This window comes from Lissotriton vulgaris, chromosome 8, assembly GCF_964263255.1.
Source record: "Lissotriton vulgaris chromosome 8, aLisVul1.2, whole genome shotgun sequence".
Taxonomy (NCBI): Eukaryota; Metazoa; Chordata; class Amphibia; order Caudata; family Salamandridae; genus Lissotriton; species Lissotriton vulgaris.
The window spans coordinates 1,186,768,232-1,186,912,410 of NC_141696.1; the positions used below are offsets into that span (position 1 = coordinate 1,186,768,232).

The 144,179-nt window shown below is 43.4% G+C and overlaps 1 protein-coding gene across 2 annotated transcripts; it reads left to right on the forward strand.

Annotated features, from left to right (window-relative positions):
• The first annotated feature begins 3,956 nt into the window (after positions 1 to 3,956).
• FOXO1 (forkhead box O1) lies at positions 3,957 to 117,505 on the forward strand. Of its 2 annotated transcripts, none has more exons than XM_086935057.1 (3): positions 3,957 to 4,830; positions 101,276 to 102,624; positions 114,383 to 117,505. In XM_086935057.1, the coding sequence occupies exons 1-2, from the start codon at positions 4,294 to 4,296 to the stop codon at positions 102,608 to 102,610; spliced, it is 1,872 nt and encodes a 623-aa protein (XP_086791183.1). In that variant the 5' UTR covers positions 3,957 to 4,293; the 3' UTR covers positions 102,611 to 102,624; positions 114,383 to 117,505. The 2 variants fall into 2 exon arrangements, with proteins under 2 accessions (XP_086791183.1, XP_086791184.1); XM_086935058.1 differs by having other exon boundaries at positions 3,970 to 4,830; positions 101,276 to 101,492.
• The last annotated feature ends 26,674 nt before the right edge of the window (positions 117,506 to 144,179 follow it).

Sequence of the window (144,179 nt, forward strand, 5' to 3'; positions counted from 1 at the left end):
TCCATTGTCCAGTAGAGTTCGAATGTCAACATGCTGTCTTGTAGTGTAGATTTTCCAGAAAGCTGGAGGGGAGCTGAGATTGTTTTAATTTTTAAAAAGGGTGATCGGTCGGAACCCTCTAATTAACTACCAATTAGCCTAAAGGACATTCTCCAGAAAATGTATTCTAGGCATATTTTAATCCATGTAAACTTGTGGTTGGAAGACAACTCGGTCCTCACGAAGTTCGAAGTTGGGTTTAGAAACAAAGTGAGCACCATCGACCAAGTTTTTAGATTTTTTGCCTTTACTGGAAATACGTTCAGATTAAAAAGGGACATTTACGCGTTGCTTTTGTAGATCTCAGGAGCAGCTTTCGATCTAGTGCCACAAGATCTTTTATGGAGATCTCTCCATATGGCAGGGCTACCCAACTGTCTGTTGGTTCAGATAATTGGGTTGCACGCCAAGAACTTTGCTAAAGTGAGATGGGGCCCCAATGGGGAATTAACCCAGAATACACCTATTGAGCGTGGCGTTCGCCAAGGCTGCGTCCTGGCCCCCACTTTATTTTCCATTTTTGTGAACGATATTCCTGCACTCTTAGAGGGTTGCAAAAATGACTCGCCAAAATTAAATGGGGAAAGGGTACCCGCGTTACTATTTGCGGATGATACCATTTTAATTTCTCAAACTAATAAAGGCCTTCAAGCACTACTACATTCATTAGTGACTATTGCAATAGGAAAGGTTTGGAAATTAATGTCAAAAAAACCAAATGTATGGCCCTAAACCCTATTAAACCAGAAAAAGGTTATCTAACATTAAATGGCCAAAGACTGGAATCGGTCCAAAACTTTTCCTATTTGGGGGTCACCCTTGACTCCAATTTCACGTGGAAGCCCCAAATTGAGAAAAGCAAGTTAATATTCACTCAGAACACTATACCCAGGGTTTTAAGTGGGCCGGGTCTGAGCACCGGCAGTTTTTTAAAGGGGGCCTCGAAACGGGTCTCTGTCGGGCTCTGTTTTGTGCCCTGGCACAGGCGGTCCGTTTTTTTTCCGGATTGCATTGACATCTGCACAGCGATGTGCGCTGCTCACACTGCTCTCTTCTCTCTAGAGGGGAAGTTACGGCATGACGTCATGACAGGTGAGGGTTGTAGGGGAAGGGAAATCCTCCAAAGAGTTATTTTCTCTCTGGATTTCCCTTCTCTTTTGGAAACTCAGGAGCAGCAACATTGTCGTGGTGTCACCAGGACTGTAAGTGGAAGCTTTTCCAATATTATATACAACAAGCCATAGTTGCTGCTTATTTATCTTATGCATCTAACAAGCATTGACAAAGCCAATAGTCCTGACTTTTTGTAGGTATGATGTTACTTGTCGTATCATATATCTGGATCAATGACAGAAGCAGCAAAATACAAGCACTGATTTTTAGCTTATTTGTTTTAAGCCATGCCATTAATTACATTGGCCAAACCACTTTGAGAGACCCCCTAGTTTTTTCATCCCACTTAAAGCCCTGACTATACCCATTCTGAAGAAGCAGGGTGCAAGTTTTAGCAAAGCTGTGTCACCAGCACTAGAGTTATTCAAATTCAAAGTCCAATCGGCAGCCCTTTACGGTGCCGAGATTTGTGGGCGAATGTCAAAGGACGTTTTCACAATTTCAGAGAACAAATTTATGAGAAGCCTTGTAAGGGCCCCAAAAGGCACCCCTTTAGTACCACTTCAGCTGGACTTAAATGTCAAAAGAACTGACCATCATACTATTGTGCGGCCACTAATGTTTTGGGTGAGACTTTGGCAAACACCAGAATTGCTCGACTACAGAAATTGGTCAAAAGAGTTAATGGGCATGGATGTATTGAACTCCAGTGTTTGGCTAAAACATGTTAGATTGTGGTTAACCAAGATAGGTTTATCCCAATTTTGGGAGAATCCAGAAAGTTTACCATATAACTCCCAAAAAATTGTGAAAATGGCCTTTTGGGGTTTTATCAATAACCAAATGATTAATGGAAATAGTGGTGGGACTTTAGTAAACAACTTCCTAAGGTTCAAGGATGAGCCTCTTTTTGAGAATTTCCTAGATGAAGTTGAGCCTCCGCTAAAACCCTTTTTATGAAACTAAGATATGGCAACGTTTTGACCAACTCAACCCTGGCACGGAGGTCTACAGGGGGAATGCTGTTGAGGACCCAGCGACCAGCAAAACATGTACCATGTGCGAGAGTAATCTCAAGGAGGATGGCCAGCACATCCTTTTCTTCTGCCCAGCCTATGTGTCGGCCAGAAGAAAGTGGATCAAACCTTTATGCAATCTGCTGGGAATAAGGTCATGTAAGATGGCATTAAGAATGATCAAATCTGATACAACTCAAATAATTGTATTTAGTGTCAGCAGATTTTTGCTTTCCATCCACTTTGTGCGCAGGAAAAAAGGCCTAAAGCTATAAGGGCAAAATCGTATTTCACTTGTTCACTTGGTTTTATTTGTTTACTGGTTTGACTGTATGTATTTTTTTTTAATCTTTTTCAGCTCCGTGTCCTAATGTTCAAAAGCTAGGTATGTTACCATGCTTCATACTTGTCTTTTTTAAAAACTGTATTGATTTTACTAGTAATAATTATCAGTTGTTTTAAAAACAGGGTTTAACATGTATTTTATCAATGAAATGTGTTTGCCATGCAAATCTTTTATGGCCATGTAGTGCTGAAATAAAGATCAATTGAATTGAATTGAAATAGGACGCAAGTGGCTTTTTCAACATGACTGTGGCCACGGTTCACATTTTAATATTACAAAAAATTTAAAAATTACTAAATATATAATCTCTGCCCCCAGGGGACCCAGAAAACAACCCAGCAGACCACCAAGAGGGGTTGCAAGAATCCCATTAAGCGGTCATTTCTCTGCTAATTTACTGAAAATAAATATATATTTGGATACGTGAGTTTCCTTTCAGGGATATCATTATGCATTCTTTGTGGTGACTGCGGCAGAGTTGTGATTTCTGGTCAGACCAGTGCTAAGTAATATTTGTATAAGATTTACCCAATGCCTATGTGACTGTGGAAAACGTACGCCACTACCATAAATGTCTCCACCCACTGCGATCCTGCGCCCATGGGTGCCTGAGGAAGAGGTTTTATTCCTCACGGATCCGGGAGGTCACTGTGCCCCAGCAGGGGTGCATACACGGGCGCTAGAACATCCCAGGGAGAAATACTGCCCCCTTCCACAAGGATAGTATTGTGAAAGGATAGGTACAGAGCGACGGTAGGAGGATTTGTAGGTTGGCTCCGGTGCAACGTGGGGAAAGTGGAAGGTTTAACAGCAGGGGGAGTTAGTGGTGTGGTGAGGAGCGGTTCCTTTAGTTGCGAGGTACAAATGAGTGTCGTGTTTCTGTCCTGTCGCCCGAGGATACCATTAGGAAGCTGTTTTTTTCATTAACAAACTGCACTTTGTACGTAGGGGATGTTACGCTCCTTCCTACAACGATAACTTAAATTACAGGATGCAAACTGCAGCCAGATGAAGACGGGAAAATAAACCGTCAGAGGGGTTGATACAGACCCACTTCGCAGTTAACGTTGTGTTTCTGAATGTAAACACAGCCCTCTTGCCTCCACGCCGCCGCCGCTCGTATGCTTTCTGGAATCAAAACATTGCGCACTTTCAATCAGAGCGTGGGGGAGGCGCAGGCCTCGTGCATTACTAGGAAAACACGCAACCAACGAGGTGGGGGCACCCCACAGACACCACTCAACCCTCGCTACGAGCAAACAGCCGCGGCCCCCGCAGCCGGCGGGCGCTCGCGCTCACAGCGTTATGCCGCCCCATTGGCCAGGAGACTTACTGTCGCCACACCAGCCGAGGGGCGGGGCCCGGCGTAGGGGCGGTGCGCTTGTAGGCGGGCACAGGCGCGTGGACACGCCCCTAGCGCGGCTGCAGTGACAGCGCGGATTCCTTCTGGTCTGAAGTTCAGTCTGGGTACCGGCTGTGGCATGCAACAGGCGCTGTCAACGTGAGCGGCGCGCGGGCAGAACGCGTCTCGCGGCTACAACAGCCGGACCGGCCCAGCGCGTGGGACTGTAGTGTGACTCCCAGGAGTTCGGCAGCGCGCGAGCCGGGGTTTGACTCAGCTGACTCGGCTGGTGGACGGAGCTTGAAGCCCGCAGCGGCAAAGAGTGATTTCTTTCGCTCGCGGAGGGGGTGGTGGGGGGGGAAGTTGCGTCGCTCGTGAATCGGTGTTCCTCAAGGGAGAGAAGTACCGCTGCATCCAGGAGCTCCTCTCCTTCAGCCATGGCCGAGGCCCCACAGGTGGTGGACATTGACCCCGACTTCGCACCGCTGTCCCGGCCGCGCTCGTGCACCTGGCCCCTGCCCCGGCCGGAGGTGAGCGCCGCGGAGCCGCCTCCTGGCTCGTGCGCCGGTTCTCCTCAGGGTGCTCCGGGCGGACCTCCTCCTCAGGCCTCTGACACCTACGAGGGATCTCCGGGGGACTTTAGCCGTGACTTCCTGGCCAATCTGAGCCTGCTGGAGGAAAGCGAGGCGGCGAGCGGCTGCTGCGGGGCGTGCGGTGGCTTCCCTTGCCCCGAGCCGGGCTGCCCGCACACGCCGCACCCCGCGCCACCCCTGCAGCAGCAGGTGCCACCCCGCAAGAGCAGCTCCGCCCGCCGCAACGCGTGGGGCAACTTGTCCTATGCCGATCTCATCACCAAGGCCATCGAGAGCTCGGCCGAGAAGCGCCTCACCCTGTCGCAGATCTACGACTGGATGGTGAAGAGTGTGCCCTACTTCAAGGACAAGGGGGACAGCAACAGCTCCGCCGGCTGGAAGGTGAGGAGAATGGGGGAGTCACCAACAGCAAATGGACACTCCAGTGGTAGATGACCACTAGTACCTTAACTCCACTAGGGATTGATTAACAGCAGCACGGGTGTACCAGGGATGGAAATAGTCAACCTCACGGGTGCTCGACGTCACTAGGGGGTGCTGAGCAGTTTGGGTGTGCTTAGCAGTTTGAGGGTGCTGAGCAGTTTGAGGTGATCAGCAGCACGGGGTCATCAAAGCGGAATAGTAAACACAAACTGCATTGTAAGTTTAGTGATAAAGAGCACAACAGCTCAGTGTGGGTGCCTTGATGCACTTTTACACATTGTTTGTATGACCAACAGCGCGTAGAGTCTGGAAGAGGGGGTGTGAACAATAAAATCGTTCTATGGTGGCGATAAACACCGCAGATCCCTTGTTGAGTAAACCACATAGTAACCATACGGGAAAGTAGCACAGTTACACACAGTGTTAAGGAGCAGATATACTTAGGACTTTAACACATAGTTGAGCGGCTGACTCGTTTGTACAATGTAGGAAGGCCAACGGATTGGCTGACGCCATCATTGTGGCTGAACAACCACAGAGGGGCGCATTGCCTGGCCATTCAATACTTTAACACCCATAGTAAGTGTTCATCGTCTCCATATCACTGTGGAGCTGCCTGGCAATATAGTAGCAATGTGTGGAGAACCAAACAGTAGAACGCTTTGAGAAGTGACCAACACTACACCCTGACATGACCAAAAGGGTAGGGTCAATGTAGGAAAGTGACCATGGGCACAGTGATCTGGGCGGGAGAGAATAGCAACGCAGTACCACCAGGTTGGCGTTACCAAGTGCACAGTAACAACTTTGAGTCATTGACTGATAGCACAATAGCAGTTTCTCTTTGAAAACAGTACATTAATATAGTACGTTCATCAGCAGCACTTGGGAAAGTCCACTGTGCAGAAACTGTGTGGAGGAGCAGGGTGATTACTGGCAGTCTGGTCACTAACCATACATGTGGATCATGGTAGTATGAACAGATAGCACAGCAAGACCATTGAGGCTGGTATGCAACAGCCCAGTAATAACAGAATCCACAATGAGTGACTTGAATCACTGTAACGCTGTAGGAGGTGTGACTAATAGCTCACATGAACAATAGAAGTAATGTCCTAAAACTCTGGATGGGTGACAAACAGCACACGATCTTCTAAAGGGTAATGTCTAGCAGCATTTTGAAAACATGGAAATGGCCATCAAAACAACATACCAGGGGTTATAAAGTACCGGCGTCATAATGCCATAGGCCTGATAATGGCCATAATAGCTCTGACAGGATAACCAACAGCATAGTGGTGCCATGTCGGTGACTACCTTTTCATAGGGACTCCTTGTGTTGAGAAACAGCACAGTAACAGTGAAAGTGAACCAAAGTCAGCCATGAATCCTTGTTGTGTGGAACAGCAGCTGATAATTTCCCCCCACCATGGGATGGATTCCTAGATAGTAAGAAACAGTGTGGAGTATGAGTGTCAAGACTCCTAGAGAAAGGCCATGCTTACACGACCATGAACATCAGTCAGGAGGTTGCCACTGTTGACCAAAGGGGTCATGATAGTAGAGGCAGCAAATGCAAACTAAGCTGTACACATCCAATTGTCTTTCGGTAGTGTCCTGTTTTGCCTTATCCCCTGCTGTCTCAGTAGCAAGTAGGAGGTTATTGAGCGGTTTAGGGTGGGGGTAAGCGGTCAGCAGTGTGACATCTTCAGAGGTCTAAAGGTACAAAATGTCATCTACTCAAGGTAGGTTGGCAGATGGGAGTCATGCACGCGAACCTCATCGAGTTCACCATGGAAGTGTCTAGGCATGATGGCCGAGCAGTCTCTTGGAGGTGGATCCGAGTGATCCGGTACATATTGTGGATGAGCTGCACTAGGCTGTAGCTGAATATCTGGCTCAGGCCCAGCCCTTCCCCCGTTCCTTAGATTTGAGCTAAAGGAGATCCCATCCTGCATCCCAGACATGACACACATCCCTCCCTAATGCCCTTTTTGAAATAGAAAAATGACAAAGTGTTTGACAGCTGAGCACAAACATTGCACACACGGGCAAAGGTAATATGTCTGGCCTTCTCAAGCAGGTGCAGTGGTTATTTTTTTTACATTTTGTTAAGTGAAAGCAAATGCCATCTAATTGGGCACCCCATGCACAGGCAAAATAAACAGCGGGTATTTAAAGTTAATACAAATAAAATACTTTAAGGCAGTTTCGTCACATAAGAGAAAGGAACTGTTTTTAGGCAAATTCAAACAATGCGCAGAGCCTTTGCGCAGTCTAAGTGAGGGAAGCTAATGGGTAACGTGGGCTAACCTAGGCAGTATGCTGTGGTGGGCGGGAGCAAAAGGTAAACCACAATTTAACACACTAATAGACAAAGTCCACCCACCAAAGCCCCTCTACTCATGTTTATTTTACATGATTGTTTGGAAAAACAACAGTCTGGTGTGACAGCTAGCGCTTAGTTCCAAGGCCATCCCTAAAAATGTGTGGAGTGTTTTCCTGCTCAAACCTTTTTGGGCGTTTAAACAAAGAACATGTACATGTAAATCTGCTGCTGAGCTTTGCACTTTTTGTTTAATTTAAGACCTGTAACCTTAGAGCCACCTTTGGGGGCCGAGATAAGTTTGTTTTGCTAATATGTGTAATTACTCCTATTGATGTGTTGAGCCTCTGCTGACATCATCCTATTTCAGTTAGGAGAGACCAGTGATATTAAACACCAACTAGAGGGCCTTCACTTATTGTAACTTATTTTTTTACTTTTTCAAGGTAGACTCAATGTGTCACATTCATTTTATCTGTGATAGGTCTAGTAATACTCATACTCATACTCAGTGTACTTATTTAACTTATCAAAGGATTAATGCAAGGGATTGCCTTTTTGTCTTAAACAGGCGAGATAAGCTATCCGTGTAGTGGTTGAATTGCTTAATGTGTAACTAGGAAACTTGGGTTCAAATTCCATGTTCCATTCTTGACCAGATTGTGTGAGCGTAGTCAAATCAGTTTACTTCACTGTGTCTCGTTCTCTGTGCTCGTCGCACGCGGGAGATTCTTCAAGTACTTCAGTTCAGGGTGTGCCATGTAAATACCTCGTAGATATGACTTAATATCCTCGAACGTTGCTTCATCTATACTAGAGTACTGCCCAGATGTAGGTGGAGAATGATAGTTCACTGATAGAATCGCAGTTAGGGCGGGGAGGTTGTCGCTGTGCGGTGATATTATCTAGCAACACATTGAAACTTTCAAATGTTAAATACGCTTGTGTTAATTTTAGTCTTTTCCTTATTTTTCAATTACTTTTGTTGTGCGAATTGCATTTTTGATGGCTCGGCTTGTGCTTTGGCTTCTAAGGCCAGGCGGCAGCCATATGGAACGGGCTTAGCTCTCCCTATTGACGGCTACCGTGCCCACTTCTAATCGGGCGATCGCCACCCATCAACAACAGACGTCAGTGGGAGGCCCGAGTCTGAGGGAGGGAAGAGCCCTTCGCGAAGCCGCCTCCCTGCGCCCCCGGGCTACTGTGGCTAGGAATCCTACACACTGGCAGAAGTGCGCCAGCAAAGCATTTGTTCGGTGTTGTGCATGCAGCCTTTGGCACAGAATGCAGTTGTGTATCCCCTCCCTCCATGGGATACCGATTACACAGCACCGGCTTCCCTCGATTTCCTTGACTCGCCTCGGGCGCGCTGAGGGTATCACAAGAGCTGCCTGTGTTGTTTATGTTTAGACCACCGCGTGGTTTGTTTTGTAAACACGTCTTGTGATTTTTTTAAACTCCTAATAACCGTGGTGCTTTTAATAACTAAACACGCCCACGTGTAGTCGTGGTGTTGCAGCAGCACATAGAGGTTTGGGAACCGGAGCTGCTGACTCGAGCCCAGTTCTTTCTCTGAACAGAGCCTCTTTTCCACTGGGATTTTTAATCACAACCACGGGAACTTTCGGGCATATATATCACTGGCAGTGAGTCTGCGTACGACGTTTGCACACAAGATATCTCTTTACTGACAGGGGTTTCTTTGTCGTCTTTAATTGGACAGTAGTTGCCTGCTGGAGTGTTTTATTTCTTGTCTGCACATTTAGTATTTCTCCTTTCGCCCGCAGTTGGTACTTTTTAACCTTTTTTCCGTCTTGTGTGTTCGAGTATTTCGCAAACGTCTAATAACTATCTATCTATCTTCAGGGCCGTTTCTAGGTGTTTTGCCACCCTAGGCGAGAATTGAAAAATGCCGCCCCCTTCCTTTTACTACCATCACTCTCTCCCCCTGTCATCCCGGCTAGTTAATTTCATTTAAGTTAATTTATTCTTCAGCCCACCTCTCTTGGTTACCAAGTACTAGGGAGTGAATGCAACGAGTTAAGATGCTCTAACTAGCAGCCTAGTCTGCAAAAAAATCTAACACTTGGACGTGATTCCATATTAATTCATCACCAAATGCCCTCGCAAAACTGACTGGTGAAGACTGAAGGACGAACTTAAAGCACCCCCCAAAAATAAAATAGAAATAAAAGTGTCCAGTTAGGAGAAAGCAACTGTACTAGAAAGTTGTGGCAGTCCCGAAGAAGGATCGCTTTTTACGAGGCTACCAGGAGCCTAACGCCCCCGCCCGGTAGAAGCGATACGACTTTTATGGTGGCCGTGCTGGACATCGCTGCTTCAAGGCTCTCTTTCAGAGTTCTTTACAGCCATTCCCATTTGTCATTACAAATGGTCACCGACATCTAGTTGGCGGAGGTGGTCTACACAGACTCTCCCAGCTACATTTATAGGAGCCACATGTGTGGAGGCAGGGTAATTGTGGACATTTTAAAACTAAATGCAGTAGCTTTATTATGAAAAGAAATGAAACTATTTATAGAAATGTCTTCTACTATTGGCTAGGCTGTGTTTGCTAATGTGATTAATGCAGGTGGAGGCAAGGGTGGAAATAAAGCATGACACTTCCCCTACTCTCCTAGAGTTCACTTGCCACCTACCCTGCCCCCTAGCCCACAGCCACTTACTGACGCCAGCAATTGTGCACGAACTTGCAGTATCTTAGAATCCCTGTCAAAGAGAATTATAGAGAACACAAGTGAGGTGCCAGTTCTCCTCACCACGGAAATGTAAATCGGTCGAAAATTCAGAAGATTTGATTATAAAAAAACAATCTTTCAAGAATAATGGGATCTGGCGAGAGGGTTAATGAAGATCCTGGCTGAAGTGCAATGCATTGAACCTCGGGGGCCTATAAAAAGTAAAAATCTACTATAGTGTGGTGGCAGAGAAAGTACAGAGAGTGCCAAGTAGTCAAACAAGCACCAAGGCGCCTGGATACGTGTGTGATCTGCAGCAAACCTCCCATATTTACCATTTTAAGTGGGAGTGCCTAATTAGAGCCAGTGGTTTCCTGTCCTCGGCACGGGCACTTAAATGTCAAAATACATAAAAAAGAGCATTGAAAATGCAATAGGTCTCACCTTTGATTAAGTTAAAGCCATTTGCTTTGCTAATGGTATTGTATAGCAAAGCAAATGGCTTTAACTTAATGAAAGGCGCAATCTATTGCATTTTTAATGCTTGTTTATTTTAAGAGGGAGAGTACTGGCACTTCTCAAGAGTGAGGTACAGGTACTCTGGTACAGAGTACCTGCTCTTCTATTTTCTCATTTCAAGCACTGCTCACAAGTCAAAGAAATTGCAACCTCAATTCCATACCTTGAATGGAAATGGTATTCAGGCCTAACACGGACCAAGTGTTTATGATACCAATGCTCAAGCTGCACATTCGACATGCAACACATTTTGGTGTTACTCCGCATTACCTCAGCTGCTATGCCTCCAGGTACAGGCCAATTCTGTAATTGTTCTCAAAATTTACTTCCAGTGAAGCCAGCCAGCATGGTGAGTCTGCGTTCTAGTCTCTTGTGGTGCCCCTTATCTTTTAGGAACATCGTATTTTCGTCGGCGATGTTACAATTACATAAAATCAATCAATTTCGAGAGAACAGGTACCCTAAGATAGTCCTACCAGTTCTTAAACACACGTCACTGTGTAAGCATAGTTTGTCCCGAGACATTAAAGAAGGAAAGGGATGAAACACGGATTGCGCCGTGTCCAATATGGTTTAAAAACACATGCACCAAATACTTTAAGATGCTTTTAAGTAAGAACCTCCCTCAATTCCTTATGCCCTTTTAAAGGTGTCTTTATATCACAGTCTCGTTCTGTCCATTGTCACTGCTGCTTTGCATACACAAACAAAAATATTTGGCTAGGGCTCCTTGCACTCAGGTCAAATCACCTTTAAAATGTGTATCACTTTCTAACCTGGATAAAGTAGTCGTTAAGCCTGATCAATTATAACCCATGCTACAAGCTTATTGGGCTTTACAAAGGAAAATATTCATACACACTTTTCGAGACATTTCCACGTAAAGTGAAGTGCTAGAGAATGTCCCATTTGTTATAATTTCAAACAGGAAAAACTGTGTGTGTGGGGGGGGTGACCTTCTCATCTTTCCCTTGGCGCCTCGAAATTCTGTGACCCGGGGATAGTGCTCAAAGCATTAAGCAGCTATCACGCACGTTTTGGTCTGTTGTCGCCCACTGATGCACCATATTTTAACCCAGCCTCTCATGGTGGCTTGCCCCTGCACACTGACCGAGTAAGAGAAACTGTAGCTGTAGGCACTTGAAAAACAAAAGCGCACACGCCTGGTTGCTCGCTAGCTAGGGTTTAAAATAAACGAATTTATCTGGCCTTCCACTTTACCCCATTACATCCATACGCCCGTGTGTTATATAATGTATAGTCTGGGTAAATATGACTTCCATAGGAAGCCTCTTATCGTCAATAACCTGATCGAAATGTGGCTATTCACTGCAGTGATGGTGCAACAGGAGTTACTAAAGTGATTATTAGCCGCTGTGGTGGCGTCACCCAGGGCAAGGCTGGCCTCCCTTCGTTTCCACAGACCTGGGCATGGCAGCTGGCAGTCTCACCAGAGACGGGGGTGGCTCTGTGTCTGCACTGACTCCCTCCTCTCCCGCCGGAGTAGGCCTCTGCAGCCCCACGCTGAGGTGAGATAAAGCCGGGCAGACTTTGACTCGTGCTGAGCTGCTCTCAGCGTGACGAAGAGGTGCATGCAGTCCCCAGTGATGTAGGCTGCGCACCAGCCAACACGAGCAGACCTGTTTGCGCCTTAGGGGATCTCCTCACCTGTAGTCTGGGTGTCCTGTCCAGTGCGTCATTGCCTTGGGGGATGAGCGGTGCAGGAGACAACGAGGCGAGCACAGAGCTCCTACGAGAGCGGGCACGCACGGCTCCCGCCTGTGGCGCCGAACGTGACGTCATGCAACCTCACGTCACGTTGAATATTAGATGGCGCTAATGCGCTTTCAAGGTCGAAAAAAGTTCACTCAAGGGGCAGCGCCGTTTCTATCATTAGGCAAGACTTGGCGGCCATTCACTCAAGGGGATTTCCAAATTCCTGGTTTTTGCCGCCCTCCCTTTTTTGCCGCCCTAGGCAGCCGCCTAGTCTTGCCTAATGGTAGAAACGGCCCTGTCTATCTTACCGTGACTTCCGTCACTTGCTGTGATCTAATCAGACTCGGTAAACATTGTTCCTTTACAGCTTCTAATCGTATTTTCTCTGTATTTCGGGACAGTTTTTTTTATCAGGCGAGTTCCTTTACCACTGAACACGCACCTACCTGCGGATACTGATGCCCCAGTCTGCTTGTTCAGTATGAGACACGTCATTTATTGCTGTTAATGGCGCTATGAGTCCAGTTAAAACATTCCAATCTCTTTATTAGTGTAAGTTATTTCAATTTTTATCTAGTGCATGCATAATGTCTAGTGTTGTTACTGCGCTTTACAGAAACTGAAATAATATTTGAGATTTTATATTTACAATGGTGCTCCCGATTTACCTTTACATTGATTATTACAATTATTTGACCGGAATACTGATACAGCATACGGTCAGAGAAAGTAACAGCTCATTGCAACAGTGCTGCTTATTCTTGAGTGCTGTAAACAAAACAAATGAATATGGACAAAGTAAGTGACTTGATTAGCCTGAGGAGCAGCAGGTGGAAGGAAACAAAGGAAATGGCCGAAATAGGAGAGGCAAGAGTAAGTGATTACCAAAAGTGAATAAAGCATCTCTTTGTGAAAGAGATTCATTGTAGGTTTGTCCCCAAGTAGTAGGCAACAAGACCCGGGTTCCCAGATTTCAGGGGAGGGGGGGGGGGCGGGGGCGCGGTGAGATTGTGAGCAGTGCTTTAATATGTGACAGTCTGTTTCTGAATGGTATATTAGCTGCATTTTCTATCCCCGACGCCCAGGACATATTGTTTGGGGTCAAGGGCGCAACACGCTTTCAAGTTTTCTTTGTCAGATGGACGAGTAGGCCCAACCCCCTGAAGCACAAACCCTTTTTTCTGTCAGTTTACAGTACGGATCTATGAAAGGCATTTCTGCCAGTAAAGGAAGATTTGTATCTGTATGCGTACATGATTCAAACTTGTATATATGATTAATTAACGAACGCATTTAGTATTACAGCCAGCACTGCAAGGAAATGCTGTGAGTTTAGCTTTCAGTGCTGACAGAGGTTCCAGTACAAAAACCTGTACACATGTTTGCAAAATGTAAGACTTTGAGACTACTTAAAATGCTTCCTTATTCCTTGCAGAAGCCTGAGAACAAAATGTGTTGCCTTCAGTGCCTGCACAGTTATGCATGACAAGCCTCACATTTGAGGAATCTTTGGGTTTTGGGACACATTTGAGCTTATAGGTCTTGTAAGCGGACGTTATTGATGTAATATCACGTTTCCACTTACTAGTTGTTCTTTTCATTTGCTCCAAACGTGTTTCTGTAGATAGGCGTATGTAAAAATAAAACAATTAAATATAAAATAAACCCTAAATAAATTTGTATAACTTCTCATTAAATAGAAAATGTACAATACACGTGTTTGAGAAACAATATTTGCCACTCAGTTTTTCACTTGAAGTAATATGTATCCTCTTTTCAGCCTTTAACACTCCATATTCATTCTGTGGTCGCAGTTATCCAGGAAGCACAGACTTGATCTGGTGGTTCATTTGTGCATTGTTACACCTGCTGTAGAAACATCCCTCACCAAGCTTATACCTGCTCAACATGAAATGTTCCAAAGTTATCTGGTTTGTGACACATGTACATATACTGCTGCTTTGCCTAAAGGCATAACACACCATTTGGCATTACAAGTACTTAAGGTTTAAATGCTTTCTCCAAAAATAGTATAATTTATGTGTTGATGTTTATGTGTACACCTCTAATTGACCACCTGTTTTCTATGTAAGCTCTATTGTTGCATCTCTTTTTATGTCATACTGGACAATATATAACACCTTAAAATAGTTCTCTTAGACATTGCAGTCCAAGAAAGTGAGAATAGGCTTAGGGAAATACAGTCACAACTTTCTAGGTACAGATCTAATTGTGAATGTCTGTAATTTAACTGTGCTGGAGCTGTTGGGTAACTCGGTTATATTCGAAAGTGCCAACTTTACCTGGATTTTCTTCAGAAATTTCAGGATAGAAAGAAACATCTGTTGAAGGCGGTTGAAGAAGCCCTCTTATGTAGGCAGATACTTGAGGATCTATTTTCAAGTTGTCATTTGTGAGTACCCCCAGGGTCTTCCTGCCAGGAGCTGTGCAGGGCATGGAACAGGGTTTTCAAACTGAATGTTTGCTTGCGTTTTATGGCCGTTCATTTGGCTTCTTTTTAACATTTTAGTTGTCAGTTGGTACCAGAAATGGGAAAAGTTCAGACTAGAATTCCCGTTATCAGAGTTTGACTCACAATTGTGTCTTCTCTTTCAAATTCTAAAATGTAACTGGAAACAAGTTAATGAGTTTGTTCAATTGAAGAAAGCAAATGTTGAAGAAAACTGTGTTAGGAGCATAACGCTTTAAAACCTCGCCATCTATTTTCTTACAGGAGTGGAAAAGGCTAGTTTAAACTGCATGCTGTCTTTCCGCAAGAAAAGATACAGTCTTTTAGTGCCAGATGTATCAAACGGTTTTGCCCATTCTGTGTCTATGGGGAAATGTGTTGATACATATGGCCCATAGTTGCCTATTCCATGGATTCCTTATTTTATAGAAGATAATCAGGAGGATGTTTTAATCCGCTTTGTGGATGTCTGACCACAGATTTGATAAGAGCAATGACTGTATCCATTCACCTTTTTCTTGAAATCAACCAGAAGAACCAAAAACACAGATTTTGTGCCTCTAAGTGTAAGAATCGGACTTGATATCGGTTTCCCTGCCCACAGTGGTGCACTGCAGGGAAACTGATCTAAATATTGCTCCCGCCTGCAGGAAGCAGCATTATTAGGTGCTCCATTTGAGCGGGAGCAATGCTGATTCCTGCTGGATGCGAGGAGAAGGCTGGAGCCGCAAGAGCCTTGGGGCTCCTCCAGCAGCCTCCAACAATACTATGGTGGGTGCCGGGTGCAGGTGGGCTGTGTGCCCCTCTTCCTAATTTCAACCCTGGGCCCTGGGGAATAGGATTCCCGGGGCAGAGGCAGAAATTGACCTAAGGCCCTGCACAGTTTGTGGCTGCCTGCCTGCCTTTACGGGGGTTGGCTGCATGTTGGGGTTTGGATTTATGGATTGTAATTAAATAATTCTTTACTTAAAAAAAAAACCTAGAGATTCACTGACAAAACCAAATGTGAAAGTAATGTTATATATAGGTGAAACGTCCAGTAACAATGTAACTGTTTAAACTCCAAAAACAACAGAAGTTCACCAGTTACATTTAGAGTTATCTCAAGTAACTGTAACTCTTGCCCTAAGGTAACTATAACTTGCGCTCTCACGATGCAGTACTAATTATCTCCTATATTACATCAGTCATGTCATCCTTTATCACATCATTGATAATCACTGCAACATCTACAGTGAAATTATTGATGAGAACTGTGTGTGGCGGCGGAGCTGACTGCATATAAAGTGCTAGGCTTTGTAAATAGTGAAGAGGTCAGCTTGTTTTTCTTTACAGTAAGTTTGACATACAGAAATTCCACCTCAGTAGCATCAATGTTACTATTAAATAGCAAGTTCAAATTGTTCTTGTTCATTTCAGAAACAAATTCTTGTGTTGAAGCAAGAGCCACTCTCCAAATCGCAAAAACATCATCTATTAAACGGACCCTCAAGATTATATTGTCCGTCTGTTTTTCCAGGGTGGGGGTAGCCATAGAGCATCTGCTCCTCCCACCAGCCCATTGTATGAATGTGTGTGTGTGTGTATATATATATATATATATATATATATATATATATATATATATATATATATATATATATATATATATATATATATATACTAGCAGCCCGCCCCAGCGTTGCCTGGGGCAGAAGGGGGCTGGGGGCAGCATTTACAGATTGCGGCAGCGTAGCCCGGGGCAGTAGGGGGCTGGGGGCAACATTTCAGGCTTGGGTGCACTCCCTCCCCGGGCCCCGCGTGCCCTGACATTGCCCAGACCGCCTCCCGCCCGCCTCGCCTTTGCCTTTGCCTTACCCCGCCCACCCCAACATTGCCCAGACTGCCTCCCGCCCGCCGCCCACCTCCCAGCCGCCTCCCGCCTCGCCTTTGCCTTGCCTTTGCCTTACCTGAGCCGCCGCTCTTCCCCTTGCTCCCGACTTCACCGCCACTCCTCGCTGCTCGTCACCGCTCCTCCCCGCCTATCGTCATCACGCACGTTGCAGACATCGCTAGGTCGCGGCCAGTGCTACGTCGCGGCTGGCGCTACTTTTAGGGGACTACTTTGTTTTTAAAGTTTAATTTTTTTATTTACGTTTTTTTATTTTATGCAGCCTATGTCCATCTACACACCCTGAGGATTACAACAATGTATTGGGTGTGTGGATTGGTGCTGTGGTTCCCGAGTTTACCTTGCCAAAAGGTTTCTGTTCTCTCTTTATAATAGTAGTATAGATATATATATATTTATACCCACATAATATAGACACAGTACACACTGGCAATATTTATGGTTAAATCAGAGTTTCATTGGAAAAAAAACTTTTTTACGACCTGGGATGCCATTCAACAAACTTCAAAACGAAAGTTTATTTGATTTGGGTTTAGTATAGTATGTTTCGTGCAGAATAATCTGCAGGGCAAGAAGGGATGGTGGGCTCAGGTGGGGGTTTAAGTGGGGGCCGGGGAGTTCCAATTTTTTTTCTTTTTGTATTCAGGAGTTGCAAATCCTGGAAAAAATTTAAATGGAAAAGAATTTGGCACACTACAGTGGTGATTGGTCAATTTCCCTCTGGGCGTTTTACACAGTTTGTCAAAGGCCTTGTAGAGAAGGCAATGGTCAACAACAGGGAGGTAGGTGGCTGCAGGGCCTGTCGGAGGGATCGGTCTTTGGACAAGCCCTGGGACAAACGCCCTGTTTGTCATTGCTGAAGGCCCTGTTCAGTGTGAGCTCAGTACCTATGGTGGAGTGTGTGTAGGGCTTGACCGAAAGTCAGTTCATCTGCTCAACCCCTCTGCATAGTACCAAAACCTGTGCACAGCAGAGGTTGGCTGTATGCAGCGGGTTAGGTGTCTAGGTTTGCCAATCCCCACTGCAACATCTCAAGGGCCTGTACAGTGGAGTTCGCCTGCCTGTGTTGTTGAAATTTGGATGGAGTACATTATAAAAAAACACAGAAATTCACAGAATGCTGTCGAAAACCTTGTTTATAAAAGCACACTTCAAGTACAGTTATGGTTACTAATTTCAACTGTAAACCTACTGAAATTCCTTTTTCCTTTAGGGTGGATAAGTCCCTTCAGAGGATGGGTAATCAAGCCTATATTAAGGGAAGTTGGGAAAACCTGACGGCAGCATCCCTGGAGCCCATCCTCCAGGCCAGCCAACCCACACTCTCAGCCGATCCTAATGCAGACTCCCTGGCGTTAAATAAGTAGATCTTGACAGCAGTTGAATCTGCAGCCGGCCAGGTCTGCCAGATCGGCGAGGTCTCACCCTCTGCCCCTTGGCTTTCGGAATCACTTAGGTCTGCCAAAAGCAGATGTAAACGTCTGGAGCGGCACTGGAGGGCTAACTATTGTAAGGCGGCCAAGATCACTTATAGAAACGCACTGAAAGAATTACACAACCTGATGAAGGTAGTAAGGAGCGACTACCTAGCTAGCTTAATTTACAAGGTGGCTAACTCTACCAAGGAGGTATTCAAGGTAGTTAACTCCTTTGTCAAGCCAATAGCTTTAGAGATGGATCTGGAACCCTCCCTCCCTCTGTGCAAAAGTATCTCCGTCATTTTGATAAAATTCAGAAAGTGTATGTCCTTTTCAACGACTCTGGAGACAGAGAAATCTGACAGTAGAGAAGGTTGCATCCGTGAGCGGTCATTTACTGACTTTACCCCTATTTCTCAGCAGGAGACGCTGGTAGAAATCCTGAGGTGTGAGTCCGGGGCACCGGATGACCCATGCCCCCAATCTGTGGAAAGTGATGGCTCTCCATCTAGTACACGTGCTGACGCGCATATGGGACTCATCCCCTGCGTCGGGCACCTTCCCAGAAATCTGCAAACACGCACACTCCTTCCCCTGAGGAAAAAAACAAATGGGGATCCTGGGGACTTGAACAATTACAGATCTAAATCTCTGTTACCATCACCAGCCAAGATGGTGGAAAAACTGGTGCAATGACAATTGTCAAGCTTTATTGAGAGTAAGGGCATCCTACACAATACCCAATCAGGCTTTCGATCGGGCTTTAGCACCGCAGACAGCCCTTATGGAGGTGGTGGAGTTGGTGCGACTGGCAGTGTATTCAAGGGCATCCGCGATGCTGCTGCTGTCGCTCACAGAAGGTCACGTTCAAACCCTTTGTGTCTAAACCTAAGCAGCTTTGGTGTGGAGTCGCTCAGGGGTCAGCTGTGAGCCCACTCCTATTTAATTTGTACCTGGCTCCACTGTTCTCGCTGATAGCCAACTGGGGGGAGAGGGGGGGGGGGGTCAAAGCTATTTTGTATGCAGACAACACCCAGCTGGTCTTCACCTTTAAAGATCAGACTTAGGATGCCTTCAGCAGCTTCAAGGGATACCTGAGAGATATAGCGATGTGGACGAACAACAATAAACTCGAGCTCAACGCAGGAAAGACTGAGGTGATGTTCTTCGTAAAAGAGACACCTCCAGCACCAGCTCTATGGTGGCCAGTGGAAACGGGACCTCCCCTCTCCTCTGCAAACTGCGTAAAAAATCTGTTTGTGAAGTGGGAGGCCAATCTCAAATTTTGCGACACAGATGCAGCAGGTAACAGCTTCATGTTTCTGTAAACGAAGAAACTTGAAGAAATTCCTGCATATGCTGCCAGAAGAGTGCAGAAAAACCATAGTCCACAGAGTAGTAACATCCAGATTGGACTATGCGAATTGTCTTTATCTTGGCCTGCCAAAGTGCCTAATCAGACATCTTCAGATGGTACAAAATGCGGCTGCGAGACTGATTAGGTGGGTTCCTTTCCGCGAACACGTCTCTCTGCATTTAAAGGAGCTCCACTGGTTACCGTGGCCAAAGGAATTAAGTTTAAGGCCCTGACACAGGCCTTCCGAGCCACACATGGAAAATGCCCGAGCTACCTAAAACAAAGACTACACGTTTACAAGCAGTCTAGATCATTAAGATCCAATTCCCAAAAGCTTCTCTGCATACCTCATTTCAATAAGGCTCGCATGGGAGGCAGACTCTTCAGGGTCTGAGAGGCGAAATTATGGAACACCTTGGCAAGTGATTTCCGCAACATTAATACAGAACCCCTTTTTAGGAAAATGGTTAAGATCTGGCTCTTTAGGGCAGAATAATTAGGCCGGGGGCTTGGCCATCGGTTTGCCATCCACGCACTACTGATTGCTTTAGCGCCGGGACACCTCTGTTTGAGGTAGCTGTTGCACTCTATAAGTGTCTGTATTATTATTATTATTATTATTATTATTACATGTTCAAACCAGTGTATATAATTACAGTCGGGTAGCCATCAATTATGAGGAAATGGGTGTCCCAGCGTTCCGTTTTCTTCTTTAATTTGGTGCTCAAGCTGACTGTGCCTGCTGTGTCGGGTTTTATTCCCGCAGTGCCCGATGCGATACAAGGATATGCAAACACATTTACTTGTCCGGTTACCATTGCACAGCTACCTGAAGTCGATGACAGCAAAGACTGAGTTGTTAAGGCTGTAGTACGTCACAGTGGTGGTTAATGAGTGTGCCATTTGGTGTACTTTGCCTTTGCTTTACACCCTGTCAAGTGTCTATTGCAAAATAACAAGTTCAATCCAGAGTGAAGATTGAAGGAGTGCCCCTGTACAGTGGATGTTTTGTCCTGCAGATGTCAGCAAGTTTCAGGTATGAAACCGACTATGTACTTTGTTCAATTGTAACTTACATTAGTGTTGGGTGGTGGTGGAAATGATTGCTTTGCATAGTGTACAGGGTGTGGTTAAAGTCTCCACTCCAGATCATTGGGAGTAAGTAGCAAGCACATGAGTTGGTCACTAAATCATTCAAAGGAACTTGGCCTGTAAATTGTTAGGAGCATAGACATGTATCATTGCTCTATAATCCCCATATGGAAGTTCCTCGATCAACAAATGCCTGACCTGGATCAATATATTCCCAGATCACCCACTGAACCTTGGTATGACCCATAACAGAGCTCTTTTATAAGACTAGTACATAGGTGCACAATTTAACCTCTGCAGCGTTTTCGGAGTTTAGCTCACTGAACCATAGTTATGAATGTCTCCTGTAAGAAGGCTGTATCTATTTAAAGACGGCATAAGTAAGTAGAGATATAGCTTACAATGTTTGGAAGGGGTACCTTTCCTTTAATGCTGAGTGTGTGTACTATGTTAAAAAAGTCATGTTTGTTAAAACATGTTCAGTCCTTGTTTACTGAGTGAGGAGTAGGGTATCCACTCATGTGAAGGGTCTACTTCCACTAGACCTGTCCAAACATAACAAACCTAGTCAAGAATACAATTATTACGGATACTAAATTCAACAATTGCCCCCAGTGTTGGGGATGGCTTTTACAAAATCAAAAAAATTGATTGACAGAATGCAGAACAATATCATACATTCACCCCAGTACAGAGATCTGGGCCTAACCATTGTTTTTTTGCTCACCATGCCATTCCAGTTTGGACCCAGGCATTTGCAAATCAGTCTTAACCCTGCACCCAGCGGGAACAGTCCGGCCCGAACTGCCAGGCCAGGTCCTCCCTGGATGGAAACAAGCATCCTAGGACCGGGTTTCAGCTCTCATCAGCCAGGATATCTTGACTCCAGTGGCATGGAGAGCACGGGACCCACGTCTGGGCATACCCGTCCCACTCGGGGTGACAAATTCAAAAAGAACAATTGAAGGACAGAATGCAGAACAATGCAATATATTCACCCCAGTACAGAGATCTGGGCCTAAATCCATCGTTTTTTTGCTCACCATGCCATTCCAGTTTGGACCCAGCCATATGCAAATCAGTCTTGACCCTGTGCTTGATAGGAACAGCCAGCCCAAACTGCCAGGCCAGGTCCTCCCTGGACTGGAAACAAGCATCCTAAGACCGTTTCAAGCTTTCAGCCCTCATCAGTCAGGGTAGCGTAACTCCAGTGGCATGGAGAGCACAGGAATGGTTTTTACCCCATGCCCTTTATGATGTTATGTCACCAATTATGATTATCTGTCCTCTATGATTAAGGCAGATAACGGTAGTGGCATAGACCCCCTCCCCCTTCCCCTTCACTATCATCCATCTGTTATTTACATGTCCAACATTTCTCATTAGAACAGTGCAGGCAGCAGGTTCAGTTTCTGAATGGCCCACTGTATTTGACACCCTTGATCACCAATTCATTGGTTACTGTTTGCTGTCATTGGTGTGAGTGCTGGCAGAATTTGTTCCTTAAGTTCTAATTCTAGTACCTGAGCTGCACAGTTTGCTGTCAACATTAGTTTGTGTGGGTCACCATGTGGCGACTTCAGACGACACTGCTGCTGTTTAGTCAGCTTGTATCTGTACATATATTGGTTTCATCTCTTTCCTGTAACATCTCTAGTGTTGTGTTTGCCATTTTGGGTCTTGTTCTTTAATGTCATTTGTGGTGGTTCTGGGGGATTTTAACGATTGAAACATATTGACCTTTACAATGCAGAAGGAATAACACTCCTGTGCATCCCAACTCTATTTTAATCATCTCCATTACTTTCCAGTAGTAAAGTACTATTTGGAAGAAGTCAAAGAATTTTAGTCTACATTTCTGGAACCCGCACTATCATCACAGAAAGTACTCCCTGAAATTAGGGAGCCTATTTGTCACCGTAATCAGCTTTGACAAATGAGGCAGCCCTATGATGAAGTATGACTACTAGGTTGGTGTGTGAGGCTTTGCCTTACAATGTTTAAGATTTCTGGATCCTTTCTGGACACACATACATGACCTGCTACATTTCCCATGCTGTTGAACAATTTCCACTTGGGTACCTACAACTCTGACATGAATACCATTTTGCTTGGTTGACGGTGGTTGGGAAGGTGCATTTCATGTAAGCCCACTTTCACTATTGTTCCCTTTCCATTTCCCACAGGAGGATTAGTATATGGTTTTATGGGTTGATACATGATCGGAAAGACTCTGTAACCATTGGAGTGTAGGATTTCAACCTCGTAAAATGGTGGCTGGAAGGAGAACTAAAAAAAATAGGCTTGTACATAGGAACAATTAACAAGAACATGTGAGTAAGAACAAAATGAGCACAAATGAGGTATTAAGAGAGAAACAGTAATGTTGAAGTAAATAACAGAAGGGAAAGTAACCATAATGGTGAACAGGGCACAATTATTTGGGTGAAAGTGGCAAGTGTCTTATTAAAAGAATTAGTTTAAGATCCTTTCTGTATGTCGCAAGTGGTCTGTAGCACAGAAGGAAGTGAGTTCAAAGTTCTAGACACATCGCCTCTAATTACTGATCCTAAATATACTCTTTTTTTGAACGCTTGCAGCCCCACCAAAACAGATTCTGTGGTGTGCTGTGCAGTGCCAGATGCCCTGCATAGATTATTTTTTATTTATTGGTCAGCTAAAGCTAAGAGGCTGTGTGTGTGTGTATGACTTTGAATGATACACACTGTCCTGTAGAGTGATCTAACTTAATTGGAACCCATTGAAGGGTTTGTAAGATGAGGATTACAAGCCCGATGTTATGCTTCCAGTGACCAAGCAAGATGTGGAACTGTTGGGCAACTGTGCACTTTTGGGAAGAGCACTTTTCTTGGGCTTCTTTTTAAGAAGTTTCAATTATCAAGTCTCAATAGAACAACAAATCTAATTATGGTTTTGAGGTTTAGTTCAGGAATTAACTGTCTGATCCTCCACAGTAGTCAGAATTGGAAACAAGCATGTTTAGCCAACCCATTAATGTGCAAATAGAGATTTGTTCTTGTGTCAAGAATAATGTAGAAGGATTAGAAGCTGTCATTAATCACCAAGTGGCATTCAAGGAAGTTACAGGAGTTGATCTGGGTATGCAGAAGTATGTTGGAATGGTAAGGAGCGATTAGAAAAAACTATTGTATCAATGGGTTAAGTTCCCTGCATTCTAGAGAATGTCTTGAGATGATCCTAAAGCGAGTTGGAGCAAAAAGGGAACCATGTGATCTCCCTTGAAGCAAGGTAAAAGGACTGGAAAAGAGGTGATGATTTTTGGTTTGCTTAGATCTGTAGGTCATTATGATATGGACCAGTCAATGACCACTCAATTACTTCCCATACCTTCCTTTGAGGATATTGTTAAGGGTGGAAAAGTTAACTCTGTCAAAGGCAGCAAACAGGTGAAATATGGCAAGTAGACAAGGATTACCTTGTCGGAAATGTGAAGCGCATCCTCCACAGTTTGCAGTGACCATGTCTGAATCCCAGTTGAAATTCATCTAGAAGTTAATTGTTCTACATATGTTTAAGTTGTGAAGCAGCACACTTTTCAGAGAAGTTAAGATCTGTAGCATCAGCTCAGGGTCTCTTCAGCTGGGATTAGACGTGGGATCTGGCAAAACATCTTGCACCAGAGATAAACTGACCAGATTAGCAGATGGGGTTAGAGGAGACAAGCTAGATATTGACTGCAATCTGATTCATGAAGAGGTTCATAGGTTTTACATTAGCAATTGATTTAAGCAGATTTCTACTTTATAATTGTTTAAAATGTCTCCATATTCACCTTGAATTTATTGTTGACATTGAAAACTGAGCAGATTCTTCAGGCCTGGCAATTCGAGCTTCAAAATCTAAGAGATTTTTAAAATATTATAACCAAGGCTTTGATTTTATCTCCAAATATTGCACCCACAAGATGGAACAATCCTGTCAAGACCAGTTGCTAAAGAAAGTTAACATATTGCATCGAAAGTAAGCTGTGGAATCCATTGCCAGGTCTCAAAAGGGGAAGGAGAGTACAGTCCTGCTACACACACAATTTTTTTTATGTATTAAAAGATTGCCACCGTGTAGCGAACATAAAAATAGCAAAAAATCATGTATCAAAAGATATAATCGAAATGCTACTCGTATTATGACTAAAGCTACAGGTTCCTCGTTGAGACCTGTTGTGCACAATAGATGTACAAGATCCGTATTTCCACATGCCAATACTGGAAATAAACCAGTAATTGACTGAGGTTCATATTTAACAATATGGTCAGCCTGAAGGTGGAGCCATGCTATTCCTCCACTTGCATAACATTCTTGCCCCTAATAGGATACTGACGTCTCTCCCACACTGGAAAAGAAACTCACATTTGTAGTGAAAGTGAATTGCGCAGGATTCATACTTGCTGACTAACTCTCACTATAAAGTACATAGAAAAAAAACTCTATTACAATTACGTATCATTTACACTCTGAAATACTTGGTTTCCGAACACAACCTCCTAGTACTAGTGCAAGCCTTGATTATCTCCTTACTGGACTGTGCAACTGTCTAACATTCCTCACTAGTTTAAATCTCGCTCTTCTACAAGAAGTTCTAAACTCGCTTCCAGTGAATAGCTGATGCACTCTTAAGATCTGCATGCATAACATGTAAGGCCTTTCTCCATATCTCACCAGCATGAAGGAAACGAAAGGTTGTAGGGGGATGATAAAAAAAACAGTCACAAAAATAAGATTCCAAAATTCAACAAACAAAAACACTGCCAATTCTTTTCTGGCACAGCACCTGGAATATGTAACACTGTCCTTCCTTAACTCAGGACTTCCCACTTATTCCCATTTTTAAGAGAGGGATGAAAGCATAATAGTTAAGAAATAGACTCACTTCCAACTGCTGTAACAGAGTTCAGCATTCAAACTTGAACATCTTAAAATCAACCGTATTGATTTTACCAGGACATCAGGTAAAGACCTAAACCATGGATGTCCATTAGGCCATAAAGCTAAAAGCTATTGTGCTCAAGAGATAATTTCTTATTCTAGGGTTACAGTTAAGAGTATGTCCCTTTGAATCAGAGTAGTATAGTAGTTTTTATATTTGTGTACGCCGATTATGAATTCCCGACTTTTCTCTGATCTCTTGTGATGGAGGCCATAGAAAGTGCCTTTATTCAAGTGAACCGTCCAACAAAACGTCCAATACTTGGGCCATCTGCAGAAACTTTGGATCACCATCACCTTCATTATGTCTAGAGTAGGTAATGCAAATGATCTGAACCTAAATCAGAAAATTGCCAAGACTCCAAGCGTGGCAGCTAGGTAACCCCAGCACATTCATTGATGGGAATGCTTTACACCAGTGTTTCTTAACCTTTTGACTTCTGTGGACCCCCACTTTCAGTGACCAAATCTGCCTTGGTGGAATCATTTGTCTTGGTGGAATCATAGTAAATCTCTTCTTTTATTTGTAGCCTACAAAGGCTGCTACGATAACCCTTCAAAAGATTGTCTGTATAAATGGAATTTGAGGGAGCAGATTTTTAAAGATATTAATTTGTAAACCAATCCAAGTCTGCCTCCTCTCTGAGGCTCTATGTGGATGCACATGTTGCCCTTCAGCCTAACTAATAACGTACCCTGACTGTCGCTACTACCACTTTCAGGGTTTAGGCAGACCAGACAGCTCATGCTGCAAAAGCTGTCACATTCTTTTTGAGTGAACTGGTAGTGGAAAGCAGACCTGTGCCTCGTCTTTGTTCTTGTTGCTGCTGTCATTCACCACCACTGCCTTGTCCCCTCAAACATTGCCTAAAGCGGGCTAGACTGAGGACATGCACTTTGCCTTGTTGCTGTTACAGCTGCCCATCAGTAAACTACTCCCTGCCGATCTAAATATTGTTGCCTGCCTTCCTCTCTGAACCGTGGTGGGCTGCCTATGCTGCTGTGGTCAGCTGAAGCTGCTGGCGGTGGCTGGCTAGAGACAATATGCCTGTACTTAACACCAGTAGAATAAATAGCAATCCTGCAGCCATCACCATGAATGCTTAGGATGGCCTTGGCAAGCACGTTTGTATGTTCTTTTTACGCCCAGTTCAAACCTAGGGGCAGCTACAACAATGGGATGACTCTTTCATCTCAAAGGTTCCCAATCATCTACTATGAAGGCTACAACTCCTCTAACCCCACATTTTCAGCCTTGCCTGACTCAGATTCCTTACACATTGGACACAATTCTAGACTCTATTCAAAGGTCAATGTCGTCTCTTGAAAATACAATAGATGCTGTGGCAGTTGATGGTGGCTTGCTGTGGGATAACCACAAGACATTGACTTAAAGAATATTTCAAATGGAATGCACAATGCCGGACCTGTGGCCTAAAATAGGTCCAGAAGCAACTTGATTAGAGTGCTCTTTTTAGTAGGTAGGGACGAGGGTCATGCTTATTGAAGCAATATCTGAATTGTTAGCCTGCCTAAGGGTTCGAAAGGACAAGATGCTGTGGTCAATTTCGAATCATGGATCAAACGTTTTATGCCTTCTCACAAACTGTCTCCATGTTTCCCCATTGAGGACCTTATTGGATACATGCCCTGAGCATTTCCGTAGCTCTGTTCCTCGCCAAATTGATTCACTTAAAGAACGTGATAAAAATCCTGCATGCCACCAAACAAGCCACTCGTCTTGAAATCAACAGTAGCTGACTCCTCATAATCTCATGCTATCTCGTGGCACTGCAGCACCAGCAAATTTCTGTTGTGGGAGTAAAATGCAGATTTTGGGAGATGGGGCTGAGATAATTTCTGCTGTTCCCTGCAAAGCTCCAAATTATATCGGAGCACAAATATTTTTTTTCTCCTTTTATCCAGCCGCAGCCTGGAACTGAGTGGAGTGTCCACAAACTGCTGTCCAGGCAGATAAACGAACAGTCAAAAAAATGCACACACTAAAGTAACAAAAAAAAACTGCCACACATCTGAATTGCATCACAATGGTCAACGAGGAGCAGGCAGCTGACAAGAGGCCCCTCAGCCTCAGATGTGGCAGCATTATTTTGGGACTGCGCAGTGGCAACGGAATCCAAAGAGGATTTGTTGCCTCAAGCAGAAAAGAAACCTCTCCTTTACAAGTCTCCCTGTAAGAGTCACTCCCTCTGCCAGTGCTGACTCCACAAACAGTAGATTATCTTTATTATCTTGCCCACCTGTCTTCCTTCTTCCTGCTGTGTAACTGCAGATTCACATTTGGCCCTGAAGGGTGGCAGCCCTACAACTTGCATTTGTAGTCAGTCACTGACTAACCGCAACATCATCATATGGAACATCAGAGGTTTGCATGTGGAAAGCAAGAGCTACACCATATACTTGTACATTAAATGAAGAGGAGCACACATCAAATTAATCCAGGCATTCAATAGCACAGAAAAGGAAGCTTTAAGATTCCAGAAGTGCTAGAGATCTTTTCCACAAACTACACTTATGCTGTGGAACCCTAATTTGGATGAAAAGCTGGTATTCCATTCCAGTTACACACCATACGGTTGGACAAAGATGGTAGATATGCATTAGTTGAGGGTGAACAAAGATGCAACCATCTTGCCCTGTTGTGCTGGACAGCATGTATGACCCCAATTTGGAAGAATCCCATTTTCTAAATTTACTGTCAGACCATCTAACACAATTGTCTGATATACCCTGGATATTTAGAGGGGACTTTAATTATGTGCTGAATGTCTCCCTGGACAAGAATCTATCTTGCTGGTTAGAGAAATGGTCCCTGGAGGACATATGGATACATAGTAATTCAAGAACGAGAATTTACTAGTTTTACCCACCTCGACATGATCTGTATGTGAGACTGCATTGCATTGTTTGTTGTACGTCCGTATGCCCTCTTGTAACCTACATAAATGACCAAGACACATCTATTTCATATTGCAAATTACTGCATGCTTAATTCAGCTTGGTAAAGGTAACTTAAACAAAACAACACCCCTCCCCCCCACAAACCCGACCCTAATCCCTTCATTGCGAATGCGGAGCTTCATGTTTTTTAGTTGAGACTTAAAAAAATCAAATGACATTTTGGAAAACCCTACAATTGGCTGTCATGGGCCACATCACCTTGCCCAAAATGATTATGCTCCTTCGCTGTTTGTATTATTTTTCCAACTTTACACAAAACCTACCCAACAAGTTACTTTGTAACCTTGACACTTTGCTTGGGGACCTCATATGCCACAATTGTCGCCTGAATTTTAGAAGAAGTGAGCAACCCGAAATACCCTTGAGGGCTTGGGTAATAAAGTTGAAAAGGTAAATTTGCCTTCAAGGGAATTTATTCAATCTATATTTTGTTTAGTTGAAGTTGTTCTGAGAAGGACCAGTCACTTGTCCTTAAAGTGAATATATCAACAATTTGCTAGTTTGAGAAAGAGCATTGCATCAACATATAACATATAAACATATAAACAAAGACACAAGGTGTATACGAAAAAATATATCTTTATCAAATAGCTCAGTCAAAGAAATCAGCTACGTATACAGATCAATAAACAAATAGAAATTAGGACTGTAGGTACACACATAAGTAAATTACAAGGTGACACAACAGAACCTAAAAAAACACCTATCCCAAATCACATTGAGTAAAACAAAGAAAGGGATAAGGTGTATAGTCGACGTTTCGGTTTCTCAGGCGTTAATTTGCTGAAACCATCCTCAGGACTGTTATTAAATTGTGGTCTGTATAGAGATATTGTTATCTGTTTATAAAGTATCGTGACTGCATCCCATGGATGACTGTGGATCGAACTGTCTTTTAAAATCTATTAGTTGTGAGACAAGGGGCTTCACATGATAATTCAAACTGTAGATGAGATATTCCTCATAGATATTCCTCATAGAACTCAGATATTACAGAAGGACACAAAACATCCTGTGTGCGTAAAATTGGGTCTTGTCAATCACCAGTATCAGAATCAAACAAATGAATACGAAATGAAGTCGGTAATACGTAGAGCAGTCATTAATCCTGCGCCACCTAGTACTCGGACAGATTAGAGTTGAAGAACGTCTCGTCTGTACGAACCCATGGGTTCGTACAGACCCATGGGTTCGTACAGACGAGACGTTCTTCAACTCTACTCTGTCCGAGTACTAGGTGGCTCAGGATTAATGACTGCTCTACGTATTACCGACTTCATTTCGTATTCATTTGTTTGATTCTGATACTGGTGATTGACAAGACCCAATTTTACGCACACGGGATGTTTCGTGTCCTTCTGTAATATCTGAGTTCTATGAGGAATATCTATGAGGAATATCTCATCTACAGTTTGAATTATCACGTGAAGCCCCTTGTCTCACAACTAATAGATTTTAAAAGACAGTTCGATCCACAGTCATCCATGGGATGCAGTCACGATACTTTATAAACAGATAACAATATCTCTATACAGACCACAATTTAATAACAGTCCTGAGGATGGTTTCAGCAAATTAACGCCTGAGAAACCGAAACGTCGACTATACACCTTATCCCTTTCTTCGTTTTACTCAATGTGATTTGGGATAGGTGTTTTTTTAGGTTCTGTTGTGTCACCTTGTAATTTACTTATGTGTGTACCTACAGTCCTAATTTCTATTTGTTTATTGATCTGTATACGTAGCTGATTTCTTTGACTGAGCTATTTGATAAAGATATATTTTTTTGTATACACCTTGTGTCTTTGTTTATATGTTTATATGTTATATGTTGATGCAATGCTCTTTCTCAAACTAGCAAATTGTTGATATATTCACTTTAAGGACAAGTGACTGGTCCTTCTCAGAACAACTTCAACTAAACAAAATATAGATTGAATAAATTCCCTTGAAGGCAAATTTACCTTTTCAACAATTGTCGCCTGGTCATCTCATGAATAAGGGCAGATTATGATCCCCTAATTTTGAGCACTATAACTTGGTTTCACAACTGCTATGGGTGTGCAGTCGGCCTTCCTGACGATGCCTTGACAACACTAGTATAATTTTGGGTCCTTGCATATTGCCAACCTGTTGTGATACTTCTTTACTTCTACCATAATATACCCCTCTTATCCAAGGCTACTGCGGGTGGCACACAGCTGTTTTCCAAGAAGCCTGTGTCTTGCTGAGCTGTTGCTCGGCCTCCTGAGCCCAGTGCATTCTGTCCCATGCAGATTTAAGACACTGGAACTTAGCAGATCTTACAACACTGAGGGACTCATTTTATGATGGTCAACTTCTGACGTTTGATGCACTCGTAGAGCAGTACAGTATCCATAGGGGACAGTTCCTGACTTACAAAACTGTGACTAATGCTTGTCGCGCTGAATCGAGAATCTCAACTGATGAACTTCTCCCAAATGCTATTTTACAAACTCATACATACGGCTGCTGACCTTTTAGGTTACTTATCAAGCCGATAGGCAAGTACACCCAAGTCTCATTTGAAGCACTAAGTGAGTCTTTCATGATAAGGAAAGGATGATAGCATACACGCACGCCATCTCCTGGAACTCCGATGAAAACATATGGAGCTTGGCATTCTCCACAGAGCTTACCTCACCCCACACAAAATAAACTGTTTTTTCCTGGGACCAGTCGATTGCACTCACTGCAGATACCCTAAATCTAACCTGCTAGACACGTTACGGCATTGCCCTTCGCTGGCGAGATACTGGCCTGCTGTTACTGCCTAACTTTCCCAAATCTCAGGTAGTCTTTTCCTACAAAGTTTGGAAGTTTGTGCGCTTGGACTATTCAAAATTACCAAAAAAAGCGAGGTGACTATTTCTTGATGTCTCAAAAAAAAAAGGGAGGGAAAGAAGAGCAAAAATGTTTTTACATGGTCCTACACCCAAGCTCCTCCCGGGAAAGATCAATCGTTATCCCGGATGGGGTAGTTCCTCCTTAGCCAAGATGGACACAAAAAGTTGATCCAAGTGGCTGATTGTCCTGTCGCTGAGAGATCTACAGGTCAGATCTTGATGCCCTCAAGCACCTGTTAGGGTGGAATGCTTGACGGGCCTGGGGGCTCTTTGTCAGAGATCCTTTGATCCGAGATTGCTGTGTAGATGAATGCGGTTGAGTGGGCTAGCTAACCGTGTACCTAGTGATGTAAATGATATGTGTGAGTGGTGAGTTAAATAGGCTTGGGATCCAATAAACAAAATTTATAAGAGGAAGGATACCTGGTCTAACATAAAAAACTGTGGTGCTACCATGTGGTTTTAAAGTGCCAGGATAGCTTTAAGTGTCAACATGTTTTGTGCCTCAACAGCCCCCAAAAAATCGGGTGGCACTTCTTCAGGACCAAAAAATATTGAAGTGTGCCTCAAATTGAGGCTTAAGGTCTCCCTTCTAATAAGGGAAGACCTATCACAGTTTTCTGGCCTATGTCTCAATGTAGGTCGGCCAGTTGATTCCACCTGAAGGAAAGGGAAACGCAAGGTGGAGAGATACATGCAAAAGCTAATTATAATTATTGGTCCATCATTGTGGTATATTGGTGAACTCATCCATGTCCCTAGGATAGATGACATGTGTCAGCTTGTTCTTGCAGTACGGTGACCAACGTTCATAGACTGAAGTTCAACAGACATCTAATAACAGTATTTCTAGTTAGCAACACATAGGAGTACCAGGTGGATAGGAGCGGAAGCACAAACATCAGCCCCACATGTGTGACCTTGTGAGAAGAAGGCTTACACATAAGGTGTTTGAAAATCATTTTATTAAATGCTCTCATTTATTTTTTAAAAAAACAACAAGTGATGGACTGAATGTGGATCAATGTCACACACTCCCCCAGTCAAAAGATCTGGGCCCAAATCCATCGTTTTTTGGACTCCACACCACCCTGGGTTAGACAATGGCGATATGCAAATCAGCTCTGACCCTGTTGCCCCATGGGAACAGTCCAGTCCGAACTACAAAAGCCATGTCCTTCCCAGAACGGAATCAAGCATCCGAGGACCGGACCGGTTTCGAGGTAACACCTCTCATCAGCCCGGCTAGCTTGACTCCAAGTGGCACTCCACACCACTGGAGTCAAGCTAGCCGGGCTGAGGAGAGGTGTTACCTCGAAACCGGTCCGGTCCTCGGATGCTTGATTCCGTTCTGGGAAGGACATGGCTTTTGTAGTTCGGACTGGACTGTTCCCATGGGGCAACAGGGTCAGAGCTGATTTGCATATCGCCATTGTCTAACCCAGGGTGGTGTGGAGTGCAAAAAAACGATGGATTAGGATCCAGATCTTTTGACTGGGTTGAATGTGTGACATTGATCCTCATTCGGTCCATCACCTGTTGTTTTTGCAAATCCGCTATAAGTGTACTGGGGATGCCCAGACGTGGGTCCCAGGCACTCCACACCACTGGAGTCAAGCTAGCCGGGCTGATGAGAGGTGTTACCTCGAAACCGGTCCGGTCCTCGGATGCTTGATTCCGTTCTGGGAAGGACATGGCTTTTGTAGTTCGGACTGGACTGTTCCCATGGGGCAACAGGGTCAGAGCTGATTTGCATATCGCCATTGTCTAACCCAGGGTGGTGTGGAGTGCAAAAAAACGATGGATTAGGACCCAGATCTTTTGACTGGGTTGAATGTGTGACATTGATCCTCATTCGGTCCATCACCTGTTGTTTTTGCAATTCCTCATTTATTTTTTAGGCTTGAAAAAGACTTGCCTCAAGGGAGGCCGACTCAAGCTCCAGAGGAAAAGATGGAGGATCCCGATCAAGTTGAGGATTTCCTTTATAGGAAGGGGAAAACAAAAGGAGCAATTGTGGTCATAAGAATAATAGATTAACGTGTCAGAGCTTGCATGTATTCTTAGCATGATGGCCAGTAGTGAGCTCCATATGGTGTCATGAGGTTATTTAACAAAATAGACCCATAAGAGCATAGGTCTCTATGCGTAGTGTGATTACTACTAAGCTCGAAGTCCTCATGTTTAATGATTGTCTTACAGAGAACGTAATTGGAGGGTGATACAAAATAGTGTAGTGTACCAACCGGGATGTTGGACTCCAGGTGTAAAGTAATGGAGTTGATTGCAGTAAAAGAGTTGTTCCTACAATGGTGTACATCCTCCTCTGAAGGGAGTGATTATGGTTGTACAGGAATCTACCGGCTACTAGTTCTGAATTTGTTTGTGGCAGGGAGATTCACAGACCTAATATTAGCATGTGGACCGTCATGAATCCGTCTTTTGGTTGCTGAGGGCTCAGAGTGCCTGTGAGAGCAAACTTTAATCAATAGGTCTCCTACGCTATGTGAAAAAAAAACAATTAGGCGATTGGCTGAGTATTATGTCTTAGGTCTCCGTGTCCCTTTTGGCGAAAAGAGGTCAACATGTTTCTCGCTCAATGTAAAGCCTACATGCGATTCGTCAGGACCAATACTGTGAAGACTATCTCCACTCTAGGGTTGGTGACATGGAATCATACTCACATCAACCAAACATGTCAAACAACCAAACACATCAACCAAACAACTACCTATTAGTGTACCTGTCAGACCTGGAACTACCCAAAGCTGTAAGCTAACCAGGCATCAGCAGTACCTTGTAGAGTGTAGATAGTCTTCACAGACATAATACTTAGCTGAGCGCCTAGTAGTTTGTTTTTACTTAGGGTAGGAGACCTATTGATTAAATTTTGTTCTCACAGGCACTCCGAGTTCTATTTTAAAATCACACAATCTATACATCTACACACCTCTGACCCCTTACCCCCACTTCACCATACGGCTATTGGAAGAAGATCTACGCTACAGTGCCCCTACTATAGGGAGCCAGTTTGGTATTGCACCGCCGACCCAACGAGGAGCAGCCCAGATGATGAAGCATGATGCCCAACTAGGTGTGTGAGGGCATTTCAATCCAATATAAGGACTCCCAACTCTGAACCAAAGCGGTCAGGTTGGTGTCGTTTTCCCTTGTCCTGACATTGTTCACTGAGGAAAAGCATAACCTTCTTTTTCAAGACTTCAACAGGGGCACATATGCAGGACCTCCCTCTATGCTGAGAGAGGAAAAAACCCATAGTCCCTTCTTTGCGTATAGATTTATTATTTCAAACCAATGTTGAGCAAAGGAGGTAAAAAAAAATATATATATTTCTTGATCTCTCTCTTCTACTTGCTCAGCGAGTCATAACGTTAAAATGGAAAGCTGACATAAAGCCCCCCGGCCCCCATTAGTGCGAGAGACAAAACTATGCCAGCATGAGCATATTCCCAATTACATCATATATTTTTGCATGCAATCCTATGCACTGGGTACCTACCTCAATATTAGTCATGCTTAGAACAACATTTGCTACCCTTCATCCCTGGCTGCAATGATGTAGCCATTGACTACTTCTGCTTGGATTTGCATCCCGCTACCAACTTAAAAGTCACACACACACACAACTCCCAAATACATGCTATGTACCTTGCCCTCTGTTTTCTTTATAATTTTGCCTTTAGTGCGTCGCCGGTTAAGCTTCTTGTTTTATTGAAATACGTTGTTTATGCTTAATGTTAATACATTTGCCTATTCCTTGTAATTACTAGCTATTGATTTTTTAAACCCTGTGATTGCTGATATTGTTGCAGTATTTCGAAAGTGAGCCAATGTATCACTGTTTCGCTTTGTACCACGTTATCAATGTAAAAACTGAATTAAATGTTTTTTATTTTTTTTTAAAAAGGCCTTAAATGTGGAAGCTCATTCAAGAACTATTTCTTTATATAGCACACAGCAGAACAATTTGTATCTAAGAAATGGATTTCTCCTAGAAGAGGTAGCAGAAATTGATACTACAGGTCTATTGTGAGAAATCCCACCCGCCTTTCAGTTTTTGCATCTTGGACACGCCATTTAATTGTTCAAAAAAGTAGATCGTTGGAACAACAATGTGTTAAATGGCACCACCTCTCCGTTGGGAAATAGTTGAATAATTAAACATCATTGTGCAACGCATTTGGTATTGTGGTCATTGCAGATGCATTCAAAGTAAATTTTCGCCCCAAGGACCGCTTAATAGACCATATATGCATGTAGTGATCACTCTTCCAAGATACAGTATTGATGCCACAAAAATTAAGGAATTATGATTTTTTTTCCTGTCCAGCCAAAATGTAAAGAAATATTGAAATACTAAGTCAAGGGAAAGAAAACAATGGATTGGACCCCTTTATTTGGGGCGCTCTCCAGTGTACAACTTTATATTTGAGGCTGTGCTTAGGAAACCAAGGGCCCCCTTGTTAATGGGCCAACCTTGCTTTCCACAGACTGTATGCTTCTGAAGCAGATAAAATATGCAGTGTGCTAAGATGTAATAGACCACGTTTGAGAACAATATGCAGTGATTATGATAGTCGGGCACTGTACAATAGCTACAATTGCAAATGTTCACTTTTCTTTGGCTAGTGGACACCGAGATGAATGTGGAGGCTGGTGTGTTTGTACATGAGAGGGAAACTGAAAGTGTTCTGGTGTAAGAGTAGAAAAGTGAACATAAGAGCTAGGCGGGCATGAGACCAGAAGAGAGAGAAAAGTTGCTTATTGATTGAGATAATGAGTCAGAAAAGGGCCAGTGGAGAAAACGAAATTACCACGAGCGCTAAAGAAGCCTGTAAATCCATGTTGACTAACCTAGGCATATCGTTAAAAAATACAAACCACTTCTATGCTGGTTTATTGTTACCATGTGACTCTCTTCATATATCAAAACGTAAAGTTTATCTGTAGATCTAGGTGTGAACGCTATATTATGAAAAATATCAAAACTCAAAAAACGTATCTAGATTCAAAGCTTTTACAGCGGCACGTGCAAACCGTGCAACCGACGGTTGTAATGGAAACTGCGAGTTGTTAGAATGGCGTCTAACTTGTGGCTAGTCTACCCTTACTGAAATACAAGCCTGGTTTTGTACAGAAATGTTTTCTTGTACTCGTGTTTTCACTTTCCATATACTAAACAACGCATTGCCTTGATTGAACAGTTATTTCTTAATATGGTAATTTGCGTGGTCCAATCAAGTCGTGTCCACATAAAAATCTGGTTGTTTTTACACATTGTTGTTTTTAATGTGCTTCATAAAGTTATTTTATTAAGTATGATGTAAACACACGTTTTTTTTATTTCTTAACATATTTTTTTTAAAGTGTGCTTTAGAAAGAAAAATAGGAAAGTGAAGTGGATTGACGTTTTCATTTTTTTTTGTAATTGTCTCAATGAACTAACTATGGTAAGAAAGGTTGTGCGTTGCTATAACGAGGATGGAAAAATAAATATTTCAACTCTGACTCACAATGAACCTGCTGACTGCAGGACGTTTTATATAATAAAGAGTATGTTGGGACAGAACTTGGACGCCAGTCTTTGGATTACCTGCTTATTACCATGTTTTACGTGGTAGATACGCAAGTTCTTTTTACAAAGTGTGCCAAACCTCATAGTAAATACCACTTGGTTCTGTAATTACTACTTGCGGTTTTCGGTCGTGCCAAGCAAGTAGACTGATTTCTCATCTTAATTGTAAGAGTTTACCTCTTATCAGCAAAGACAAAATTAAGATTGTGCAGCTTGACTCCACTGTAAATAATATATACATGATTCACAATATTTTTCGCGCCTTCAAATTCCAACAGTAATTTGCGATGGTAGGTAGATTCCACATCCTCCTAGACCACAGTAGGATTAGTGGAATTTTAATTATGAATAGTATACTTACCATTTCAGCATTTGTGAAATGGAGATTACATTGCTGTAAGGTGGATTAAAGGTCTTATTGATGACTGCATTATACAGTTGGTAAAAGTGTCGGGTATAGAAAAAACAATAATCGGGGGAATTTCACTTGCAATAAATTGAAAACATTTTTTAAGTGGCTGAAAGAAGGAAGCCGTTTTTAGCATATGAAATCGAGATTTGATACTATTCCCTATGGAAAAAAGGTTATGGTAGCAAAAAGCAGATGCACATTTCCCATTACGAGCTCACTTTGGTGACTGTTGTCGATTAGAAGCGTGTCTACAGACTCACTGGGTGAGGATTAAGTTACAGAATGGTTTTTAGTGTAATAAAACAAATATCATGACTAACAGCGGTCTGAAAAGGGGGCAAGCGCTCACACCCCTGCTTATACACTGACCACTTCAATAGTGAGTTGCATAGACTCGGAACTTATTGATCCCTCTAGAGACACCCCCCCACGCCAGAAAAAAATGAGACTGACCCATTTGCCCCTGCTGCAATATGCTGATGACAGTCATTTTAGATTGCATCAGAGTTGGCCTGGAAAGATGCTGAACACTTAAAAAAAACTACAACAAAGCAGATACCTTGCATTTGACTAAAACTGCTAAACCCTGAATTGTCTTTTTTAATATTAAACTTAAGAAAACTAGTGCCTGCTTTATGAAGTGCTTTAAGGTGTTGGGTAGAGGAGGGTATAATTATCTAAGCATGTAGTTTGATGCTAGAGATGCACAATAGACGTGCTGTGTAAACAAAAAGTAAATTCGCCTCCTTGGTAAATGCCCTTGAGCTGACCAAGTCAAGTACTTGCCATCTCTGTGCTATCGGACTCTGTCTGTGTATGTTTGGATTCCCATTTGGCTTGCCTTCCGCCTTCCTCTGCAATTCAGCACAAAGTTAGGTTGGAATGTAGCCAAATATATTAGTCCCTCGTTTTGCTATTCCATTTTCTAAACCTGACTCAAGTAGGGCAACCCCAACAGATTCAATTAATCTTGATTTCGGAGATGATTAACGCACCCCATCCAGAGTGCAAAACACTTGGTCAATCCACACGAAGAATGCTCTGAAAAATATAGATGTGCACTTTGAGTAGGTTTTGGCAAGCACTTAAGGAAGTCTTAAAACAGGGTTACATTGCAAGCTATGATCCAGAGGATTTCAAACTAGATTTGCAAGACTTCACTGTGAAGAACACTACTGTTTTTTTTTTTTTTTTTTTTTTTACCTGAGCCTGGCATCACTCTGGATTGTTTGCCCAAGTAACACTTGCTTAGGCCCAACTATATTAGGACAACATTATTTTCTGCTCCCTTGGACTCCACAAGAGCCTCCTAGGGCAAAGTAGTATGTAGCTGGGATCCAAAATCAGGAGAGTCATGAATTGAGCTTTAGCGCCGAGACGCCCTCGGGCATTCGTTCGCGCTTCACAAATCTCATAAATAAATAAATAAATAGCTTAGGTGTGAAGTCACTGCAACATTTTTTATGTGCATGTCCACTCACCGGTTTAGAGCCCTGTTGTTGGGTAAAAAATGTGATTTCAAATTGCAGTAGTAGGCTTTCATTGTACGGCTGTTTTTTCTGCCTCTGTGTGAAGGAAGTGAGCTTGGGTAGGTCATTAATGAATAATTATGTGTTATTTTGAAATTATTTTGTGGTAGACTCTAGTTGTGGATTAAAAGAATGTATCATGCATGAGTGATTGTAATTCTCTCATCTCTGCAATTCTATGTAAAGAGTGTGGTGCATATACTTATTAGATTGTTATATTTTGTATTACAATGGTAAGTTTTCAATGTACATGTTATTTTAAATGCTGTAATCGTAATTATTTACCATGAACGTGTGGGTTATGAGTTTAATTAAATCAAAAATAAAAGCTTTACTTAAACTTCAGTAGTCTTCACAGACCTAATTTGAGGGTCATATTTTTTTTACGAAGCTGACACATTTTCAGTTTTGTTTACTTTGTTGATGTTCATGGTGAGTGGTGTAACTTTGATTTTCAACCCCACGATAACTTGTCTGTGCCTGTGTGTGATAGATGTCAGGGTTGTGGAATTTAATAAAACATCCACTTGTCCCTGGGCAGGTTGCTTCCTAAATATACTTCTCCTGTAACTAAATCCACTTGTCCCTTTTGTTCCATGTAATGCAACAAATGATGACAGCAATCTCATTATATAAGAGCTTTGATATAGCCTCTCTGAATATGCCAAATCCCATACCATGGTAGGGTTGGATTACTAAAAATTCCTTTATTTTGCCACTTTTCCTCAAATCTACATCAGGTATGTGGAATTCCTATAGCCCGGGACATATTGTTTGGGGGCATGGGCAACACGTTTTCATGTGTATATTGTCCTTGGGACAAGTAGGCCCAACCCCCTACAGCACAAAACCTTTGGCTGCCAGTTTACAGTACCACATTATGGATCAAGGAAGGCATTGTCTACAGTTAAGGTAATATGTGTGTCCATGTGTTAATGCTGTTCAAACTTGTATTTATGGTTCATTAATGCAAAGTCTTCATTATTAGGGTGAGCTCTAAAAGTAAATTTTGTTGGTTCGGCCTGCACTGCTAACGGTGGTTCCCGTATAAATGTGTACACACGCTTTCAAAGTTTAGTAATATGAGGCTATTTATAATGCTCCTAGAATGCTCTCCGATAATATGCAAATATTTGCAGAATCATGAAAGCAAGAGTGACGATTCCCTGCTTTCAAAATGAAAGGTTCCCAAAAAAATGCAAGTAGGAAAAAAACATTTTACTAAACTGCTGTTAGATTCTAGGTACCATATTTACCATATCTTTGTAGCATTGCTTTGTAATATGTTAATGTATGTTTGTATTTACGAAAAATATTCATGATGGAAAATCATTGTAACCAGTTTAAATGCGATTATAGGAAACAAAAATAAACAAGCATTGGCAAAGCCAATAGGTCTGAAATTGGTGGTCACACCGCCTTTTGGTTTTGACAATGTTTGACTAGTTTAGGCATGGTTTTTGTAAAACCTTATCGCTGTGGGAGGTTGCTGGGCGCTCACCATTCTAACAAACAGTCGCAAAACCAAAAATTGTTTTTGGTCTCAAAAAGCACACATTGCCACAGTAGTTCCGGGCACTGAACAATACTACGTTGTGTGCCAATATGCTTCTTGTAAAAGAGCAGGAGAGTAAGTGAGAGCGAGAAAACAACAACAAAAACACAAAAGGTCATTGTTAACTCCAGCCCTAATTAGAGGCCCAATTATTAAAGAAAGTCTCAAAAGTGCATTCATGGTATATATCCTTGCATTAAGTGCATATATACAGTTTCCGTGAATTCACAAGAATTTACAGAAGTAGGCCAAGAAATAGTACTCTTAGAAAATATTTGTGAACTGCATTTTAGTATGAGCAAATGTGCATGTGTAGATTTGCTCACGTGAAAATCTGAATGTTTCAAGTTCACTTTTCCTCCAACCACTTTTTGTCACAACCCTGGAAAACGTTTTACGTCTGGCACTGTCAGGAGTACATTTTCAACCCTTTTAAGATTAGAAAAGAGTTGGTGAAAACCCTTAAAACATGCAAGTTAGTAGGTTTGCACAGACTCCAAAGGGCATTCCAACCCTTGAACTATTGCTTATCACTACTACACAAAGCAGTGTATCTGCACTTAACGCAAGGACAAGCACTATAGGTGCACTTTTGAGACTTTCTTTAATAATTGGACCCCTACTTAGGTCTGGTGTTAACCTTGACCTTTTCTGCTTATTAAAATGTTTTTTCTCTCTCTCTCTCTCTCTCTCGCTTCACTGTGAGTAACAGCGTTGTGCTCTTTCACAAGGAGCATATCTGCACACAAAGTAGTTTTGTTCAGTTGCAGGAACTACTGGGGCAATGAGTGTTTTTTTTGTTAATACTAAAAACAATTTTTGCTTTTGCCAATGTTTGTTATAATGGTGAGAGCCCAGCAGCTCCCACACCAATAAGATTTTACAAAAACCATGCCAAAACAAGAAACGCATTGACAAAACCAAGAGGCTGATCAGCAATTTCATTCCTACTTGCTTTACCAGTGTTTGTTTATGTTTTCCATAATCTTATTGAAATGGTTTTGATTTTATTGTTCATGGCCAGCAATGCCTTGAAGAAAAGAACAAAATAATAATACTTCCTCTATCGTCTATTGATTGTACAATTATTTACAATACTGAATTGCGTACATATTTCTCATATCGAGGGTGTTTCTTCAACACTGTTTTCATAGTTGTATATTACACAACTGATATTACCAGAAATAGCTTCAGAAAAAAATCAATACATATTGGTAAGTTAATATATACATGTGAAGTAAATTGTGTGAACCCTGTGAAGTTTAAGGCATCACAGTGTGGTAGTGCCCCCAAGAAGAGAATAAACTAGGTGAACAAAACAACATCTAAAAGTGGTTGCCTGCTGGGCATGGCTGACAAGTTTAGTTAGTGGAAATGGGAAGACGCACATTAAGATTAACCAAAGACTTTCCCTTGCCAGTTGCAGAGCATAAGCAGTGGGAGCATGATATGGACAAATACCATGGCCCGTCTGTCTTGCACACAGGTGTTGTAGTGATGATGATACTCACACTTGGCTAGTGAACCATAAAAAATGTATTCCAGTAGAAGATGTACACATAAAAACCCAGGAGATACCCTCAGCTGCCAACTGCTTCCTCAGCTCTCAGGGCATTCCACTGCGTCCTAGAACACTACTGTGCCACAGCATAGCCACATCATTTACACAGATAAAGGTAAACTCACACAATGCTACATATTTACCCCTTTTTTTCACAGTGTCATTAACTAATAACCGTGATTGCACCCGAACCAAAAACAAAAACCAGACAAACAAAAAAGCCAACACCCACAACCAATAAAAAAAAATAATCCAACAACCTCTTTGTTACTTGCTTCATATGTGCACTTCTTTTTTGTAACTCTGTACTCACAGTAAACCTAGGAATATCAACATCATCCAGAACATTCTTCATGATGGCACCCTCAGTGCCATCATGAAGCCCTCAGTGTACTTAACACTCTTGCAATCAAAGACATATTTCACCACTGCCTATTAGACACCTGGACAGAATTGCCACAAACTCTTTTCACCTGACAGGATCTCTGAATTTTGTCAAAACCTTCAACTACAAAGGATCTTTAATGTGAATCCAATCCCCGACTTTCACTTTCACAGCATTCCTGCACTTCTGCTTTTTATGTGAATCACTTTCCACCCTCGCCTTAGATGCTTTATCACTGGCTAACTTCTCTTTCTCAGACACCTTCTGTATACTGACATCTTTCCCCAGGACATCAGACACCCAGCCAGCAAGCTAACCCGAGCTTACACACCTCCCCCTCATCACTTCGAACGGTGTCTGTCCAGTGATTGAATGAGGAGTAGTGTGATACACCTAAATAGTGTCTCTAACAGCCTCCTCACAATCCACACAAGAGTTCAGCGCACTTTGAATGCTTTCCATTAAAACTTTGTTGACCCTCTCAACCTTGCAATCCAATTGCAGACAATAAAGAGGTGAGTGCATGTGTCTAATGCCATACCTCTTACAAAAAAATACCGCATAACACTGGAGGTGAACTGTACACCATTATCAAACAACACCTCTGACAGAATCCCTTCTCTGAAAAATATTTCCCTGAAAAATGTAACCAACTGTTTGTAGTTGGTTCCACCACACCCTTCACACAAGCATCTCGACAAATGGTCAATCAACACCACAAAATACCTAATTCTTACCAGTAACACATGAAACTGGCCTAAAATAGAAACTTTCTTCCAAACTCTATCTGGACCACAAGACACCCTTGATTCCAGTACAGACCTAACACGATGTTTGTCACTCAACAGTGAGGACACTCTTGGACCACACTATCCACTTCATCATTCATTTATGGGCGACAATAAACAGCTCTTATTCTTTTTCTCGTTGACATCGTAAGTGCCTTGCATGTGCAGTCTCCACAATTCTTTTTCTATGACACCCCGGAGGAATTATTCTGTCCCCTCTAACCAGAATCCCATTCTCCAATTATAATTCAGTAGCAGTTTTCCAAAATGGTTGTAAACCACACAGCAAATCTTTTTCTCTAGGCCATCCTTCAATAACCACCTGAAGTGTTTTATGAAGTGCCAGAGCCTTGCGCCAGTCATCCATATTTTCACACACAACTCGATCCTCAACTTTGCCAATAATGCACTCTTTCACATCTTGTTCCAACATTTGAACACCGTAATCTTTACAAACAATCAGCTTTGCAGTTCCTTCCCCTGGTATGTGCACTGCTTGAAAATTGTACTCTTAAAATTTTAACAGCAAGGTCTGCTGACCGAGATGTGGACTTCTACATCTTGATACTTGGCAGAATGTCCACTAATGACTTGTAATTGTTTTGCAAGTAAAAGTGTCTTCCCCATACGTGCGGTCTAAAGTTTTCCACACCTCATGTAACCGCTACCATTTCCTTCTCAATGACCGAATATCCTGATTCCACCTCTGATAACCTCCTAGATGCAAACCCTACTGTTGTTTCCTTGTCACCTTCATGTGTGTAGCTCCTAGCCAATAGGTGGTGGCATCCACAATAATGACTGTCTTGCGACCTTCCACATGTGGTTGAAGAGCTGGGGCTGACACATTTTTCTGTTGAATGAGATCGCATTTGTTTTGTCATTCTTTAGACCAAACAAATCATGATGTTTTCTTCAACCGCACTCGAAAGCACTCTGCCAAGTGTGAAAAATTACGCATGAACTTTGAATTAAACTCGCATGGTCCCAAGAATGATCTTAGTTGAACTTTGCCCTCAGGATGGGGAGCTTTAACAATGAAATTCACGAAACTGGGTCTAGGTTTGATGCCTTTTGGTGACAAGACATGACTCAAAAATTCAACTTGATCCACTACACACACAGATGTGTCTCTTCTTAAGATAACCCAATTAATGTTCAAATCATTCAACACCTGAGGTAATATTTTGTCATGTTCATCTAACGAGTTAGCGAACACAAGAATGTCATCCTGAAACACAGCAAAATTCTCTATGCACTGAAATTTTTTTGACATAATCTTCTGAAATACATACGCAGTAGAAGAATGGCCAAATGGCATCCTACACAATCGGAATATACCATCAGTAGTCACTAATGCAGTCAAGTGACCAGACGCCTTATCCAATGCTACCAGATGGTAAGCTGCCTTCAAATCCAATTTTGTAAACCATTTGTCCTGTTCCACCACTGTAATCAAATATTCTTTTTAATTTCAGGAGAATTTTTTTTGAAGCAATTTTTCAAAAACAATGAACAGAGAGAAAATAACAATCGGAGAATACAAGGGTCCAGTTTATGAAATACAGTTCAAGTGCATAACATCCTGGAGAGTTTATCATGACCTGAGGTTCTCGATTACAGAGCAAAATCCAGGAAACAGATGAGAAATCAGTGCAAACAACATATGGAGATTCAATAAACACCACTAGAAAAAAAGATAAAGTAAAATGAAAGAGGAAAGGAGGGGCACTAGTAGGTATAGAGACAGAACCCATGTAACCGTTTGTAAAATCGATGAAGGTCGTAGCGTGTACAAGTGCTGATGCTTTCCAGATTGTAAGATCCAATCAGACCAAGGGTTGAACCCAGGGTTTTGAAAGGTGTTGGTATCAGTTTTAAATATCTCTCATATAGGGGAAAGGTTTATAAGAGTATAGGGGGTGGACAGTGGATAATTGCAGTGGTTTGGGAGTGGCAAAATAGTAATCAAGGGAGTTCCAGATAGATGTATTGAGTTTACTCCACGTGGATGTTTGTAACGAGGTGTTATCTGCCCCTCTCAGAAAGGAGATGCAGTTTAGCCGAGGGCAGAAGGAGGTGGCGGCTGTGCTCTTCCAGTTAGTTAAAATAGATTTGCAGGCAGCCGTAAGAATATCAACTAGTAGACTGTTACGGGATCTGATGTTCAGATCTAAGAAACTCATGAGCAGTGTTAAAAAAGGTCGCTCCAGAAGGACTTCACAGATAGAGTGGATGAAGCTAAACACTGAATCCCAAAATGGACCAACCGCTCTACAGTAAAAGAGAAGGTGGGGAGATCTCCCATAGGGTCATTACAGTTCCAGCAACTTGGAGTCTCTCTTAGGGAGAGTTTATGGAGGCGTGCCGGGGTCCAAAAGGTCCTGTGCAATAGCCAGAATTTTGTCTGCAAGGGATGGGAATATCTTAGGAGACCATTGATCCCCAAATCTGATGCCAAGATTGTGGTGTAATTGTTTTGTTAGGACCTGGCTTAAATTTCTTGCCATTTATAGCTCCAAAATAAGCATTAGAAGATCTGATTCAAATGTGCCATTTGAATAGAGGTTCACCAGGATCTTGTATGAAGGGAGGTGGTCATGGAACTGTTTGCATCTTGATGTACTGGCGCACAAAAGGCAATGCATGTTCAAAAAACAAGGAGTAATCACTACACAAACTACAACACAACGCTATAATTTGTGCAAAAGCTGCCAATCGATGTGGTTTGACTTACACTTTTTCATTAGTGTGCCAATCGCTGTTTAGTAAAGTACATACCAAACTGCTAACAATATTGCTATGTTTATATTGATACTTTCTCAAAAGCGTGCCAATCGCTGTTTTTTTAATTTTTTTATTCAGCTTGAAGGCAAATCAGTAACACATAGCATATGACTTTATCATGGATATCAATATGAATAACACATTTTATATATAACAACAAAGAAAGGAATAGGTCAGACAAAGCCCCTGTACCCCATTAAAGCAAATGTAATAAACCATGTAACAAAACCAGTTCTTACGATTCAACTATTCAGCCATTGTGTAAATGGGGCCCATATTTGTACCCCCCTCTCTCGCCTCCTCTACCCACCCCCCCCCCCCCCCCCCTCGAGAACACAGCTGATTCCCAGTTATGGAGAGCTAGAATACTTGCTCTCCAATTCACAAAGGTGTGGGCGGCAGGACTAATCCATTCGGATGTAATACATAATCGTATTAAAGACATAGCCATGAATGTTAGGGCTGAGGCATGACTCGTTCTAACAGGCAAAGCAACACTCTCGCAACCTAATATTACTAGTTCAGGAGATAGAACCGCAGGAATTTTAAGACTTAGATTGATACATGTTTGAACATCTTGAAGGAACGGATCGAGTTTAGGGCAAGTGAAAAACATCTGTACATCATTAGCTGCTACTGAACCACATCTCGGACAGCTATAACCCCCCCTACCTCCCCATTTGGATATTGTGGCCGGGGTATAATGAAGATCATATAAGGCCAAATAGCTTTGGGAGCGTAAGGTCCCTGAAATTAGCACCGTACTGAATAACTCTAATGCCTGCGAAATATCCATACCAGCCTTACCTAGCTTATTTTCCCATTTAGTATTATGGAGAGATAGATCATCAGGGAGACCTAAAAGTAAATTTTGGTAGAGCAACCCAATTCGTGACCTCTTCAGGACCAAATCCATAAGTGCATTCTTAATAAATAAAATTGGGATTTTATGCAGAACTTTATCTAAATTGCTTCGAACCTGTAAATATTTTTAAAAATTCATGCGTGTCCAAGGCAAACTTATCTTTTAGAAAGAGAAAAGAGGCCATGCTCCCCTCATGAACTAAATCCCCTAGGACAGTAATGCCATGCAGCCTCCATCTGATTGTAGTTTGGTCTTGAAAAATAGAGGGCAGCAGTCTAGCTGCTGCAAGGGGAGTGTAATAATTAATGTTAGGAATTAACCATTTCTGCCGTACCTTCCTCCAAACTGAATACATTGACATGATAACTTGAAATTTAGTTTTTTTATAGTAGCTAAGTTCGAGGACCGACAGTAGTATCCACTTGGCTTCCTCTCCTAAGCCAATCTCAAAAATAGAGGGACTACAAAATGGTAAAGGTACTGCTCTGTCACCGAAGAGCGGCACAGCAAAGTGTTGAAGTAGAGCTCTCCAGTTGTAGAGCAGCAGATTAGGGACTGACCACCCACCCCTGTCCAGTGGCAAATGCATCCATTTCTCCGCCCTTCGGGGCTGGCTGTAGCCCCATAGAAACCTGCTGCAGCATCTTTCTGCACGGGCAAGACTTGTCTGAGCGAATTCTAACAGAACAGTCCTGAATAAATAAAGAATTTCAGTAAAATCAGAATTTTTAACACATTCCTTCTTCCAAACAAAGATAGGTGCAAATTATCTAATCTACGCAGGGTAGAATTAACTGTGTCTATAATTGGTAAAATATTCATATCTGGCTGCTTATCTACTGCAGCTGTAATTCTTATCCCTAGGTACATTGCACTGAACCACTGGTGCTTTAGAAGGACCCATAGTAGTAGATTGGACCACCTGAGTTTTCTGGGCATTTAGTTTATAGCCGGAGCACTGACCGCACTGTTCCGCTAGGTTCTTAATTGCTGGAAATGAGGCTGACACATCGCTGGTTAGCACGATGATATCATCGGCATATGCCAGAACTTTAAATCCAAACGCATTAATCCTAACCGGAGATATATTCGGGGAAAGCTAGGCAATAGGACCGAAGTCCGGATGATGGAGGAGCTGGTTTGAGCCTGGACCCCCCCCTGGAGTCGCTGCCTACTTAAGGATACCACTGGAGGACATACCCAAGGAGATATCCGAAACAAAACGAAGGCACAGTACTCCCAAACAAACGTCATCCCCTCGATAGAGCATTGTCCCCACTAACAATTCTAAAAAAAAGGAACAGCTAAAGACTTAGATCTATACAGATTCAGCTTTCTAGATTGAATCCAAAAAGGCCTTGGCCTGAATTTCAGATTCAAAAAATGTTGTCTGACCTTGGTGGATAACTTTAAGTTTTGAAGGGAAAAGCAAAAACACCTGTGCCCCTTTAGACTGGAAAGGGGCAATTAGCTGACCGAGCTGCCACCTCCGTTCAACTGTAGCTGGGCAAAAATCTGGTCTAACAAAAAATTGACAGCCCTTCCCTGCTCTTTGCCTATCAGGCCTAGCTAGATCATAAACCCTTTCTCTAGCTAAAAAGTTATTCAAACAAATTAAAATTGCACGGGGTGTATTGTCCGTTTGACCAGATCGTTGTTTAGGCTTGAAAGGAAACCGGTGAGCACGTTGGATTTACAATTGCCAATCCCATTCCTAATCCCATTCCTTAACCTCTGGGAAGGCCTCAGAAAATAGTCCAGCCACAAACAGTCGAGTATCCGATCCTTTAATGCCTTCGTGAACCCCCAGGATTCTTAAATTATTCCTCTGGGCCTTGTTTTCAATGTCCACTAGTTTCCACTGGAAGTCATCCCTCTGGGATTGGATTGAGTCTGTAGTGGTTTTCTGGGTGACCATGTCGTCTTTAAGAGTAGAGATCCAGGTTTCTGCTTCGGCTACCCTAGATGCAATGTCTGCACAAGTTTTGACCACTCTACGAAGCGAGTTTTGAACCCTGCGGTACGCCCCCTGTGCAAAGGCACTTTCCTGTTGAGTCTCCTCACTGTGTGCCATTATTGTCTGGTATATTATTGCCAGTGTCATTTCACCCGGAGGTGAGCCTAAGCTGGAATCAGAGCCATTGGTAGCTGGATCTTGAGGATTGCCTTGTGTTCCAGACTATGCAGAAAATGAATAGTCCCAAGCTAGGGAGCCTGTATTTGAGCCAGAATCTTGAGGTACTTTTCGAACTGTGGAGAGGCCTTTTGAAGTGACCGCAGAGTTCAGGATATCATTAGTTCGCCAGTCACCCAGATAACTATCCTCATCATCAGTCCAGTTCTTATCCAACCCATTATCGTCCACAGAGGAGCCTGTGTGTTCTGATAGGGAAAAAAGTTATCTCCAGCTGTATCACCATCAGTGTTTATTGAAGCAGATGGCAGAGGAACTTGCAATACCTCTGTATGAGGATGGTCATTTTGAGAGGCTATAGAAAGTACCGGAGAGTGGGCAGCTGCTAATTGTATGTTAGGCACAAGGTCTGAGGGGACTACAACTCCCAGCAGCCCACTGGGTTGGGCCGTCAAATCCAGTAGAGATTTCGTGCAAATCACAGTCCCAGAGGCATTAACACCCAGCACCTCCACCTCAGGCTGTCCAATTGTACCTCCAACAATGCCCCCATTGATAACTCTAGGCAAAGCTGTCGAGAGAGATAGTTAAGAAGCACTGTCTGCCTTACCAGTTGCCGCCGTGGAAGCCTTAGGAGGAGCAGTAAGGGAATCGCGAGGTTTCGCAACAGCTGGGCTCTGTGGACTCAATGGCATTTTATTAATACTACTTGCCCGAGATTGGAACATTGCTGGAACTGGAACGGATTTAATATTTTTCAGTGTTTTGCCAGACGTGTTATCTGGCTGGCCTCTTTTAGTTTTCTCGGCAGATGGAGGCGCCGTCTGAGCAGCTGGAGGTTGAGGCGCTGAACTGAGCTCAAGCCACTGCCCAGCGAACGCCGTGAAGCAAAGATCAAATGTGACAGGCAGCGTCGATAAATGCAGGGCCACCGGAGCATCTCCCTACACAGGTCAGAATGAAAGATTTTGTTTAGCGGTTGAGTTCTTTCGACCCCGCGCTAAAGAATGAAGAAGTCAGCAGGTCATCCTGGGGGAGAGAAACGCTGAGACCAGCTCACACGGCCAGAGAGCCGGCCGCCATCTTGCCCCCCGGCAATCGCTGTTTAATAAAGAATCTGCCAAACTGCTGCAAAATCGAAACTGGTGCTGCAAAATAAACAAACTGCTCCAATTGTTATAGTTTTACTTTTAACTCACAAGCATGCCAGTCACTGTTCTGTCCGTCCACACCGACAATAGAAAGCATGTTGTTAGCTGAAGAAAAGCAGAAAACCAAATACACAACAAAACAGTAGGTGGAGCTTGTGGGCATGAGCGTAGCGGCACCGGAATCATCCTTGCTTCCGCACGTCATCAGCCACTTGCGCACTGAGAAACCGGTGTGTACAGAGAAGCGGACGCACACCATCAAAGGAATGGAAACTGTTTGTGCTGACCAAGGTAGAGTTGACGGGTCAAGCTCATGAGCTTCCAAACATGCAGCATAATACTACTGCCGCCTCAAGCACACTCCGCTCTGCCCAAAGCGATTTTGAAAGTCGACGCCTCGAGCACAAACACGCTCTGCTTCCTGGACTTGCTGCCACAAGCATGGTTGTGCTCTGACTGGTAATGGTGTGACGAAGAGCAATGGCGTGTTCTGCTAAATGCGGTTACACTGGCAAATACAATCAAACACAAAAATGTTGCGCTGACCTCAGCATACAGTTACCATATACAAGGCGACATTTTCACCACTTCTCTGAGACTAATTGTTCCTGTCACATCAAATCAGGATACATTCCAGTAGGTAATGGTCTCCTGAGCTCAAACAAACCCAGCTGACCTGTTCTGTTGACTCCACATGGGGATTCTTCCCAGCCAATCGTCGCCAACATTGTAGTGATGATGATACACACAGTTGAATAGTTAAGCATAAAAGGTTTATTCAAGTAGAAGATGCTCATACTAGAGACCAGAAGACACCCTCAGCTGCCAACCGCTTCCTCAGCTCTCGGGGCATTCCACTCCGTCCTAGAACCCTAGGACACTACTATATCACAGCATAGCCTAAGTCATAACATAATTTACATAAATAAAGGAAAACCCCCACAATACCACAGGTGTGTGCAGAATAAAGCAGGGCCTGAGAGAAGAACCGGCTGTTGTTTTAAGGCCACATTCCATGACCTGCCTCCTGTGGCATACGGTACACTACAACTTTGGGGGGAGGTGTTTTGGTCACAGGACTTAGCCAGAACCCAAACCCTGCACCTAGAGTCATTGGATAATTTAAAGCAACAAAATTAAAGAAAAACTCTTTTAAAACCAAGTTATGGTTAGGTATGCTAACATAGCTTCCCTGCCAAATAGCTACCATCATCTCACAAATGTCACGTAGATGACATTCGAAATGACGTGGGGGAAATATGTATAAAATACAGTTATTGCGATTCTCAGATAGCGATTTTTAGAGAATCGCTATTTGAGAATCGCAAAACGGGATGTAATAAAAAATTTGCAAATATTTTGCGATTCTTTGGCATTCCTTAATTGCGATTAGCAAATTGCGAATCACAATTAAGCAATACCTTCCCATTCATTCCTATTGGCTAGGAGGCCCATAGGAATGAATGGGAAGACATTATCAATTTGCGATTCGCAATTAGAGAATAGCAAATTGAGAATGCAATTTCAAGGGTGCCAAGGTGTCAAAAGGACACCCTGTTGCACCCCTGAAATATGTATGTGTGCACATGTGGCGCACATACATGCCCTAAGGGCATGTATGTGTGCCACATGGTACTTTGAAAAATGCAAAAAAGTGCATTTTTCAAAAATCGCAAATTACCACCAACTTGAAGTTGTTGGTAATTTGCGTTCCTTAAGGCCGAATCACACTTTTTCTGTGCTTCATACATTGCATTTAAGGAATCGCAATTTGCGATTCCTTAAATGCAATCGCAAAATTCTGATAATCGGCCTGTTTGCAAATGGGAAAAGGCCTTGATATATATGCCCCATGTGACCTCACTGGTGATATTACTCATTATGGGCCAGATGTAGGTGGCCATTTCCCGGCCGGTAACCGACCGGTAAATGGGTTTTTGGGATGTAGGGGGCCAATTTTACCGAATCGGTAAGTTTACCGATTCGGTAAAATACCGAATCAGTATTTTTACCGATTTGGTAACTTCTAGATGTAAGTGAGACTCTTCTGAGTCCCAAAGGCCTTTCAGATTCGGTATTTTACCACCCAATCCAATTGGGTGGTAAAATACCGAATCCAGGTGTGCATGCACATGTGTGCATGCACACCTATTCCATGTGACAGACAGACATGCCCTTAGGGCATGTCTGTGTGCCACATGGCACACATGCCTGTTTTTGGGGTGCTAGAGGGTGTCAAAGTGACACCCCCTGCACCCTAGCTGGAATCGGTATTTACCGAATCGGTAAATACCGATTCGGTAATGCCCATTGATTCCTATGGGCTTCAATGCCCATAGGAATCAATGGGCATTACCGAATCGATATTTACAAAATCGGTAAATACCGAATCTTAACGATTCGGTATTTACCGATTCTGTAATACCTACATCCCCCCCCTCTATTTTACCACTTCTTAAATACCAAATCGGTAAAATTCGGTATTTAAGAAGTGGTAAAATATAATTACCTACATCTAGGCCTATGTGTACATTGAGTTTTTGCTGGCCTCATAAAGTTGCTAAGGATTGCTCTTTTACATATCTATTAACTAGTGGAATAAACACACTCTTTTTCTGTATGCATCCTTCATCCCAAAACCTATGGCAAAATGAGCAGGGGCACTGATCGGAGGACCAGTGTATGAATGGAATTGACGTGGTTAAGAATGCTCCTAATCTGTTCTAGGTTTACTTGGATGGTGTCTCTAAGTAGCAGTTTCAGTCTGAAATAGCTATTTCAGGATAGCAGAATCTTTCCCGCAACAATTTACATATCTCAAATATTTACATTTGGTAGAAGCCAAAATACAACGGTCACGATATCCTCAATTATTTTTTACTAGATTAGACCTCTAGTTTTTTGTTCCTTTTAAAAAAAACAATCGGCAGATTTTTACGAAGTCATGAAAAAATTATTGCTAGTTGTACCAGGTTGCTGCTCCAGTATTATCATTTAGTACTACGAGGTTCTTCTCCAGATGTTTGCTCTAAGATCACTTATTATCAACCTAAGTTGTCAGGGTTGTGTACATGCTTCAGAATTTTTCCATGATGTAAAATGTTTGTTTTAGTGTGTTCTTTGGGTTTAGAACCATGAACTTGGTCTTATCGACATTTATAATTAAATGTTTAGTTGCCCTGTAGTGTTTGAAGTTCCGCAATAAGTAATGCATGTCTATTGTTGTATGGGCTATCAGTACATTGTCGTTGGCATAAAGTAGGCAGCAGCTTTTTAGGAGTTTTTGCGTCTCCACATATTGAAACGTCTTACTGCAGGGCTTCAAAGGGTTTCCCAACTTCACTGAAATACAGTTTGAGACATTGGGAATAGCATGCATCTGTGACGTACGCCAATATGAACTGGTAACGCTGTTGCAAATCCCTTTTCGCATCATATCACACTATGGCCATGGTGTTATGGTAGAGCTACAGTAAGACACTTAGTTGATTAGTTGGTCTCTTAAAGTGCTCAATAATAGATGTCTGTTAACTGAATCAACTCTATTTAAATTTCACAGATGTCGGGAATAACGGGGTTTCTTTTTGCTTGGTACATTTGATGCAAGTGAAGTAGAGCTTAATTGCTTGGTCTGTGAGTTTTGTTCCTTGTCTGAAATGTGCGTGTTGGTTGGTAATTATTGAAGTATCGTCTGCCCAGGCTTGAAAAAAAATCAAGAGGAGTGTTCCTTGGATTTTCCAGGCACTGTCGAAGCGAGAACCGCCAATAGTTCATTGGGTCGATTTCTTGTCCTTTTTTAAAATATATAAAGTATTATAGCTGATTTTTAGGAGGTGGGAACCCTCCATGTAAACAGCATTGCGTTGGACATGGCTTTCAAGACCGGTGCCTATGGATCGAAAATTGATCCAAACAGATTGGTATGGACTCCATCCAGTCATGGGACTTTTCCTTTTGGCTGAATATTTCCTCTGCTACCTCTTCATCTGTGAACTCTGTCTAGCTTTTTAGGTGACAGGGCTACGTCCCTGCTGCTTCTGCCTAGCTTGATGATTGATTCTATTTTTCCTTGAACAACTTCAGTGGCGTTAGAAGTACTAATAGTCAACAATGATGGATGCTGGTAGATGTTGCCTGTTCGAGGTCATACTGTCAGGTTGCGAGTTGACCTGTGAGTCTCTGCTTTAGGGCTGTTGTGGATCAGGTTCTGCATAGACAGAAGCGCCATGCTTCTATGCTAATTAAGATATTGTGTATAATGCTTGCGCTGTACTTGGTTCTTTGTGCTTCTCTTACTCGAGTATTGAGTCTGTCCGCCTGCTTAGTGTATAAAGGTTTGCAAGCAATCATAGTTGTAGTAAGAAGGATGGCACTCTGATTGAAGTGAGAAATGCTGAAGCATATTTTTAATCTCTATAATTATTGATCTTTATAATGCCATGAAAGACACCTCTGTTTTAATGTTGAAATCCCCACGATCGGCGTTAATTGTGGTATTTGATTCAGATTTGCTTATTTTAATCTTGCATTTGATTGATTGATATAGAGTGAATTCTAGTACTTTCAAGAGCTCATATTTCCCACTGAGTTTATCCGATGGTAGACACGTTAAAAAGGTCAATGGTTAGGAGTCATTCTTAAGGTAAGGTTCTATATGTGGTTGTTGAGTCACATTTACATCAACCCTAAAGGTTAGTGGTACAGAGATCCAAGTAATCAGGCCTCTGCATCATCTGCCCTTAATTGATATAGAGTCTGGATTACAATAAGGGCAAACCCATCTACTGCCTCTTTGACTAGGGACCAGATTTCCTGGAAGCAGCTGATCTCTCTCATACTGTCGTCAAGTTTTTGTTTCAGCCCTGCGATGTTCCAATATAATATTATTCACTATGGTGACAAAGAGCTGACGGTGGCTTATTCCTATGGTTGGGGGTTTTGGGCATTTGTAAAGCAGAGGCTAGCCAACTCCATGTTAACTCTCATGTTGCGTAGATCACGATTTTGGCTAGATATTATCATGGTTTTGCTCCACTGTCATCATCGGTGACATACCATGTTTAGTTTACACTGATCATTGTAAATCCGTTTGTTGTATGGCCACTTGTTGATCTAAATGCAACCTTGTCATTACCTCCGTCAGAATGTGTGCTTTGAGGTTCCATGATCTTCCAGATGCTAGGCTAGGGCTCCTCTATGCTAGTCCTGACTTTTATCTCCCAATCAGCCAGGAAGTATCCATTGGCCCGGATTTTTGTTGCCAGCTCCTGATTTGACCATAGGCTTGCTACGGGGATTCAGAGTCTTTCCATATGGCTGTTATGTCACCATGGATGAAAATGTGACTTCCTCAGGTAGTTTCTTGGCATTTCATTAGTCTGTTTTTTGATAGGCCTTCACATAAAGATTGTTTCGATTCAATGACCCCCTTGTGACTCCCTATTTGGTCAGGGACACTCAAGCTTTTCCTTAAGAGTGAATAATTAATTTGGATAGGCCCAAGACTTTGGTAACATAAGTTCCTGATGCATCCTTAACTTCGACCCTTGAAAAAGGTTGTATTATTATTTGATCGGTGGTCAGTGATTCCTTCATGTTGACCATTATTAGAGAAGGCTTACCTGATTACCTGTTTTGCTTCATCCTCTTTACCTGGTCCTTTGGGAAACTTATGGATAGGAGTGTGTAATTTGCAGTTCCAGTTAAATACTAGAAATGAGCAAGGTTTTGCAGCAAGAAATTGGGTATTCTCTAATCACTCGTCCTGCTGAGGCAGGTGTTTTTGCATCAGATTTATTTTCTGGATCTAGTTGATATTATTTTGGTTGGCAAAAGAGATGTAATTTGTTTGTTAGTCTTTGTCTAAATCGTCATTTCTTTTCACGTTGTTTGCTGTCATTCTTGATTGTAGGGCAAACTGGACATACTGGCTTATGAAGATGGTTAGCAATATTCATACTGTCATTTCAAGGTCTTCAGACCTCTGTTGTACTTGCTGTGGGTAAGATTAGTGCTGCAGCTGAAAAATCATTGGAGTTATCTGCTGGGTGGAGACTAGTCTTTAGAGATATCTTGCAGTCACCAAGAATTGACTGAACTAATTCGGAGACTGTTAATCAGTTTAGCAAGGATAGCTGTGTAAATATAACCATCTATGCTGCACTGCTTATGACTGGACATATACGTTTGCCATTCTTTCATTGTGAAAAGCTTCTGCTAGCTCCTTCTTTCTGATCTTATAATTAACTTTCTGCACGAGGGTAGTTCTCTTCCAATATAATTTTAGAACATACTGCTTTGACCTTAGTAATACTATCTTCAGTGTAGGAAAACGTGTAATACCCATGAATAAAACTCCAGAATTAAGTTTTTCATTACGTTCTTTGTCAAACATGCATTTAGGCAGCCACATTTGAGATCGTCATATTAAATGCCTAGTCCATGTTAACCCATTTGAAGACAGTTGCAGAGAAATCTACCTTTTCTAGTATACATTACCCCCTGAAAAAGAAATGCTGTTTGCCAAGCTCCTCCTTTCCTGAACTACATGAAAATGAGTTACGTTGATTGCTTGCTCTTGTCCCTCCTCATTTGTCTTTTTGGACTGCCACCTTTATAAGCTGGTATATCGCCATCCTGTTCTGAAACATCCCTTGCTAAAAATGCCCCCATAATCTTGATGTCACATATGCTTTTAAGGGACTGATAGTTGAGGGCTTTTTGTGCTTTCTTGTGACCTATGTTAATATTGGACAAGGCATTCAGGCATCTCCGCTATCCATTACCACATAAATGATGTCTGGTGTCCTTCATGTCTTTGCACAAGAAAGGATCCAATTTCATGCTTTCTTTGAATGTCTAACGCATTTGGGTTGAGTTTGTCAAGTGTATTTACTGTGATCACTAAAATTGGCCTGCGAACTTCCCAGCAGGTGCAGAGGAGAGGTGCTCCTCGGAGGAGGCAGCACACATTTATAGAAGTAATTAGAAGCTGACAGAATTGGGTCTCTTGTGTAAAGTTTAATTATTCTAGGTGGCAAGTACAGGAATGAACTCATGAGGAACAGTGAAACCAAGCTCAAGTGTCCTTCTGTTGTATATAAATATGAATTGTGTGCTTCATTATTTTACGCATACACTGTTGTTTTAAAAACTTCATGTCTCAAGTGCAAACCCCCATTATCCTGCAAGTCGAAAGAAATCCTACAAATTGCCGCAAGGCGAAAGAAAGGATCCTACTAAATGCATTAACAGCCTAGTAAAATATGGCCACTGCACAGTAGACATTAGGAAAACGAAATCTTTTTAATTAGCCCCATTTCTTTTTTTATTACCCATTCTTTATTGATTTTCTGTGCATAACAGCATAATAAAATACTAGGTATATGCCATATTGGAAGGTCGCCGGCAGCCTATCGGGTCCAAGCTGGTACCTGCTCATTGGAACCCTAAACGTATCAACCCCACTGCACTTGCCATGGTGTATCTGGATCTTTTTTTTTTTTTTTAACCTCATTTTGCGATTGTATGCATAAGGAGTTTCAAGAATCTGTTATTTCAACATTCTCTACCTTCACTGCCCCGTGTATCTCGGATTAGGTTGGGGAGTACCCCTTTCGGTGTTGATTATAAACAGATTTCTCGTTTATCCTTTATCATTACCAATAATTCTGTTTTTTGTAAAGGAGGGGAGCTAGCCATCCTGGCTACTCGGCAGAACTTATTCCACCTGAATTATTGTCATCGCTTTAATCATTGGATGTAGTTAGCGGGTCTTACTGAGGTTTTAGCTTGGTTTTTGGAAGTGCTTTTCCCATATTTCCCAGAAATTTGACTTTTTACTTATGTTCCCTTTCCTATCCAATTTATTCGTTGTTAGTATAGAGTTCAGCCAGTTTGCGTGCAAAGGAGGAGCTGGTTTAATCCAGCTGATACAAATCTCTCTCCTTGCCAGTAGTATTAGTACAAATAATAGCTTTTCCTGATTTTTAGTCAAAATACTTATCTCCATTTCCCTTGTAAGATGGATCCCAAATATAATTAAGTAATACTTACATCTATTTGATGACCCAAGACCAAAGTTATCGTCTTACCGACTTCATGCCAAAAAGTTGTGAGTTGAGGGCATTCTTGGAACATATGAATATCATTCGCCTTCTCCAATCCACATTTGGGGCAAGATTTTATGTTAGCTCCTTTAAATTTCAATAGTCTTTTTGGGGTCCAGTAAGACCTATGGACTGTAAACAAGTGATTTCTTTTCAGGGCTGCTGCTTTCAGGCTAGACTAGCAAGTTTCTAAAGATTTTTGCCAAAGAGTATGAAGGTCTAATTCGAGCATATCTTCCCTCCAAGTTGTTTCCGGGACTGGACAGTCTTCCTCTCCAGCCTCTACAAGGGCCCAGTACCATTTCGATATTTCATTTTTTTTTTGTTGAGGATTTTATAATTTCTTTCTCTAAACTTTCATTTCCCGTTTTTTTTCCCGTTAAAGATTTGGTCCAGCTAGCCAGCTGGTAGAACTTGAACTTAGATAGATTGGAGTTAGTAACTGAAGAAATTTGATCCGACATAATTATGGCGTTATCTTTTAGGAGTTGCCCCCAAGTTTCAATTCTGACTACTTTTAGTGGTAAAGCCAGAGAGTCTTTTAGGCATTCAGGTGTGCCTGGGGAGTCCCATATTGGTGCCCTATTTACTGTGTTTCTAATTTGGTACCACAATTTTGCGGCATTGTATAAGATTTTTAGTTTTATTTTCTTAAAGAATGTTGGATGGCCGAATTTGAATAAGAAATGATCAAATTTGCCTGTGGCTCGATTTAAAGATTAAAAATGAGAGGGGATAAAGGACACCCCTGTCTTGTCCCCCTTTGTATTTCAATGTTGCTGGTGAGTGACCATTTCATTAATATTTTTGCTCTTGGTTTTTTATAAATTTCTTTTATCATGCAACCAATCTTGTCCCTAGGTTGTATTTTTTGATGGTTTGTTTTAAAAAGGCCCAGTTTACTCTATCGAATGCTTTGGCAGCATCGAAGGTGATTATGGTTAGCAGCATTTTTTCACAGATGGCTATGTCAATTGTTGCAAAAAGTTCATGTGTTATTTCGTGAAGTTGTCTGCCTTTTGTAAAACCTTTCTGATCAGGATGGATTAATTTTGGTATTACTGTGGATAGTCTCTTTGCTATGACCTGCATGTAGATTTTGTAGTCACAGTTTAACAATGATATAGGCCTGTAGGATTCAGAGTGTTTCGGATTTTTTCCTGCTTTTAATATGATACTGATCGTGGCATCATTCCAGGAGTCAGGAATGTTTTCCTGGTCCATATATACTTTGTTCATTAGATCTGTGAACTACTACTGAATCTTTCAGTGCTAAGTAAAATTTGTTTGGCAAAGCATCCGGGCCAGCAGCTTTACCCCTTTTCAAATTCTTTATCGCCGCTCTTACTTCCTCGACTTTGATTTCGTTATTTAATTCATTCTCCTCCTCCTTTGTTAGTGATGGTAGTGAGATGGTATCTAAATATTTACTGATTTGCTCGTCAGTTGGGTTTATATTTTCTTTATATAGTTTGGAAAAAAATGATGCGAACTCCTGTTTTATCACGGAGTCGTCAGAGCTCAATATCATTTGGTTGTTCTCAATACAGGTTATTGTGTTTCTTGTCAGGTCTGTTTTGGTTCTCCACGCCAGCATTTTTCCACATCTTTCCCCATACTCGTGATTTGACAGTTTGCTTGGTTCCCATTTTTTCCTCACTATATTTTCCAGATAATCGGTTAGTTTCTCCTTGAGTTGTAGGACCTTTTTTTCCAATAGATCTTTCATTTCTGCGGAGGTTCCTGTCATAGTTTGCTCTTCTAATTTATTAATGTCGTTTTCCATATTTCTGATTTCTGCTTCTTGATTTTAGATTTGTAAGCACCCAAGCTTAGCAGCTTCCCCCTAGCCACCGCCTTGTATGTGTCCCATATAATTTGTTTTGATGTTCCAATTCGATTCTCCTCAAAGAAGATATCAGAGACCATTATTAGTTATTCGATGCTTTGTGTGTCAGACAATAAAGTCCGATCAACTGTCCATCTTGGCGGTTGGTAGTTATTTGTAATATGTAAAGATAATTGGACTGCGGAATGATCAGATAAATGCACTGGAATGTGTTCGATGCTACTGACATTTTCTGATAAGATCTTATTTACCAAGAAGAAGTCAATCCTGGATCCATGGCCTAACTTTTTGTTATGATATGTGAATGGTTGCTTGTTGTCCCCCTTTTGTTTCCAGATGTCTATCAAATCTAAATCTTTTTTATATACTCCTAGCCATTCCCTCATCTTATGAAGGTTCACATGTTTACTAGGTGGTGATCTAGGCATTTTTGGGTCCAATAGAATGTTAAAATCGCCACCTAGGATTATGGGGCCGGAGATAGATAGAAGCTCCGAATACAATTTTTGCAATGGGAGAGGATCGTCTAAATTGGGGCCATAGTATCAAGCTATGGATAGGATATTGTTATCTACTCTTACTCTGGTAATGGCCCATCTTCCGTTACTGTCTACTGCCTGATATTCGATTTTTGCTTTAAGAGATTTCTTAATGAGGATTGCTACTCCTTTGATATTACAGTTTTGTCTAGTGCAAACACAGACGTCCACCCAATTTAGTTACTTTCCAATTTGATCCCACTCCGTGCTCAAGAGATGAGTCTCTTGTAGTATATTTATTTCACTGTTGGACTCCTTCAAGTATTCAAAAATTCTATTCCTCCTATTAGTCGTTCTAAGGCCGTTGACATTCCATGAGAGAATATACATTTTTTTCCGATTTGTCGTCATTTGTTTATATATTCTGGATTGAATTATGTATTTCCCGATAACTCAGTTTTTGTTAATTGTAGTGTACATTTTTTTCTCTTTTTTTCCCTATTTTGCTCCCCACCCGTGTACTAGTTTTATTTTGCAATAGTTCTTTTTTGTGATGATTAGTTTTCCCCACCCTGAGGAAACCTCCCTTCTTCTTATTGGGCGGTATTCTTTGCCCTTTTTGAGCTCCTGTTTCACCTAAAAAAAAAAATCCCCCCTTTCCCCCCCCCTTTTTTTTGCCTTTAGTTCTCCATTTACTTCTCCGTTCGTATTTGATCCTTGATCTGTTCAATAAAAGTTTCTGCTTCTCTAGGGTCTCTTATATTGTGCATCTTATTTCGCCACATGATTCGGAGAGCTGTAGGGAACTTCATTTGGACTGTGGCTCCTAGGAATTTTAGTTCCTGCATAAACTGCCCCAACTCCCATTGTCTGTCCTGTGTAGCTTTGGACATATCGGAACGGATTCTGAAAATCCAGTTTTCTTTTTTGAGTGTTCCATTTTTCAACCCTTCACTTAGAATTTTTTCTGTTAGTGTATATGTCTTAAAATTAATTAAGATTTTCCATGGTGACCTTCTTTCTTTACTTTTTCCGAAGGGGTCTCTGTGGACTCTCTGAATGTCTTCCGACAAGTTAACCTCCTTGGTCCAGGGTAAAAATGATTCTAGGAGAGAGACAATGAAGTTTTTGATGTCCGACCCTTCCAAATTTTCCGGAACATTTAGGATTCTTAAGTTATTTTTTCTTGCTTGGTTCTCCAGCGATTCTAGTTTCTCTTTAATAATCCTATTACAGTCCTTTAATGATCTTATATCTTTATGGTTTATATCAACTTTTTTGTTGAGGGACTCTACTGTAGCTTCCATCACAGTTACTCTTTCACCTAGGTCATTTGATTTCTGGTCTAGGTTTTCCCACATTTCTTGAATTTTGTTTTGATTTGCTTCTGATACTGCGAACCTCTCCTTCATTTCATTCATCATTCTGCCCATGAAGTTTTCCATCAGATGTTCAGTCTAAGTGTAGAATCAGTCCCTAGGTCCTCTCTGATCGCTTCAGGCTGTTCTGAACTGTGCGGGACGTCTGTACTCGGTGCTAACTCAACTTGAGGACCTTCGTGGGCTTCCTCCCTATTTGCGACTGCGATATCCTTTGCCATTTCCATTTTGTCTGCCATTAGGGGAGTCAGTTTTCCGATTTTGCTTAGTCGTAGGTCCCAGTGTTCGCTCTTATCTTGTTGCACGCTTTCTTTACCCCTGATTTGGACCAGTTGTTGGACTTTAAAGAAAGATTTCAAGGAGGGGGTGACTTTTATCTTTTGCTCTGATAAAGGCCTTTCTTGCTCCTTGGCTTTTGCTGCTCTGGTCTTTATATTCTGTGATATGCTTTCGAGTTTGGGGGGGCCTTTCTGTTTTCATTTTGTAATCTTAGGAACTATTATCTGCTTCGTTGGCGGGAGGTTTTGTTTAAAGAATTGTCTATTTCTGAGGCAGTAGAAGGTTTTTGTTTTGTCGTTGTTCTCACTGTAAAGCTGTTTGTCTTTATCCCCCTCTACTTTCTCTGCCTCCTCTGCCTCCTGGGTATTTGGTGTAGTGACTGCCCCACTGATTGTACCCCCAATTCTTACTTCCTTCTTGCCTCTTTCTACGATGTTATCTTGCCCAGTTCCAGTTCCAGACCCCAAACTAGAAAAAACCCGTTGTGGTGTATCTTGAGTCACACCTTGATAATTTTTAATACTGTATTGGTTGCACCCTGTGATTAAATCAGGAGCAACAAATCCCCCACCTCCTTCCCCCCCTTTACCTTGATCATGGGCGTGTAGGACTTCCTTCCAGGTTGTTTCTGTATGGAGTTTTGATATTTTGCCCTGCTGGAACTCCTCTTATAGTTTCCTTGGCGACCTACACCAAGGCAGACACTAGGCAGACCTCGGCGCCTCCCCGCTGCCACCGACTCCTCTCCTACACTCCTCCCTGGCTCATCTGACTTTCCACCGCTGCTGCTATTACAAGGGGCACTAGGGGGTTTACTATCGAGTCTGGAAGCCCTCTCTTTGACCGCTCGAAAATGCGGCGATTCTGCTCTCTCCAAGCCCGTGTTGCCGCTCACGCTCCCGAAATTGCTGTCGCTGCCCAAGCCACCCCGGAACAGGAAAGAAATCCTTCCCAGTGCTCTCCGGTAGCTTCTGCTCGCCTCCTGTGCTGCCGCCCAGGTTTCAGTGCGCGGCGTCTCGTCCGCTTCGGCGGTGTATCGGCAAGAGGAAATCCTCATCCTGTGAGTCTCCCAATCGCGCCACGGACCAAACAAGCTCAGTAGGATCAATCCTTCATGTGCTAGTAAATACCCAGCTCACACGGGGGAGAATTAAAGAGGAAAAGCATTCTGTAGATAAGTCGCGCTGCAGTGATTTTCAGAGCTCACGACCGAGCATCTTAGCCGGCCGCCATCTTCCTCTTAGCCGGCCGCCATCTTCCCGGTGTATCTGGATCTTATATGCATCCCCTCTAGCAACAAGAGTGAGAGAGCCATCCCCAGCTGTACTACTCCCCTCACAAGAAATGCCCATGTTACTGATGAGTGAACAACCTAGGGACTGGGCGGGATGAGGCAGGGTAAGATAAGATGGAATGGAACGTCACCCCAGTCCAGCATTCCATTGTGACAGAAATGCGGGGGGTATGGCACCCATCCCCCCCTCAAGTCAGTAGACTTGATGTGTATGGTTGATCTTCATGCACTTCGGGAAGTCCTCATAGGGGGACCTATGGTGGTGAGGCCAAGTGAATGTATTGAGGGAAAGTCTCTGAACCTATATTGCTACCCCCACCCAGCGGCTAATTCGCCCCCATTTGTGCCATGTGTAACCTTCATTATTTTTCTAGGTATTCATTGCTTAAGTAAATGTTTGTTCTTCGCCTAGCTCAGGTTCCTTTAATTCATTTTTACATCTGTGACCTCAAACTTTGAAGAAAGTGAAGATGTAGCAGAAGAAATTTTTTCTGTGTTATTACCTTTATTTAGGCCTTTAAAACCCAGTACATAAAATAAATGAAAAAGAGAGCAGCAAGAAACATGACTGTTTCAGGTGTAAATTTGCTGCTTCTATGAACATATAGGTATTTATATAGAGGGGTTTTCTCTGTCCACTAAAACCTTACCAAGTGTCATGTGTATATATGTAGGTATAAGTAGTCTTCTGCTCTAAAAAAAAAAAGCCATGTTTCAACCTTTACCCCTTCTTTCCTCTCTGTGACTCATCCCACACCTTTACGACTACTATGAGCCCACAAACATCTTTCTCAAACGTTCTCCTTATTTAGCCATGTCACCCAACTAACCAGCACACATAACCACTACTTACAAAATCAACGTACTACTTCCCCTTTCAAATCCATTCTTATCTCTACTCTAACCTCTACAAAACACACAAGAAATCAAGAGCACAATCCTTTCAGAACTAATGCACAAAAAGAAAGCAAAATATGACTTCTCTACTAATTATTAACCTCTAATTTTGGGTTGTGGAGTAGCGTGTTCTTCGCCACAAAGTGCTTCAACGCCTCATCAGGGGTAATTATCGCTATTTAAATACCATTTACAATTGCAATTATACTAAATGTGATCCTCAGTTGTCAAACAGTCTTGTTAGGCCTGACCAAATATCGCAATACTCTGATTTACTGTCAATAACACTCAGTTTTTTTTAATTTGGCTGCTGATAGTAACAACTTTATGGTGGCTAGTTTGAGAATTATCAGGAATTTACAAACTGCTTTCAGTTCAAATAATAGCGCAGATGCCTCTTTTAGCTGCGAGTACAAGGTTTATGGTCATTATTTTCTCCAAGGCAAATGTCCCATGAGCTGTTTGTTGAGTGTTAATGCTTTCGAGAGCATTGGCGGTTTTTAGCTTTTTCGTCTAAAACCGTAGCCATCCTTTTAAGGCCATAGCTTTGAAACACAGTTCTAGACAATCTGTCAGTATGTTTAGCCTCTATTATGTTTTTATTTTCCTTCAAAAGTCAGGAGAGGGGAGACAAAGTTCCTGAATAATGAAACAACATAACCAGGATAGGAGGTGTATGCTTTTTTTACGCATATATATATTAGGGTCCATCATGGGCACACAGCGTGGGCAGTTGGGTGCTTCTTCAGGTGTTAAGAACTCATGAAGGGAAGTTAACCTTTTCTACAGGCCACTTGGGAGAAAACAGCTGAAAGAATTGAGCTCTTGTGCTGAAATGCAGTTCTATTACAGTCACCTAAACATACACAGATATTGCCATTTCCTTGTCCGACCAGCCATGTAGCAATAGCCACTCCAAAAAGGTGATTCGATTTCTTGATCTGAAATTGGCAGTTCCAGTTCATCAAGAGGGACACTGATTCATTTTATTTGCTTTAAGGAATGCAATGTTAATGCAGATAAGCACAGTCTCCTCCCAGAAATATGTGCGTACATAAAACCAGAGTCCTGCAAGAAAGCATTTTATTGATAGACTGATGGTCTACAACTGGTAAGGGTGATGAGCACCATCTGCATTCTTCAAGCCCACCTTCACCTCCTGAGTACAACCATGTGATGGAGCAGCTATTCAAGCCTGCTCTGAACAGAATTAGCCAGTCATTCAGAGAAATGGAATAGGCAGAGTGTCTCCTGCTACTGGAATTCCAGGCTGCTGTTATGCAGGAGGGACTGTAGAATTCTGTCTGGCTTCTTCGTGAATCTTCAGCAAGGAAAAGGGCTGCTGTTTGTTGTTAAGATATCTACCCCAAACTCCTGAAAGGCTCGCTATTGCAGTGGGCCCTTTTCCATTGAAGCTTGTATGCGTATTTCCATCTTTCATGTTAAATTCTTGAAATTAATGGTTTCTGCCCAGGGCCAAGGGAGGCTGGAGGAGACCAGTGTTCTTCTTTTCCTGCATGATTTAGAGTGCTGGTACTCCTAGTATCTGCTTACATTTTAAGTGTAGAAATAAAAATATTAGTCTGATGGTTTCTTCGGTACCTAACTCAGGTGTAAAGTGTTAGCTCCCCACTGTGGCGGCACTTTTGGAAGTAAGATTGTAATGTTAGATGTGACAGAAAGAGAACAGTGTGGGATGCAAGCTGAAATGTCATTTGTGTGGCTATAGAGAAGGTGAACATAATGTATGGTGAAGATGAAAGTAATTTATAGTGCATGAGCTACTCCATGGAGTGTCCTGGCACGAAAAGCATAGGTCGGAAGGTGAACAACAGAAGTTAGAACTACATAAAAGTCAAGTTTTAGGCTTTTTCTTGAACACTGCAATGTCACTCTCTGTACGCAACTCAAGAGTTAGTTGATTCTGTGCTCTTGCTCGCTGAATTCTGGGGGTCACTGCCAAAAGTTTGTTAGCAGATATCAACTTTCTGGGAAGATTATAAAATCCAATTCTGGCTGTCGGGTAAGAAGTCCCTCCCCTATCCATGGTCTAGCTAACCTCCTCAGTATACTAATAATCTCACACTCTCCCTCTTCTGCACTCTCTCGCTCTTTCTCTGTGTTTCTTTTATTCGCTCCCTTCTTCCCCTCCAAAAGGATGGGCAAGGAATTTCTTGCTGCAGTGTGGTGCCTCCTACATGTCATTAATTCGTATACATTCAAAGGAAAAGAGGAAATAACTTGCAGTATAAGTTAAACATATTCCCTAGTAGGCTTTTCTAGGTCGGGCCTATAGGCAGGTTTGGTGTGTTGCCAGCCTTTCGTTTTCTAAAAGTTTCATAATAAAAATATATAGATACTTACTGTGGCTCTTTTCATTCACTGGTCTCTTAAAGTGTCATTCACATTTTGTATCTTCCAATCACAGCATGGAGCAGTGAGTCAGCCCACGTCAACCATTAGCTGTCTTGCAACGTGAATTACTTTTAGTTCCTGATTATACATGCACAATCGCCTGCAAAGTATTGCACCTCCGTGCCATGGAATGTGCGCCTCGGTTGCTGGGTCAACCGTTTATTCTATTTTATTTTTTTGCCAATTTCTTTTGCATATTACATGTTTGATCAAAAAAGACGTGTTTGGCAAATGCTTGTTACTTCTGTGAGTTTGTACCAATTCTTTTCTGATGTAAACTGCCATGTGTCCTTGAAGGCTGATTTTTTTTTTGTAATATTGTGCGCTAAAACGTTCCTATTATTTGGATTCACTGTGCCAGGGCCATCTCCTAATATCTCTCATGGTACCCACTGCATAGTTTTTTTTGTTGAAGCATTCCAGAATGTTTTGTTTTTTGTACCTGAATTAGGGCGGCAAAGAGTTGGGTTCAGTCTCTATTGTTTACATGACTTTAATCACCTTAAAAAAGGCAGTGTGAGAACCATGACAGTTGAACATTTTTTATACCATTTGGTTTGAAACAATGAAACACAGTAGGAGTTTGCTGAAACTTGCCCTTGGCACATTTATAGATACAAAAACAAGTGAGGAATGTTCTGCTTTTTTAGATACTTTTACTGTAGTGTAACATTCACTGTTCGAAGAACCCGATTTTCTTAAAGCGTTTCTGGACCACGAAGACCAACTGTTCACTTTTAAACCTTCTTCTGTCATGTGTCGATGAACTTGTCAAAAGAGTGAATTTCTTTTATGCTCGCTGGTCAACACAAAGCTAGGAGAATTTTCCTCATGGAAGTAGGCAAAGCTTGAAAATCTTCATGACATATAGCCCAGTGTATACAGCAGAATACAAAGTTCCCCCGGGAATGTGTTACAGAGTGGAGAAGAGAGTTGATATCACAAGTAAAGGGACTGGAAGGGTTCCCTTGTCGGAACTTAGAGAGCCTCACACACCCAGAGTATTAGGTGTGAAACACACCCTGACTGGAGGGTGTCCAGTGTCATCATCGACTCACTGCCCCTCGACAGACCGGCGCTGCAATGTCTGACAGAGTACCCAAAGGCACTCTTTTGGCGGGGTTCTTTTGTTCCTTGCCGATGGTGGGTGTGAGTGAGGATGGAAGAAAGTGTAGTCGGTGCAAAAGTGAGTGAAAGTTAAAAAGGGTAACCAATCCACAATGACATTTATTGACGTGGCTGATTCCCTGATTAAAAGGGGTGAGAGGGGAGCTAGAGACCGTATAGGTATACAGAAAACTAACTCAACCCCCTGGTGTGGTCAACATGTTTCTCGCCAACCGGCGATTCGTCAGGACCTCAACAAAGTACTAAACAAGAAAGCATAAGGATTAGATGCTCATTCACTTTGAAAAAGGCAGATACAACCTCTCTGGGTCGGGGGTAAAGAGGGCCACGGGGTCCTGCTCTATTTAGGCGACCCTAAGGTAGGTGACAAGGGCCTCGCAGCATACTCCTGTGAGGCCAGCGCTGTTAGGTTAGATGAACCTTTGTGCAGGTGCTAGATCGGCGGGACACCTACCCCGCACGCTCACGGCACCTGCCCAGTGTCGCAGGGATTAATTTGTGTCTTATTATGAAAGCAAGGAAATAGCTTCCGTGTTCTCATATATTGGGAGATGCACTAATTCCTCAGAGTAAACGCCCATACAGTTATGCATTGTGTATTCATGTGCGTTCTTGATGCAAAGGCTCACAACGTCCACACTGATTCATTCTCAAGATGGCTCTTTATTTTCTTTGAGTTATATTAAGGAACAATGAAATTGATATAGTAGAATTGTGTGTTTTAATAAATGCTTTAGTGACAAACTGAACCTTTCAACACAGCATGTTTTCTCTTCACTCTATATAAAATAAGGTATGGAGAACTTCGGTAGCACTATGAAATTCTTGGGTATTGGTAAAGTTGTGATGATTTTTAGGTCGAAGCCTGCATTGCAGGGCATGGCCCTGCTGCAGGCAAAGAGATATTGTGAGCAAGGGGATTTCAGTACGTCCCTTTTTTCCATTGGCAGGCCTCTGGAAACGGAGGCCTGCCATTGGAAAAAGCTCCTGTTTAGCAGATTTGTCTGCTCTGGATCCCGCCTCTCGAGGACTCCATGACCTGCCTTACGGTAGCACAACAATATTTTTAGAAATATTGCCTTGGCAACCATGAGGCAGGTCAGGGAGTCCTGGAGGGGCGGGATTCAGTATCCTGTTCCCGCCCCGTTTTTATTGTAGTATGGGCACGAGCTGATTCAGGTCTGTGAACGAGCTTCACAGTGGAACAGCTTGTGCCCACAAGTAACAATTCTCACAGCATGAGACCCCACTTATCACAGCATGTCAACAGGCGCCCTAGGCTGCTGGAGCACTCAACTATAATTAATGTGCAGTTGAGTGCTCCAGCAGTGTGGGGCGCCTCTCTGCATGCTGTGATAATTATCACTTTGGGGCCTCATGCTGTGATAATTAGGGCGGCATGCTCTATTTGCAGCACTGAAAATTTTCAAAGAAGGCGAAGCAGCGACATTCATTGGAGACACTCACCTTCACGCCCTCATCCCCCTCACTCGCCCTCACCCCCTCCCACTCCCTGACCCCTCACACACCTCACCCTCACACTCCCTCACTCTCACGCACCCTCACACCCCCCACCCTCACTCACCCTCTCACCCTCACTCACCCTCTCACCCTCACACACCCTCTCACCCTCACACACCCTCTCACCCTCACAACCCTCTCACCCTCACACACCCTCACCTTCACACACCCTCTCACTCTCACACACCCTCACACCCCCTCACCATCACACCGCCTCACCCCCCCTCACCCCCTCACACCCCCCTCACCCTCACACCCCTCACCCTCACTACCCCTCAACCACCCTCACACCCCCTCACCCTCGCCCCCCTCACCCTCACACCCCCTCACCCTCACACACTCTCACCCTCACACCCCTCGCATACCCTCACACACCCTCACTCACCCTCACACCCCCTCACCCTCACACTCCCTCACTCTCACACACCCTCACCCCCCTCACCCTCACACCCCCTCACCCCCTCTCACCCTCACACACCCTCACACCCTCACTCTCACACCCTCACACCCCCTCACCTTCACACCACCTCACCCTTACACCCTCTCACCCTCAAAAACCCTCACCCCCTTCACCCTCACTCACCCTCACTCACCCTCGCACACACACTCACACACACTCACACACACTCACACACCCTTACATACCCGCATAGCATAACACAGCATAGCATAGCATAACAAACAAAAGCATAGGATAGCAAAAGCACAGCATAACAAAACAAAGCATAGGATAGCAAAACAAAACATAGCATAACAAAACAAAACATAGCATAGCAAAACACAACATAGCATAACAAAACACAACAAAACATAGCATAGCATAACAAAACATGGCATAACAAAACAAAGCGTAACATAACAAAGCATAGCAAAACAAAACATATCATAGTAAAACAAAACATAGCATAGCATAACATAACACAACAAAGCATAGCATAGCAAAACACAACACAACATAGCATAGCATAACAAAACACCACAAAACATAGCATAGCATAACAAATCATAGCAAAACACAACAAAACATAGCATAGCCTCTTAGCAGCTATGGAACGTCCAGCTCCAGTGCTGAACGTTCCATTGCGCAGGTGAGGTTCGAACGTCCAACGGCCGACGGCAGCACTCCTGAGGTAGTGGTGCCGTCGGCCGTTGGAATAGGCGCAGCACCTAAGAGGTTAGCATAACAAAGCATAGAATAGCAAAACAACAAAACACAACAAAACATAGCATAGCATAACAACACACAACAAAACATAGCATACATAACAAAACATAGCATTGCAAAGCATAGCAAAACCTAGCATAGCATAACAAAACACAACAAAACATAGCATAGCATAACAAAATACAACATAGCATAACAAAACACAACATAGCATAGCTTAACAAAACAACGCTTGGCTTAGCATAACAAAGCATAGCATAACAAAGCATAGCATAACAAAACATAGCATAGCATAACAAATCATAGCAAAACACAACAAAACATAGCATAGCATAACACAGCATAGGATAGCAAAACAAAACATAGCATAGCATAACAAAACATAGCATAACATAACAAAACATAGCATAACATAACAAAACATAGCATAACAAAACACAACAACACATAGCAGAACAAACATAACATAACAAAGCATAGCATAACATAACTTAAAAACAAAGCATAGCATAACAAAACAACAAAACATAGCATAGCATAATACAACAAAACATAGCATACATAACAAAACATAGCATTGCAAAGCATAGCAAAACCTAGCATAGCATACCAAAACACAACAAAACATAGCACAGCATAACAAAATACAACGTAGCATAGCATAACAAAACACAACATAGCATAACAAAACAAAGCATAGCAAAGCAAACACAACAACACATAGCATAACAAAAGATAGCAAAACACAACAAAACATAGCATAGCATAACAAATCATAGCAAAACACAACAAAGCATTGCATAGCATAACAAAACAAAGCATTAAATATCAAAACAAAGCATAGAATAGCAAAACAAAACATTGCATAGCATAACAAAACATAGCATAACATAACAAAACATAGCATGGCATAGCATAACAAAACACAACAACACATAGCATAACAAAACATAGCAAAACACAACAAACCATAGCATAGCTTAACAAAACACAACAAAACATATCATAACAAAACAAAACATCATAGCCTAGCAAAACATAGCATAGCATACCAAACACAACAAAACATAGCATAGCATAACAAAACATAGCATAGCATAACAAAACATAGCATAGCAAAACAAAGCATAACACACACAACCACACACACACAACTATCTATTTATCTGTCTATCTATCAATCTATCGCCCTCACTCTATCTATCTATCTATCTCCCTCACTCTATCTGTCTATCGATCTATCACCCTCACTCACTCTATCTATCGCCCTCACTCTATCTATCGCCCTCACTCTATCTATCTAATCGCCCTCACTCTATCTATCGCCCTCACTCTAGCTTGCTATTGCCCTCACTATCTATCTATCGCCCTCACTCACTCTATCTATCTATCTATCGCCCTCACTTCTATCTATCTATCTATCTATCTATCTATCTATCTATCTATCTATCTATCTATCTATCTATCTCCCTATCTCTCTATCTCTCTATCTCTCTATCTCTCTATCTCTCTATCTCTCTATCTCTCTATCTATCTCTCTATCTCTCTATCTCTCTATCTCTCTATCTCTCTCTCTATCTCTCTATCTCTCTATCTCTCTATCTCTCTATCTCTCTCTCTATCTCTCTATCTCTCTATCTCTCTATCTCTCTATCTCTCTATCTCTCTATCTCTCTATCTCTCTATCTCTCTATCTCTCTATCTCTCTATCTCTCTATCTCTCTATCTCTCTATCTCTCTATCTCTCTATCTCTCTATCTCTCTATCTCTCTATATCTCTATCAATCTATCTATCTATCAATCTATCTCCCTCATTCTATCTATCTATCGCCCTCATTCTATCTATCTATCGCCCTCATTCTATCTATCTATCGCCCTCATTCTATCTATCTATCGCCCTCTGTCTATCTATCGCCCTCTATCTATCTATCGCCCTCTATCTATCTATCGCCCTCTATCTATCTATCGCCCTCACTCTATCTATCAATCTATCGCCCTCACTCTATCTATCTTTGGGCCCGATTCACAGAAGGAACTTAAGACTCAATCCTAAACTTACTACTATTTTGGTATTCGCAGAAAACACTTACTACTTTTGGCATTCACAGAATGAACTTACTACTTTTGGTATTCACAGAAGTTAGGATTTTGTCTTAAGTTTGTCTTAACAGAAGTTAGGATTTTGTCTTAAGTTTGTCTTAAGACAAACTTAAGACAAAATCCTAACTTCTGTGAATACCCAAAGTAGTAAGTTCATTCTGTGAATGCCAAAAGTAGTAAGTGCATTCTGTGAATACCAAATTAGTAGTAAGTTTAGGATTGAATCTTAAGTTCATTCTGTGAATCGGGTCCTATCTATCTATCTATCCATCTATCTGCCTCACTCTATCGATCAATCTATCTATCTTTTGCCCTCACTCTATCTTGCTATCGCCCTCACTCTATCTATCTATCTATCTATTGCCCTCACTATCTATCGCCCTCACTCTATCTATCTATCATTCTATCTATCTATTTATCTAGATACTGATCGCCATCACTCTATCTATCTGTCTAGCTATCTATCGCTCTCCCTCTATCTATCTATCGCCCTCACTCTATCTATCTATCTATCGCCCTCACTCTATCTATCTATCTATCCCACTCACTCTATCTATCTATCTATCCCACTCACTCTATCTATCGTATCACCACAACATTACTCAGCACCACCACAGCATCACTAAGGGGCACAACAACATCACTATGCGCTACCATAGGATCATTGAATGCCACAGCATCACTAGTCGCCACCACAACATCACTCAGCGCCACCACAGCATCAATCTGTGCAACCATTCAACAACAACTGGGTCAAATATGTTCTCTCAATGTTTCAAGCTTTATTACAAATGTCACAAAAAGAGGTTAGTATTTCACTTCTGTTCTTGGATTTTCGTCACAATAAAATACACTGAACATATTGTTCACAAAAGTTATTTACAAAAGTTTAAGCTATTGCCATTGTAAATTACAATAACTTTTATTTAAGTTTTAATTATTAAAAAAATTAAAAGCCATTGTTATTTGTAATATCAATACATCTAAGTCACGTGAATACAACACATATTGCATTACAAATGCTATAGGTGTCACAAGTTATAACTATTGGCACTGTAAATGACAAAGCTATTATTTTTGCTATTTTCAAAACCAACACATAAATAAAAAATGTGTCATTTACAATAACAATAGCTCAAACTTTCCTAATGCGAGACCTTTTGCATTGCAAATGCTTGTTTATGAGAGCCATGGCTGTGCTATTTCCCTTTTTGTCTCCTAGCAGAGTTCTGCCTTGTCTGTGTCTGGGCACTTTTTCTTTTACAATCTCAAAACATATTCAGAAAGGTCTTTTCCAGTAACAGTTGGTGTTGGTGTTGGTGGAGCAAATCATGCTAAAATTAGGGAATCTGGGTCTTTCTAAATACAGCATAGACAGTGACATTTTGCATGGAGAAGTTATTCAGCCTCATTGGAGTCTGATGTATTCTGTGTAGGAAGTTATGGTTAATGAACTTTTTATTTCTGCAATTTATGGAAACTAACCCTGGGCAAAGCACTACGCTACGCTCGCGTAGTTTGCGAAGTTTACGCAACTTTGCACTACGTGAACAGCACGTAGCACAGTGCAGCATGCGTAGCGTAGTGCAGCGGTCATTTTTTGCTTTCTCACGGTCCTCAACGTCAAGTTGGCGACCGCGAGCAAGCAAAATGACATCCTCGCGAGACTTTTTTCTTGATCGCGATCATGGAAAATAAACCTCCCGGCGAGATTCTCAATGCAGGGAGGTCAAGTTTCTCATTGCGAGTGGTCGCGCATTCTCGCAACCGCTCACAATGAGAAACTACCAGTCTGCGTTGAGAAAGCTGCAGCTCGAGTAAAAATCTACTCGAGCAGCAGAAAAGCATGCACTGTGCAAGGTGCCGTTTTCAATGATTGCGCAGTGCAGGATGCTTGTCCGCACTGTGCAATTATTGAAAACGACATCTTGCACAGTGCGAACATGCTACTACGTAGTTCGCGTAGTGCTACGCATAGCTCGCGTAGTGCAAATTGCACTTTGCGTAGCTACGTGTAGCGCTACTTCGCGAAGTACGCCCACCCCTAATGGAAACCCGTTTTGTTCATTGGCAGCCAAATTGGCATTGCTCTTGAAAGCTATCTTTTTTCCCTTCAGTAACAAAATTAAACTATGTATGACAGATTTTGACACCTCCAGTAACGGAACGTGTACCAAATGTTTCCCAAGGGCCAGTGCCACTATGTCCTAAACCTCGTCTGCTTTCAAGCGTTTCTACGTCAAATGGCTGCATGGCCCATTCACTGATCCAAACACTCGGCAATTATCTGTTGCTATGGGTTCAAATGGTTCACTTGTGTTTGGGTCCAAAATATCCTAAATTAAGTTCCAGTTTCTTGTTGAGCTAAGAATAGGTCTTTAATAAAATGATCCTTGATATGTTATCTGATAGCTTGTATTTTCCATAAATATATATTTTTATTCCTGGATTAATTCTCTTTATTGGCACTGGGCTTTGGGAACAAACACCAATCTTGACTTTCAGAAGCTTTTGATACAGTTAATAACGTTAATAAAGCTATTCAGAAAACATGGAAAACCACAGTTGCTCCCCAGATTGAAGAACAGATTACCAATAGGATATTGATGCCTAGATACAAGAAAGTAATGTTATTTAATGTTGAACAGATGCCTACATATGAACAGATATGGGATGAATTCAGTGATATATATGTATATATACCCAGTGGCAGTTGCAACCGGATACATGTTGGTAGGATTGCTTTTCCATAGACATGGCGTTTTTGGTTTGGCGTCGCTTGACTAATCTTCATGAAACTGTAAAAAAAAAAAAAGCAAATTCACTTCAGCTCCTTTCTGGAAAGTTTTGGGGTGATGTGTCAAGCGGGGCTGAGAAAAAAGGAGGGTTCCAAAATCAAATTTCCCCACGCATTTTCCTTTGACCTATTTAGGCCGTGCTACTGTGAAAACTCCTGAACAGAATTTCACCAAAATTTGTCAGGAAGCTAGATCTTGGTTCGCAGATTGTGCTTTTTGTGATTTGGTGTAGATCTGTTCAATGTTTTGGAGAAATTAAGGTTTAAAAATATTTGTATATCTGGACGGCTGGGTCCAGGATAGTCTCATGAGTTTCACAGGAGCGGCAATTTAAAAATAGAGCTTTCTGATTGGCCCATAAAGCTTTTTCCCCCCAAGTCATCTCGCTCATATGGGAGTCAGACTCCGGCAGGAGCAAGTGGTCTGATTGGCTGCTAGCAATATGAGAAAAAAGTTATTGCAGCCATTACAGGACTTTGTCACTTGTCCTGAAGTTTAAAATATTTTGTTTCATATAAGATGGCAGGGAAGGGATACCCTGCCCCAGGAACTCCAAAACTGACCACCCAGAGGGATTAAATAAAAAAAGAAATCCGGCTGCCATTTTAATATGTGTGTATGTATATGTATAGATATATGGAGAGGGGAAGCCAGTAGGACTCCCCTACCCAGCCCATTTAGGGCCCCGATTTATGGGGAGAGGGGCTCCCCGTGCTGTTTTTGGCCTCAGTCACCCCATCCCCTGGGACCCAATCTACTTAGTGGAAGGGGGTCTGCGAGGCCCCCCACTTTGAGCCTTTAATGGAACTGGGGACCCCATTTCCTGGGGTAAGCTTACTTACTGTGTCCCGGGAGCCTACCCACAGAACACAGTAGTTTCCCTACCCGCAGTACAGCGGGCAAGAAAACATGCCTTTTCTCTTGTCTGCCAAGAGCATTTTCAAATCTGATGCCAAACAAGAGCAAGCAACAAGTCTGCTTCCAGCCGGCGGGAAATGTAAAAATGCTCCAGCTGTCGGTGAACAGACTTGTGTTCCATTTCCCTGCCTGTACTGATGCGGGAAATGAAACAGAACAACATATTGCTGCTGCACTGAGGGAGCAGCATAAATAGCTGCTCCTTCCAGGTAGGAGTATTGCCGGTTCCCACACCATGCGGCGAGTCGGCTGGAGCTGTAGGGCCCTGGGGCTTCCCTCATGGCCCTCAACTTTGTGTTTGGTGGATGGCCCGAAATGGAACCTGAGCACCCACCAATAAATAATGGAGGCCAGAAAGATGGGGTCCCCAGGGCCGAAATAGGCTCGGGGAGGGGGGCAGTGCAGCCCCGTTCCTTTTTAAAAAACAAATGGCCCTAGGGGATAGGGTCACCAGGGCCAAAATTATTCTCTCTAGTAACTCAAGGCTGCTTACAAAAAGTTAATATCTGCTACGTACAATCTCTCTCCTGTTGGAAACTTTTTGTGTGAAACTAAAACGTGCGGAATGTAATGAATCCAAGTCCGCTGTCATTTGCACACAGAGTTACTCTTGAATGCAAACACTTATAACGTTTTCAATACCGCCTCACAGGTATGGTGCATTAGGAGCACACACCTTTTCTAAGCACTTATGCCGACTAGATAGACGCAGGCTGCTCAAAACTAGTTAGAAAAGTATTATGGTAGTTACCGGCCATTATGTAAATTATAAAACAAAACAAACTTGCACACTCATTGGATGAGGTCATACACTATATCATCAGTGATGTCATAAATGATTTTATAGAACATGTCATCAGTAATATAGTATGTGAGGTCATAGGCAGTGCATGCCGGGGGTGCAAGTTCTAGTCAGCTCTAGTAACTAGGACTTGAATCTGTGCTTTTTAAGTGCAGAACGTTAATGCTGTGACTGACATTTTCACCTAACTATAAAGTCACTTTAAGATTTGGTTTTGTCAGTGAATTTCTAAGGGGTTTTCAGGAACAAAAACGGATCTTTTTACCACATCTAGCTATAACGTTACTTCAACCTTTTTTTTCCCGTGCAAAACATATATATATGTGTGTGTGTATGCGTGTGCGTGTGTGTGTTTATATATATATATATATATATATATATATATATATGTACCACGTGACTCCTCTGAATCTCTCGGTGTCTCCAGCTCCAGCTTAGCACACCAGCAAACAGAAGGGAGACGGACCACAGAACTTCAGCATAACGATTTATTCAGTACACAAAAAGCAGCTACGCGTTTCTGGCAAGTTATGCCCTTGATCACGCTGCAACATGTACTAAAGACATAATGCTTTTTTTTTAATGCAAATTTCATAGGGAACACCCCCTCACATTGACGTGATATGTCATGTGACCAGTAAACAGTGAAAAAATACTGCCACAGTTATTCATTATTATGATATAATCAGGGCTCGAAAAATCCACTTGCCCTCTCGCTACGGTGGGCCAGATGTATTTAGGACTAGCTATTTTTAGGGCCACTCGCCCTTTCTGGCGAATAGGAAGACAAACTGAATTTTGACCTCTGTCTCTGAAAGCTGAGCAAATGTGACAAGCTAAGAAGATTTAAAGTCATTTTTAGTGCTCACAAAGTGAATGAGTAATAAAGATGCCTTTAAATCTTATCTTGTCACATTTGCTCGGCTTTCAGAGACAGAGATCAAGTGCGTTACAGTACAAGGAGATTTTTCAAGTCACTAGACCCGCAAGATTAGTTCAATTTTTAGGATTCACTGGATGGCGTCATCAGTGATGTCACTGACCATGTCATGAGTGATGTAATATGTGACGTCATCAGCAGTGCATTGCAGGCGCGCAAGTTATAGTGAGTCCAACTAACTATAACGAGGGAATTTCAATGGTTTTATGTCAGTAAAATTTTCCAGCTAACTATAACTGGTGTGAAACCTATGGTTTTTTCAGTGCCCTTCTTCATGGGACTTATTTTCTGCAATAGGTAAACATACAGCGTTAACATTTCAATTTATGTGCCTATACCATCATTAATGTACAAAAAAGTTCATATTTCCATCACTGGTGGATACCTAATAGCCCAGAAGTGAAACATTCCTTACAATAATGTTTCGATTTCAATAGTGGTGTGTGTGGCTCGATAAAGTTTTCATTAAAAAGAAGGGTGGGTGAGGAAATCGTGAAACAGAATTTCAAAAAGATGGATCGTGCACAGCAAAGATCTAATACAAGAGTGAATGTGGCTTGAAAACGATGTGAAGATGTTACGGTGAACCAATGGTGACATGTTGCAACTTAGGGTACATTCACCAGTATACAATACTTTATATGTATCCTGTGCTTTATTTTGCCATCAAAAGTGGTCAAAATGCCACCAGAAATTAATTGCTCAATCGTCGAAAAAACTGTAACTTACATTTCTTGTCTGTTAACCCATGAGTCATTGAAAAGGAGATTGTCAGTCTTGACAATATGGGACCTATAAAATAATGGACAAAAAAACGCTATTGAAAACCTAAGAATACCGACAATTACATGCACATCTCCTGTGCAGTTGATGCTGTTTAAAAAAAGGGAGAAAAACTCACGGATATCATATTTAGTAGCTCCTAAAGTCCCGTACTTTAGTTTGTTCGACACAAGGTCAGCTGTTGAATAAAAATATGTTTGACTGTCTACTCCATCTAACTTTCTAGTCTACGTATCATGTTGCTCAAGAGACTATAAACGCTTACCCCAAGTTTTTCAAAAAGCTACCTTAGCGCGTTATAGTCTATTTTCTGTTTTTACTGAGTCATGTAAAGCAGACCCACAGAGGTTTAATCCAGCGTTTGTTAAGGGCCAAACTTCATCTTTGCGGGACCCGAAGAGGCTCGCTTTTTGAAAAACTTGGGGTAAGCGTTTTTTACATTCCCCTTGAGTCACGTAAAACGCTGGTCACAGCTTTGGCCTTATCCAGACTGGATTATGGCAACGCCTTGTATGCAGGTATCCAAGCCCAACATCTTTCAAAACTCCAGTGTCTGCAGAATGCTGCGGCAAGGCTGGTCCTGGATCTTCCCAGATATGACCCAATTGGCCATAGATTAAGGGGCCTTCACTGGTTACCAATGACAAAAAAAAGATTATGTTTAAATCTCTGTGCCTGGCCTTTAAGGCCTTGCATGGGTCTGGACCACAGTTCTTAATATCACACTTGAAATGGTATGTGCCGACCAGAATCCTGAGATCGGCGCACACAGCTTGTACAAGTCCCTAGGTTTAAGCAGGTGAGGTGGAGAGGGAAAAGGTTCCTGCTGTGGACTGTTAAAAACTAGAATCTCCTCCCGATTGGGATGAAAAGCTGTCCTTCACTTTTGCTTTTTAGAAATGCCATTAAAACGTGGCTGTTCACCTGCTAAGGCACCACATTATTATGTCCAGGAATCCATTGGGCTTCGGAACCAGTGCAAGACACCCTTGGGCAATCACGCGCTTTATAAATTTTCAATCAAATCAAATAATGCAAGTCTAGGTATATTTGGCACCCTCATACTCAGGAGGGTCAACCAGGCTGCACCGACCCTCCATTATCACATGGTCTACATTAATTTACCTGGGTGGGCGATTGCCCTAAAATTGACTGGATAGTCTTTACATGCCATGTGTCAGACTAGCAACGAGGACAAACTACCATTTTACAAAATTAATTCAATGGTTTTTCCTATCCATTCCAGTTAATATCACTCAATAATACTAACGGATAGGAAGTGGAAAATAATGATACAATATCATGGTTATTAGATGCAATGCATACAATCCATTTTAATGTGGCCAAACATTTTTGGAAATATCCCTGTACAAACTCTATAAGATTTAAAATATCAGTTCGATACAGGACACCTGTCACAGTATATTTCCTTCATTTGTTTGGAGTACAACGTATGCATTTTTCTCTGCGAAAACGTTGCTGTTTAAACATCTCCGTTTCGCTGGCAAGTGCCTAGTTGATCTCAAAACCATCTATCACTTCCCATAACTCTAATTAATGGCTAGTGCCTAATGATGAGGCTTGCGTTACTGTCACATGGATATTGGCCAACTTTACAAGGAGTCACTTTCCCTTTTCCCTCTTTGGATTAAGCGCACATGGAGCATTGATTGTTACTAATGAGTTACAACAAATCACACTCTGAAGATACCCACTTACAGACATGAGTGCAATTCTTCTTCGCAGATAAGCTTGTGGGGTGTTCTGCTATTGAGCATCAGAATATACCTGGTTTCCAGCTCATGCAGTGTCCTGATCGCCCCTCTTTTTGACCGGAAATAAACAAATATATATATAACAATATATATACTCACTGAAAAAAACATAGGTTTCAGCCACCTTATAGTTTGGAATTAGCATTTAAAAAACCTTAGAAATTCACTGAAAAAACCATAGGTTTCACACGTTATAGATAGCTGGACATTTCACTCATACAAAACCATTGAAATTCCCCCGCTATAGTTAGTTCAGCTAACTATAACTTGTGCGCCCGCAATGCCCTGCTGATGTCGTCACATATTACATCCCTCAAGACATGGTTCGTGACATCACTCATGACATCACTCATGATATCTCAAATGACATCACCGATGACATCACATCACAGCAAACTTCAGTGTCCCGGGGTGGGCACCCTGGGTCACTGCAGGAGCCGACCCTGGGGGATGGCGGCCCTGGGGACCGTGTGGCGGCGGTCACCAGGACCACCACAAGGCTCCAGGAGGGGGCCGCGTGGCCCCCCTCAACATTTAAAAGCCCCAGGGGGTGGCCGTCCCCGGGGCTGTGGGTGGGCCGTGTGCCCCCGCTATAATACATACTTTGCCCCGAGTGGTGGCGGTCCTCAGGGCAGTGTGGGGGGGGGATTGGGCCTCCCCAAACTTTATTTTATAAAGCCCCCAGGATTTGCCCCCCCCCCCGGGGGCTAATTAACATTAAAGCGCGAAGCCCGTACTTCGTTTTTTTGGGGGATCAGCAGGATACGCCTACCCTACGCATATCCCGCGATTTAAAAAAAAAAAACTATTTTTTTGGGGGGGGGGGGGGCCTTGGGGGTCCTTGTGGGACCCCCTAAGCAGGGTGTTTCTACCCTGCCCTCTTTTCATGTTTTTCGCCTTTCTTTTGCTGTTTTCTTGTGCCTCAGTTCTACCGAGGCACAATATGGCTGCCAACACTTCCTGGTTTGGAGTGATGACAGCCAATTAGCAAAAAGCTCGTGCTCGGGAGGGTACGCGTACCGTACTTCGTCCATAGATATATCTATGATTTTACTTTTGATTTTCTCAGGAACTACTGCACAGATTTACACTATTTAACAAAAAGCGTAATCTGCGAACCAAACTCTACATTTTTGCCAAATTTGGTGTAATTCTGTTAAGCAGTTCGGGCTGTAGACGCGCTTAAAGGTCCCTATGGAAAATTGCATGGGGAAACACGTTTTGGGACCCCCTTTTTTCCAACTTTCAGGGAAGGAGCGGAGCGGAGCAAGCCATCTTGGAGAATTTCGCGAAGATTCGTCGACCGGCACCAAAGTTATTCCAAATAGAATTTTTCCGATTTCCTATGGAAACTAGGTCCTAACTATAACTACCTACTGGCAACCGCCTGTAGGTAATATAATATATATATATATATATATATATATATATATCTGGAAACCCTCAAACCACTTCCTGAGTTCTCCCAGCGGCAGTCAGGCGAGGAAAGAGACGCAGACCTCCGGAGCTTTTCAAGTGGGCAATATTTTATTCAGTGACCCAACACAACGCGTTTCAAGCCCGTAAGCCCTTGATCACGTGTCATATATATATTGTAACACAACTCTCCTTCGAGGAAGGAGAATGAACACGCACTCACGGTGTCAGCATAGTTTCCTTTCTCACGGTCAATAGTATTGACCGTGAGAAAGCTGTGTGTACACAGCGAAACGCGTCGGTGCTTTTGCTGAAAGACTGAAATGCCATTTGGTAAATAAAATCGGAAGGAAACTATGCTGACACCGTGAGTGCGTGTTCATTTCTCCTTCCTCGAAGGAGAGTTGTGTTACAATTAATTAAGGCTGGGCTCAGCCGAGGATCACGCACCGAAGAGAAGCAGCGCCAGGGGTCTGCCAAACCGGAGCCAAACTGGGAGCATATATATATATATATATATATATATATATATATATAAAATATATTACGCTCCAAAGGTTGCCCAAAGCGTAAGAAGCTTTCAGACCATCGTGCTAAGCAACATGCTTTTATTGGGTATGAACGCAGTCTCTCATGCCGAATAGTTTGCATCGTGCCCGACGCGTTTCGTTATTCTTCCTCCGAGGCTTGGCGGAACCTGGTGTGCAATCTCAGTCACTCCCTTGCATATCCTTTTTAAAGCACGCCCTCAGATGGGCTGTCCTGTACAGCTGCTGTGCTATGGCATTCTGGAAGTAGAAGTGCCCGAGAATTTATAGTCCACAAATGGAGGCTCTGTATTGTACTGTTATTTCCTGCCCTGTATGGGCCTCCACATGAGGACCCGTCCTAAATCCAGCACTTTGGCCCCACACAAGAAGGCTCGATGAATATCCAACCTCGTGGCCCCTTGATGATGGGGTGGTGCACTCTTGCCGGCTGGACCACCACCTATAGTACTCATACTTGTACTTTGCTCCCCTGAGGCGTGAGCCGGGGGTTCTAGGCTGACATTGAGTAATTTTAAAAAAATCTTCATTTCGATTCTGTTTTTGTAATTTTGCAATTTTAACTGTTGTGCCCATAATTTTATGTTTAGCACTTTACCTGCACCTCCATTCTGATTCCTACTAAGAGGAATCTTCTATGTACTATCTTGGGGGGATACCAGGGCAGCGTTATAGTTGTTCGTTGTCCCTGCTCCCCTGACTCTATATAATGTGTATGTGGCTCAGACGGCGCAGCGGGCGGGCGCGCCAAAGGCAAGCCCGACTGCGCCCGTCATCGCCATTCCATCGCCTCTCGCCAGTACCCCTGGTCGTGGCCGGCTTCCCCTCCGTAAATGTGACAGAGAGGAGCTTATGGCATTACAGTCTACTGATGGGATCTGTGCTGAGTTGCCACCCCAGCTAGGTGAGACAAGTTTGCATTGTCAGTCTTGTGCATTTTCTACATGTACTCCTTCTGGGGTTCAACAGGCCTTAGTCTTATGGAGACAAATGTTGTTTACTGTTCTTCAGTTAAATGTGCGTTCGCTCCCGAAACACTATATGGAAGTCTACACATTAATTAGTGAGGAGTCTCCTGATGTCCTTTTTTGTGAAACGTGGCTGTGTGATGATTCGTCAGGGATAATTGGTCTGTCTCTTCCGGAAGGGTACCTGATTAAGACTCTTAACAGGGACTCTAGGGGAGGCGGAATAGCGGTCATATACAAAGCACAGTATCCCTGTTCCTTTGTGATGGAGAATTTATGCGGTTGTGAATGTGCTCGTTTTAGGCTTGAAATAAGCCTGCACTTCTCATTCTCAGGGCTCTACATCTATCGTCCTCTGGGTCCTGCCTCTATGTTTAACGAAGCTCTGCTAGAGCTAGTCAGCTCACTAGTGGTGAGATCCGCCAATTTCTCTATTTTAGGGGACCTGAATCTTCACTTTGATCAGATTCTGGGCCAGGCTATTTGTAACCTGCTAGCAGACTTGGCAGCCTTTCAACTTGATCTATTGGTACATGATGCCACTCATACAGCAGCCCCTTTTGTACCGCTTTTGGCCGCCATAAGTGTGGCAGGGTATGCTCAGACGTGAGTCCCTTGCTCACTTTACACTGGATTCAAGCAAGCCAGGCTGAAGACTGCTGGAATGCCGGAAACCGGTCCTCGGAAGCTGGTTTCCGGTCCAGGGAAGACATGGCTTGGCAGTTCGGGCTGGGCTGTTCCCATGAGGCACAGGGTCAGACTGATTTGCATATAGCCATGTCTAAACTGGGGTGGCAGAGTGGGCTAAAGAACGGTGATGGATTAAACCCAGATCTTTTGACTGGGTGTGAGTGTTTGATTCAGATGCTCCGTCCATCACCACCCCCTTTTGTACCACTCCTACAGCAGGACATATATTGGATCCTATTTTTCCAATATCTCAGCAGTACAGATGGACCAGCCTGTACCTATGGGCTGGACAGACCATTATTTGATTAAAGCCAGCTGGAAGATAGTCGAATTCCCTAGGATTGATAAGACCGTCTTGGCGTTTAAAAAGCCTTGGCATAAACTCAAATTACACGAGCTTCACGCCTTTCTGGGTGAGTCCCCTGTTGGGGGTTTGACTGATCCTGAGGTAGCTTATACCGCCTTCTGTGATTGGATTGAAAAGGGGCTTGATGCCTTTATTCCAGCTAGATGTTTTAAGGGGCACAGCACGGTCTCTAACCCTTGGTACTCGGAGGCTCTGAGGGCTCTAAGAAAGGAATGCAAAAGAGCCGAACGGATTTGGAGAAGGAATTATGAAGATGGCCTTAAAACCATTTACGCTACATTCCCGCAGCTCTCCTCTGTCCCGAGTTCTGTCATGGCCAGTGAGGGGGTTTCTACCTTGACTGCTATTCCCGGGATTCTGTGTGAGGAACTCGTGAAACTCTGTAAAAAGGTCAAATCGGGATCTCCATCAGATCCTATGAGGCCGGCGCAATTTATGGAATCTATGGAGCTTGTTCAGCAGCCGTTAGGATATATACTTAATCTATCCTTTGCCACGGCCAACGGACCCCTGGCCTGGAAACAGGCTCTGGTCTCTCCTATTATTAAAAAGCCCACACTGGATCCATCATCTCCAGATAACTTCAGGCCTATTTCTTTGCTTCGGTGGGTCGCCAAACTGGCAGAGGCACATGTGAACGAGGTGCTATCTCGGCACATGACCCGTAACAACATCCTGGACCCGTTGCAAAACAGCTTTAGATCAGGTCACAGTACCGAGTCTGCCTTGTTGGCCAACACTGAGCATTTAAGAACGATTCTTGACGCCGTTCAGAGTGCAGCGCTTATACTATTAGATCTTAGCACTGCCTTTGATACAGTGTCTCATGACATCTTGTTTTTCTGCCTGGAGGCAATAGGGATCACAGGCCGGGCTCTGAAATGGTTTCGTGCATTCCTGTCTGACAGATCCTTCCGGGTTTCGGCTCCGCCATTTCTATCTCAAGCCCACTCCATCAGCCAAGGGGTTCCGCAGGGCTCTGCGTTGAGCCCGACTCTATTCAATCTCTATGTACAACCGCTTGCGGTTGTGGCAAGAGATTGGGGCCTCACGCTGGTATCGTATGCTGATGATACTCAGCTGGTTAATACTTTAGCAGAAGGCCCCTCTATAGCAGCTACGAGGTTCAGAGATGGGATGGCTGCAGTTGCTCAGTGGATGGCTGACAACTGTTAACGGCTTAACGCCAGTAAAACGGAAGTGATGTTGGTAGGGAAAAACATCTCCCTCTGGAATGAGCATTGGTGGCCGGCCTCGCTGGGCTCCATGCCAACATCTAAGCCAGTGGTTAAGAACTTGGGAGTCTGGTTGGATGCGGGTCTCAACTTTCAGGCCTACACGAAGAAGGTGGCAGCGACTTGTATGGGCTTGTTGAGGGGTCTCCACCCTATCCTGAAGTTCTTTAATGCGCCAGTCCGGCAGCTCATTGTCCAGGCTACGATTTTATTGCGCCTGGATTATGCGAGTGTTCTACTTTTAGGCGCAAACAAAGCCGAGATTTTACGGCTTCAAGTCCAAACCTCGGCAGCCCGCACACTAGTGGGACTCCCACGTAGATGTTCAGCCAAAGCCACTATTAGAGCCTTACACTGGCTACAGATTGAGGTAAGAATCCAGTTTAAGACTCTTTGTATGGCATTTAACATTTTAAAAGGTACCAGCCCTGAGCTACTTCGCCATCTTCTAACCCCCTATATCCCCCAACGTAGTTTGCGTTCTTCGGGTCATCATCTGGTAATTATACCTAGGACTAAACTTTGACGTATCAGGGGCCGTTCATTTCGGCTCTTGGCGGCTAAATTGTGGAATTCTCTGCCAGTCTTCATTCGTGGTATAGAGGACATACTGATTTTTCGGAAAGCCATTAAGACCTTCCTCTTTCCACTGACTTAGGGACTCTGCTTTGTTCTGTTTCTGCTACTTTGTACAATTAGACTGACAGCGCCGGGACGCCCCTTAACTGGGGCAGCTGTATGCTCAACAAAATTATAACATAACATAACATAACATAGATTCTGCTCCAAAGGATGCCCAAAATGCTGGATTTAGGACCGGTCCTCATGTGATGCGAACACGACTGTAGCCCGAACTGCTGAACAGAATTCCACCAAATTTGGCAGAAAGCTAGATGTTGTTCCAGAAAGCATGCTCTCGATTTGGTGTAAATTCGTTCAGTAGTGTTTGAGATATCTATCTTTAAAAAATATATAAACGTCTGTGGATGCAAGTCCTTGCAGTGGACTCCTGAATCCTACTAAAATTTGATTGCTGTCAATATTTCAACCAGGAAGTGTTAGCAGCCCTCTTTGGACTCTGCTGAAAGCAGAGTCCCAGAAAAAGGTAAATAAAAAAGAAAAGAGGGCAGGGTAGGACTACCCTGACCCCCCAGATATGGTGTGGGGATCCCTGGCGAACCTGCTGGCTGTAAAAAGCTTTTTTTTTTAAAATGTGGCAAAAGTCCACAAAAAAACAAAAAGGCAAGCGCGGACTCACGCTTGCTTTAAAATAACCCCCATGGGTGATCCAGGTCCCGGGGTCATATGGTTAATATAAGAGGGGGGCTTGTAGCCACCCTCCTAGGGCTTATCAACAACCTCCCGGGGCACTTTTCATTATGAATGCGGTTGGGCCCACTGGAATCGCCACCTTCTTGAGACTATTTGCAATTATGTGAGGGGGGCCTCGCAGACCCCGCCTGCCCCAGGGACCACCATCTCCCTGGGGCTAATTATAACAAAATCAGGAGGCCTCATGGACATCCCCTGCCCTGGGGACTGCAACCTCCCTGGGAACACAGTTTTTTTAAAGTAATGTGGGGGAGACCATATGGCCTCCGCCGCTGCCCCTGCCCCGGGAACCGCCACCTTCCGTGGCACAAAAGCAGTAATTAAGAGGGTCTGTTGCGGACCCCCAGCCTCAGGGACCACTACCTCCATGGGGCAAATGTAAACAAAGGAGGGGGGCTGCATGGCCCCCCTCCAGGAGCCCTACATGGCCCTGGGGACAGGCTCCCCTCAAGGCCGGCTCCAGCAATGTCCCAGGGTGCCCATTGCAGTTGGTAATTTCATGGCGGGAGAGAGATATAGAGAGAGAGAGATAGATCTATATAGAGAGAGATATAGATAGCTATATAGTGATATTTTTATATTTCAATGAATACAGGGTGCCACGATCCATATGAAGAATAGCAGGATTTAGAGGCCTAGCACTTTAAAGTTTGTTTTCGTGACTTTAGCTTTTGAGATTGAAAAAAATACCAACTTGAAGCCTGTATTGCTGCATCTCAGTTGCAAAAGGTGTTGAAAGTGTATACCCTGAAGGAAAAAGCAATATGATAGGCCTGCTCTGAGAACTGTGAAGAAACTATCCTGTCCTTTTTAAGATCCTAGTAGCTTCTTCTACCCATGATATACTGGAGTTGCTTCAGTCAGTTTTTTTTTTTTAGCTCTTGTGAGTAGAACCTCAGGGCCTGTTTTTTTTTAACAGAACTTTTTCACTCGCCAGTTTTTACATTTATCGAGTGAAGTGATTTTATTTTTGTTTTTCTGTATAAGATTATTTTTCCAGTCTGGATGCCTTTTCTGTTTGAGAAGTGCCTTTCATTTGACAGTAAAAGGCGGTGTCAGTCTCACCAAAGGTCTGTGTGGTATGTTTCCTGGCTTCACTATCTGTGAAGGACTTTGATTTATGCCAGAAAACTTCGAAGAGTTCACTTACAAACCAGAAGCGTCCAAGAAATGAAAGGAGGTGAGCAGAAGAAAAAGAACAGAAGTTTGAAGATAAACTCTTCCTATGCCCAATCTGTAAGCAAGACGGCCTATAAAAAAAACCTCCTTTAGAGGTAGATATAGGTACAAAAAGCAGGATGAAAAAACACCATCACGGTCTTCATTCAGTCTTTCAAGCTACCTGTTTAGACTTATGGTGTCAAGGGCTTGATCGCTCACTTGCTCACCATCTAAGGTGGGGTCAACACCACCAACCCACTGCCGCCACAAGTAGCAGGGGCATCTGCCTTCCAAACATGCTACTGCGTTGACATCAAAGATTACCAGACTACATCACGGACATTACCATTGAGGCAGAGTCAACGACTGACATCGACAAAGCTATCCTGGTTGCCGACATCTAAGAGGAAACTCCTCTCGTTTACGGTAGTCCTTACCGCTACCGTTGAAGAAACAATGTCTAACAAAATCACACTCGCTTGACATTGAGAAGATCTAGAATGGTTTTCTCACCTCTCCCATCAGTATCTTTGGAGGCGTTTGACTCTCTGCCGCCTTCTACATTTTTAAATCCCTCAGTAAAGTTTCCCCACCCACCAAGATATATTTCACCTGGAATGACTCCCACTCAAACATCAAAGAAGATCAGAATGACAGAGAGTCTATCTAGACTCCCTTAGTCTTTACCAAGGTATTTCACTATGGATCCTCATCCTCTGCCACTAAGGCCTTAGAGATCAATCGTCCTATTTGATGATCCCATTCATGAGCCTTCGTAATGCTCTCCTCCTAAGATTGTGTACAGAGCCACTTCTACATTTTCAGTGGCACACAACATAAGACACATTCAACTTCCTCTCGTTGTCTGTCTTATTCAAGGGTATATTTCACACCTCTGCCTTCCAAGCATTTCTTCCATTCCTGCACTTGAAAACAACAACCTGATTCAGACAGACAACACTATCATCATGGACTAGATCAACAAGCAAGGTGGCACCAGATTGCAATCACTTTCAATGAAAACTAAGTCAATTTGGCATTGAACCCTATTTAGGTAACCACATCCTAGGGGTGATGAGCCAACAAGCAGACTTTGAGCTACCATTATAAGGAGAACCTCGGCTGGGTCCTGGACGGACAGATTTTGGAAGATATCTTTGAAGAGTGAGGAACACCTTCTGTAGACGTCTTTGCATCCAAGTCACTAGAACAGGGATCAAGGCCCAGTGCCATTTGGGTGATGGGGTCGGAAGATTTTCTTTACCCCTTTCCCCTGATATTGTTGATTTCCACTGCAATGGTAAAACTGAGAAAGTCTTCAGAAAAGATGATTTTAATAGCTCCATCTCACTGGGACTATGGTGGTACCCAGACCTGCTGCATATTTCCATCAGACCACACATAAGGCTATCCCCCTTACCCAATCTACTAACTAGACTTCATGGGCGAGTCCAACGTGTGAAAATAACTTCGCTGAATTTGACAGCATGGAAGTCAGACAGTCTGGGGATCTATATCCCCTCCCATCTTGCATAGAGAGGCTAAACATCCCTTGACAAGATCTTGTTATTCCATGAGGTGAAAACAGTACTGTCAGTGCTGTCAAAGCAATGATCATAACTCTATTGCCTGTCATAAGGACTGGAGATTCATGCAACACTTATGATCTGGTTTCCTGTATGTCTGCCTTCCAGAATATACTGGATTAAACGTGTTTAGGGGGTTGTGCTCTCCTCAAGGCCCCCAAATCTTGTCTGATCGACAGACCTCCTAATTCTAGAGCAATGGATCTGTGAAGGAGGATGACAGACCATGGCTGATTGCTGAAATTGTGGCTAAAGTGTCTAATTTTGTGGCCTCTCAATAGTTGTCTTTGGTCCATAAAAGAACTTGCACTCCATATCAACATCATGAAACCAAGTGTTCTGCGACTGAACTTCTGTGAATCTAGGTGAAGATGGAGTGGTTAATTTGGCAAACAATACCACTGACCTTCTACACAAACAAAACAAAATGTTAAATGTTAAATACAAAGACAAAAAGGCTGCGAAGGACCAGTATAATGATGTTAAATTTTGACTTTTGTCTGTAAGCTAGTGTTGGCCAGGGAACAGGCATTGAAACCCTTGGTTAGTATTGGCAGATTAGGTATGGTGTGCACTGTCCAGGCAGATAGTTGCGCATGCACTGCTTGGAAAAAGACCTTTAGCCATTGATGCAGCTTTTGCCCTAAAAACCTGCACGCGTTCCACTGCCTTCAATGGCAACGCTTGCACGTCTGGCGCTTCCCTTGCGGGAACGAGCTTCACATCATATGTTTGTAATTAACTTACAAACACATGGTGCCCCTGGCTCGCTCACGCAAAGGAAACGCTTTGTGTGCTCTTGCCCCACCCCTCCCGCTTGTAGCGCGAGGGGCGCGCTTGTTTTTAAAGTTGTCTCCACGTGCTGAGAAATCCCGGAGAACATATAGGCATCAACTGAGTCTCAATGCTCAGTGCTAAGAAACTGGCACTACAGGGAAGAAGGGTTGCCTGGGGGAACATGCATGGTCCTTACTCAAGAAAGTGGTTCAGGAGTGTCGCTTTCGCGACCGCAGCGTGAAAGTGTGACTTTCTTTCACAAATGGTGTCTCCCTCATTGAGCATCGGTGAGTAAAGCCCAGCGAAAGTCAACATCCCGGTTGTGGGCTTTTCTCGCATCCTCTATTCAGTCTGACTCGTTTCTGGCAGCATTTCTTATAACAGGACATTGATAGCCAGCAGGGGTGGTTTGTAAAGAGAACGGAAGCCGAGTAGATCAGACGGCGAGTCTCTGGGTAACCCAAGGAGCACGCATTCGGACATGGCACCGGCAAACGGTAGACGGCACACAGGACCATACTGCATCTGACTGCATCAGTTCTCAACAGTATTTAGCAATGCAAGCATAGGGGGAAAGGGGTGGGCGACGGGTGCTCAAACCACTTTCATTCAGTTTCATTTCTCACTGTCCGCACGAGAAGTAGAAAGTTAGGCTCCCTCCCCTCTCTGCACGTGACTGCCCAGGTTTAAACTTTGTACAGAGCGAGGCGCCCTCCTCTCTCCCTTCACCCACTCACTTGTTACTTACTTTCTGCCTGCACTACATTTCCACAGACAGAAGCAGCTGCACCTAGCGCTTCCTAAAGCACAGGAGACCCCTCAGCTGCTAACATGGGCAGCCTGATTTTGTGGAGTTTAATTCTGGTGTTATCTGGTGAGTGTAGCACCTTAAATCGAGCACTTTTGTTCATGATCGGTTAAGTGGAATTTTAAATATATACGTGTTGTTTGTTTTAATATTATTTACGATATGGCAGATTGTTTCCCTGAGCTGCACGCATGAGTGGTCCGGCCGCATAATCGCAAAATTCCAGTGGCCCTGGTTATAATAGAACAATCCAACATAGAATGGTACCAACTCTCCCTGCTGAAGAAAGTTACACAAACATCAGAATAACTGTCTGGGTCCAGTGCCCTGGCATGTCAAGTCAAGTCAAGTCAAAAAATTTGTATAGCGCACTACATACCCAGAGGGTTTCAAGGCGCTTAGGAAGGGGAGGAGGATTATTTGTCAAATATCCACGTTTTAAGCTGCTTTCTGAACGCTAGGTGGTTCTGGGTGAGGCGAAGGTAAGCGGGGAGTGAGTTCCATGTTTTAGCAGCCAGGTATGAAAAGGATCTGCCTCCCATGGTGGTCTTGTTGATGCGAGGTATAGTGGCGAGGGCTTGGCTGGAAGAGCGTAGTTGGCGGAAGGGGGTGTAGAAGGACAGTCGAGAGTTGAGGCAATCTGGTCCGATGTCGTAGAGTGATTTGTGTGCGTGGGTAAGCAGTCGGAAAGTGATTCTCTTATTGACGGGTAGCCAGTGGAGGTCTTTAAGGTGGCCAGAGATGTGTTCGTTGCGTGGGATGTCTAATATGAGTCTGGCTGAGGCGTTTTGCATTCGTTGGAGTTTCTTCTGGAGTTTAGCGGTGGTACCTGCGTAGAGGGTGTTTCCGTAGTCCAGTCGGCTCGTGACCAGAGCATGGGTGACTGTTTTCCTTGTTTCGGAGGGGATCCAGCGAAATGTTTTTCTGAGCATGCAAAGAATGTTGAAGCAGGAAGAGGATACGGCGCTGACTTGTCTGTTCATTGAGAGTGAAGAATCTAGGATGACGCCAAGGTTCCGTGCGTGGTCTGTCGGGATGGGTGCTTTTCCGAGGGCTTCCGGCCACCAGGAGTCGTCCCAAGCAGAGGGGGATGTGCCTAAGATGAGGACTTCTGTTTTGTCTGAGTTCAGTTTCAGACGGCTTTGTTTCATCCATTCGGCAACTTCTTTCATTCCTTCGTGTAGGTTAGTTTTGGCGGTGCTGGGGTCATTGGTGAGAGAAAGGATCAGTTGAGTGTCGTCCGCGTAAGAGATGATGTTGAGGTTATGTTGGCGTGCGATGGCCGCGAGGGGGCTCATGTATACGTTGAAGAGGGTGGGACTGAGTGAGGATCCTTGAGGTACGCCGCAGATGACTTCAGAGGCCTCGGACTTGAATGGAGGAAGGCGGACTCTCTGGGTTCTTCCGGTGAGGAACGAGGTGATCCATTCAAGTGCTTTTCCTTGAATTCCGATGTTATTGAGGCGTTGTAGAAGGGTGCTGTGGCAGACTGTATCGAATGCTGCAGAGAGGTCGAGGAGGATGAGGGCGACTGTGTCTCCATTGTCCAGTAGAGTTCGAATGTCGTCTGTTGCTGCGATGAGGGCGGTCTCAGTGCTGTGTTTTGCTCGGAAGCCAGATTGTGAGGGGTCGAGGGATTTGTTGGCTTCGAGGAAGGCGGCGAGCTGGTTGTTGACGGCTTTCTCGATGACTTTGGCCGGGAATGGAAGAAGAGAGATGGGGCGGTAATTTTTGAGTTCGGTGGGGTCCGCTGTTGGTTTTTTCAGAAGGGCGGTGAGTTCAGCGTGTTTCCAGTCTTCTGGGAAGGTAGCGGAGTTGAAGGAGCAGTTGATGACGTCTCGGAGGTGCGGTGCTATGACGGAGTCTGCTTTGTTGAAGATGTGGTGAGGGCATGGGTCTGTGGGGGAACCTGAGTGGATGGAATTCATCAGGCGGATGGTGTCCTCAGTGGAGATTGGGTTCCAGGCGTTAAGGGTGTTCACGGGGGGAAGATGGTCAGCAGATGGTGGGGTGGGTTGGTTTCCGGGTTGGTTGTCAAAGCTGTTGTGGATGTCTGCGATCTTGTTGTGGAAAAAAGAGGCTAGGGAGTCGCAGAGGGTTTGAGAGGGGGTGATGTCGTTGGAATTGGCCGAGGGATTGGAAAATTCCTTGACGATGTTGAAAAGTTCCTTGCTGTTGTGGGCGTTGTTGTCAAGTCGATCCTTGAATGCTGTTTTTTTGGCTTTTCGGATCAGTTGGTGGGGAGTGCGGGTGGCGCTTTTGAAGGCGTCCTTGGTGTTGGTGGTTGGGTCTTTTTTCCAGGCCTTTTCAAGGGAACGGCAGAGTTTCTTGGACTTCTTGAGATCATCGTTGAACCATGAGGCTTTCTTGCTGCCAGGTTTACTTTGACGTTTTTTCAGTGGAGCTAAGGTGTCGGCGGTGTTGGATAACCATAGGGTGAGGTTGGCGGCGGCTTCGTTAGCGTTAGAAGAGAGGGCTGAGGTGTTTTGAAGGAGCGATGCGGAGATTTGGTCCCCAGGGAGGCGCCTCAGCTCCCTAGCAGGCACAGCTGCTGCACTCCAGAAAAGAGGTACCCCCACACCTCTTGCACGGCATCTCTACACAGACTCTGATCACACTTGCACACTTAACACCTCAGGCAGACCAGGGAGCTCCTCTCTCGCAGCAGCAGTTGATGAACCTCCAGGGGCGCCTGGCTTGGGATCGGGGCACCTGCATTTGCGTGCTCATTTCCATATGTCCTGCAAGCACCGGAAGCAAAGTTGTGTCCTGCTGTAAACACTTGTGGCGTTGCATTTCAGAGGCCTCTACCGGGACCCACAATCTCCGGCCCTATTCGAGTGCCCGCCTCGAAGGGGCTTTAATAAGATATAGCGCTTGACGGGGACGCACAATGTGATGATATCAGTTTGGCGTACACTACGAAATCAGCTGTCAATGTTGCACTATTGGGCAGTATTAGGGCCTCGGGGGTCATCTCTGATATGTGCGACCACAAGAGCATGAAGATGTGTGCAAAATCCTTTTATATGAAAAAGCATATATAAACAACTCCAGAATTCCTGGTGTGAAGCTAATATGACCTTGGGTTTGGAGTGTGTTGTTGTTATCCTTTTGTATAGACACATGCGTCATTTAAAATCGAACTCATTTTACTTCCACTTTGACTCACACAACCCACCACACTACGTCTCCAGAATCACCTCCAAACACGTAACATACTCCCAAATAAAATCCCACAACCATGCGCCAATAAACAGTCACTGTAAAAGGTTGGCTCTAGCTGATAAGCACAAAAGAACTCCCAGATGAAGAAAATGAAAATGTAAATGTAGGATACTTGTAAAGCGCACAGCTGCCCATCGCCGGGGCGTCCCGGCGCTGTATAACGCTGTGGAACCCTTCCTGGCTCTCCCTGTGAGATGCCCCTCCTGGGCACCCCCAAGGTGAAGCCAGGCATCCCAGTGTTGTAGGGGCCGTTGTGGAGATTAAGCAAGCTATTGCCCAGAGTTGCAGCGAGGGACCCCATGATTAGAGTAGGCGCTGAGGCGAGAATTATCGAGTCCGCAGACAAACACACTGATGCTATATAAGGATTGAAAGCTCTATGCAAAGCCATAACATCATACTCAGTAAAGTAGGGAGTGATGGAAGCTGTGTCTAAAGGGGTGAACTATTCACCCCCTGTTGGTGTGATGGAATCGACTCGCCCATCAGTTATTGGTTGCATGAGTCTGTGAGGCGCCCTCCAGCTTCCCACTCTCCCAGGTTTATACAGCGCCAACTCTGCATCGGAGCGCTGTGCCCATGTTAAGGTTTAACTTTGGTAAGAAGTTATTTTTGCAGTAACGGGTACTGTTTTGATGAACACCCTGCCCACAGCCACACAAGCTGCCCGCCTTGCCATCTTCCAGTGGCCTCACTTTGATAACACTCCCTGAGACCTATTGCTAGGAGCATTCATTTGGAGCCAAGCTGCTGCCGACTCTTCTATGTGGAGTTATATTTAGATCTTAGTAAAGTATTTGCCGAAAGCTAAAGAAATAAGTACAGGAAAAGTCAGCGTACGAAAGAGCCTAATTAGTTGTCTATACTGAAATCTGATCCTCAAAAATCCTCTGAATTGTCATCTCTAAGTGGAACAGAGTGGCATGCCTCCTGGGCAAAGGACTCGCATGCCCAGAAGTTTGGGCCAAGATCATACTTCTTGTTTTTTAATGCAGCCTGTTCCTGTGGCTTCCCTTCCTCATGAGCAATGTTGGTTATCATCCCCATTTTTAACCTTATAAATGTTTAGCCATGCAACAGTTGATGTTGTTGCACTAAGGTTATTGTGTTGGATAACCAAACACTTAAAAGGTCCCAAAGGCGAGACCTATTGGCTATGCCAATGCTTGTTTGGGTTTCTGTTTGACTTAAGTTTGGACATGCGTTTGGACCATAATCACCAGATGGTTGTACGGTATCCAGGTATCGGGCTCAGTAACTAATACGTTTCGAAGTATCTGCTTGCAAACATGAATGCCAATTACTCTGACGAATTTGTCAATTGTTCTACTCACAGAAAACAATCCTATTCGTAAGCCGATATTCAAATGAGGTAAAGTTCATGCCGTCTACCAGAGAAAGTTGTTGCAGAGTTATCACTGGTGTGTCACAATTCCGGTACCGAATACACATTATTTAATAAAATAAAGGCAGAGCTCCCCACATACTACTCATCAATATGAAGAAACCAGTTTTCCCACTTCAAATGCCTTTTAGACATCAGTAAATGCACAAGTTTAGTAGCTTCCAAATCCTTGCACTGGCCACTCTACGCTGCCATTCCCATGTGAAGTATTTTTCCCTCTGTGTGGAGGAAAACCCAGTTGATTATAGACATTATTGACCGAATCATATCTGCTCAAGCACCAGGTAGAGTGCAAGATGGTGGTCATGCCACATACACTGAGGCCAAGCTGGATTATCATAGGGAACATCTCTAAAATAATCTAAAACAAATAGAAGAGAACATCTGCTTACTTTCCCCTTAATGCCATAATACATCTTAAAAGTTACTCATTACAGATATTTAGTAGTCTTTACTAAGATCATTGTTTTCTGTGCCCTGCTTCTCAAACTCTTTGTACTTATGTTTAAAAGCCTGTGCCGGATCTTTAAGAATTTTTTAAAGTTTTTAATTCTATCAAGATTAATTTTGTGAAATATTTCTGCCAGCAGTGGTTGGTGTATTTGGTCTCAAACCAAACAGAGGGTAACTGTTCCAAATATGCGCACAATAGTCCACATCCACATCAAAGGAAAAGAAAAAAAAGAAAGAAAGAAAGAAGTGTGAACAAGAAAAACTCTTGGTCTAAGCCAAACAGACTAAGAGCAAGCACAAGTCTTGTCTCTTGATGCCCTCCAGAGGGATGTCATGCTTCATTATCGGGTGCTGCTCCTCATCAAGCCGGTGCTGCAGTGCCCTGCAGGTCTCCTGAAAGGTCGCTTTAGCGGAGATCTTTTATTGGTACTGCCGTATGATGAGTGAGGATGTGAGATGAAGGGTTCTGGAAGATAGCTAGTTTTAACATTCACTCACTCACTCTCCTAAGGGATACCAGGAAGAATTAAGTTTAATACATAGGTTCCCTTGCCAGGTTAAAAAACCCATAGGTTGTGTGTTTCTAATGGAGCATTATGTGCCTAGGAGAGTCCTCACTTCCTCCACTCATCGTGAGGGCCTCCATGCTGTTTCACAGACTTTTCCCACATTTTTCATAACAATAAACTGGACACACCGTCAGACAGATATGCTCAGCTGGCATCCTCTAGTCGATTACAAGTGACATTTGGACACAGAGGTGGCACAAGAGTATCTTTACTCAGTGGGACTACACTCGATAGACCTTTTTGTACCTCTGAAGATACTCCCTGTTCATCCTGTTGTGCTCTGGAGTTTCCTTCTCAAGGAGACTCCTTCTGCCTTTGGTGGGACTCCACACTTCTGTGGATGTTTTCGCCTCTGTTAGAGGTCCCACAAGTCCTGAATAAACTCAGTCTGGCGACCCTGGATTTGGGCAGAAGGGTATTGTACTTTTAAACTGCTGACCATGAGTATCTGCCTCCACTTTGGCTTCCTCTTCATGAGGACCCAATTTCCCAGTAGCAGGGTAGGGTGCTGCACCCGAAGATCACACTCTACATCTTCATCTTTGGAGCTTGAGGAGCACAAACTGAGGGGCTTTAGTCTTCCACCTGCGGTGGTTAATGCCATTCTGGGTGCTCAACACCTTTCCCCCATATTATATTATTTGGACCACTGGTGGAAGATTTGGCTTTGCTCATGGAGAAGTAGAAGACCCTCTACTGGCTAATAGTCTGATCTGCTTTTGTTCATATTATCTTTGGCCTGTCTAGGTTTTACTGTAGGTACTGTTAAAGATTGTTTATTGGCTGTTCTGTCCTCCCTATGTTTGCCTGATCAGCTCTCATTATTCAAAAATCCCATCAGCGCCTTGAGACCCTCCCGGTGAGTGGTCGCGCTGAACAAATACTGATTGGTTGGTTGGTTGATTGATTGATTGATAGTGATGTATTTTCTGAATGGACTTTCACAATTTTTCCTCTCCCCCAACATTATATTCTAACGTTTGTATGTGTGCTCCGTTCAAACGTCTTTGCAGTTGTACTTTGAGATTTTTTAACTCTGAGGACCATGTATCTCATTACCATGACTTCTGTGTGTTTTGCGTTAGTGAGCTACTTGCCTTATCAGTTCAGCCTACACATAGTAACCTTTTTTCTGACAAACTAGTGTTTAGGACTTGTGAACCCTTTCTCCTGAAGGTAGTGTCAACTTTCCATGTGGGCAGTCTGTCACTCCTCCTATGATCTTTTTTCAGCCACAGCCATCGAAAGGGGAAGAGAGCCTTCTCAGAACAAATCCACGGCATGCCCCCTAGTTTCTACTTTAATCGGACTGAGTAATACCATATGTGATATTGGTTGTTTGTTGGGCTTGCTTGTGCAAAGAAAAGAAACTTTGGTATGCTCTGTTCAAGAAGAATTCTCCCGAAGTCCTCTGGCCTCATTTCACCAAAGCAAACACCATGACAACTATTATAGTATGGGGTGCTCCGTCTGGGACATCTGCAGGCCACCACAGAGTCATTGGTCCACAAAGGTTTTAGTCACTGCTGCACCAGTTTATAAGTTTGCAGAGAATGTCCTTTTGCTCACTCGGTCCTGCATGGCGGTCGACCTCGAATCTGGGGAACTGGGTTCGAGTCTCGGCAAGGACGCTGAACATCCTGTGATTCTGGGCAAAATGAATGTGTGTCGTCATGTAAGGTAACTGGTGCTATGTAAAGCGCTCTGATACACGATTCGGGTCAAGTTTGCGCTATGTAAAACTGCAACAACAAAAAAATGTCCATTTCCAAGACCCACCTTCTTGGATGGAGCATTGCTTTTTTGCCATTTACAAGTTGAGGAATCCACATTTAGAAATATTATTCAGAACAAATGTTACTTTCTTTTGGTAATGCTGTTTCTGGTGAATACTCTAACCATAGGTTCCTCACTGACCACGCAGTTCCCTATCTGTGAAGTGGATTTTGAAAAGGTCCTAAGTTAATTTTTGCACATTGCCATTGATAAATTAGTTATATTAGCTACACCCACATACTTGGTTGGGGAAGATTGAATGATTAAACTGGTGTTTGCGCAATTGTTTTTGTAGCAATCTTTGTCTGGCATTGTATTTCGCAAGGTTCAATACCACATACATACAAACATCTATCAGTCATGTAGTGTTCTCCTTTTTGATAGTCAGACTATGCATTGAACAAAGGTGAGGCATTCTTCAAAATGCAAAAACCATAGGATGCCATGTGCGCCCAGTCCATCATAGCCACCATATCATACTACATGCCTAAGCCATACTTAGCTTTCATCATTTCCAGTAGTCAGGGACTGTTGAATCCTGTGGATCCCATTGGTGCATCTTCTTTTGTAGGACAGATTTTGAATTTCTGTTATGCTAAGTTGGTTTTTGACCCATCATTTTCTTAAACCCCTTCCCCACACTGTTATGTTATCTTTCTGCCGTTCATAGACGTTTATTTCCTCTTGCTGATGTTATAGGCATGTTCATGAACAGAAAAGGCACATTATTTTATTGAACCTTTTTATTAGATGAATTTTGTATCCAACCCAGAACACCTTGATTTTTCTCTCACTATAAAGAGTGATGCCAGATTCCGATATTCTCTTTAAGGCTGCCCAATTATGGGAAAACCTACCTTTTGCATGCCTGATCCCTGCTTTTTCTCATTCTGTCATTTTGAGGAACCATAGAACTCATGTAGCTTTCAAATCGTTGTGCTAAGAGACAAAAGGTAGAGTTTGACCTGGGCGGCTCTAGGCTCATGGCGGCCCTGGGCAGGGAGCATAGATAGGGGGCCCCGGAAGAGGGGGTCCGTGCGGGGCAGAGCGCAGAGGCCTGTGAAGAGGGGGGGGGTCAGGGTGTTTGGAAGTGGAACAGAGCCGGAGGCCGCCAAATCTCTGCCAGAGGCCGCCACGCAAATATGTATCCATCCTCAGAGGATTATTATATTAAGGATATATATTGGAGTGGTGGCCCCTGGGGTTTGGTGGCCCTGTGCAGGTGCACAGCTTGCACATGCCTAAGTCCGCCCCTGGAAGGCAGATAAAAACAAACTTTCCTTTTGCTATGCTTTAATCAAAAACAATGACATGTTTCATGTAAGCCAAGGATAGGACATTTTCGTTGATTGGGCTATCTTGAGCCACCACAGATCGCAAATCATCCTGTGATGTGTGAGCGTTGATTCAGTCGTTTTTATTTTTAAATTTATTTTGTTAATCCCCATTTGTGTAATTTAATTGAGCCAGGATCTTTATTCCCTTACATCTAGGAATAGCTGACTTAAATAGGTACAACTCGACCAGTAGCTTTATACGGCAATCAGTACTCTTCCTGTCAAGAAACCAAGATGGACTACTTGCTTCCCCTAGTAAGGTGTATTCAAAGCTGTTTTGCTTTATAAGCGACGCGACTGATAGCAAAGTAGGTGTTACATACTTCATCATCATCATCATATACTTGCTCTAGACAGCTCAGCACTGCCTTTTAGTGCTCTCTTTGGTTTCACCAGTCCAACAGTGTACTGGCCATAGTTACTGCGATTTGGATCTGATGTGTGTGCGCCAGCCATTACAGCACATGTTCAATTGCATGCATGTCCTTGGTGATGCTTGAACCCTACCCCATTCGTGTTGTGAGACCTGTGACCCAGAGATCCCCCTAAGCCACACAAAACCGTTCAGTCTTGCAGGCTTGGTGGCTTTGGTATTGAAGTATGAAAGCCAGTAGACCAGTAGTGTAAGAATGTGTGCAGTGGCTTGTTTGCAAGCATAAATGATCTTAAATTATTTTTCATTTGATGTGTTAGTCTGTACAATACAATGTGTAATTATGATACATAGTTGAACGTTTAAACCACCGTGTCTTTTGGAACTTTGCTATTCTATACCGAGTAGAGGGTTGTAATGCTTACACTATCAGTGTTAACATTACATTTTCATTTTGGATACCTTAGTTTGGTGCACTCAAACTGCAGAGTAGTTTGCGATGGCCTTGTTTTAAAAGTGTCCAAGAAATCCAGTATTTCCTGAAAAATAACGTGATTTGTACATTTGCTCTACCATGTTGTGATCTTTGAATTTTGTATCTGGTGAATTACATATTTTTATAGTGTTTGTCATCTGTCTATCATTGTAAATGTTGACATTTTTCCATTCTCTTTTTTAGAATTCAATTCGCCATAATTTGTCTCTGCACAGCAAGTTCATCAGAGTTCAGAATGAAGGAACTGGCAAAAGTTCTTGGTGGATGCTTAACCCCGAAGGTGGAAAAAGTGGTAAATCCCCAAGAAGAAGAGCTGCCTCAATGGATAATAATAGCAAGTTTGCAAAAAGCAGAGGCAGAGCTGCTAAGAAAAAAGCAGCTCTTCAGGCCAGCCAGGAAGGTAATAGCGACAGCCCAGGCTCTCAGTATTCAAAGTGGCCTGGAAGTCCTAGTTCTCACAGCAATGATGACTTTGATGCATGGAGCACATTTCGACCACGTACTAGTTCAAATGCTAGTACACTTAGTGGCAGGCTTTCCCCAATCATGCCTGAACAAGACGATTTGGGGGAAGGAGATGTGCACTCTTTGGTATATCCTACCTCATCAGCCAAAATGTCATCTACATTACCTAGCCTTTCCGAAATGAGAAGTTCAGAGAATATGGAAAACCTTTTGGATAATCTCAACCTTTTGTCACCTAACACATCATTGACTGTTTCAACCCAATCTTCATCTGCATCACTGATGCAACAAACAGTTGGCTACTCATATACATCACCAAATACAAGTATGGGATCAACCAACCCAGACTACAGAAAATTTCCTTACGGTTCAGTCTCCATGAACACTCTTCCCCAGATTCCTATACAAACTCTTCAGGACGGTAAATCAAGTTATGCATCACTCAGTCAATTTAATTGTCCCGCAGGACTCCTTAAAGAACTGCTTACATCTGATTCACCCCCACACAGTGATATACTGCCATCAGTCGATTCTTGTGTTTCACAGTCAAATGGCAGAGTGCAGACTCAAAATGTATTGATGGTAACTAATGCTACATTGTCAGCATATGGAAACCGGCCATCTCACAACAAAATGAACATAAGTGCTCACTCACGCCAAGCACATGCCCAACAGTCTGCAGTTAATTCCCAAGCTTTGTCGCACACATTGAATACACTGACACATAGTGCTGGTTTAAATCGACTGTCAACAGTTACAACATCAGTACAAGTGCCTATGCCTCATTCAATTCACATGACAACTGTGAACCCCTACCCTACTGTTAACAGCTGTAATGGATTTGGGAGAGTGGGCTTTGTTTCTGTTCACCAGGATAGACTCCCCAGTGACTTGGATGGCATGCTAGTAGAACGCTTGGACTGTGACATGGATTCAATTATTCGAAATGACCTCATGGATGGAGAAACAGATTTTAACTTTGACACCGTTTTGCCCCACCAAAGTTTCCCACACAACGTAAAGACAACGACACATAGTTGGGTGTCAGGTTAGGTTTCGCTGAATAGGTAAGTCTTTATCCTGCTACTCTTTCTAAACCTTGAACAGCTTGAAACTGTAACACAGTCCCCACTTAAAGCTTAACTGATTGACATATAGAACAAACAGATTGTTGACGGTTGACCCCTGCCAAGTTGATATTCTTCCCAACAGCGAATGTACTGTATAGTAATAGAAACCAGAAATGTATCATTTGTTTCCGTAAAATATTTGCCTTTTTTTTAAATAAAAGGTATCCAAGTTAAATTGTCTAGTAATATATTGCATCTAACAGTCTAGTTTTCGATCAAGGTATCAAATAGTCATGAATATCAGTATCTTTTTGATGTGCGATTGTGAACAGATGAGTAAATCAACGGCTACAGTAATTCGGAAAGTTTATCAAAGTTTCCAAAATATAAGCCCCCCTTACATTACAGCTCCATTACGGATCGTTCCACCCTTTTTTTTTTTTTAGAAAACTGGAGCTTTGAAGCATGTCTTTATTGAGCACGATTAAAAAAACAAAGTTCTATTCACTCACTCAGTGCTGCAGCACTCGCCTACACACAAATCAAGCATCGCACAATTCCCACCCACCTTCCACAATGTAACTGAAATAAACATAGGAGAACTAGAAAAGTTGTGCGCCTCTTTAGTTTTGTACTTCCTTGGTACACCGTCTGTCTTGGTCTTGCACTCCTATGTCTCAAGGTATTCAAGCTGCTTCCATAAAGTAATCATCTCCGACCATTACTCCATGAGCCGATGATAAACAAATCTGCAACATTTCCATTTGGGAGTATACGGAAAGCAACACGGGTCCGTCCTGCCTCTCTTTGCAGGTTAAAAGAGAAATTGCAATGTTTTCAGCCTATGTAGTCACGCGCAAAATTTTGCATGCAGACAGTGCGACACGGACACATGGAAGATAACTCACTGTCCTCTCTCCATTTCTCTGCAGGTGGCCCCATGGGCCATTAAGGGCGTTCCTATATCAAGGAGCATAGGAGGCACCTGCACAGAAGCACTGCGCAGTGTACCGACCATCACTGTGCGTTTCTGTACCAGATGAAGGAAGAATTTTACTGGTCTCAGACGGACCATCGGGCGGTTTGCGACTGGTAAAATGCATTTTGTCATTTACAGAAGGCAAAATGCAACTCTGTAGCTTGTTACCATATCGCATTTTGTTATTGCGATTCGGTATTAGGAAGGGGAGTGTTTAGGACGTGCCTTCCTAATACCGAATAGCACTGGTATGTATGAATGTTTTGCGGCTGCGACTAGGAATGTGGGTGCAAATCCCAGTCGCAAAATATTCATACATACCAGTGCTGTTTGGTATTAGGAACAAACACCCTAAACACTCCCCTCCCTAATACCAAAGAGCAAAAGCAAAATGCAACACGGTAACAAGTTACCAAGTTGCATTTTGCCTTCTGTACATGGCAAAACTCATTGGGACATGCTTTCAGTTCAAAACTTTTCAACTTAGTGCTTGTGCAGCAAACAGCTTAATTTCACAGTTTGCCAGGTGAACAGCCTGTATGGTGTCATGATAACGACCCATGTATCTTCACAGCATTCTTAGACACAAGGGGCTACATGTACAAATTATTTGTGAGGTTGCTAATAGCCCAAGCCTTTGAGAATGGTTTTCAAAATATGTTTTAAGAACAGGTAATAATCCAAAGGATAACATGATTTATCCACATGCAGATGCACAGAATGCAGTATGCTATTTATTACCATTGTTTGGTGTGGGAGGGGCCTAGATTATGACCGGTAACCCCTTGATGCAGGGTGTGTCTCCTTATGTTGGTCGGGCTCCATTTCTTGCCGAGCCAACCATAGAGAGTTTATCGTAGCTCTGGATTCCTAGCCCCAGCTCGCTAAAGGTCCTTGCCCTGGGCTGGTTGATGGTCGACGGTTCTCAGCTTCCCCGCCCCGGTTCCGCCGATTGTGGCCCGCATAACGTTGTTGCCGCCTTGGTCTTCTGCCATTTCACCGCCTATGGCCTAGTCCCCCTTATCCATGGCGCCGTCGTTCAGGCAGGCCGTAGTCGGACCTGCGTGTGCTCTTCTGGGGGCCTGGTCCTGCGCCCTCTCCACTGGTGCTTGCTTGTGCTCCCCGCTCCAACAGTTCTCCGCCGCGATTCTCCGCCCAGGATTCAGGCGCATGTACAGGCTCAGCTTCCCTTGGAGAGCACCTGGCTACCTGGTCGCTTTCTTCCTTTTTTGTTGCAGCACGGCAGAGCTTCGCCTTCTGTAGTCTTCGCTACGTCCCAGGTACAGCCTTGTACAAGATTGGGCTCCGCTGTCGTTGCTGCTCCCCCCGCTCCGTGAAGATAGGAGCATGCCTGGGGGAGCAGTCCTTATATGCCCCCTGACTTGCCTTCCCTCCCGCTAGGCCCCCCTTTCTATTGGGGGAGGTTTGAAACCCGCCATGACCCCCATTGGCTGGGGTGTCTGCACCAGTCCGGTGGCTGCTGCGGGGGGAAGAGAGAGGGGGAGGCTTTTTGGCCTCTTTGTCTTTTTCGCGCCAAACGCCGCCCCACCACTAGTTTGTCCGGGGGGGGGGGGGGGGGGGGGGGGCACGGCGCAGGTTATGGCGCCGGCTCTCGAGCCCCCTTCGGGAGCAGCCTCTGCAATTTGCAATGCTGTTTTGTATATGCCCTGGTCATTGGCTTCCCATTCTCTGTCAACTTGGCAATATCTTAAGCCAAATCCTACCGCTGTCTGTTTTTTAAAAACTGAAAACAAAGCTTTACAGTACTCACTTCTCATATGTAGCTTTTAGCATTTACTTCATAGATCTTAAAGAATGTCTTCAGAGGTCAAAGAACAATCTGGTGTTATACCTGATGCTTCGATGGTTGCTTTTCAGTCACTTGCCCCAGGCGCCTACCTCAGTTGCTTTGGTGATTTTATTTTTGTTGTGACTGAATAATGTTAGGCTTTAAAATGCCAACTCTTTTCATGTTTGTGAGTTTTGATCTAAATAACTTTAAATTCTTTTAGAGGAGAAATCCTTGCAAGGTGGCGATTCCACACCAAAGCTTTAAAAAGTACATTATTAGGCAGTACAAGGGTCACTGCCGACACTGATTCTATGCAAAGATATAATGCAGTCTTATTATAATGAGTACTTGCTAAATACACATGCTGCTACAGTGCGGCAACATTTGTCCTTGAAATAACCAGTGTTACTGATGTCCAAAAGATTATACCTTAACATAGACCTCCGTTGATTAAAAAGCCCATTGATCACGCAGAGCTACGGCCGTGAAATATAATATGTACGCCCTACTTTGATGCTTTCTTTATTTTCGCTGACAGAATCTAAGTTATGGATTTTGTAGGGTGGAAAGGTTACAATAGAGGTATGCACTAAACAAAGGTGGTGAGCGTGAGTGCTCTAATGGAAAGCTACTAGCAACCTGTCGCCTGTCATAATAGCTGACCTAATTTATGTACTAAAATCAAGGAAAATACTGATCGGATTGTGCAATAGAACACTGAGCTGTGAAAACACATTTTGAAACAAACTCTATACTTATGCAACCCAGGGTTGTGACAAAAGGAGTAACTGATAAGATATGTCTGCGTAGTGTGTGTAGCCTCTGACCTAACCTGAAAAACAGATTGAAATTTGAGAATTCTAAGTAGCAAAGGTTTATTTCCAAAATAATTCAGTTATTGCTCCTTTTTCTGTACCAAAATAACTTAAGCACTATAAAACAGCTTTGCTATACAATCGTTTCCGGATTTTTTTATTCACACAAAGAGTGGTGCAGAAAAACTCCTTTTGCCTAATTACCTTTTAAATCACCTCTCATGCGGCGATTGTGGAAAGGATGCACACACTGAAAGTCTTCTTCCACCTCCCTCTATGGGAAGAGCTTTTTACCTCGCTAATGTTGCTATAAAAAGGTGTCCATGCGGGTTTCAAACAAACCATTTTCTTTATTTGGACTCACACATTTGAAACAAAATTTGCCATGCCTACTACTTTAGTTGTAAGGGTGAATGATGCTGGTCCCTGAGACTCTTGAAAGAGATGCTACCGGACAGGAAAGGGAACCCGTTCTATTTACTCTATCTTTTGACGGTGGTAAAGAACAAAACATCAGATTCATTCTGGACTTCCAGCTCTTCCAAACTTTCTCTAAGGGGCAGTGCAAGTTGGGGGCTTTGATCCAACTCTCACCTTTTGTTGAGACGTTCATTATAGACTACCACCTATTATTTTTACTTTCTCATTTCTTTAGGATAAAGTAGCCCCATATATATATATATATATATATATATATATATATATATAGATATATATATAGATATATATATATATATATACATATATATATATATATATATATATATATATATATATATATATATATATCTATATCCCCACTGGATTATTTATATATGTATGCGTCATTTATAAAGCAAGTGCCTTGCAAAAACGAGTCAGCGAAGCGTGGTTCAGGGTCAAGTCCATGCCGAGTCATGCATTAGTTGCTCCATTTTTAGGACTCACCTAGGCAGCACGCATGCGCTGTCTCTCCGAGACATCTAGTAATCTATATGCATGGTGAAACTCCGACTATTGCTGGGTAATTTCTCGCCGCTTTCCATTAGTTAACTTTTGCATTTTTTTTGTTAGCAGGATTATTATTGGCTTTTCAGCCGATACGTAACTTCTGTTTATTCCGGAAGCAGCACCGGCTAACTTCAGTCTCGTTACGCTTACACAGCATAATTGTTTTTTAAACAATAGTGCATATTAACATGCGCATGCAACCTTACATTATACGCATGCGCCAAAATGCACAAATGCTTATTTTCCTTGCGATCCCGGAAGCTAGCGCAAACCTTTTTTTTATTTTATTTATTTACTTTTCTTTTATAATGACGGCATCCACACTTAGACTTTAAACATCTTAAGCTAAAGCGCGGGTGTCACAATAGCTTCAAAAGTAAAGAAATAGAAAAAATCTTTACTTTAGCAGCAATCGCAGCACCCGCGCTTTAGCTTAAAATGTTCAGAGACTAAGCGCTGGGGGCGTCATTGTAATAGAAAAGTAAACAAAAAAGCATGCGGCCGCCAGCTTTTTTCTATTTGCTTAATTTAGTTCCAATCGCGGCACCCGCACAGGTGCCGAGATTGCATCAAAAGTAAAGAAATTGAAAACAAAAGTCTATTTCTGTACTTTTTAAATAACACGTAGTACTCAGGTGGTGTCCCAACTGAAAGTCCCACTCAATCATGCAGAAAAAATAAAATTCAACTAAAGATCACAAATATGCGTGAACCTGGTATTCCATGTGTGGAGGGAGGAAACACCTCTCATACAATTGGCCTGACAAACTTATCAGCCATTCATTAGCTAAAGGAAGCTCGCCATGTTGAGGATTAGCTCGGAAGCATGGTCAACTTTTTATTGGCCGTCTGGTCAGGACCAAGACTTGGGATTGGTAGAAATCGGGTCAGCTCCTTAGCTCCTGTACCAGAGCCCATGTTGCACTGTATTTAGTTGCTAACCGTGGCCACCTTCTGTAGGTGGGCGTGCTCCACCTGTACGAGTCCAGAGATGATGGCCCATTACTCAGTGGCTGACTGTTCTGCTAGGCAATATGCAGCCTGGGATTCAAACAGCTACTCCGTCTAACAGAGCCAGTGACCAGATCTGAGGCCACACTTGAAACACCAGTGACTTTATGAACGAGGTTTCAGGTAATGGGCTCCTAACCAAGGAAAGCTTGATCTTCTTGAAGCCAAACTCCGCTTTCGCTATGACCTGTCGCCAGAGAGACACACAGCCTGTGCTTTCATCACGTAGGTGTCATTCTCAGCTGTGCCTCTTATTCCGCCTTGTTGTGGGCAGGGCTCCTTGACTGCACGTCCAGTAATATCGGGTACTGCTACTGCTCCGAGTGCTGTTATTCTCGTAAGCAGACCGCTATTGCTTCTTGTGTTTTTACTAAAAATGTTACGCTTCTGATGTGAGCAAGTGCATCCTTGTCATTTATTGTCATTGGGGTTCATCTTTTTACGTCCGCAATTGTCTGTCCACGTCTCCACAGTTTCTTATTATTATGGACATCCTCTCCTACAGCACACACGCTCCTCCTGCACACAGGCCATCCAGCTCTCAAGGGTGTGGAAGTAACAGGAGAAAAGTCGATAATTTAAGGAGACTACTGCCAAAAGTCCAGTACAACTGGTGTCAAGTTTTACCATTGTAATTTTCTTGCGGACACAAAGGGAACATAAAATGAAAACAAAAAACTTTAAAAAAGCCACTTTCCACAATACTTGCACCTGACAATCGCGGCACTTGCACTTTAGTTTACAATATTTACAGCTAAAGCGCGAGAGCCACATTCGTCTCGCATTTGCGAGAGTTTAAGGTTTTTTAAAATTTTAAATGATAATGCCTTTTATGTATGTGTTTCAAAAACCTGCAAGCAGTGCTCCGCTTGCAGGTTTTCTGAATACAAATAAAAGACATTGTCATTTACTAACCAATAGCTGAAACTTGCACAAATATGAGACCTATTGCATTACAAATGCTTGTTGTATTAGGTCAGCTTCGAAGTAAAGTGCTGACATAGTAGAATTGTCAGCTCTGAAAGTCAATCAACCTCCGGTTCTGTCTGCTTCTTTTAATTTGAAAAATCATTTCATTTGAGACCTTTCAAACACTGCTTATGAGGGTTGTTTTTCCAGAGTAGAGATTTCAGTGTAACCTAAATGAAGCAACAATATACCACTAATTGGATCTCATTCTGTGAAGTGAGTGTTGCCTAGGAATTCCACAAGGCTCGGGTCTCTGGGTCCATGCTTTTCGTGATCATTGCCAGAAACTCTTGCCTCTTTAACACGGCAGCAATATTTACAACATCATTAGTATGCTAGAAAGTGTGGGGGAAAAGGCATTTAAGATAATTCTGTGATCTGAGTGATGACATCTAAGATTCTACAGCAAAATACAATTTCCAGATTTAGATTTGTAACAAGGATAGTTCTGACTTCCTTGTTCACGTGCATTGGAGCCTGTCCCGATGAAACATCTTCAGGAACAAACCCAATGATGAAGCGTGCCATCAGAGTGGGTGAAGGTCTTGCATCCTTTAAGTATGCATACCCTACTGGGTTAGTGGGGACCGCTTCCTTCGCTACACATATTTGCAACATTTGCCATCATGATATCACTGGGTCACCTGTTTAGTTTATCTGGTTATAGATGAGGGAGGATGTAAAGTGGGCCAAATTCACTTCTCTCCCCATTAGTGTGTACCAGCCTATACAGTCCTTCAACCACACACACCTGTTCATAACTAATGAAGGTTTCTCTTTGTTTAACCGGCATCAGTCATGTATCTATGCAATATTGACCACATTCTTTCTCCAGTGAGCCAAAAGGCGCTGGGGCACTTTAGGCCTATTTTTGAAGGTGTTTATGGCATTTAAACAGCATTAGTGACATTTGTTTTTATCACATTGTACGTATTCTGTAGAGAAATCCAAAACATTCAGTTTTTCTGGCTGACTGTAAAATGGGTTAAATTTGCATGCCTGGAATTGGGTTAATGTATTGTCATGTGATATGATAATGTATGATCCCAATAATGACACAGGAGAGCTTTCCACAGTGGTAGCCTGATGCATAATAACAGACCAAACTAATGTGTTTACCTATAGTGAGTTTAGAAGTAATCTCTTTGCCTGACATAAGGAGTCTATCACGAGGGTGAGTCTAAGGCTGATGTTATTACTTAAAATGTGTATTTTGTTTATTTAAGCAAAAAAGATGCAACATTTTAAAGAGCGAGAGATTTGGAATGGGCTGTTTTTTTGTCCTTTGCTTTTAAGCATGAAAGTACATAGATGTAGAAAATGGAGTGATTACCAAAGTCCCAAGACCGCAGGCCACTGTTGAGTTTGTTGTAATGAGGGTTACATTAAGATGAATGTACAGTAGAAATGTTTGTACATTTTCTGACATTAGACTAGAAGGGCAAAGGAGAACCTGCACTGAAGTCAAAATGCTCGCTTGTAAGATGTTTGGATGCTTAGCTGAGTAACCCACGTTGAGTGGAGTAGGTTTATGGTAAGAGCTGGTTAGAACTTAATATAACTAGGCAATAGCTCGTGCAATTATTCTGGACAAAAAACAGAAGTGATCAAGGTTAGGGTCCATAAGCAATTAAATGTATGCATGCATATAGTCAGGTGGCAGATTCAGATAGGTATTTACAGTGTTTAAGGCATTACCCACTGTTAACTCAAAGTGATCTCATACGCCCAATATAGGCACAAGGGATTGCTTTTCTAGCCGGAGATACATTTTACCACAGAAGAGCACCGTAAATTGCCTTTGATCTGGAAAGGGAAGGCAGTAAATACACGCAGGAGAGTGGCCAATTGTGTCATTATTGTGGATTTCCTTGCAGCTAAAGAAGATTGACTGATTCACATAGTAGTTACATGTGTGGTGGCAGGATGTCTGGGTGAACTAGATAATAAATGTGCTTTATTGATAAATATGCAGAAAGTAGGTTTTTCCGAGATAGGAACACTAGTACGGAAATAGGATATCACATATTCCACAAATCTTCTTCCAGAAATTAAACTAAGACAGTTCAACTTTGAATCCTATCAAGTTAGTTACAGAACTGGAAGAGTAAGTGCCTTTGAAAGGGTCATTTAGAAATGGATGTTACAATAATTCTTTGTTAGAAATGGGGGTCTCTAGTTGGTAGTAGGTACCTTTGTCCAAATGGGGACCCTTGCTTCTAGTCAGGGTAAGGGGGATCCACACTTTAGATAACCCCTGCTCACCCACTTGGCAGCTTTGCACGAGCAGACGGGCGTATCTCAAAGGCAATGTGTAAAGTATTTGTACCAACACTCACAGTAACACAGTGAAAACACCACAAATGAACACCACACCAGTTTAGAAAAATAAAATATTTTTATCTAAACTGAACAAAACCAAAACGACAAAAATCCAACATACAAAAATTCAGTAGAATGTCTTTAGAAAGGTTGTTTCAAAAATAAACTTGTAGATGAGGAAATGCAACACTTTACTCACAAAGTATCTTGGATGGGTAACACAAAAGAAACAAAAGGGTCGCAGAGAAGGCGATACACTGATTCTTCCTGCGCTCCGGTTCCGATGCGACAAGATGGCGCATCGCTGCATTGCAACGATCCGGTGCCAAGCGAGAAAATTGAGTCTTTACTGCGATGCGACAACTTAGAGCGGATGCGTGCATGACCGACAGCCGTGTAGCAAACTCAGTGGTATTCTGAGCCGCGCCAGGCCCTGCAACACACTTTCTTGGTGATGCAATGACACCCTCGGTGACTGCGACACGCTTCTTCAGTGTTGCAGCGGCGATCAGCAGCAGCACGCTTCCTCAGCGATGTGACGGCGAACAACGGCGGTGGCGACGGCATGCTTCCTCGATGATTCTACAGCGGCTGCTGCGGCGGTGTCACGCTTCTCTCAGCACGTCAAGCTTCCAGCTCCCTTCAGCAAAATAAAGGCCTCACACACTCCTGGCAGACTGGAACTCCTAGCAAGGAAGTTCAGGGAAGATTGGGGTGAAGTCCTTTTGTGCCTGGGACTTCAGAAACAGGAGGCCAGCTCTTCTCAGGCCCTTGGAGACTTTTCTTCAGAGGGACACAGCACACCGCAAAGTCCTTCTTCAAGTAGGAGATACAGCAAACACAGCAAAGACCTTTAGTTCTCTCCTCAGTAGAAACAGCAAACTGCAGGCCAACCCCAGACACACAGCAAGGGCAGTACTTCTCCTCAGTCTCTTCAGCTGATCTTCTTTGGCAGGCATTCCTCTTCATCACGAAGTTGTCTTAACTTTCAGGGGTTTCAGTTCTCATATTTATACCCCAAAAGTGTTTGTTCTGTATGTGTGAGGGGTCCTGGACCCAGTTCAAACCAGTTCTGGGGGCACTCTGCCAGTGCACAACTTCTTCCTTTGTTAGTGTGGGCCAGGGTCATCAGACGGGCAGCAGGAGGTGGAGCCAGCATTGTGGAAGGCAGGCACAACCCTATTCAGGCCAGGTGCTACTCCTCCCACCACTCCAAATGCAGATCGGCCTATTCAGCCTAGTGCTGACTCATCCAGACTCCTGGAGCCACCCAAGTCCCTGTCAATCTCAAACCAGATAGTCAATCCACAAACAGGCAGAGGCACACAGAAAGGTTGAACAAGAAAATAGCCACTTTCTAAAAGTGCTATTTTCAAACACAGAATTTAGAAACCATCCTTCCTAAAAGATGTGTTATTAAATTCTGAGTTCAGGGGTACCAGATTTCAAATTTCAATCTTGCTCCTACGGGAAGATATGAAGGTAAACATGTTACACAGCATTTTCCATTCTGGCCTATGAGCAAGATAGCCTTCAAATAGTGAAAAGGGAAATTGGCAGTATTTAACTATCAGGACATGTTACCCACACAAGCATGTCATACCTTTTACATACACTGCACCCTGCCCAGGGGGATACCTTGGGCCTACCATAGGTGTGTCCTAGGTGTAAGAAAAGGGAAGGGTAAGGCCTGGCAAGTAGGTGAACTGGCCAGGTCGACATGACAGTTAAGAAACTGCGTACAGGCACTGCGGTGGCAGGCCTGAGTCCTCTTTTCAGCGCTACTCATGTGAGTGGCACAATCAGTGCTGCAGACCCACTAGTGGCATTTGAATTACCAGCCCTGGCACACTCAGTGCACTTTACTAGGGACCTATTGGTAAAACAAATATGCCAATCATCGATAACCAATCACAGTAACAATATACAGGGAGAGCATATGCACTTTAGCACTGATCAGCAGTGGTAGAGTCCTATAGCCAACAACCACAGATCAGGAAAAATGAAGGAGCAAGAAGCAAAACGTTTGGGGACAATCCTGCAATAAGGGCCATTTCCAACAGTCTTAAAATCTAAAGCCTTAGTCAAAGGTATTTATTTAATTTCTTACTTATTTATACATATTTATATAGCACTGACATGACCAGTAGGTGCTATAGCGCTTTTAAAGAAAACTATTTAGTTACATGGAAGTTACAGATGGTTTAAGATGAACAAATAGTACTATAACTAATTATAAAGGTCGAGAATACAGCATGGTAGATTATTACATAACAAACAATATTCAAGAGGTGTATACAGCAGTAAAGAGATTGAGGTAGTCTAGAGATCTGTACCAAGAGTTGTTTGCAGTGTCCTAAGTAAAATATCGTTGGAGGAGAAGGGATTTCAGGTCAAGTTTGGAAGTCGTCAGTGAGGGGGTTGTGCGTAGATTTGAAGGTAACGAGTTGGACATTCTGGATGGACGATGCGCTACATGCAAAGGATTAGCCGTTCCTGTTTAAAGGATGGGGGTTCTAGCAGCATTGCTTTGGCGTTTTGCAATTGTCTGGAGATGGCAGCTAGATTGAGTTGGTCTGCCAGGGAATAGGGAGTGTATGTGTACAGAGTTTAATGGGTGATGCAGGTAGTCTTGTAAATAGCCCTGGCTTCAATTGACAAACATTGGAGAGTGTTCAACATAGGTGTAATAGGAGTCCTCATTGCTGATCATGGAAGACTAGGTGCAGAGAATTCGTTTTTGTTTTTTTCTTTTTCAGTTATTTTCTATAATCACTGCATGACATTTTCAAAGCTACATATTGTCTGTCTGGTGCAAAAATATTTTATTGTACTATTTGGCAACCTAATCATACATATCCTATTACATTTTCACAGATTACACTTGAAAATAAGGCGACAACATCCTCCAGTACTACGATAAGAAGCCCAAAGATGTTCTTCGTCACCCATTTTATTTGAATTATTATCTACTCCTCTTCTTTATTGCAAGACTTGACAGTAAAGAGAGTGCAGGATGTTTGTCCACGTGTTTAGGCTATGTGCTGCTGTAGATGTGAACAGTGCTGTTGGACATGCCATCATTATGAAGTGCCAAACTCACTACGTCAAGTAATCTTATAGTATAATTTAGTATCATGTTCAGGTTTTGTATACAAACATTTTTTAAGCTTAAGCTTTGTGTCCTATACATTTTATGAACTTTTTTGAAGCTGTGAAATCAAAACGAGGTTTGGTTTCAAATAAAGTACTTGTATTCATAGAACTGATAGTTTGAAACAGTAATGGCCATGTGCTGGTTCTAGTTATAACTAGTGATAAAGTTTCTTTGAGTTTTAAAGTCGCAATAATTGTCCGTTTCATGGGACATTTTGTGAATGGCTCAAAATACCTACTGGACTGTAAAATATATTGTGACGTCAATTGATATGATGCTGTTTTATTTTCTTCCTTTCTTTCTTTTATTGTTAAATGTTTATGGGAGACGGGAAGCCTATCAGTGTCCACATATTTTTCGAACCATAATTATTCTTTTTAGTTGAATTGCATTTATTTTATAGAGGTTTCTACAATCCTATTTTTTCATGATTGAAGCCTGTTCATTTTGACTTCTTACACAATTGCAGATAATCTGCAGGCGCTTAATGTGTTTGCGTGTATTTGTAACATATTTAGTACAAATTGTATAAATATTTCTTACTGGTACAGAATGCTCCCAATAAGGAGTTGTTCAGCAAGCTTTTCCTAGCCAGCGTTTTAAAAATTAAATGCCTTTTATTGGCAAGTAAATGTCAGTTATTTTGGTATAACAGTGATGTACAGCTATAAAAATGTTTTTACGGTTTGACATTTTAAAAACTGTTTTTCATATTGTCCTTTTGTAACATTATGTCAGCTGAGTTTGATAATAACTATGAATACCACAAAGTGTTAAGTATTAATAGATGTTTGTATGATGCTTCATGTTTTGTATTTATTTCCAGGAGGTTGCAGTTTTTGAGCCGTTTTGCAGTACACTCTTCCTATTCTGCTACTCGTCATAACCATTGTTCTTTTTAATAATTCCACATCTTAAATTGAACCCTTTATTGCAGTTGATTATTCAAGGTTTTTTCCAAATATTAATATCCAAATCCATATAGCATGAATTAACCCTAAAATAAACCTGCAGGTTTTAAGTAAATCATCGCATCAGAAAAGCAGCACTGATTTTAGAAATATGGCCAATTCACATATTTTCCAATGAAGTTAAGTTATTTACTCGTAGGTTTCCATGTTCACTTTAATCAGGCATGTTGAGACTTCCATAATAAATTATTTGATTTTTAAGAAGCACTTAATAATGGGAAACTCTGCAGGCAGTTGTTGAGGCTACTGTATAAATGAGATTAGACACATGTAGGGAAATTGTACCACCAATTTCTAGAAGATGTGCAATTGATTTTGCACAAGGCTTGGTACAGCCTTGTAATGAGAGTTGCAGGCTTCCCCATTACAGTAATTGATTTGCAGCTAAATAATATATAAAGCATCCTTGTTTGTTATATTTTCAGCACAATCAGCATTTGCTCCAAAAACAGTAAAGCTGTGCGTTTTCAGTAACTGCTTGTGGTACAAATTTGTATGTTTTATTCAGACATTTTTTATTGAGAAATATATGTTTGAAATCAAGTACTAATAATATAATGACAATTTTTTTTATAAAAGGTTTTCTTGTTCTTTAAGTCTGTACCTCAAAATCCCCCAGCATAAAAGGGTGGAGTGCAAGCACAGTTCCCATTTGAAAAAAGAGCTTTTACTTCTGTAAACTAATGTTTACAATCCGAGTAGAATTCATCTTCTATTTAAAACATGCACAATTTTCACAGTGCTTGATTTGTTAGTTAAATTCTTCTTGACAATAACCTAGTCTCTAATTTGCAGATGTCTGAGATTGACTGTTGTCTCTTGTGAAATTCTTTTAAATGTTACGTTGCAACACCTAAAACTAGAGTAATATTATTAGTGTAAAAAAACACTTTGGTGTGTCCTATTAAATCTGCAGGAATTAACCCCTAACACTTTTTCATTAAACTTTCCACTTAACGTCTATTCATCTCAAGACATTCCATCGTGTACAGTAACATTCAAATGAGAAATTATTAATTACCAATAGATGCTTAGATACTCCAGCAATGTGTATAAATGCTTTAAAAATCAGATAATATTAATTTGCAAAATCAACACTATTTGTTTCCAGTACTGCATAGTAGATTTGTTTTTAGTAGGAATTAATGTAAATTATTTTGTTGTAATGTACTGTACAGGCATCCTTAACCTAAACATGGTTGATGTATTTTATGGATTTGTAAAGTATATTGTATTATTGAGCTATTCAAGATATTTTAAATAGAAAGATGTATTGTTTCACAAATGTTTATTTACATAATATATGCATTATTGGAAATTCTCTAATTTGGTAAACTGACAGTTCTTTGAAATCACTTCTGTTCAAAAGCTAGTTGTACTGCTTCTTGATTTAATAGTTAACATTAAATCCCTTTGTGGAAGGAAAACAAACAAATGGACCAATTTGAAAATGATATAAAATTTGCACTTGTTAAATCACTGGAATGATATCAGTGCTTTTCTACTTTTAAAGATGTGTTTCACAATACAGTTGTGAGATTTCCTAATTTATAACTGATTTAAATACATGTTCTTGTGTTTTTGTGATCTTCACACATAAGGTGTAAAGGGCTTATACAAGCCAAGGTAGGTTTACTTGCATTAAAACTGGCCTCCTTTCAAAAATATATTTTAGATCTCTTATTACCAAAATGCCTTCATGTAAATATTGCTGTTTGTATTTTTATGCAGAAAGAGGTTTTCATCTCTCATCATCTCAGAACTTTTACCATGCAGAAGAAATATAATGGGAACTTAATAGACCCCTTGCGACTTTGTATTTACAGACACAAGAACACTCTTTCCTCTTACTATATAAAAGCTATACACGTACATTAATTGTCAAGTGTATTTTTATTTTTACAAATTGCAGGATCAGGTCATTTATCATTTGTGTTCAAATCCAAATGTGGACAATAGACACCACAATACATTTGTTGTTCAGGATGGGAACAGAAAGCAAGGAAGCAAAAGAGGGAGGAAGCTTTAAACGTTGTTGCATGTTAAGCTTGTTTGGGGCTGGTTCTGGAGTTTGTCCCCAGAGATGTCTCACATAGCTGTAGAACTAGCAATTTTATTTCTAACTCGGCACCTCTACAATTAGGCCTCCTCTATAAATAGACATTCTTGACTTTTCCACCTTCCAGTGGCAACGCTAGATACATTTCAGAGAAATAAATATACTAGAGCTGTGCTGTCAATCATGAGTTTGCTGCCTCTTCTTAATTCCCTCGCCCACTGCTGAAAGTTTCAGCACATGCCAAAGAGTTTTCCACTGGTGAAGTATGTTTAAAGAAAAGGGGGCGATGGGGCAGTTTATGTAACTTTATTTTGACTTGTATAGAATTCTCATATGGTCTTTTAGAGTTTAATACCAGAACACATTGTTTACTGTTACACCCTCTTCATGGTAATGGATGCCTTGTTATAAAGATGTCCTGTCTGATATTGCCATATGCGTTTGTATCTTTGCTTATTCAGTGAACCCAAAATTTTATTGGGCCTGACTTTAATAGTAATCCAAGTTCATCCATTTGTTAAATCACAAACACAAAAAATCTGTTACATTATTACATAATGTTATTTGAAAATCACAGAATCCATCAATAATGTTAATAAAAAAGTGAATAGCAGTGAAGTGCTCAGTGTGTTTGTGCGGGAGTGCAAATGAAACAGTGATGGACTTAGTTACAATTATACACAAATGATAAGCCAGTTATACACAGTGGAGAGGAGAACACTACTGTATTTTAACCAAAACCAAACAATGTTTCAATTACTTATTTACACGCTTGGCTTGTCAACATTTTGACCTTAATGGTCACATTTTCATGTGTCATGTTAAGGTCTAGCATAACAAGACTGCAAGCATAGGTATGGGTATTAGGTCAGTGAAGTCCCATCTGAACGGTTCTAGATAGTTTAGGGAAGAACTTTGACTTTTTATTTATTTGTTAAAGCCCATCTTACCCAGGTTGCCTCTTGATGTACTGGGTAAGTCCTTCCTTGAGTTTTATACCCTCACCATTGTTGCACCACAGAAAGCCATTTTGGTTTCATTCGCTCCCAACAAACTTGTGATTGTTTGTGATAGACTCAACATGTACTGTTTACTTTTACCCATCTCGCGTCTCCAGCAAGTGCCAAACTTAGATATGTTGCTCTATGTTTGTATCAATTTACCTCTTCAAAGTGGCGATCCAGTAAATGTCACAATATGTTAAAAAGCACAAACTGGTCTATGCTGTTACCATTGAACAAAGGAACCTTCTGGAATATCTGCTGTTGGTGATTGTTAACAATGCAGGTTTTGGTAAAGAGAACAGTGAAAACAAACATTTATCAGTAGTTGTTATGCAGGTATTTTAGTTCTGTTTTCAGAATATTGCAAGAGGATGCAAGAACATCCTGCCTATTACTTAGTTCTTTCTCTACTTAAGGCTACATTTATTTCTCCCTGTTAGAAATGGGGCTCTCTAGTTGGCACGTGTTACCCTGTCCAAGTAGTGATCCTTCTTCCTAGTCCGGATAAGAGGGACACAGTTCTAAAATTACTCCCACTCAACCCTTTGGCTCTCATTCCCCCCTCTCACCTCGGATGGGTTTGATAAACTTGCTTTGCAAGTTAAATCTGGATCCCCATCTGACCCAGTGAGACCTGCTCTCTTTCGAGACCAGACCTTTATGGGACGCCCCGTTGTGCGTTCCCTTGTCAATCTCTCCCTGGAGACGGGGGTAGTTCCAACTAAATGGAAGCAGGCGGTGGTGTCCCCAATTCTTAAAAAACCCTCCCTGGACCCGTCTAAGCCTGAAAGTTTTCGTCCCATCTCTCTGCTACCCTGGCCGGCAAAGCTAACAGAGGCCCAAGTCAATCTGCTCCTGTCAGAACATCTAGCTCGGACCAACGCCCTCGATCCCACACAGAATGGCTTCCGTGCTGGCCACAGCACGGAAGCCGCTCTTCTTGTGATGGTGGAACATCTCCGTGCAAGGTTGGATGCTGGTCAGACGGCGGCGCTGATATTGTTAGACCTCAGCGCCGCCTTTGACACGGTATCCCACAGCATCCTCCTGCATCGGCTCGAGGAGATTGGTATCGGTGGCCAGGCGTTGCAATGATTCCGCTCTTTCCTGGACAGTCGCTCCTTCTGTGTTGCCATCCCTCCCTTCAAGTCCAGTTCCCAGCCTCTGGCCATGGGGGTTCCGCAGGGGTCCTCGCTGAGTCCCACGTTGTTCAACCTTTACGTGAGACCGCTGGCTGATGTCGCTAGGCAGTGGGGCCTAACTTTGGTCTCATATGCCGACGACACACAGCTGGCGGTTACTCTCAGCGGGGACGCGGAGCAAGATGCCCCCAGGTTTCAGTCTGGACTGAAGGCGGTGGCTAGCTGGCTGACTGGAAACTGTCTCCAGCTCAATGCCACGAAAACGGAGGTAATGATTGTCGGGAAAGGAGTAGAGCTATGGGGCGATCAATGGGGGTCTTTGTTACAGAGACTTGGGCTTCTGAGTCCGCTGGCCATGATTTGCTCCTGGCCATACCTGAAGGATACACCTTCCTAAGGTTAGACAGAGAACGTTGTAGAGGAGGTGGAATAGCCATTCTTTTTAAATCCACTCTCTCCTGCACAATAAAACCCTTATCAGTCTCTACGGATCCCTTCGAGGCGGTCTATTTTTGTATTACGCACACTCCGGTGAGTTCCTTTTCCGGCATATTACTCTATAGGCCCCCTGGGTCTAGAGCCAACTTCTGCCCAGAACTTTTTAGAATTTTAGAACCTTATTTTGGTAGGCCTCATTTTACCATTCTTGGCGATATCAATTTCCATTTAGAGGATTCTGCTTCAAAAGATACCTCCTCTCTGCTTAATTCCTTGGAGGCATGTGATTTTGTCCAACTCGTTCTCCACCCGACCCACCAGGCGGGGCACACCCTTGACGGGATTTTTTCCAACGATCCCAGACTAGAAGTCGGTCTACCGGTACCAATTACATGGTCTGACCATCTAGCAGTCCCGCTGTCTCTAAACATTCCCAGTCCTGATGCTACGGTTGACATTGGCAAAAAACAAGCTAAAAGGAGCTTCAAAAATTTTACTAAGGAGGCTCTTGCCCTTTTTATCCGTAACATCAGTATTTCAACTAAGCAGAAGGTGGATGAATCGGCTCAGGATCTCACTGATGCCATTATTAGAGCCGCTGATGAACTAGCCCCCCCCTCCCTGAAACCTGCAGCTAGACAGAAGCCATCTGCCCCCTGGTTTTCTGCCGATCTGAGGCTGCTCAGACAAAAATGTAGACAGAAGGAACGTGGCTGGCGCAAATCTTGGGATCAAAAAGATAGAGAAGGCTATAAGAGTCTACTACGGGAGTATAAAAAGAGAGTCATTAAGGAAAAACAGGACTATTTTTCCAACCTTACCTGTTCGTTAACATCCTCCAAAGAACTTTTTAAAATTGTAGACTCCCTTTGCTCTCTTCAGGTTCCTGACCCAGTAGTTGCTTCCCAGGAGCTATGTGATGACATATCAAACTTTTTCTACAAAAAGATTGACGACATTTACATAGCCCTAAAGTCGCAGAGGAATTTGCTCAGTTTGGAGGATTCCTCGCAAATTACACGACTGGAAGCTTGGAATGAAGACTCCCCTCAGTCCCTTGAACACTTCCCGGCTCTTACGTTAGAAGATCTTAATAGCCTGCTGGATAAAACTAAATCTTCATCCCCCCTTGACCCAGTGCCCCTTAAGGTACTCAAGAACTGCAGAGAGATCATTCTTCCCCCGATGCTTGAGGTAATGAATGGAGCCTTGGAACAGGGCATTTTTCCATCACTTTGGAAGAGAGCCATCGTAAAGCCGCTTCTGAAAAAGACCACCTTAGACCCTGGAGTGCTGAAGAACTTTAGACCCATCTCTCTACTGCCAGCCCCTGCTAAGATGTTGGAGACCCACCTCAATTTCCATCTCTCAAACTTCCTCGACGCCTCTGGCTTCTTGGATGGGTCCCAACATGGCTTTAGAAAGCTACATAGCACGGAGTCTGCCTTGACGAAAGTCATGGACAACATCCGCAGAAAAGTAGACTTGGGTCTCACCACCGTACTGGTGCTGCTTGATCTTTCAGCAGCTTTCGACACCCTGTCTCCCCTGACTTTAACATCTAGGTTAAGGGAGGCAGGGGTAGTTGGACCAGCGCTCAGCCTCCTGAGCTCCTTTTTACAACATCGAGAGCAGCGTGTCATGCTAGGTGAATACCTCTCCCCTGCCAAGTCTTTGCAATGTGGGGTGCCACAGGGGTCGGCATTGAGTCCGACCCTGTTCAACATCTACGTGGCCCCCCTTGCAAGACTGGTAAGATCTCGGGGGATGGAGGTAGTGTCGTATGCTGACGACACGCAGATTATGGTATCCCTGACCCACTCTGTTAGTGAAACTGCTTCTAACTTTAGGGCCTGCATGCAACTTGTTGCAGAGTGGATGGTTTCCAACTCCCTAAAGTTGAACGGGGACAAGACAGAGGTCCTGGTCTTTGGCAAGGACCAGGACATATGGTCAGGTGACTGGTGGCCTCCTTCTTTAGGCAGCTGCCCTATACCTACCAAATCTGCTAGAAACCTAGGCGTCATCTTTGACACCCAGCTCTCCATGGAGCTACAGGTTAACAGAACGGTGGCGACCTGTTGGGGTGTCATCAAGACCCTGAACAGGCGCGGAAACAGGTGGTGATTGCCCTTGTTGGCTCAAGGCTTGATTACTGTAACTCAGTGTACGCCGGGGCCAACAAGGGCTTGCTTAAGCGTTTACAGGTCATACAGAACGCTGCAGCGCGGTTTGCTCTCGCTTTGCCCTGGCTGGCATCTATGACCCTAGCGAGGAAGAACCTCCATTGGCTCCCCATTCCTTCAAGGATCACTTTTAAACTCCTTTGCCTTACATATAAGGCTTTAACTGCAGGCTCGGCTGATGCCCTTGGTTCATTACTTACCAGATATGTTCCGAGTAGATGTCTTCGATCCAGCGAGCAACACCAACTGGTAATTCCCAGAGCCAAGAAGGCTAGATGGGGGTCCAAAGCTTTCTCCATATTGGCTCCTCTGATGTGGAATTCACTCCCCCTTGAAATCAAATTACTTCCTTCCCTTGACCTCTTTAGGAAGTCATTGAAAACTTGGCTCTTTATTAAGGCATACCAGTAGGCTCTGTTTCTGTCTGCTAACAGCTTTTTATTTGGTTTAGGCGCCTTGACGCCCACTGGGCATAGTTGCGCGTTATAAATAATATTTCATTCATTCATTCAATGGTGGCCTGCTGAGCTGGGACCCACTCCGACCCCTGTGTCGGAGGTGAAAAATCTGGGGGTCTGGTTGGACGCCGGCCTTACCTTTGTAGGGCATACCAAAAAAACTGCAGCCTGCTGTTTTGGTCTGCTGAGAGGCTTAAGACCAGTACTTAAATTCTTCGACGCCCGAACGAGACAGCTTGTAGTTCAGGCAACCATCATCTCTCGCCTGGACTACGCTAGCTCTCTTCTGGCTGGGGCTAACCAGGCTGAGTTTACTCGCCTGCAGCGGGTTCAAAATGCTGCGGCCAGAGCCATTGTTGGCCTGCCCAGATTTTGCCCGGTGGCGAATGTCATCCGCTCTCTGCATTGGCTTCCTGTAAGGAAGCGTATTCTCTTTAAGGTCCTTTGTTTGACCTTCAAGATCTTAAGAGATATTGGCCCCGAAAATCTGTCCAACTGCATCTCTTTCTATGTCCCCACCCGTAATCTCCGGTCCCAAGGCCAGGCCCTCGCCGTGGTCCCCAGATTCAGACTCTGCCGGATGGGGGGTCGTTCTTTCAGCGTGAAAGCTGCACTAATCTGGAACACCCTACCCTCCCAGTTGAAATCCGTCTGCTAGAGGATCTGATGTCTTTTCGGAGAGCAATAAAAACATTCTTGTTTTAGCTGTTCCTTTTAGGTTTTTTCTTTTCCTGTTGTGTTATGTTTCTCCTTGTCTCTGCGCCGGGACGCTCCTTGGCTGGAGTAGCTGTGCGCATAATAAATTAATATAACATAACATAACATAATATGAGCAGTCAGGCTTATCTTAGAGAAAGTGTGTAAAGCATTTGCACATAACCTACAGTAATAAAGTGAAAACACCACAAAAGTACACCACACCAGTTTTAGAAAAATGTGAAAAACAAGACCCGAAACAATACAAAACCACCATACAGCTCTTAGGAATATCAATAAGCAAAAATAGACTAAAATACAGTTCCTTGAAGTTGATGGCTCCATTCGGGGCTATCACGGCGTCGTGAACCACAAATCCAAACAGTTCTGGCTGACCGCATCGTCACTTCTTCTTGGCAGGTTACTTGATCCAAAAGAGTTGTAAAATCCTGTGGTCAGGGCCCCAATATTTATAACACATTTTCTCTTTGTGGCAAGGGTCTCTGAGCCCAGTCCAAACCAGTTCTACCTTCTCTGGCCCAGCTTCACTTCAGGAGGTGGAGACAGCATTGTGCATAGGAGACACTGCCCATTCAGGTGCTAGTGGATTCTCCTCCCACCAATATAAATGCAGACCAGGCCTATTCAGCCCAATAATGAGTCACCCAGGAAAGGCAGGACACACCTCAACCCCTCTTGTGGCTGTCTACAGTAAATGCACATCTAAGCCCCTGTCACTCCAAAACCGAACCGTCAATACGCAAACCAGCAGAGGCACACAGAATCGTTAGGCAAGACAATACACACTTTCTGAAAGTGGTATTTTCAAACACATAATATAATATGTATTTTTAAATCCTGAGTTCAGGCATACTAAACTCTAGTTCACCATCTTGTCCCAAAGGAGAGTTACGCTTGTAAGATGTTATAAAACAACTCTCATGTTAGCCTATGGGAGAGATAGCCTGTCAATAGTGAAAAACGAAATTGGCAGTATCACACACAGCAGGACATGCCCTACCTTTCACATACGCTGCACCCTCCCCATGGTGGGGTAACTTGGGCCTACCTGAGGGGTGCCTTACATGTAAGAAAAGGAAAGGTTAGGGCCTGGCAAATGGGGGCACTTTTCAGGTCAACATGGCAGTAACAACTGCACTCAGATACTGTAGTGGAAAGTCTGAGACACCTTTGAAAGGCTGTTTGTGTGGGTGGCACAATCAGTGCTGCAGACTCACTAGCAGCATTTGATTTACAGGCCCTGAGCACACACAGGGCACTGTACTAGGCACTTAGTAGTTAACAAAATAAGCTAAACATGGAAACACCAATCCATAAACACAATATATAGGAGAAGCACTTGCACTTTAACACTGAACAGCAGTGACAAAGTGCGCAGAGGCACTAAACCAGCAAAACAAAACCCAACATATCATTGAAAACAGAACGCCAGAAAGCAAAAAGACAGGAGAAAGACGCCAAAAGATGCCAGGTCTAACACCCCCCGACAATGTTTGTTACAGTTTTCCAAACTGTTTGCTCTTATTTTTTGCTTTGCCTCTTGTACTTTTGCAGTAATAATTTTCGTTCAGGATTCTGGAAGCATGTCTACAACTAGTCTTTTTAATTATCATGGCACCAATCATCAAAAGCCAGGCATATGAGAAATCGGACAGGTATTCTTCTGTGCACTTTATTACCTGTCCAGTACAGATGACCTATAGCAGTATCTTCACTGTAGAGTAATGTCCTTTGGAACTATGAAAGAAAGGGATTTCAGGATACTCTAGTGTTAATATGACCTGCTAAAAAGATAATTCAAGCACATCTTCCAGACAAAGATAATTTATAAAAATCTAGGGGCTAGATATAGGTGGCTAAATACCGGTCGGTAACTGTGAAATTCTGTAAATTTCATTGTACCGACCGGTTTTTAGCCATGTGCGATGTAGCTATTACCGATTGGCATCGGTAATAAGGAATCGGTAAAAATAAGGGAAAACAGTTAACAATTCCTTATTTACTGATTCGGAGAAAAAAAATACAGAATCGGAATAAAAATACAGAATCGAAAAAAAAATACCGAATCGAAAAAAAAATACCGAATCGGAAATAAGGAATCGGTAAAAAATCGGTAATGCCATGTACCGAAAATTGTTAATAGCGAATTTGTCAAAAATCGGTAGTTACGAATCGGTATTTAACATTAAGTGAAAGCAGGTGGTAATCGGGTGCACTGCATAAAAACAGCCCCAAAATTCTTCAGTGTGAACACAATGGCGGCCCTGTACGTGATAGCAAGGCGGCTACGTTTGCGTGCAGCAGGACTGAGGATCTGGAGATGGGAGTAGCGCGTGTACAGAGTGCGAATAACACTGTTCTAACTGACTGAGGCTGAAATCCATGAGCGCTACAGGCTACACCCAAACACCATCTTGGACCTCATACGGGACCTGCACCTACTCCTGGAGCACCATACACCAAGGGCGCACCCAATACCCACTCATGTACAGGTACTCTGTTGCCTGCACCTCCTGGCATCTGGCAGTTACCAAGGGGTAATATCTGTGGCAAGTGGAGTTTTACAAAGTTGCCTGTCGTGTTTTTTCTGCAAATTCCTGGATGCCATGTAGCAAAGGATTTACAAAAAGGGGGTGGTGATGAACAGAGTGTCTGAGTTAAACAGACCACTCTTACCCAGTCCAAAGATCAGGGCTTGATCCATCACCGTTATTTATCTCACTGCCCCATCCCAGCTCAGAACCTGGCTATATGCAAATCAGTCTGTCCCTGGCCCAGTGCATCATGGGAACAGGGCAGACTAAACTACCAAGCCAATTCTTCACCAGAAAGGAGACAAGCTACCGGGGACCAAAGGATGGCGCACTACGTCAAATTCCCCAGCACACAGGCAGAACTGCAGGAGACCAAGTTGGACTTTTATCAGAAGGCCCACTTCCCACACATCATAGGTTGCATTGACGGGACACATATACCAATTTGCCCCCCTGCTGTGACTGAGTGCATCTTCCTTGATCGCAAGTCCACACATTCCATCAATGTACAGGTCGTATGCGATGCGAAGAACATAATCACCGACATAGTTGCAAAGTTTCCAGGGAGCACCCACGATTCATACATATTCAGGAACAGTGGGATATATACCCGTCTCCTTGCAGGAGAATTTGGTGAAGGCTACCTGCTAGGTAAGTACATGTGACACCCCCTGAATTACACAACTGTTGCTGAGATTGTACGCTGTGTAATACTTATATCTCACACGCAGATGACAGTGCCTATGCAGTCCGCTCTTTCATCCTGACTCCGCACCTGCACCCATCCACCCCAAGTGAAAGGAGATACAATGTTGTACATAGATCGACACGTAGTGTAGTTGAGCGAACATTTGGACCCATAAAAAAAGCTGGTTCCGCTGCCTGCACAAAAGTGGAGGTGCACGACGGTACCAGCCCCTGGTGTGTTGCAAAATCATAGCTGTATGTGCCATGCTGCATAACCTTGCCATTAAGAAGGGTACACCTGTTGAAATGTGTGATTCTGAACATGAGGTGAGGAAGGTACACAGCCACAGCGCTGCGCAGCAGGAGGCGCAGCTGCAGCAGATGGGAGACCGAGACGGTCAGAGATCACAAATAATTATTTTTGAGTAAGTGATGATACAAAGCCAGGTAATGCATTCGTGTCACGGTGTTTAATAGACCTTTCATCAGGCAAATTACCAGCACACCATGACACCAGCTATGTGTTCAAAAGGGTTACTTCACCCACTACAGATTTGAATTGTAGGGCCGTGCCTATCTCCTGCGCCCCGCACACCAGTGCCGCGTCCTGCTTGCACATTGTCCTCAGCAGCACTGTCCTGCAGCAGAGCCATGCCTCACACTGCGCCTCCTACTCTCTAGCAAGGGGGGGGGTTTCAGTGCTACGACTGCTTGCCTCCTCACTTTCCTCAAAGTCCCCGGAACCGGTGGCAGCAATCTGGTTTGTCTGCATGATTTCCACGGCACTGGTGACTGTGACCAGGCCCTGGGTAACCTCACGGATGCACTTGGTCATCTCCAGTTGCATGGCCACAGATCTTCTACTCAGCACGTGGGTTGCATTACACAGTCTGTTCACAGACTTCGTTAAGCCTGCAATCACCTGCCTGTTCTCCGCCTTGCAGCACGCTCCCCCTCCATTCTATCACTTAATTTGTTCACTGCCTCCGATACCTTCTTCAGTCCCTCTGCCATTGTATTGTTGAGGCAGTATATGGCCTCCTTCATTTCATCCACCTTCCTGTTGTTTGCCACCATCTGCCTCTGAATGGTCCGCATTGTCATCCCCTGCAGGCGCTGTACTATCAGCATTTGGCCCTCCAGGCCTGCAAAGACATTTGGGCCTTGAAATTCTGGACTTCTTGACCTTGGGCGTCATCTATGGATACCTGAGCTGCGTTCCCGCATGGGAGACTGCGCTCCAGATGGCTGTGTGTCTGCGCCTGGTGATGTATGCTGGACTTTCTGCCTGTCCTCCTCTGTGGTATTAATCTCCGGAAGTGGAGCAACTCTGTAGCACTTTGACTTTGGAGGTGGTGGTGGTGGAGTAGTTGGTGCAATGGGTGGAGTTGACAGAACTTCCTCATCACTTCTGTTATTCTCCCTGGGAGCATCAGCAGTCTCCCCCTCTGAAGCCTATGGCGCTGTTCCGCCTGTGGATACAGAATGTATCATTACTCACTTTTCTTGCAGCAAATGTGTGCTAATAAATTTCACAACTGACATCCTAGCTGTCTGACCTCCGCTATCTCATCTAAAGATGTGTAACAATATCCTATGCATATTGGGGAGTGGCTGTTTTGCTACCCATTGATAGGGACTACATTTCCCATGATGCATTGCACAGCTTACATAAATCATGGCCTGGAGTGGGATTGTTACAGGGGGATTGGGGTTAGGGGCGGGGGAAACAGTATGATGTAATGCAACTTACCTTGTGTGTTGGAAGGTCTAGCAGAGCTATCCACATCCTCAATTCCACGGACACTCTAGCTGGAGGGTGGATTCTACCAGTTGGTCCAGGGCAGTAGCAGCAGGCGCTGTGGAGCTTCTACCACCAGTTTTTCCAGACAGTTTCTGGCGCTCAGCCTTCCTTTCCTTTGCACGTGCTCTAAGGTCGTACCGCTTTTTCACGTCCTCCATTTTCCATGGTGTGACCCCAATTGCATTTATTTTTTCTCGGATTTCCTTCCAAATGCCCCTTTTCTGGGACTCAGGCACGTTTAGTGACCTCTTGCCAAAGAGCTGGTCATGGTCTTTTACCACTTCCTCAATGAGGACCTCCAGCTCCTTCTCACTGAATTTGAGTTTTCTTTTTCTCCCAGCTGCAGAATCCTTGCTCTTATCAGATGTGGCCTTTGTTCAGTTTGTCTCTGTGAACTGGGTGTTGGCTGTTCTGCTCCTCTGCTGCTGCTCCCAGTCTCTCCAACACCTACTGATTCAGTGCACCTGCATGGGTGTGGCCACTTCCTGGTTGGGAGTCATGTGCTTGTTCTGGATTGGCTGATTCAACAATTCCTGTTTTTTTGAATTACTGATTCAGTATTTACCGAATCAGTATTACAGAATCGGTATTTTACCGATTCGGTAATGGGTTTTCGGTAATATTTTTACCGATTTCTATTACTGAATTTTACCGAATCGGTAAATTTTACTGAATTATTACCTACATCGCAAATACCGATTCCTTATTACCAATTCGGTAAAAATCGGTAATAACGATTCAGTATTTGTGAATTACCTACATCTACCCCCAGGTATTCAGTTTTGAGCTGTTGTTTTTTTTGTCCTCATTTGCCACATCCTCGTTTCAGGAAAGAGCCAACCGCCTTATTGTCCTTTAAGGGAGAGACCAGAAAGTGGTCCCATCCTGCACCCGGACAGACATACCAAATTGGCGGGAGGTACTTTCATGAAAATCTTACTCCATCGAGGCATGTTTCAGCCTGTTGGCCCTGGATATGTTGTTGTGATCCAGCAGACCTCCGTCTGGACCATGGAGTGTAGAGGCATAATCATCGGACCCGGGGAAAAAAAAAAACCCGGAGGTCCGAGTAGCTGATCATCTCCACTTGACTAACAGGTTCCAAAAGGCAAGGCTCCGATAGCTGCAGAATCTAGCTGTGTCTACCCTTGATGTTTCGTAGAGGGATGACAGCCAGTCTACGTGGGTTGATGGATTGGAGTCGGCCCAATGTTTACATATTTGCCGTCTTGCCAGGAGGATTGCGTAAAAAATAAAAGTCCTTGCCAACCCTGTAATACTGTCTTCCAGACCAAATATGATTAAGGCCAAGCTGAGGGAAATCGGTATTTTAAGAATTGATTCCAAGGTAGCTTTAACTTCCTCCCAATACACCATGGTACTGGGGCATTCCCAAAACATATGGATATCAGAGGCTGCTGGGAGGAGGCACTTATTGCAGCACTTTCCTGGCTGGAATTTAGAAAGCTTTTCGGGGGATAGATATGCTCGATGCACAGTAAACAGGTGGTTGCGTCTTAACCATACTGGCTTAACAGTTTTGTAGAGGAGGCTAAAGGATCTAACCCATAGGTCCTCACCCTGAGCGCCTAAGTCACTTCCCCACAACTCCAACGGGAGCTTAAATTCACCATCTGCCTCTTCCATTATGGACCAGTACCAAAAGGCCACCACTTTACCCCCAGATGTTTTTCTAGAAAGCTATATCTCCCAACCTGAGCATTTTTCCTTAACTGCTCCCGGGACCAGCTATCTAGTTGTAAATATTTGAATCTAGATGGAGCAGGGCCGACCCTCTCCAAGAGCACCTCCCATTCTACCAAAGAACCTCCTGCCATCAACTCTCCCCATCTTAGAACCCCTGCCTCTAGTAGGGGGACTGCAAGACTATCTTTTAGACAGGGGGGAGCCCAGGGGATTCCCAGATTGGGGCAAAGTTGTAAAAGTAAGCCAACCCAATTCTAGTTTTGATTTGAACCCATTCTCTCACCAATGATTGTAAGATCTTTAGCCTTTAAAAAAAATCTCTGGTGTCCAAACTTAAACAAAAATCCGTCCAGTGGAAGATTAACCCCAGTCAACATGGCCCTAAGCATTTTCCCATTGGAATTGTCTTCAGGGGTCTTCAGCAGCATCCTGGAGTGGGACAGCTGAAATGCCCAGGCGTAGTATTCTAGCTCTGGCAATGCAAGCCCTCCCTTCTCCCTCTTCCTCCTAAATTCTTTCCATGCCAACCTTACTGTTTTATAGTTCCAAATAAAGGAATTGATTTCCTGCTGACATTTATGGAGCTGTTTAGAGTCAAAAGCAAGTGGAATGGAATTAAAGATAAACGTAAATTTAGGGCGGATGGACAGTTTCACAAGGTTTGTTTTCCCAGACACTGCCAGCGCACCGATGTTGTGGGTGATTCTAACACCCAGGTACCGAATTGAGGGGGTGACTGGAAGATGTAAATTATCAATATTCCAGGTCATAAGCTCAGTTTTCCCCGCATTTATTTCGTACCCGGAGACCCGCCCGAAATCCTCCGCCTTACTTATAACCAACGGGAAAGCCTGGGTCTGTGGTGTAGATGAGGATATCATCGGCATAAAGTCCGACTTTCTTCTCCCAGTCACAGAATTTAAAAGGCAGAATGCTGCATTCATTTCTCAGTCTAGACGAAGGGTTCAACATACATATTAAATAATAGTGGAGAGAGCGGACAGCCCTGTCTAGTGCCCCTCATAATTTGGAAGGGCTCAGTGCAGGTACCATTGACCAAGAGACAAGCTCTGGGATCTCTATATAGAAGATTGATTGCACGACAAAAATTGTCCCCGAGATGGAACTTACTCATTACTGCGATCAGATAGGGCCAGTTGACCCTATCTAATGCTTTAGTGGCATCAAGGGTCATAATGGCCAGAGGAAGGGTGAAGGTTGAAGCGATATCAATCGCACCTACTAGGTTAGATCTGCGAACTGGCGCCCCCGTATGAATCCCTTTTGATATTGATGGATAATTGTGCCGATCTCGCTCCCATGCCGTGCAGACAAAATTGCGGCAAAGATCTTATAATAGTTGTTTAGGAGCGAAATCGGCTGATAGGACTCACAGTAGCCGGGTCCTTACCAGGTTTTAAGATCAGAGCGATGTATGCCTCGCCCCACGACTTCGTTGGGACTGCCCCGTTTAATAATATGTTGTTGAAAAGGTTCGTCAAAGTTGGGGCGATGGCAAGGCCCAGAGCACAGTAGAGCTCGCCTGGGATGTTATCTGGCCCAGCGGCCTTCCCCCGCTTCAATTGTTTAATGGCATTGCTGACTTCTTCCTCTGTTATTTCCTTGTCCAGTCGAACAGCCTGTTCCAAGGAGAGCGTAGCAAGACCAACCTTCTCTAACCACGAATCCCTGACCATTGGGTTCACTATATTCTCTTCTTTGTAAATTTTCTGGAAGAAGTCCTGGAAGGCTTTTCCTATATCTATGTTTGAGGTCCTGGGCGTGAATTCCCCATCGCCTCTCACTTCCCTGATGTACTTTTTGGCCTGATCTGATTTAATTTTCCAGGCCAAAATTTTCCTGTGGCCTCTCCATACTCGAAGTGTGAGAGCTTGCTGGCCTCCCATCTCTTTGCCACCCTACTTTGTAGTGTACTATCCAGCTTTGCTTTTAGCTCCTTCCTTCTCTCTTGATCTACTAATGGTGTTATACCAGGGCCTAGTTTCAGGTCTAGGAGTTTCAGCTCTCGCTCTGATTGATATCTCTTCTCTGTATTGCTTCCTTCTATATAAGGCTCAGTTGGTAATACAGCCTCTTAGGTATGCCTTAAGCGCATCCCACGCGGTAGCCAAGGAGGCAGAGTTTAGATTAGATTCTAGGAAAGGGATAGATTCGCGTGAAAGGAAGTCCGTCTCTTCCTCCTCAAGCAGAATAGTCCGATCAAAGGACCAGGAAGTATGTTTATTCTGTTAGCACAGTGATAATGAGAAGAAAATAGCCGAATGGTCGGACAAATTGGAGGGGAGATAGACCAACTCTTTCAGGGCATTCTTAAGATCATAGCTGAAGAGAGCATAATTTTTGCTTATATTTGAGGTTGTGAAAAGACACCCCTAACTTGGTGCCTGCTCTCTCCCTCCAAAGATCCACTAACCCCAAGTTTGTCATACATGCTATAAGGGATGACCTAGATTTTACATGGGTCTGTGCTCTAGAGTTGGGCGATTTATCCAATTTGGGGTTTAAAACTAAGTTAAAATCTCCCATCCATATCACAGGTGCTTGAGAGGTAATCAGGTGGCTCTGAATTATATTAAGGTAGGAAGGGTCATCGTGGTTGGGACCGTAGTAACCCACCAAAGTGAAGTCCCTCCTGTCTAACTGCACATTAGCTAGTAGCCATCTACCACTGGTGTCCTCCTTATAGTCTATGGCCTGGGCCTTGGCCTGTTTCTTAAAAACAATAAGGACCCCACGGATGTTGGCATTGGGATCCGTACAGAGGAATTTGTCCACCCGCTTCTGTTTTTTCATAATTTCATTGACCTCTTGTTTTAATAAATTGGTCTCCTGGATGACAACGACCTGCGCGGGGGAGTCTCTCAAGTATTGGAAAATTTTGTGTCTCCTACCCCTCATACGCAGGCCGTTGACATTCCAGGATAAAACCTGTAACCCCATCATTTGTTTATCAGACCCCTTCCCACTCGTATGCTCATCAAACCTGTAGGGAACCAATAATGACCGCTCTTGACCTGGGTAGTATAATTCTTGCGGGGGGTAAGGTGGCTGTTAATATATACAAAAAAGAAAAGTAGAACCGGCTTATAAGGACTTTTTGGTGCTTTACCCCCCACCTCTCTCCCCCCACCCTGGAAAAAAACCCCATACTTAGTCTGGCAAGATGAATTGCCAGATTGCATCTCTAACGTAACCCTGTTTACCTTAAATAAGAAATTTTATCCGGCCATAGTAATTACGTTGTAACGCTAAAAGTTTGCGCAGGAAATCATGTAAACGCCCCAGAAGGCGTATAGGAAAGAGGAGAACCTTCCGTGTTGTGTGAAAAAAAGATTTAAAGAGTGTATATTTAAAGTGAAGTGTTCCCCCCTTTTTTTCCTTTCTTTAATATTTAATATGTATTTTTTTACATTTATAATTTCTTCTGTTTTTTCCTATTCCTTAATTCCTTGATCCCCCTTTCTCATTCCCTGTTCTACTTTTTTGCTTAACATGTATTTTTTTTTCTTTCCAGAACTTTCTGTTTTCTATTTTTTATTTCTGTTTTCAATGTATTTTTGCCTTATCTTTAGATAGATATTTAGATACATTATTTATTTGTTGAATAATACTAAGGTCACTTGTACCTTTACTCGTTTACCATCAGTACACTGCTTAGGACGGGAATGGTAAGCGGGAAGAATAATGGGGTAGCCATGTAAAAGATTGGGCTGGTTCGGAGAGTGGTCTAGAGGCTCTTCAGCATCCAGGGGCGAGCGAATGCTGTGTATTTTGTTATTAAACATTACCCTTAAAAAAGCAGGGAACCTCATCTGCACAGTTGCCCCCAGAGCCCTGAACTTGTCCATTCTCTGGCCGAGCTCCCACTGTCTATCTAGCGTGGTTTTAGACAGATTGGATCGAACTTCAAAAGAGAAATCTGTGGCTTTCAGTGAGTTAGCCTTAAGGGCAAGGTTCAAGATCTTTTCTTTAATGGAGTAGGTGAGGAAGTTCACCAGGATTTTCCTGGGCTTCACTCTCCCCGAGTTCAGACGAAAAAGATCCCGATGTATTTTCTGAATGTCTTTCTCCAACTCGGCAGCAGTCTCATCCAAGTTGAGGGCGTTCTTTAATAGGGAGACTACATACTCCTTAATTTTGCCACCCTCCTTCCCTTCAGGGATCTTTAGGAGTCTCAGGTTGTTTCTTCTGGAGTAGTTTTCCAGGGATTCAACCCTGTCTTTCGTAGCATCCCCTTCTCTCCGCAGAGTCTGAATCTTGACCTCTGCGTACTCCAACTTAGCTTTTAGCTCCCCCACTGCGCCTTCCAGGCTCTCCGTTCTCTCAAAGAGACCGTCCACTTTCTTTTCGAGGGTCTCACAGACAGCCCTAATCTCATTCTGATTTTGCTTGGATTCCGCAAAGGCACATTTGATCTTGTTCCTCATTGTTGACAGAAGTGCTTCAAGGGAGCCCCCTCCCCTACTGCCCCCAGGTGTTGGGTCATCTATCTCGCCGCTCTCCCCTGCAGCCTCCACCATCACCAAGTTGAGCTTCTCAGGGATTTCTGCTGGCACGGACATATCCACCTCCATTGTGCCCTCTGGGCTGGAAGGAAAAAGACCCTGAGAGGTGGGAGCATTAGAGACATTGGGGGTAGTCATATTCCTGGTCTTGGTGTCTTTTTTCCCCCTCTAAGGTTTGCACAACATTAAGTACCTGGGGTAAGACTTTGAAATATGATTTTAAAGACGGTGTTACTCGGGCTGTGGTCTTTCGCAGACCCTTGTGTTTCCCTTTTCCCATCAACTGCGTTTTGAGACTTGTGTTGGAATTGGGACATGCGGACCCCTCTCCTGCTATGGCCCCTTGAATAGACCCTAAAGCGACAGACTGGAGCTCTAACTCTGCCAAAGGGTCAAGCCTGGGTTCTCATGCCCCCCCCCTTGCCTTCTCCTGCAGGCTCACTGTGGCTTACTGTCTTCTTATCTCCACTATGCTTGTCGATCAAAGTGTAATGCTCAGGGGCCTTCCCCCGTCTTCTGTCCTTTCCACCCCCCCTCTTTCCCAGGGTTTTGCTGTGGCCGACGCTATCTTTCAGGCACACACCCCCCTTTACAGCTCCTCATGTGGACTCGCTGTTATCCGTAGCTTTGATCTTTCCAGCCGCAGTTGTATCGCGATTGGGGTCAAAATCGTAATTCAGAGCCGAATCCGTGTCAGAACTTGTTCCGGAAGCAGGCTCTGCCAAAAACGACCTCCCGGTTGGCAGCCCTCTCCCCGCCTTTACCTCCACACTTCTCCGCTGAGCAGCCACCCTGAGATGCCTGCGAGCCGCCGCCCTGCGGCTCCTCGGAAGCTCCACGGCTGCTTCTGACCACCGTAGGAGAGGGGTAGGGGCGGAAATGGGCTGACACACATCAGCCGCGCTGGAACCAACCCGGCTGAAAAACCTCCAATTGACCGGCCGCTAACAGCCCGTCTCACCGCATCGCCCGGGGGCTCAGAAGGGGGACAGAAACAAAAACGGGAACAAGTCCTCACCTTCAGGGATCACCGCCACAGGAATCGGCCGGTGATTTACCACATATCGGTAAGGGCTAGTAGTAGTACGTTAGAGAGGCGCGCACCGCCCTAACCAGCGGCCGCCATGTTTTCCAGTCCTGAGCTGTTGTCAGCAAGACAGCGAGCTCCTTCTGTTGACACCCCACCAAGTCAGTCTTTACTACTCAAGGTGATACAATCCTCAACCTTGTGACATTAGCTGCTGTTGTGATCTGCATTACCATTTAGGACATTTCTCTATCAGAGCATATTATATTCTTCAGATTACTTATAAAATCAGTGAGTACGAACTGGAGTGTCTCCTGCAAGGCCTTGCCTCCTTACACTTTTTTAAACTACTATATTCACTACCCTGGAATTTCAGCATACTTCTCTAAACCAGAAGAACCTACTGCCAGAATCAAAACAGAAATTGTTGTAGTTTGGCTTCTTCAAGTCACACAAGAAGAGCCTGTCTCGCAATTTGCAGTTGAGTGAACATTGGATGCAACCTTCAGGATACTGGTGAAAACACAACTACTCCGACTTCAGTTTTTCTAATCCTGTATGTAGTCTCTTCTTTTATGTTCCTTTTCTCCTTTCACACAAGTTGACTCTGTTCACTCTACCCCTCTCTAACTGTGAAACCGTTCAGTTTCTCTTTTGTGCTTCTGTTCTTTTATGTAGGTGCAGAGAAAAGTGAAGAGTTGACATGGAACACATACCTGTGTGCCATGCCTGCAATCCACTGCCTTTGGTGTAGGTAAGACAGCACTCTAGCTCGGTGCCCTATACCACTGGTGAGGGTACAGCTGCATGAACACTGTACTCCAACAATGTCTAAGTCCATTCTTAGACATTGTAAGTGCAGTAAAGCCATAAAGAGTGTATGGTCTGAGACTTTGTCATTACGAACTCCACAGCACCATAGTGGCTTTACTGAATTCTGGCAAGTTTGGTAGCAAACTTCTCAGCATAATGAACCCACACTGATGCCGGTGTAGGATGTATTGTACAATGCACTCAGAATTTATCTTGGAGATGCCCCCTGAAAAACGACCAGCCTCTGGTGGGTTCCCTGACTCGTAAAAGCCAGCCTGCCACCACAAGACATGTTTCTGGATGACTGGGGTGGGAGCCTTCCCTTTTTGTGCATATAAACAAATACTTTCCTGGGTGGAGGTGTTCACACCTCTCCCAGGTCAGGAAGAGCCATCTGTGGCAGGGGAGCTTCAAAGGCCTTGCTGCCTTTGTAACGCGACCCCCAGCCTCTCCTGCTGTCAGGCGCAGGCCCCCTTCCTGTCTCATTCCCTTTTCGGTGGGAGGACAATTTTGTATTATGGGGACAGCCCTGAACCTAGAAGGGAGATTTTAGGAAGAAAGAAGGACCGAAGAGCCGTGCTGACCCAAGAATAAACAGAAGACACCACTGACTTGGTCCCAACCTTACCGGCCTGTCCCAACTATGACCTGCCTACACCTAAGAAACCGGCGTGTCCGGTCGCAACAGAGCCCGGAGGACCTGCCCTTCGCTCAAGCCAAAGACTAAACAGTCAGTCTGAACTCTGCGATTCTGCACCCGACCGCCACTGCCCGAGGTCAAGTAGCCCTATACTCCAAAGAGGTCTCTCTGGCTATCCTAAGTTGGGATCCAGTGACCCCTGACCTCTCGCAAGCATCGGCGCTAAACCTGAAGCCTTTACTTGAAGGGTCCCCCAAACCGCGACCGAAGGCGGTAAGAAAACATCTCCCTTGACTGAACCAGTCCAGGAAGTCCGACTGCGTCTGTTTGACTGATGCCGACCATGACCGATTGCACCCTAAAGAAACCAACACCTAAGACACCTCAGCCGTAGATGCTTTCCCGGCCTTGGGTGGCCCAACCAACAGTGTCCAAGCATCCTCCCAGATCCCTAGTCCCCTTCCTAGTCATTAGGCACCTCCAAGAAGTCCTCCCAACCGAGCCTGCAACTTTCAGAATCCGGCAGTCTTCATTGAGAAGCCCATGGACCGAGACGTCCGCTTTACCTCCTGCAACCGCCCGCCTCGGTGCCGCTGGCTGTTCAGTTCCTGTGACAAGTGTTGGCCCCTGCTTTGCCCACCCCAACCTTAGGAACTTTGCTCCCAACCCGGAGTGGCCTGCTTACCAGCAGAATCCGTTTGCATTGGGTCTCTGCACCCGGCCACCCCATTGCCGCTGGTGGTGCAACTAAAGTGATCCCTTGGACCTTTGGGAACCTTGGCCCTAACCCCGAAACCTCAACCTCATAAGTCCAACACTTACTGCCGAGCCGATAACCATTTTCTCCCCACAGGCACTCCTAGTAAGAGATTTTGGGTGTAGAAACTATTCTCTGTATAACTGCTAATGTATGGGCAAAAGTGAGCACTATTGTAACGTAATCCGAAAGTAATCAAAGAGTATTAACCCTTTCCTTGCACCCGTCGGCCAACGGCCGTCGCGAGCACTACCTCCGTAGTGCTGCGCACGGCCGTTGGCCGACGCGGCCCCACCCACTCAATGGAACTCCCCGCACCGCTGCGAAATTTTCACAGCGGTTAAGGCGTTAACTGTGTAATGCCAAGTATTCTGAAAAGTAATATCAACCCCTAACTGTTACAATTATAAGAACATCTGGATTTCCTTGACAGCAGTGCATTTGCAAGTATGTATTAATTACCTGTACCACGTCCTGCTTGATTCTGCAAATAAACCATAAGCATACCTTTTTTTATACTTTCCTAATTGGTCTGGATTTGGTCTCTGAGTGTGTGACATCAGCCTTGATTGAGTGAATACAATAAATGCTTAACACACCCTCCTGATTAGCCTAACTGCTCGATCACACTACCACAAATAGATCTGTTAGTGAATATTTAATTTAGCGTCTGCTGTACCTCAGGGGATCCATTGGACTCTGTGCACACTATACTGTTGTGTAGTTCCTTTAGTAAATATACAGGATCTGCGCGTATAGACAACATAAACTGTTGGATTGGTGTTGGACGAACTCTGATCCCCCCCACCGGGTATGTTAGCCTTTCTGTATCAGCTAGCTCACAGTGCCACTATAATCTCCTCTTACCAAGGAGAGACTAGTGTCTGGCAACCTCAGATCATGAAAACCCTAATCCCTCATGACCGTGGAAACAATATACTACTTTTCGCTCAGTCAGTCGTGCTTACTTAATATTGTCTCGGAGAGATGCACTGAATGAAACAAGCTGGGCGTTTTCAATAATCATTTATTGAACAGTTGTCATTCTGTCGTAGAATAGATGTGCTGGAACAACCGTTGGACAATATAGGATATAAATGATTAACAGTACTATGAAATTAAAAGGTTGGTATAGTTCTACCATCTTACTAAAATCCTGAATACATTCAAGTATATAAAACACATGATAAAAGGTGTGTACTCCTACTATGCCTCTCTATCTAGATGTACCTAAGTGTACCTAGCATGGGTGTAGGTGTTAAGCTTCGAATTCCTCTAGGATCTAGTCAACCTCATTACCTTAAGTGAGACTGTGGGACCTTGTTCTGGTCTTGAGTTGGACACCCCGCGAGGGAAGTTAGACCACTGCGAGCTTGAGTGTCTGCATGCAGGAACCTCAGCGTCTCTGGTCAGTGTGTTGTTAATTCTTGATCTCCTCTTGCTATCTTAGCAAGACGTATTTTATATATACCCATAGGTCTCCTTGCTGTGTTGCTGAGTCGGCCTAAGGATGACGTCTGGCCTGAACTTTGTACATAGATTTTATACAGGAGATGGTAGTCCTGCTGTGCTTCCAAGAACCCTCATGCCTAATGTATGAGATTTCGAACTAGGGAAAGCTTGTGTTCTGTATGCAGTGTAATATCTAGGTAAAAGGTCAGTCCCTGTAAACCGTGACAAGTGTAATGTAGGGAGAGAATATAGGTGAAGGGTAATGAGTTTACTGAGGCCTATATTATAGTAACTGTATGGAATATAACAACCACTCCTCTTCTGAATGGACAAGATAGTTTTAAATTCTACACATACTACTAGGTGTTCTAGATATATGTATGCAAATATACAAAACCTTAGTTTATTTTGTTAAAAACGTTCGTTAAAAAATGTTTTTCTAAAAAATCAAAAAAGTTTTAAAAAAAAGTGAAAGTATAAGAAAATTAACAGATAGGCTATTGCTCTAATATGTCCGTAGATATAGTCCGAACTACCACAAGCATTTTGAAAGCCATACATGCATGAGAGGAATGTCAATTTTGATACAAAGTTTCAGTTTTGTTTGTTTTGTTTTTAAAAAGGCACATTTCTTCCCAGCACATGATGGGCCAAATGATTCTCATGTTTGTGTCCTGGCTGGTAGACGCAACATTCTCGTTGCTTGCTTCCATAGTTGGCAGTCCCTGTAACACCTCGCAGATTATGTCTGTTGAGCACAGATGATTTTCCATACACTCCACAGGCCATCCAAGGCCTGGGTGTCAGAGTAGGAGCTGGTGTCTGTACCAACAGGTGCTGATGCTTCCTGTGGTGGCTCTAAGAATGCTGACAGCAACATAGGAATATGCTGGGGACACTGCAAAACATGGGCCGTTATCGGGTCCAGTAAAGCGTGAATGCCGGGTCGCGCACATGATGGGAGTGTTAGACAGAGATCCAACACACGTTTTTCTCCGCAAAACTGGCATCGGAGGACAGGTAAGATTCAGTCCATCCAGACTGGTCTAAACAACAAGAACCAAGAAGCACTTAGTTCCCTTAGGCGAGGTGTGCCAAGCAGTTTTACGATGTGGTCATGGTATTTTCTCTCCAGGAGTACTGTTTCCATCTCCTTGGTGACTGGGACGTCCCAATCAACATCAGGTACCCGCATTCTCGTCTCAAATAGGACCTCATAAGGAGTGACACCCCCTAGAGAGCTTCTTGGCTGATTTTTTAACACTCTTTGGACTTTATACATATGTTTTAGCCAGTTGCCACCCGAGCCTAATACTTTAGCTGTTAAAGATTGCTTTAAGTCATGGTTTTTCCTTTCCACACCCGAATTTCCCTCTGGATGGTACAGAGAGGAGTACAGCAATGCTACACCCAGACCTCCCATAGCTTCCTTGTAAGTCTGAGAGCTAAACGCAGGGCCACGGTCAGAAAGAAGTGTGCCTATTGCGTATGTCCCTATGAAGACTTGCTAATCTTTTATAACAGTTTGAGCGTCAGCCGAGCGCTGGGGCCACACCCATAGGAATCTAGAGCAGGAATCCACTGCAACCATGATATACTTGTAAGCCCCATTGGATTGTAAGGGGCTGCAGTGGTCCAAATAAATGCACATAAGTGGTTTGTCTGATATTAATAAGGGAGTCTGCGCTGGACGTGTTACGGTGGAGCCTTTTATCTGCTGGCAGATGTCTCATTTCAAGACATAGTCTTTAGGCTGTCTTCTGAGCCCTAGCCAAAAGAAGCATTGTTCCAATAGGGAAGCAGTAGCCGAAACTCCTGCGTGTGCAGAACCTATACCCTCGTGTGCTGCTAGAATTAATCTGAACCTTCGATCCATATTTGGTATTACTCTTTCCCCCACTCCAGGAATGTGAGGAAATGGAACATTGTTTGCATCTAACTTGTAGGAGTACTTTGAGTAAGTAAATTCTTTATTGCTCGGTTAATTAAAACCATTACAATGTGTGACATTCTGCGACATTTAAAACCACTTTTAGGAAATGAGGAAGGAATAATACATAGGAAAAGGGGAGGGGAAGAGAATTTAAAAGACGAGTATAAAAAGTATGTTACAAAAAAGCTGTCACTGGTTTAGGTGAGCTTTGCTGAAGCACAAATTTGTCTTTCAAACAGTGTTCTTAGGTCTCGACGAGGATCGGGCCTATGGCTGTGGGCCTCATTTTTTTCACAAAACTGTCCAGAAATTTTACTGATCGGCAGATCAGTTGAGGGTCCGCTGAACATAAAATCTGGACTATCGCGGATCGACAAGTGCAGACTCCTTGCTCGTTAAATTGGTCTTTTAGCCAGTGCCGCCAACCTTGGTACATGGCAGGACAGATGCAAACTATGTGTATGATGTCTTGTTTACCTGCACCAAAAAGATCGCATTCCCTTGTTTCTTGCGGTCTCCATTTAGGTTGATCTAGTTTTGTGGGCAGAATGCCCAGCTGTAAATGGAGGAATTTACGTTTAAGAGTCAACGAGAATACGGTGTCTATGTAAGGTGCTGAGGCGGGCCTTGTGTACGATTTAATAGTCATCCAGGCATGGGTTCGGGTGCTAAAAGTTATTTTGTCAATGAGGAACGAGTGTTTCTTAGCAATCCTTTTAACCACCTGGTTGAATGAAGGAACTGGCAGTTTTGTTTCCCACAAGGTTCCCAGCGCGGTTGCCTCTAGTGAAAGTTTTAGGTATTTATTTATTTTTATTTATTTATTTTTTTGCATTTGTAATGCGCACAGATACCCACAAAGGGTTTCCCGGCGCCATGGCTAAGAGAACAAGGCACAGAAAGCAACTGCTGACAACACATTGATCGCTATTTATTTAAACAGTTATTTATTAAACAGCCAGGTTTTAACTTGTTTCTTAAAACTGGCATAGTTCTCCTCTTTGCGCAGGGCTAAAGGAAGGGAGTTCCAAAGAACTGGTCCCAGGTGGGAAAAGGATTTACCTCCCATTCGGGCCAGTTTGAATCTGGGTACCGTGAAGGTTGCTCCATTTAAAGAGCGGAGATTCCGTACAGGTACATGGGGCCTAACCAATTTCTGCAGATACCATGGTGCGGTTCCCGCTCTGATCTTGAACATATAGGTCAAGGCCTTAAACCGGACCCGGTTCTCAACTTTCAACCAGTGTAGGTCTCTAAGGTGACTCGAGATCCTTGCTGTCCTAGGGATCTTACACAACAGCCTGGCTGCGGAGTTCTGGACCAGCTGTAACCGCCTGGTTACAGCTAAGTTGGAGCCCAGGTATAGAATGTTACCGTAGTCAAGCCTAGATGTTATTAGCGCATTGACTACGGTCTTCTGGGTATCCACAGGCAGCATCCAGATAATCTTCCGCAACCATTTAATAATCGTGAAACAAATGCCAGCCACTTTGTTAGCCTGTTGTTTCATCGATAAAGAATCATCGATGCACACCCCTAAATTTCTAACCTGGGTAGCTGGACTGGGGAAGGCGCCCAGGGATGGCGGCCAGTGCCTCTCCTGCCACAGATCACGATTTTTTCCAAGGAGAAGAATCTCCGTCTTCTCCCCGTTGAGCTTCAGCTGGTTTGCTGACATCCAGCTGAAGACCTCCTGAAGACCAAGTTTCAGAGCTGAAGGGGATGAAGACTCTGAGTTGGTGAGGGAAAAAATAATCTGTGAGTCATCCGCATAGGTCATGAGTTCAAGACCTACCCGCTCTGCTAAATCAGCAAGGGGGCGGAGATAAAGATTGAAAAATAATGGGCTTAGAATTGAGCCCTGGGGCACGCCATGAGATGACGGAAAAATATCCGACTGGGCATGAGAGGACGAGATCTGGAACGTCCGGTTGCTCAGATAAGATCTAATCCAGTCCAATGCGATCCCTCCGACACCATCCCCACTCAGCCTGGCAAGCAGTCTGTTGTGCGAGATGGTGTCGAAAGCCGCGCTCAAATCGAGCAGGACGAGAGCAACCGTTTGTCCGTCGTCCAAAAGTCCCCTGATCTTCTCCGTAACTCCCAGGAGGGCAGATTCGGTGGAATGGCCTGCCCTGAAGCCCGACTGGGAATAGTGGAGCAAGTTGTTGTTCTCCGTGTACGATGAGAGCACGCCATGGATATGCTTCTCTAAAATTTTTGAGAAAGCAGGCAGCAGAGATATTGGGCGATAGTTTGCAAGAACCTCTGGGTCAGCAGATGGCTTCTTCAACAGAGGGCTGACCATAGCGTGCTTCCACGATGCCGGAACAGTTGCCAGACGGATGGAAGCATTAAGTGTCTCGGCAATAGTTCCTAACGCAACGTCATCCAGTTGGCACAGAATGTTAATAGGGAGGGGATCGCACGGAGGACCTGATTTGATGGAGGTCGCCAAAAGTTTTAAAGTGCCCACGGAAATGTAAGGCCAGGAATCCAGCCGATTTCCTAGTGGGCTTTCTGAAGGAAGGGCTTCCCTGTCCTCCCTCACTGAGGGGTTAATGTTTGCAAGAATAGTGTCGATCTTTCCCACAAAGTACGTAGCAAGATCTTGGCATTTTTGAGGGGTCAGGGGGCACGCGACCGCCGCAGAATTTGCTCC

Excerpts from the sequence above, each read along its gene's own strand:
- FOXO1 (XM_086935057.1), top strand. The coding sequence starts at position 4,294 with ATGGCCGAGGCCCCACAGGTGGTGGACATTGACCCCGACTTCGCACCG. Across the intron at positions 4,831-101,275 it reads ACAGCTCCGCCGGCTGGAAG|AATTCAATTCGCCATAATTT; the intron begins GTGAGGAGAATG and ends TCTCTTTTTTAG.